Here is a 141,336-nt window from a genome sequence, read left to right as displayed (position 1 = left end):
TGTGTGTGTGTGTGTTTACAGTAAAGGAAGCAGTTCAAAGGCAAAACAAAAGAAAACAATAATGGAAAAAAGAGCCCGCTAATCACTCACTCCCCCTATAGAAGTAAAAATAGAAGAGTGGCCAAAAGAGGGGGAGGAGAGGTGTTCCGATACTCTCCTCCTGTGTGTGTGTGTGTGTGTGTGTGTGTGTGTGTGTGTGTGTGTGTGTGCGCGTGTGCGTGAGTTATTTATATGTGTGCGACGTGTTGTATGGCGCGGCAACACACATGTATACAAATATTTCTGTACGCGCCATTCCGTCAGTCACACACGTAGCCTGCCCTCCCTTGCCTTCGACCCACGGCAAACAAACGACAGTAACACATACAGAAGGAGCAGAAAGAGTACCACAAACAGTAACACCAACAGTAACGCCAACAGTAGCAAAAGCAGTCGGAAAATCAATTGTACTAGTAACACGTAACAACAGAAGCAACAGTGTAGGATAATGAACAGACCAATGGCAACAATGATAGTGGTAGTAGTTGTAGTAGTGATTGTTGTTGTAGCTGTGTGTGTGTGTGTGTGTGTGTGTGTGTGTGTGTGTGATGGCGACGGATGGTGTTAATCACTCTTGGTTTTCTGGTCCGCGGCGTCACGTGTGCGGACAACAACACTTTATCGGCGGAGCGTTGATGGCGGACGCTGGGAGGCTGCGGACTGGGAGAGAACGGGAAGCTAAAGGGGCTACTGCACTGGGCATATTTTCCGTGGATCTTCACTCAAACCACGATTCCCGCTAGCGTGTTTCTCATTTGTTTCTTGTTATTGCTGATGATGATGAGTAATACCGTCGTCCTTCTTTGAAATCTACCGTAGCTTTAGAAGATCGTGGACACGTCAGAAAACCACGGAAATATGAGAACCACGCCAGCGGAAATCGTGGTTTGACTGAAGATCCACGGAAAATTTTCCCTGTGTAATATCCCCTTAACACGGACACACAAATATCTCTTCCTCCTCCTCTTCTTCCTCCTCCTTCTCGTCTACATCATCTTCTAATCCTTCTACATCAGTTTCGTATTTGGATTCATCTGGAGAAGGAGAGAGCGAGATGCTACCAGGCCTTTTTTTTTTACAGCAGAGGAGACAGTGCAAGGGCGTAAAAAAAAAAATAATAATGAAAAAAAAACTCTAAGGCCTACCCAAATATCTTCCCATTCTCCTCATCCTGATCCTTCTTTCCCTCTTCCTCCTACTCTTCCTATTTCTCCTTCTCGTCCACATCTTATTCTTTTTCTACTCCTTTTACATCAGTCTCTCTTTGGGATAGTCTAGTGCTCCTTTTTATGTTAGGGACTGTGTGTGTGTGTGTGTGTGTGTGTGTGTGTGTGTGTGTGTGTGTGTGTGTGTGTGTGTGTGTGTGTGTGTGTGTGTGTGTGTGTGTGTGTGTGTGTGTGTGTGTGTGTGTGTGTGTGTGTGTGTGTGTGTGTGTGTGTGTGTGTGTGTGTGTGTGTGTGTGTGTGCAATTCCCTCTTCGGTGGCATTTTCTTTTTCGATTACGTGTCACTTTATTTTGTCCTCAGGGTCTCCGATGGATTTTAGTTTTTTTTTGTTTTGCTTTTTTTCTGTTCTGTTTGTGTGTGTTGGCTTGTCTGCGGATCTTTTGCTCTATATTTACCTGTCAGTCTGTTTGTCTGTCTGTCTGTCGCTTTGGTCGCTATTCTCACGGCCATTTACATTCCCGTTATTGGCTTGCGTCTGTGTTGCCTCAATACACCTTGGCCATTGTACTTGAGAGCGTGTGTGTTGCCGAGGCCTTCATAAAAAAACAGTATTGCTCATCGTGGCACTGAGGACGAGGGCTGCGGGGGGGAAGGAGTGTGTGTGTGTGTGGGGGGGACATATAGCACTGTCTTGCCTTCAATGTGGGTCACGTGCGCCAGGGAAAGGGGGGGGGGTTAATGGGGGGGAGAGGGGATGGGGGTAGGTGGCACTTGCTGCTGATTGTTCTGAATCACACTTTTATGGGGAATCGTTTCCGAGCCTTAATTGACATTATGTTGATTTCCCAGGCGAGTCGCTTCGTGGGGGAGGGGAGGAGGAAGGGATGGGGCGTTGGAAGGATGAGAGAGGGATAGATATGGAGGGAGCGTTGGAGGAGAGGGGTAGAGAGGGAGGGAGGGGATAAGGGCACCAGGCTCGGAGTCATGCAATCGGTCAATAGCTGATACTTTTATTAGCCGTTTGAGTCTGTGGTGGTCTATGGCTGAGCAGGGACGGCAGGAGGTGGAGGAGGAGGAAGAAGAGGAGGAGGAGGAGGAGGAGGAGGAAGAGAAAAAAGAGACATGCCTTTCAGTGGCCTACCTCAGTGGCTCCTTCAGGATAACTAATCAGCTAAAATCTATATCTGTGTTCTTTTTTTGTTCTTTTTTTATTATAACCGCGATGCATTTTGTTATGTAGAATTAATAAGCTCTTTTTTTGTTACTCTTGCTTGTTTTTCTTACTTCTATAATTCTTCATCTTTATCTACAACAACAATCATAAACAGAAAACTTATACTTGAAGAATTAATAAGCTTTTTTACTACCTGCTTCACATTCTCGCTTCCATTATTCTTTCACTTCTAAGTAAAACAAGAGTAAGCAAAAGAAACATTGTACCTGAAAATTTAATATGCTTTTTTAACTTACTTCATAATTCTTTCTTTTATATTTTTTCCCCTCTAAAACAACAGTAAGCAACGGAAACATATATGAAAAATTGATACCATTTTTCCTACGTTCTTCATATTCATAATTTCTTTATTTCTCCGCTTTAGAACAACAGCTAGTAACAGACACATCCTCGCCTACACTCGCTCACAATTACACAACTAAAGACACATCCCCACCTCCCTTCCCTTCCCTTCCCTTCCCTTCCCTTCTCTTCCCTCAGCGAGACACAGGCCGTTCATTAACACAACAACACAACACGCGTCGCCCCGCCACCCGCCGCTGGACCCATAACGCCGCGCGGTACGATAACTCCCTTGTCGCGGCGCCTTCTGCAGTAGCTAAGCGGCGACTCCCAGTGTGGCGCTACATCAGAAAGGGGGGAGTCCTGCCGCCCTGTCGCCCCCCTCCCCGTCCTGTCGCCGATCTCCCAGCCCCGTCGCCGATCTCCCTGTCCTGTCGCCGATCTCCCAGTCCTGTCGCCGATCTCCCAGCCCCGTCGCCGATCTCCCCGCCCAGTCGCCGCCCTCTCCCCCGTCCCGTCGCCGCTCTCCCGCCGCCCTCTTGCCGCCGCCGCTTTTCCCAGCCTACCTTGACATTTGATTACTGCTCTAACTACTTCATTAGCATACTAATTCAACAATATCAGGCTAAATAATCATTATGCATTAGCAAACACCTCTAAGCTAATCGTAATTACTGATTTTATGAACAATGATGAATTAGATGCCTCATTATCCCGCGCTGTTAATTAATCGGTTTTCTTTATTAATTGCGGCCACTAAACCAGCGAGCGGCGGCCGTGTCGGGACTGTCGCCTCCAGGGGGCTGCGGAGGAGGAGGAGGAGGGGGAGGGCGAGGAGGAGGATCAAGGCTGCGTACATTTTAGGGGCAGTGATTACCGGGCTTTTTTTTTCTTTTCAATTATTTTTTTACCCTTGAGTTGCTCCCTTACCTGTAAAAAAAAAAGAAACATGACAAGAAAGTCTGAGAAAGTTGTAAATAATATAACGAATCAAAACACAAGAAGAATTTTTTAATGAGGTGAAGTAAGAAGATTAAATATACCGAAACTATGGACACTCTACCCATGACAATAAAAAGCGAAAAGTTGTCAATATTAAGTCAAAACACGAGATTATCTTTAACGAGGGGAAGGAGAATTATAGACACCGAAACTACAGACATTTTAACCATGACATAAAAAGGCGAGAATGTGTCAATAATATGATGAACCAAAACACATGAGGAGATGAGGAGAATTATAGAAACCGAAACTACAGACATTTTAACCATGACATAAAAAGGCGAGAAAGTTGTCAATAATATGATGAACCAAAACACATGAGGAGATGATTACCGATGATGCAAGAGGCGAAGAAGGTTGTCAATAATATAATGAGTCAAACAACATAGAGAAATGATTAACTATGACACGAAAGACTAAGGAAAGACGACAATATTAAAACCAAAAAAAAGCACATAAAGAAGAAAATTGGATGATGAGAAATTTAATAATAAATCAAACCACACGAAGGTTCTTTTTAATGACGACTCAAAAGGCTGAAAAAAAATGTTAGTAAGGATTAAAAACTCATTAAGAATTCCCAAACACCAGAAGAGTTAACTTTGATTGTATGTCTCTCTACCTGCCCTTCACTGTCTGTCTTTCTGTCCATCTATTCACTAGTTCATATATTCATTTTGAGCTATGTCTGTCTGTCTATCATTTTTTTTCTATCGATCATTCTACTTGTATTTTTATCTGTCTGTCAGCTGTCTGTTTGTCCATCTCCTTACCTGACCATATACACCTGTCTACCTGTCTGTCTGTCTGTCTTCTTATGTTCTCTGTCCATCTTCCTGTCTTTCTTTCACTGTCGGTAGTTAATTATTCCCCTCTAAACCTATTTGTCTATCTACCTATCCACCTCTGCTTGTCTATCTGTCTGTCTATCCGTGTCTATCTTTCATATATCTATCTGTTTATACCTGTCTTGTTTTCTATCTATCTATTACTGTCAGCTTTCCTCCCCTTCCTCCTTCTTCTCTTATTCCCCTCCTTACCTGTTTGTCTATCTACCTATCCACCCCTCTGCTTGTCTATCCGTCTGTCTGTCTGTCTGTACCGTGTCTATCTATCATATGTCTACCTGTCTTTACCTGTTTTATCTTGCTTTCTATCTGTCTATTACACTCTGCTCTCCTCCTCTTACTCCTCTTCTTATTCCCCTCTTTACCTGTTTGTCTGTCTATCTATCCACCCCTCTGCTCGTCTGTCCGTCTGTCTGTCTGTCTGTACCGTGTCTATCTATCATATGTCTACCTGTCTTTACCTGTTTTCTCTTGCTTTCTATCTATCTATCACTGCCAGCTTTCCTCCTCCTCTTCTTATTCCCCTCTTTACCTGTTTGTCTGTCTACCTATCCACCCCTCTGCTCGTCTGTCTGTTCCGCGTCGTCTTAGGGGAGTCGCCGAAGTGGAACCGTTCAAGGTGTTTATTTTTTTCTCGTTGCGTTGCGTCTTTGATCAATTCGTATCAGTGCCTCGCTTGACTGAGGTTGGTAATGATGGCGAGGCGGCGAGCGGGGGCAATTAAGATGTTGATGAGGGTTGTTTTTGTTACTCATGATCATTATTATCATTATTATTATTGTCATTATTATTTTGGGGGCTATTTTTATTTTTTATCAACAACTCGCATTTTTTGTCATTGTTCTTCTTGTTATTCTCCTTTTCTTATCGTCAACCATTTTCATTATCATTATTATTGTTGTTATTTTCATTTTTTCATCATCAACTGATCATCAACTGCCATTCTTATCATTATTATTGTTGTTACTGTCATATTTTCATCACCACCTATAACTATTTTCATTACTATTATTGTTCCGGTTATCATTTTTCTTATTATCTTCATCTTCATCACAATCATCATCACCATCATCTCATCATTGTTCTCTTGTGGTTCGTGAAAGGTTATGGAGGAGGAGGAAGGAGGAAGAGGCTACGAAAAGGCAATGGGAGGAGGAGGAGGAGGAAGAAGAGGAGGAGGAGGAAGAGGAGGAAGAAGAAGAGGAGGAGGAGGAAGAGGAGGAAAGGGGGGGTAGGGGGGAGCGTACAAGGGGGCTCTTCTGCTCCTCTCGTAACTGTCGTGTTTAGCGAGAAAAATTACGCTTCCTTGCTTTGTGTTGAAGGAAAAGAAGGGAATTGCATCATCCTGTAACGCGCGGCTGATTATTGCGCTGTTAAGTCGTGAGTGTGCCGCCCCCTCCTCCTCCTCCTCCTCCTCCTCCTCCTCCTCCTCCTCCTCTCTCTCTCTTTTCTTTTCTCTCTGCTATCCTGTTCACTAATTCCTCCATTCCTCTTTACTTGTTTCCTTTTCTGTCTTCTTTCTCTTTTCTCCTTTCCTTTTTTTTCCTTTTTTCCTTTTTTTCTCCTGTGCTTTTTTCTCATTTTTTTCTTTTATGGCTCCTCCTCCTTTTCCTCTTTCTCCGCTTCCTCCTCCTCCTCCTCCTCCTCCTCCTCCTCCTCCTCCTCCTTTTCTTCCTTCTCCTCCTCCTCCTCCTCCTCCTCCTCCTTTGTCCATTCAGTCTTGTTATGTAAAGTTCAATGTTTTATCTTTTTTTCTCGGTATAACAGTTTTTCGCCCTCCTCTTCCTCCTCCTCCTACTCCTCCTCCTCCTCCTCCTCCTCCTCCTCCTCCTCCTCCTTTGTCCATTCTTTGTTGTTATTTAAAGTTCAATGTTTTTTCTTTTTTTCTAGGTATAACTGTTTTTCGTCCTCCTCCTCCTCCTCCTCCTCCTCCTCCTCCTCCTCTTCACACCGCACAAGAATCACAGGAACATTTACTTCACACGCATCACTTTGCATGCATTAAGACCACGATTTCTTTCTTTTCATCCTCATTCTCCCTTCCCTGATTCCCCCCTCAATACGACTCCTCTTTTCCCCTCGGGTGTAAAGATGAGCTAATTGGCAGTAAGTGGCGGGATGGTTCCTGTCGTGGGCGCGTTGCTGGGCTCAGATTACCGCGGCGGAGGGGGATCATAACTCAGCCTCTCATGAAAGTATATATCTGGGGCCGTGAATGGGCAGCTGTTGTTATCTGTGTGTTTATTGGCCGCCTGGTGAATGGGAGGTGGGGCTTATCTCAGAGGCGATTGGTGCGGCCCTGAAGAATGGGCGGAGTTATCTCCCGAATTTGTATTCACTCCCAGAACGTTTAGCGCCAGTTTCCCGCCGCCGACACCCTCAGGAGCTAGGAAACGTTCTGGGGCTCTGGTGGGCTTGGGAGAGAAGGGATGGGGAAGGGAGAGAGGGGGTTAGGGCGGGGAGAGGTGGGGTTGGGTGGGGAGGACTGGGGTTAGATGGGGTGATTGGGGATGGAAAAGATGAGGTTTCGTGGGGTTGTTGTGGGTAGGAGAGGAATGGTTGGGTATGGGAGGAATTTTGTTGGGTATGGCAGGAAATGGGTTGAGATGGGGCTCGGGAGGGGACATATAGGAACATAAACACGTAAGGAAGGAACGCAAGGAGAGGAGGAGGGGAAAAAAAAGGCAGGAATAGAATGAAAGAGAAAAGGAACAGAATAGAGGAGGAAAGAATAGGTGAAATAAAAAAAAAGGGTTAGAGGGGGGGGGTAAGGGGTGAGAGAAGGTGAGTTAAGGAGAAATCAGATCAGTATAATGTAAAGAAAAAGGTGAGGAGGTAAAAAAAAAAAAAGGTGCAAGGTGTTGTTGTATGTGAGATGAAGGCAATTAGTGAAGAGTCTAATTTACCTTTCTTATTTCAGGTACTAATGGTCTCCTTAAGTACATTTTCGTTTCTTTTTATCGTGGGTAATTAAAGGGAATGGGTTTTGCTAATTGTTTTGTAGATTTATTTAAGTGTTCATGTCTTTGCTTTCGGATTTAACGTTTTTTTTTTATCATATTCTCTTTTTGCAACGTTTTTCCTATCGCTTATGATCTCTTACTTGTCTTTTTTTTTTTTCGTTCTTTCTCACACTCCAGACCCAGAAAGCTACATGTGCTTCTCCCCTCCTTCCTTCTCCTCCTCCTCCTCCTCCTCCTCCTCCCTTCCTCTTTCTCTCTTAAACACACACACACACACACACACACACACACACACACACACATGCACACACACCATACCCCGTTTTTTTATGAGAAAGTAATGTGTTAGTAGAATTAATGAGAAAAAAATATACATGTACCTTATTTAATTGGGGGTTTTCTCTCTTTTCTTTCGCAGGTACGGAGGAAGAAACGTGTGTGTGTGTGTGTGTGTGTGTGTGTGTGTGTGTGTGTGTGTGTGTGTGTGTGTTCCTGCAGTCCATCCGTCCATTTGCACGAGTAAGTATCCTTCCCACTTTCCGTTTTCTTTTCTTCTCGTTTTCTATTGTCTTTTCTTGTGTGTGACTAAATTGCTTTGCCTCCCCCTCCTCCTCCTCCACCTCTTCCTCCTGCTCCTCCTCCTCCTCCTCTTCCTCCTCCTCCCTGGTCTTTCTTCCCTCACCATGTTCTCCTCCCTGTTCTCCCTCTTAACGCCCTTTGTCGAGTCTCTTCCTTCCTCTCTTCTCTCACTCCTTCCTCTCTTCCCTTCCTCCTTCCTCTCCTCTCTCCCTCCTTCCCCTCTTCCCTCCCTTATTCTTCTCCCTTTTCTCGTTCCTCTTTCGCTTGTCCTACCGAGTTTTCACATAAATTTACACTGTGGCCTCACCCTCTGCCTTGCCTCCTCCCCCCCCACACACGCACACACGCACACAGACACACAGACAGACAGACAGGCAGAGTGCGGCTTGCTTGTGAAGGCCGCACCGTCAATCATTAAATTTCGTTGTCCATTATTGGTGTGTTTGCGCCGCTCGTGTGCCGTTCATGGGAGTGGCGGACGCTGCGTTTCATCTTCTAATGGCATGACTGAAAAAAAAATACGAACGCGCCGAAAAAAATGGCTCCACGCGGCTCGTTGTTCACTGGTTTTAGGTAGGTTTTCGGTCTTTTTTTTGGGGGGGGTTGGTTGTTGTTTTTGTTGTTGTTGTTTTGTTTATCGTTTTATTTGTGTGATTGTCTGTCTGTCTCTCTGTTTCAAATGGGTTTTCGTTTTCTTTTTTTGTTTTTGTTTGTTTGCTTATCATCGTTTGTGTGATTTTCTCTCTCTCTCTCTCTCTCTCTCTCTCTCTCTCTCTCTCTCTCTCTCTCTCTCTCTCTCATTCTCGCTGTTAGTTTTGCATCCGGATGAGAGAGAGAGAGAGAGAGAGAGAGAGAAAATAAACCATTCGACATACGCCATTTATAAAACACGTGTACGGTACAGAGCAATTAAATATGCGACCTGGTTTTCTTTTCCTTTTCTTTTCTTTTCATTTTTCATTTCTATTTCTTTCGTCGCAACATTTTCTGTACCCGATAACTTTTTTTTTTCCACTGCACGCTCAAGTAACCTTTTAAAAATATCACACTGGAGTACCTTATCAAAAATGCATGACAGAAATAAGCAAACGTGAAAAATAGGGTTAATTTATATTCCTTCCTCTCTCTCTTTTTCTACTGTATCGTAAACTCCTGTAATCCAATCAAGCTAACCTTTCGAAGAGTTAAAAAAAAGTACTTTGATATTCTGAGTACATGGTATTCTCATCATTGTGGTAAAGGGGGGGTGTGGGGGACGAAGAGGGTGGGAAAGGAAGGGAGGGAGGATGTGGAAGAGCTGAGAATAAGGGAGAATATGAGGAGGAGGGATACGGAAGGGAAGTGGCTAATGGAAGAGTGGAGGAATGAAGTGGAAGAGTGGAAAATAATTGTGATTATGAGGGGGAGGTGGAAGGGAATGAGGAAGAAAAGGTTAAAAAATGGAAGATGATGAGAGGGAGGGAAGTAGAAGATAAGAAGAAAGTGAAAGTAAGGGAATTAGGAAGAGAGAGAAAGGAGAATAAAGGAAGATGACGAGAGGGAGGGAAGTATAAGATAAAAAGAAAAGAAAAATAAGGGAGGGAGGAAGAGAGAGAAAGGAGAATAAAGGAAAATGACGAGAGAGGAGGTGGATGTGGAAGGGAAGGAAGAAGTGAAAATAAGGAAGAGAGGAAGGAGAGAAGGAAATGGGAGAATGGAAATTAAGACATGACGAAGGGGGAATGGAAGGAAAAGAGGAACATAAGAACTTAAGAACGTAAGGAGTCTGCAAGAGGCCGGTTTGTGAGAGAGTGGGTAAAAAGAAAGATGGGAGAGATAAATGGGAACTGATTTTTAAAGGAAGGGAAGGATGGGAGAGGATAAGTAAGAAACCAAAGAGGAAGGGAGACGAGAGGGAGGAAAAGATAAGGGAGAGAGAGAGAGAGAGAGAGAGAGAGAGAGAGAGAGAGAGAGAGAGAGAGAGAGAGAGAGAGAGAGAGAGAGAGAGAGAGAGAGAGAGAGAGAGAGAGAGAGAGAGAGAGAGAGAGAGAGAGAGAGAGAGAGAGAGAGAGAGAGAGAGAGAGAGAGAGAAAGACCAGAGAGAGAGAGAGAGAGAGAGAGAGAGAGAGAGAGAGAGAGAGAAGAGAGAGAGAGAGAGATTAAACAGGTAAAAAAAATCACTCCAAAAACAACAATGCAATAACCCACAAAGCAATTAGTGATCAGGTAGCATATCGTCGCCAGGTGAGGACGAACACGTGGCGTCCCAGCAGGTGAGACGAGACCTATATCATGCCGCTCGCCAGGTGCCCCATTGAAGCTCAGGTGCGTGGCGTTGCTCCTCATCACCTGTTCAGCTCATTCAATTAGTCTCCTTTAATTTCCTGCTCCGATTCACCCTGTATGGAGATGACTCAAGAATGGAATGTGGTGGGTGGGTGGGAGGGGGGGAGGGGGAGTAGGGAGTATGTGTGTGGGTGGGGGGTGGGGGAAAGTGTGTGTGTGTGTGTGTGTGTGTGTGTGTGTGTGTGTGTGTGTGTGTGTGTGATCTTTCCTTCTATTTTACTTCACTTTCTTTTGATTACTTGTTATTTGCTTTTATTTTTCTTTGGTTTTCCCTTTTTTTGTCAAGTCTTTTACTCGTGTTTCGTCTCCCATTTTATTTGCATCTTAAAATATTTCTTCTTTTTCTGTCCAGTGGTGATTTTTTTTTTTTTTTTTTTTGCGTCTCAGATTTCCTATTTCTCTTCCTTTTATTTGTTATCCTCTCCTTCGTGTTGTACAGCGGCATAACTCATCTATCTTCATTAAACACCATTTTCATCGCTTTTTCGTACTCCTCACATTTTTTCCTACTCCAGTCTTCCTCTTTTATCTTATCTCCTATTCTCTACCTTCATCCGCTCCCTCCCTGTTCCTCCTTTCCCTTCACCCTTTCCACCATATCTAACAAGGTCTTCAATAGCATCAAATATCAATAAATTACTGTTTTATATTATCTCCTATTATTTACCTTCATCCGCTCTCTCCCTGTTCCTCCTTTCTCGTCTCCCTTTCCATCCTATCTGGCAAAGTCTTCAATAGCATCAATTATCATTAACTTTTAGTCTGTACAGGCGAGCCAAGTTTTAACAATAGTATTTGAGACATAAACATGAGCTATACTTTATCGATATCTTTAACCTTATACTTCTCTCTCCCTTTCTCCCTGTCTCTCCCTCTCTCTGTCTCTCCGTCCTCCCTCTCCACCTTTCTTTCTCTCTCCCTTGCTCTTTCTTTCTTCTCCTTTCTCTCTTTCTCTACTGTCCTCCCTCACACTCCCTTCCTTTCTCTCCCTCCCTCACTGTCTCTTCTGTTCTCTTACACAATCTTTCTTTCTCTCTTTCTCTTCCCCCTCGCTCTGTCTATGGTCTCCTCCCTCCCACCTTTCTTTCTCTCCCTTTCTCTCCCTCCCTCACTGTCTCTTCTGTTCTCTTACACTATCTTTCTTTCTTTCTTTCTCTCCCCCCTCGCTCTGTCTATGGTATCCTCCCTACCTACCTTTCTTTCTCTCCCTTTCACTCCCTCCCTCACTGTCTCTTCTGTTCTCTTACACTATCTTTCTCTCTTTCTCTCCCCCCTCGCTCTGTCTATGGTATCCTCCCTACCTACCTTTCTTTCTCTCCCTTTCTCTCCCTCCCTCACTGTCTCTTCTGTTCTCTTACACTATCTTTCTTTCTCTCTTTCTCTTCCCCCTCGCTCTGTCTATGGTCTCCTCTCTCCCTACCTCTCTTTCTCTCCCTTTCTCTCCCTCCCTCACTGTCTCTTCTGTTCTCTTACAGAATCTTTCTTTCTTTCTTTCTCTCCCCCCTCGCTCTGTCTATGGTATCCTCCCTACCTACCTTTCTTTCTCTCCCTTTCTCTCCCTCCTTCCTTCTGTCTCTCTACGTAGGATGTTCTCTTACACTACCTTCTTTCTCTCCTTCACAACCTCCCTCTGTCTCTCTGTCCTGCTACGCCACTTTTCTCTCTCCCTTCATCCCTCCTTCCCTCCCTCCATCCCTCCTTCCCTCCCTCCATCCCTCCTTCCCTCCCTTCCTCCCTCCCTCCCTCCCTCGCCATAGATCAGCAGAAACAGGATACAAAGGAAACACACGGTCCTTCAGAGGCGACACGGGGAGGAAGACGAGTGGGTGACCTCATTGTCCTCTATATCCTTCTCTTCTCCCCCGCCGATGACTTCCTGCCCCGCCACATCCTTTGTCAGTGGTGCTTGGCTCTTGGCGCTCTTCCCAAACACCTGCCGAGATCCTTTGGTGGGAGAAAGGGAAAGGTGTGTGGGTGATGAAGAGGGAGATGTGGGTGGGTGGAAAGGGGAAAGTAAAGGGAAGGAAAGGAATTGGTGAGGATAGGGAAAGGTAAAGAAAGGAGAGGAGAACTTGAGGAAGATCGGGTAAGAGAATGACTTGGTGAAGATAAGGGATTAGAAGCGAGAGAAGGAATGGGAGACTTAGGGAGGGGAAGATAAAAGGAGAAAGGGAAAGAAGTGGAAATTCAGGGAAGATAAGGGAAAAAGGGAAAAGGGTTGGCAAGAAGGGGAGGGATATAAAGAAGAAGGAGGGTGAGAAGGAATTGGTGTTTTGGGAAGGGAAAAATAAAGGGAAGGAAAGGAATTGGGGACGATAGGGAAAGGGAAAGAAAGGAGAGAACTTGAGGAAGATAGGGTACGAGAATGACTTGGGGAAGATAAGGGAATAGAAGCGAGAGAAGGAATGGGAGACTTAGGGAGGGAAAGATAAAAGGAGGAAGAGAAAGGGAAGATAAGGGAAAAGGGAAAAGGGTTGGTAAGAGGAGGAAGGATATAAGGAAGGAGGAGGTAGAGCTTCTTGGGAATTAGAGAAGAAGGGGAGAGGGAATTACACAGAGAGATAGGCAGACAGATACGCAAATACAGACAAACAGATAGATACAGAGAATGTGTTGGGGATTGCAAGAGACAGATATAGACAGACGATTAGACAGAGAGATAGGCAGACAGATACGCAAATACAGACAAACATACAGATACAAAGAATGTGTTGGGGATTGCAAGAGACAGATATAGACAGACAATTAGACAGAGAGATAGGCAGACAGATACGCAAATACAGACAAAAAATACAGATACAGAATGTGTTGGCGACTGCATGAGACAGATACGAGCAAACAAACAGACACAAATGCAGACCACCAACAGATATACAGACAGACAGGCAGACACATACATAAACATATAGCTAGACAGACACAGAAAGACACAGACAGAAAAACAAAAAGATATACAGACAGACAGACACAAATACAGACCAGCAACATATATACAGACAGACAGGCAGACACATACAGAAACATATAGCTAGACAGACACAGAAAGACACAGACAGAAAAACAAAAAGATATACAGACAGACAGACACAAATACAGACCAGCAACATATATACAGACAGACAGGCAGACACGTACAGAAACAGATAGATAAACAGATACAGAAAGACAGAAACAGTAAAACAAACAGACAGACAGAGAACCAGGGACAAAGAATTAATACAACAAAAATGACCGAGGTAATAATTAAATGTATTCGTGCTTTCTCTCTTCTTTGTCATTGGCTGAAGGGGACTCTGTCATAGATAAAGAAGTCCCCGCTAAAAATCTCCTCGCGCTCGGCAGGATGAAAGAGGAATGCGTAAAAGTGTGCGACAGAAAGATGAGATTACAAAGAAATATGCGTGTGTGTGTGTGTGTGTGTGTGTGTGTGTGTGTGTGTGTGTGTGTGTGTGTGTGTGTGTGTGCGTGATTTACTTTTGTTCTCGCTTTGTGCATAATTAATAAAAGTCAAGGAATATAGATCACACACACACACACACACACACACACACACACACACACACACACACACACACACACACACACACACACACACACACAGGGACATTCACACAAACAACAGAAAACCCAGAAACACCAACACAGACAAACAGAAACACAAAGAAAAAACAGACACAAACAAAATTCCACACACACGACAAACAAGAAAACAAACAAACACAAACAAACACAAACAAACACGAACACAGACGGAGACAAACAAAACACAAACCCTGGAACACAGACACACAGGGACATTCAGCAGGCAGGGTTTGTTTTGGGTTTGTTAGGTTATGTTAGGTTAAGTTTAGGCAGTGGTGGGCACGGTTCCGGTGATCCGCTAACCACTAACTTTTTCAACCTCACCTCTCAGCTCATCCATCGCTCCCCTTGTCCGTCCCTGAAGCGGTGTCAGCAGGGTTTTCACGGCGCCATTTGTCCCTCGGCCCTCTGGTGGCATCTGTCGCAAGTCTCGAGAAGAAAACGTCCCTGACTGTCAAGGAAACGGATTCAGCAACGCCCGAACCGATTTGTGTCCGACTGAGAAAAGAGCCGAAGGAGGGAGAGGGAGAGACAGAGAGGGAGAGGGGGAAAGGGAAGCTGGCAGTGGGGAAGGGAAGGGGAGGCTGAGAGAGATAGAGGGAGGGAAGGAGGTGGTGGGTGAGAGAGAGACAGGGAAGGAGGGCGAGGCTGAGAGAGGGAGGAGGATGGGGATTTAGAGAGACAGGAGGGAGAGGGAGAGAAGAAGCCAAGAGGGAAAAGGTGTAGAAGATGCAATAGGAGAGAGAGAGAGATAAGAAGTGAGAGTTGAGAGAAGAAAGGAAGGAGATTTTGGGTGTGAGAAATAAGAAAAAAAAGACACGGAAAAGGATTGAAAAAGCTAAGAGGGAAAAGATGTAGGAAATAGGAAAAAATAGGAAAGGGAGAGATAAAAATTGAGGGTTGAGGAAAAAAAAGAAAGGAGGAGAAATTTGGAACGAGAAAAGTTAGGAAAAGGGAAAGGGTGGGAAGAAGCATTGAAAGATTAAGAAAAGGAATTGAAAGAGGAGATATAGAGGAGTGAATTGGGTGACATAAGGAGAGTTCGAAGAAAAGGCGGGAAAGACAGAGAGGAAAAAAATGGGAAAGAAAGATCAAAAGGGAAGATGTGGACAGACCGACCGAGCGAGAAAAAGAAATTAGAATTGAGGAAGGAGAAGAGAGAGAGGAGAGATAGTGAAGTTGGGGCGAGAAGAGAAGCAGAGAAGAAGTAAAAAAGAGTGATAAGTGTGACTAAAAGAAAATAAACTAAGAATAAATGATAATGGTGAATAGGGTTTAAAGAGAGAGGAGGAGAAAAAGCCAAAAGTAATAAAATGTGAAAAATAAGAAATAATTTAAGTAGAAAAGAGGAAAAGAACATAAGTTAGAACAAATGTAAGAGATAGAGAATGGGAGGAGAAATAGAGCTTTTAGAGAGAGAGAGAGAGAGAGAGAGAGAGAGAGATAAAGGGGAATCTTAATGAGGGGAATATGACAGGTAATTGTTATTGACAGGTAAAGTGTAGGTGATAATTAGAGGCGTATTAGGTGGAGGGGCGAGGGGGGAGAGGATGAAAAAGAGGAAAAAAGAGGGATGGATACAGTGAAAACAGAATAGCAAAAAGTAAAGAAAGAAATGAGTGAGAATGAAAAAGAAATTGAGATGAAAGTGAAAACATTGAAAGAGAGGAAGATGGGATAGAAAAGAAAGGATCATAGAAGCAGGATACAGTGCAGTGGAAAAAATAATAGAGGGAAGTTGAAGTAATATAGTAATGAAGGGGAAGGAAATGGGAAGGGAGGCAATACTTGAGAAGAAAATAAAAATAAAAAGTGGGAAATTTGAGGTAGTGAAATGTAAGGGTAACAGAAAAGAGGAGAATTTAGAGGGCTTAAGTAGAGGGAAAAGAAGTGTAAAGAAGTAAGGAGGAGGAGGAAGAGGAACAGGAGGAGGAGGAAGAGGAGGAAGATAGGAAGCCGAATAGGTGCAACGAGTGAGGGAAATAAAAGGTGTGTAAAGTAAATGGGGATGAGGATAAAGGAGATAAGAGAGAGAGAGAGTTGTCAGGTGCGATAAACTAATTACAAGGAACGCAGTGAGTCGCCTACAGAGTGTCAATACAAGATTCACGTGTTGATAGGGAGGAGGAGGAAGAGGAGGAGGAGGAGGAGGAGGAGGTGAAACGTAGCGATCAATTATATATGTGTGGTTTGCGTGCATGTTGATGTGATTGAAGAGGAGGAGGAAGAGGAAGAGGAGGAGGAGGAGGAGGAGGAGGAGGAGGAGCATAAAGTAGTATAAAGCGCAACAACAACAATAACAATAATACAATAACACCCACGGAAGAAAAATAAATAGAAGAAAAAACAACAACAATGGCAGCGATGTGTAAATCATGAGTGGAAAAAAAATAACCAATAGAATACAACCTTTAAGAACCGTGCGTGCGTGTGTGTGTGTGTATTGGTGAAAGAAAAGGACAAAGAAGAACTAGAATAAAATAACAGAAGTGAAAGAAAAAGAGGAAAAAAGATGGATGGAAATAATAAAGAAACAATAGCAAATAAAGTAAAAGAAATAATTGAGTGGAAAGAAAAAAAAAAGCGGATTAAGGCACATAAAATAAAATAGGAAATAGAATAAAGAAACGAATAAGTAGGAAAAGAGGAAAGAAAAAAAAGCTCAGTACACCATATAACTACCTTTTTAAAAATATAATATCGACGTTACAATAAATCTACCACATCCTCCTTCAACAACTGTCTATACAGCTCCTTATTCTCAACCATTTCAGGGCTTTATTTTATTTTTATTGTTCTTAGAGGAAAGGAAGCAGCTCAAGGACAACCAAGAAAAAAAAGGTGTAGGAAAAGAGCCCGCTAATCGCTGCTCCAGTAAGAGATAAAAGTAATGAGTAGCCAAAAGAGACGTCAATTTCGGGTGGAGAGGTGTCCTGATGCTCGCCTCTTGAAAAGGTTAAGTCACACACACACATTTGATAACGCTTTCGTAGAGGTTGCTGTGGGTGTTTCCATGGGTAGTGTTATGGGCCTAGTGATAGTTTGATAAGGCTTCTACACCATGGACGTGAGAGAGGGCCCTGCGAACCCGACTAATCTGCCTTGTGACCTTTGGAAATAGTGGTTGTGATAGCCTTAAGGGTCGTAGAGGTTGTTGTGGGTATTTCTATGGGTAGTGTTATGCGTCTAGTGATAGTTTGACAAGGTTTCTGCACCATGGACGTGAGAGAGACCCCTGTGAACCCGACTAATCTCCCTTGTGCCCTTTGGAAATAGCGGTTGTGAGAGGCGGACGAGTCAGAGAGTACGAGTCTATGAATGAGAAACTTCTGTAACCGAAAATTGGTTCTCTGTGGCCGTAAAGTTTTCATCTGTTGTTTTGTTGTTTGTTTGTTTGGAAAGTAGACATCAAAACTTATCCTACCAGCAGTATTTTTCGTTTTTTTTTTAGTATTTTTCAGTTTATTTTCGTTATTCATTTTTTTCGTTTTTTCTTTCATTTTTTTCATTATTGACATTTATTTTTTCATTGTTTAGTATTTTTTTCCGATTATTTTAGTATTCCAGTTTTCATTTTTTCAACGTTTATATTTTCATTATAAGTTTTTTATTTTTATTTTTCAGTTTTATTTTTTTCAGCTTCTCGTTTTTTTTCTTTCCTTTTTTCCATTTTTTCTCAAGTCTGACTTCAAAGCGATCAAGGAGGCATTAGACTAAACTTTCCTTTTACCAATAAAAAAAAAAAAAGATCTCGTGGGGTTTTATTACAGCGTTTACAGAGCATAATAATATAGACCGCTTATTCTTACCCTTAAACAACCAGCAAGCATAATAATATAGACCGCTTATTCTTACCCTTAAACAACCAGCAAGCATAATAATATAGACCGCTTATTCTTACCCTTAAACAACCAGCAAGCATAATAATATAGACCGCTTATTCTTACCCTTAAACAACCAGCAAGCATAATAATATAGACCGCTTATTCTTACCCTTAAACAACCAGCAAGCATAATAATATAGACCGCTTATTCTTACACTTAAACAACCATCAAGCATAATAATATAGACCGCTTATTCTTACCCTTAAACAACCATCAAGCATAATAATATAGACCGCTTATTCTTACACTTAAACAACCAGCAAAGTGTCACTATAGATCACATGTCGGCAAACTTGGTCCAGATAACGTCATCGATTATCTGGACGCTCAAGTTTGCAAGGAGTCGATACTTGAAAATCACCGGCCATCAATTATTCGACAGCGACGGCCTTCAGACTCTCACTCCGAGTTAAGAGGCACTGTTGCAAGCTCTGTATCGGCCACTCAGTCAATTTGTCAGTCACTCACAACCCGCAGCAGTCAGTCAGTATGTCGGTGTGTTAGTTCGTATCGACTTCCACATCTTTTTTTTTTTTTTTTTTTTTTTTGCAAGTAGAAAGTCAAACGGTGGTGTTCCCGGCTTTCCTCCTTTACGAAATGTCAGTATTACCAACTATAAAAAAATACGGCCGCTTCTTAACTGTCTTTCACCTTCCTCATCATATCCAGTTAGTCAGTATGTCGGTATGTTAGTTTGTATCGACTTCAAGATTTGTTTTGCAAGTAGAAAATCAAATGGTGGTGTTCCCGGCTTTCCTCCTTTACGAAATGTCAATATTACCAACTATAAAAAAAATACGACCCCTTCTAAACTGTCTTTCACCTTCCTCATCATTTCCAGTTGCTCTTTTCTTGGTCTCTTTGAACCATACTACTAATTAACCCGGTAGCAGCGACGGGCCAAATTTGTGGCTTTACCGTGTACCAGCGACGGGCCACATTTTTGCCATGATATAAACCCCCCAAAATAGATGATGCATAAACTGATCACAAATGCGTTGATATATATTATGAAATGGTTTACGTGAGTGATGATTTTTTTCTCATTTTTCTCGCTTAGAGGGGCCCTTGAGAAACATGATCCCTGCAGCTACCAGGTTAAGAGAGATAACTGATGGCCCGTAAAAGTGATCATAGAAAGCTTGTAAGGACCAAGATCTGAACTTCTGATATTGTTCGAACTGATCTCAAGGGAGTGACCAAGTAAGGAAGGGCTTGTAATATGGGCGTGAGAGCAAAGCAGATGTATTAAAAATCCCTCAACGCACCCTCCCCATAAACTAAGACAGAAGAAGTGACTAAAAAGAATGACCTGATTTAAACCCACATTCTTAGACGGAAATAATAACACAACGTCTACGAAAACCTTGTGGGTGTGCAAGCCGCGAAATGTTCAAGGAAGCTTCATCTCTCAATCTTTTTTTTCTTTTATTTCTCTCTTTCATTCGGTTCTTCTTTCCTTTCATCTCTTTTGCGCCTTTCACGTTTCATTTTCTTTTCTTTTTTTTCTCTTTTGCGTCTTCCGTTTTCTTCTTCTTCCTCCTCTTTGCTCGGTTTGGTTCGAGAGGTCGCAACGCTTCACTTCAATCACGGCGCACAGGTGAGAATATAATCATTTGTAATCGTGTCTTACCTGTACGGCTTTGCTCATCCTTTCACTTTCACTCCACGAGACTTTCTTCTTCTGCTTCCAATATCTTTTCCGCTGAGCTTTGTTTCATTTCAACCTCCATTAACTTCTCCCTCATTCACCTTCTCGCTTCATCTCTCAATCTTTTTTTTTCTCTCTCTCTTTCATTCGGTTCTTCTTTCCTTTCATCTCTTTTTGGCCTTTCACGTTTCATTTGCTTTTATTTTTTCCTCCTTTGCGTCTTCCGATTTCTTGTTCTTCCTCCTCTTTGTTCCTTTCCCTTCTCTCCTCTGCTTCTCCTTTCACTATATATGATTTTTCTCTTTTTCTCTTCTTCTCTTCTTTATCAACCTTATTCCTCCCTTTACATCGCTGTGTCTTATTTCTCCACTTCCATTCTGCTTTCCCCTTCTCCCTTTTCTTTTTCCCTTCTTTATTTTCTCTCTTCGCCATTTCTTTCTTTTATTTCGTTTTGTCTTCCACTGCACGTTCGATTTTCTTATCCCTTCTTTTTCTTCATTCGTTCATATTCTTTGTTTCCTCCATTCCCTTTCTTCCTCGTTCGCATATCAGGTTTTCCTCTTATTCCACCTTTTTCTTTTATCTTCAGCTAACTCCCACATCGTTTTTCTTTCATTCTCCTTTTCGTTTCATTTTCTTATCTCCTCCTTCATTATTTTTTCCTGCACCTCCATTTTCTTCGTCTGAGTCACTTCCCATCTTCTATTAATCCGTTTTCTTCTCTTCCCTCCTTTCTTTTTTCTTTGGCTCTTTTTCCTGTCCTCTCCGTTCTCTCTCCTATCTCCCTGTCTCATACATTCAAGTTTCTTCCCTGTTCTGCCTTTTCCAACCTCCTCCCTTCCTCCTCCATTCAGTTATCTCTTTTTCCTATCTTCCCCATCACTCCCTCCAACTCCTTCATTCACATTTACTCTTTTCCCATCTTTACTATCGTCTTTCTTTATCTCCTTCGTCTTCATCCTTTGCTTCCTTCCTTCTTCTCTTTGCTTTCTTTTTTCTTTCATCCTTTTCTTCATTCCTCCTTCCTTTTCCATCCTTTTTATCCTACGTTCTTTGGGTCCCTCCTTCTCTGAGCTTCCCTTTCAGATTCCTTCCTCTGCTCCTTACTACTGTTCCTGTCTACTTTAGTGTCCCCTCCTTTATCTTCTTTCATCTTTTATCTTCTTTTTCCTATCTTTCCCTATCATTCCCTCCGACTCCTTCATTCAGATTTACTCTTTCTCCTATCTTTCCTATCGTCTCTTTACCTCCTTCAATTTGACTCTTTTTTTCATCTTTTCCGTCACTCCTTCGTTCGGTTTCATCCTCTTTTTCTTGTCTTTTCCATCACGGGCTTTCGGTTTTCCTTCCTTTTGCTTCGTTTTTATCCTACATCTTTTGCATCCTCTTGTCAGACTTCCTTCAGAATCCTTCCTGTCTACTACACTGTCCCTTCTTCACACACACACACACACACACACACACACACACACAACAGGAGGACCGAAGCACCCTCTAGCGTCCCTGGGGTCAAGTTTTACACTGTCGTAATAGGGATCAGGTCTCCTTTACTCTGACTCGCCGCAAAATTCGCCAAATCTTGCTTATTTCACGGTTAGCGGAGACCCCGGAAGAGGAGGAGGAGATGGAGGAGGAGGAGGAGGAGGAAGATAGATTGAGAGAGAGGAGGGTGAGGGAACGGAAGAGGATGCTAGTAAAAGGGAAGATTGGGATGAAGCCAGAAAAAGAGACAGACAGACGGACAGACAGAAAGACAGACACACACACAAAGAACAAACACACACAGAGAACTAAACACACCAACAACAACAAAAAAACATCAGATAACCAAAACAAACACACAAACAACAAAACAAACACACATACAACCACACACTCAGGAGAAATAAAAAGTAAATAAGCAAAAGAGAAGACAAAAACTACTACAGAACAAGGAAGATGAGAGAGGGTAAAACAAACATAGACAAACAAACAGACAGAAGACACAAACACACACAAACAACGCACTCAGGAGATATGAAAGTAAAAGAGCAAAGGAGACACAAAAATGAGCGTGGAACAGGAGAGGCGAAGCAGGGCGAAGCAGAGGGCGAGTTTCATTTTCCTTATCATCATCAGACGTTCCCTCGGTGGTTACGCTGAGCTATTGTCGGCGGGGAGGCTGTAAAACTCTCCTCTCCCACCCTTCCCTTCTTCTCTCCTCTCCCTTTCCTCTCCTTCCCTTCTCCTCTCGTCTCCAGTCAGCATTCTCCTTTCTCTCCCCTTCCCCTCTTTCCTCCTTCCCAGCTAGTCTATTTCCTGCTCTCCCTTTCCTCCCCTCCCCTGCCACCAGATTCCCTTCTCTCCCCTTCCCCTCCCTTTCCCAGACAGACTCACTCCACTCCTCACTCTCCCCTTTCACTCCTCTCCCCACTCAAGTTGTCTCGCTCCCTCAGGATTTTCTCTTTCTTTCTCTTTCTCTCGTCTCATCCCACTCAGAGCTTCTACTTGCATACTTTTTTCCCCCTCACTCTCCCCTCTCAACTCTCTCCCCACTCCTAGGCCTACCCTAATTGGTTCTGTCTTTTCAATTTTCCATTTGCCTTACCCTGCCTTCTCTTCCCTCGCTTCCTCCCCAATCTTCCCCTTCCTTCCCCATCCTCCCCATTCCGCATCCCTACAAAATTACCTCCTATCATTTTTCAAATAACCCATACCCTCCCGTCCCTTCCCTTCCTTCCTCTCTCTACCCCTTCCTCTCCCTAATTCCCCTTTCCCAATCTTCCCCTTCCTTCCCCATCCTACCCATTCCCCATCCCTACAAAATTACCTCCTATCATTTTTCGTTTTCCCCATGCCCTCCCCTCCCTTCCCTCTCTTCCCCACTCTACCCCTTCCTCCCCCTAATTCCCCTTTCCTCCCCTTTCCTTCTTCCTCCCTTTCTCATGCCAACCCTACTTTGCCTGTCTTCCATATTTTATCCATGCCTAACCCTGCCTTCCCCTTCCTCCCCAGTCTTCCCCCTTCCTTCCCCCTCTTTCCCCATCCTCCCCATGCCTACCCCGTTTACCCCTGTCTATACAATCTTACCCATGCCTGACCCTGCCTTCTCTTCCCCTTCCTTCCTCTTCCTCTACCCTCTGTCCTCCTCTTTCCCCCTCCTCCCCTGCCTCCTCTTCCCCCTCTTCCCCCATCCTTCCCCTACCCAACCCTCCCCATGCCTACCCCGTTTACCCCTGTCTTACAATCTTACCCATGCCTGACCCTGCCTTCTCTTCCCCTTCCTCTCTCTCATGTACCCTCTGTCCTCCCCTTTCCCCCGCCTCCTCTTCCCCCTCTTCCTAAAACCTCCCCCCCCTGGTCCTTAACTATGCAGTCTCGGGGAGTCACAGCAGCATCTCTCGTCCCCGGCTTTTCCTTGCTATCTTTTTTTTTCTTTCGTGTTTTTTTTCTTCCTTCAGTGTTCTTGTTTTGGTTGTCGGGGTGGTTGTTGTTGTTGTCGGTTTGAGGTTTTTTTTGGGGTGGGTGGGGGAGATGGGGATGGTCTGAGGGGAGTGTTGCGAAGTGTTTGGCTTGTTTGTGTTTGTGTGTGTTTGTTTTTGTTTTGTTTTTGTTTGTTTTTGTTTGGTTAATCGGTTACTGGATGGTCTTTAAGAGACTGGTGATATCCTTTTGTTTTATCCATTCTTTAACTTAAGGTGGCATTTTTCTTTTTTTTTACATTGTTATTTGTTTTATTTATTTTATTCTAATCTAATCTATTTTATTTATTTATTTTTTATTTATTTTTACTCATTTATTTTTAAGGTGGCTCTTTTTCATTAAATTTCTTCACTATTGTTTGTTTTATTTATTTTATTTTATTCTAATCTATTTTTTTACTTAGTTTCTTTTATTAGTTTTCAGATATTTCAGTTTTTTTAAGTTTATTTTTTCTAAGTTGGATCTTTTTTCTGTTTTCCTTTTACGCGTTTTTTATTCTGTGAGGTGAAACTTTTCTTTTCTTTTTTCTTTCTATTTTTGCTGTCCCGGTTGTTAAGCTCAAACGGACGGCAAAGGAATCAGACAATAACACAATAACAAAACAAAAAAAGCAGAACAAAACCGAGAAAAGGAAGCAAAATCAATTCCACTTCGCTCACATCTATAAAATACTAACTAAAAGAAGTGTAAAATCTATTAACGTGAATTGGTCCGCTTTAACAAATTTACACGGATATCATTTTTTTTTCTTTCTTTCTCGTTCTTCGTCCATACACTCGTTGCTCATGTTCACAAGTTCAAGTTCAAGGCGCTCATTAATACTGTGTTCCGTCGGGGGTAAAGGTGAAGGCGAGTCTCAGCCCTGCGTCGATTTACCTTTTGTTTCCGTGTCGTCAATTAGAGGCGAAGCAGCGCGCGTGCACCTGACAGCTACCGGGAAAGTTCACACAATGTTTACAGCGAGAGTGGCTTCCCTTACCCTCCCCCCCCGGTCCCCCCACGCCCCCCTCCTCTCTCTCTCTCTCTTGCTCTCGCTCTCACTTTTTTCTCTCTCTTTCTCTCCCTGTAGCCCTGCACTTCCCCCCCCCCCCCTCTCTCTCTCTCTCTCTCTCTCTCTCTCTCTCTCTCTCTCTCTCTCTCTCTCTCTCTCTCTCTCTCTCTCTCTCTCTCTCTCTCTCTCTCTCTCTCTCTCTCTCTCTCTCTCTCTCTCTCTCTCTCTCTCTCTCTCTCTCTCTCTCTCTCTCTCTCTCTCTCTCTCTCTCTCTCTCTCTCTCTCTCTCTCTCTCTCTCTCCTCCTCTCCTCTCTACATTTTTAGCTCGCCCGTAAAGTGACTGCCAACGTCGGGTTATTTGTACAAGTTCGGGAAACATAAGAGTCTAACTTTTGGGTCCTTGAGGCGGAAAAAGGAGCACAGAAATTACCTCACCCGTTGCTTTTTTACACTTTTATCATTATCCATCGCACACCCAATGTATTTACTTCACCAATGAGGATTATATACATACAGTAGGAGTTTTGTTTTGATGTGTTCTGTAGCGTTAAGTAGTGTGTGGTTTTCCGTATTCAGTAGATAAATGAATTTCTGTTTATAGCTCGTGTTTTGAAAAGTGGGTTTCATGCCCCTCGACTTTTACTAGCTCTCGTGAATGGAAGGCGAGAACCAGTAAGTACTCGTGTGCCTGGAGGGGTGTGCTCAGTGAGAGGGATAAGGGAGAGAGAGGGAGAGAAGAGGAAGAAGAGGAAAGGAACAGAGAGGGGTGGAGTGAGGAAGAAATGTATACAGAGGGAATGGACGAGGAGAGAAGGAGAGAAAGAAAGGGGAAATGCAAGAGGTGCAGAGAGGTAAGAGAAGAGAGAAAAAAAGAGAGAAGAGGATATGGCGTGGATGAGTGTTGACGCAATAAGGGAGAGAAGAAAGAAGAAGGAAAACGGAGAGGGGAGAGAAAAAAGAGAGGAGAGAAGAAGGCAGAAGAGGAAGAGGAAGGGAGGGAAAATGGGGAGGGATTTCTATTGGGGAGAGAGAAAAGAGATCGAACAGTAGGGAGAGAAAAGTGTAGGAGAGGAAGAGAGAGGGGAGGAGAAGGGTGAGGAGAGAAGAAGGCAGAAGAGGAAGAGGAAGCGAGGGAAAATGGGGAGGGATTTCTACTGGGGAGAGAGAGGAGAGAGAGAGACCAGAAGGGAGAGAAGAATGCAGGAGAGGAAAAGGGAGAGGAGGAGGAGGAGGAGGAAGGGAGGAAAGAGAGTTAGAAGGGAGTGAAGGATGCTGGAGAGAATTTCAACGTGGAGAGAGTGTGAGGAAGTGAGGGGGAGAGGGAAGGGAGAGGCTGAGGGGAGGGGGGAGGGGGTCAGCGGGGGTGCTAACACAGAGATTAAGGAAGACAGCGTTCAATCCTCTTTGGTAACAAGTGGCCATTAGATTCTCAGCCTTCCGTTCAGATTAACTCAGCTCCGATTGCCTCCGCCCTTCCCTGCCCTTCCCTTCCCTGCCCTGCCCTGCCCTGCCTTGCTTTTTCCCTCACCTTCCTGGCTTTTTCTCCTCTTTCATTCCCTTCCCTTTCCTTCAATTCTCTACCCTTCCCTTTCCTTCCCTACCCTCTCCTTCCTTTCCCTTTCCTGCCCTTCCTTTGCTATCTACTTCCTTTCCTTCCCTTTCTTTTCTTTCCCTTCCCTTTCCTTCCTTTCCCTTTTCTTCCCTTCCCTTGCTAGCTACTTCCTCTCCTTCCCTTTCCTTTCTTTCCCTTCCCTTTCCTTCCCTTCCCTTCCCTTCTCTTCTCTCTCCTTCCCTACCCTGCCCTTGCTTTTTCCCTTACTTTCCCTGCCCCTCCCTCCCTTCCCTCTCCTTCCTTTCCCTTTCCTGCCCTTCCCTTGTTAGCTACTTCCTCTCCTTCCTTTCCCTTTCTTTCTCTCCCCTTTCCTTCCCTTCTCTTCCCTTCTCTTCTCTGCCCTTCCCTGCCCTTCCCTCCCCTGCCCCGTCTTGCTTTTTCCTTCACCTTCCTGATTTTTTCTCCTCTTTCATTCCCTTCCCTTCCCTTCTCTTCTCTGCCCTTCCCTTCCCTGCCCTGCCCTGCCCTGCCCTTCCCTTCCCTTCTCTTCTCTGCCCTTCCCTTCCTTGCACTGCCCTGCCCTGCCTTGCTTTTTCCCTCACCTTCCTGAATTTTTCTCCTCTTTCATTCCCTTCCCTTCCCTTCTCTTCTCTGCCCTTCCCTTCCCTTCCCTGCCCTGCCTCTCTTGCTGTTTCCCTTACCTTCCCTGCTCCTCCCTCCCTTCCCTCTCCTTCCTTTCCCTTTCCTGCCCTTCCCTTGCTAGATACTTCCTCTCCTTCCCTTTCCTTTCTTTCTATCTTCTTTCCTTCCTTCCCTTCCATGCCCTGCCTGCCCTTCTTGCTTTTTTTCCTTACCTTCCCTGCTCCTCCCCTTCCCTTCCCTCCTTTCTCTTTCCTTCCCTTCCCTTCCCTTCCCTTCCCTTACCTTACCTTACCTTACCTCACCTGCCCTTCCCTAGCCATTCTTGTGTCTTTCTACCTGTATGTCTGTGTGTGTGTATGCGTGTGCATGTGTGTTTGTGTGTTTGTTGGTAGTCAATGTATGTTTCTTTTGTTTGTTGGTTTTTCGTTAGTATTTTTTTATTCGTTTTGTGTTTTGTGAAATGGAAGTTTATAGAAGAACAATGTCAATAACAGCAATAACAAGAAGAACAATAACAAGAACAGAGAGAGAGAGAGAGAGAGAGAGAGAGAGAGAGAGAGAGACTAGGAGAGACTCATCTAATCTTCAAAACTCCCGGGACATTTACCAACAACTTTCTTCCCGGCAAAGTGAATAATTCCTGGGCCGCGGACACAGCCGGGCAAAGTTTCACTCATCCGCTGCAGAAGAGGCTCGGGAGAGAGACCAAAGGAGGGACTTATTGATGACTCGAGAGATAGACAGATGGACAGCCGATGGAAGAAGAGGAGCAGGAATAGGAATGTGAGAAGAGAGAAGAATATTGATAAGAAGATAACTAATGAACGATAGATGAAGAGGGGCAGGTTGATAATGGAGAAAAAGTCTTTAGAGAAATATAGTTAGTTGATTGAAAGATAGGCCTATTGATGAAGGGGGAAAAGTTTATAATAGCGAAATACGTTTGTAAGAGATAGAATAGTTGATGATTGATGGACGAATAAGGACATGTTAATTATGAAGCTATATTTAATAATGGAAGACGAACCTATCATTGAAAGCTACATATATTGAAAAAAGAATTATAGACAGTGATTTGGTTAGTACTGCCCTTAAAAAGATGAAGAAAATAAAGGGAACAGTTAAATGAGGGAGATAATTAATTATAAGAAAGACAGAGAGGTTGATGTTGAGAGAGAAAAAGGTAGATGTGTGAGAAAGAGCAAAGGGTTGTAAGAAAGAAAAGGATTGATATTGCAGGAGAGAACTTAAGAGAAGGTAAGGTTAAGTGACGGTCCAGTGAATGACGCCTAGATAGTTTTACGAAGATGAGATTGCTGCCTCATGCAAAAATCAGTGCAATGAAGGACGTGAGTGAATGCGAAAGTGAATGAATATCGAATCAGACAGACTAGTAGATAAAGGATGAGTAGACATGAGAGTAAGAGACAGATAGATAGAAAAGTACTTAAATTATAGTGTTTTGTGGGGACTGAATCGACTCTTTGGTAAAAATAAAAGAAGATTGATACTGAATAGGTAGAAATTTTAGTAGCAGGGTTGGGTCCGTATAGTGGATGAACAGATATGAGAGAGGAAGAAGATAGATCGATGGGAAAGTACTTGAATCATAGTGTTTTGTGAGGATTGAACCGACACTTTGGTGAAAATAAAAGTAGAAGATTGAGATTGAATAGGTAGAAATTACATTACCAGGGTTGAGATCAGAATGGTGGATGAAGAAATATGAGAGAGAAGAAGATAGATCGATGGGAAAGTACTTGAATCATAGTGTTTTGTGAGGATTGAACCGACACTGGTAAAAATAAAAGTAGAAGATTGAGATTGAATAGGTAGAAATTATATTACCAGGGTTGAGATCAGAATGGTGGATGAAGAAATATGAGAGAGGAGAAGATAGATCGATAGGATAGTACTTAAATTATAGTGTTTTGTGAGGATTGAATCGACTCTGGTAGAAATAAAAGAAGAATGACTGAATAGGTAGAAATTATATTACCAGGGTTGAGATCAGAATGGTGGATGAATAGATATGAGATTGGAAGAAGATAGATCGATGGGAATGTATTTGAATCATAGTGTTTTGTGAGGACTGAATCGACACTTTGGTAGAAATAAAAGAAGGAAGACTGAGTGAATAGGTAGAAATTTAAATAGCAAGGTTGATGTTCGTGTGGTAATTGAATAGAATGAGAGAGGAAAAGATTGAACGATGGAAACGTACTCAGATTAGAAAGAGTTTTGTGATGAATGATGATTGAATAGACACGTTGTAAAAATAAAAACAAAAAAGAAAATTGAAAAGGTAGAAATTACAATAGCAGGGCGTGGGTCCGTATGGTGGATGAACAGACATGAGAGAAGATAGACAGATAGGAAGGAAACTTTATATGTAATAGTTAAAGGATAATGAAACTGACACTCGTAAAAATTGAAAACAAGATGAAGTAGACTAATTTTAATGTGTCTTATCTGTGTGGTGCTTGACGTCTAAAGGTTAATATCTACCTGGTGAATAAATGAAAGACAAATTTTAAATGATATATCAGGAGACGAAGAAAAAATATATAAATTAAAAGTAAAGAGTGATGCTGAAAATTGCACACCTGAGCAGACAGCAGGAATATGAACAGTAGATTTTAAGCAGAAGCAGAATGTCAGGTAGAGAAAGACTATAAAGAAAATAAGGAAGGAGAGGATGGATAGGAGAAGAACGAGAAATAACAAGTAGAAAGTAGAAAACACAGGAAAAGAATGAGAAAACGGTGACGAAAGAGATTAGAAAAAAATGAAAGAAAATAAGGAGGAGAAGGAGGAGGGATAGAAGTAGGACGAAGAATAACAAAAACAACAAAAACAGTCACATGAAAAAGGTAGGAAAAACAGGAAAAGAATGAGAGAATGGTGACGAAAGAGATAAGAAAAGAAGTGAAAGATAAGAAGGAAGAGAAGAAGGAGGAATAGGAGAAAGACGAAGAATAACAAAAACAACAAGAACAGTCACACGAACACGAAAAAGTAGAAAAAAACAGGAAAAGAATAAGAGAATTGTGACGAAAAAGAAAGTTGGAAAAAATAAGAAGAAGAAGGAGGAAGAGGAGAAATACTAAGAATAACAAGAACAAGAACAACAAGAACAACAACACAAAAAGTAGAAATAACAGGAAAAGAAAGAGAGAATGGAAACAACGATAGAGGTAATAAAGAAAAGGATAATGAGAATAATAATAAGGAGAAGAAGGAAGAGGAGGAGGAGGAAGAGGAGAAAGAGGAAGCAAATACAGCATAAAAGAACAAGATAAAAGTTCTACAAACACACTACCCACGACATAAACAACATTCTCTATCTATCTATCTATCTATCTATCTATCTACCTGTACACCTACCTGTCCCTCCCTACCTTTCCCATAATCAACCTGCCTGTCTCTCCCTCCCTCCTTACCCTTCTCATTATCAACCTACCTGTCTCTCCCTCCCTCTCTACCTTTCCCATTATCAATCTACCTGTCTCTCCCTCCCTACCTTTCTCATTATCAACCTACCTGTCTCTCCCTCCCTCCCTACCCTTCTCATTATCTACCTACCTGTCTCTCCCTCCCTCCCTACCCTTCTCATTATCAACCTACCTGTCTCTCCCTCCCTCCCTACCCTTCTCATTATCAACCTACCTGTCTCTCCCTCCCTCCCTACCTTTCTCATAATCAACCTGCCTGTCTCTCCCTCCCTTCCTACCTTTCTCATTATCAATACCTGTCTCTCCCTCCCTCCCTACCTTTCTCACAATCAACCTGCCTGTCTCTCCCTCCCTCTCTACCTTTCCCATTATCAGTCTACCTGTCTCTCCCTCCCTACCCTTCTCATTATCAACCTACCTGTCTCTCCCTCCCTACCCTTCTCATTATCAACCTACCTGTCTCTCCCTCCCTACCTTTCTCATTATCAACCTACCTGTCTCTCCCTCCCTCCCTACCTTTCTCATTATCAACCTACCTGTCTCTCCCTCCCTCCCTACCTTTCTTCTCATAATCAACCTGCCTCTCTCTCCCTCCCTCTCTACCTTTCCCATTATCAATCTACCTGTCTCTCCCTCCCTCCCTACCTTTCTCATTATCAACCTACCTGTCTCTCCCTCCCTCCCTACCTTTCTTCTCATAATCAACCTGCCTCTCTCTCCCTCCCTCTCTACCTTTCCCATTATCAATCTACCTGTCTCCCTCCCTCCCTACCTTTCTCATTATCAACCACCTGTCTCTCCCTCCCTCCCTACCTGCCTACCCGCTTACCTGTGCGTCACATTCCCAACCTCATCTCCCAATGGCCAGGTAAACAAACACAAGGGAGGAAGCTTTGGCGTGTTAATCTCAGTGTGTTCTCGCTAAGCTTAAGGAAATGAATCAGTAAAGTGTAATCCCTAATATTTTTTTTTTTTTGTGTGTGTGTGTGTTATCATTTTCTCCGGCGTTTAAAACAGTGTGGATGGAAATGAAAAGGTGTGTGTGTGGGGAGGGGGGGAGGGCAGGGCTGATGAAGTGGAGGAGGGGTGTTGTGTGTGTGTGTGTGTGTGTGTGTGTGTGTGTGTGTGTGTGTGTGTGTGTGTGTGTATGACTTGTTTTTCACTCCTGTTTCCACCGGATGATAATGTCGGTGATGAATATACATTTTTTTTCTCTACATCCCACGTGTTGTCCCGGAATAGGGTGTTTGTGCGTGTGTGTGTGTGTGTGTGTGTGAGGGTGGGGGGTAGTGTGTGTGTATGTGTGTGTGTGTGTGTGTGTGTGTGTGTGTGTGTGTGTGTGTGTGTGTGTTAGTGTAGATAGATATATGCGTGTATGTGACTGAAAATAATGGTTTGGTTACGATAGTTGATGTGTCTAAAAAAACTATATAAAAAAACATGGCAAGATTAATTTTTATGCATGTAATGACTGTGTAAAAAAAAAGAGTGTAAGTAAAAGGCATTTGGAGCGAGAGAACAACAGAACAATAACGAAATAATAACCGAGTGGAGGCGGGAAAAGAATTATGGCCCAGGACAGGTAGTAATTCAAATCAGCGGGCAGGTGTTGTCGGTCACGCCCAGGTATTGAACAGGTAAAGAAAGGCCACAATATCTCTCTTTCTCTCTTTCTTTACAATCTATCAATCTTTTTTTCACCATCTTTCACTACAGTCTTTTCCACAATACAATTTATCTCTCTCTCTCTCCTCTGTAGCCACAATCTCTATCTCCTTTTCTCTTTATTCATCTGTGTCTGTATCTCTCTATCTATTATTCTATCTGTCTATCTGTATATCTATCTCTAGAGTCTATGAAAAACCTGTCTATCTAGTTGTCTGTTGTCCTAAACGCCTATCTTTATTTTTCTAAGCCTATGAAAACCAAAAATCTATCCAGCTTTCTATCATTCTGTTTATCTATCTCTATTCCTGTGAAAACCCGCAATATATATATATATATATATATATATATATATATATATATATATATATATATATATATATATATATATATATATATATATATATATATATATATATATATATATCGTCTACTTATCTATCTCTTAAGTCTGTGAAATCCAGCAATATCTCGTGCCTTTCTTTACAGTTTCTTCCTTTATAAAAAACAAATATGTAAACTCACTCAAAATTTTCTGGTCACACTAATACTCGCGGCAGAATTAATATTAAAGAGAATGCTGAGAACTTAACGTGGATCTCCTTTTCTTTTCTCTCTCTCTCTCTCTCTCTCTCTCTCTCTCTCTCTCTCTCTCTCTCTCTCTCTCTCTCTCTCTATCTATCTATCTATCTATCTATCTATCTATCTATCTATCTATCTATCTATCTCTATCTATTTATCTATCTATCTATCTCAGTCCCCCCTCGAAAGAAAACAAGAAGCGACTCATCAGTAAGTAAACAGAGAAGCAGGACACTCAAGGTTGCTCAGCGTTATTAATGAATGGAATCTTGACGAAGAGAAATGGAGAATAACTTGATTTTATTTGTCGACACTGTAATAAATTAACTGACATAATACACTGTACTGAGAGAGAGAGAGAGAGAGAGAGAGAGAGAGAGAGAGAGAGAGAGAGAGAGAGAGAGAGAGAGAGAGAGAGAGAGAGAGAGAGAGAGAGAGAGAGAGAGAGAGAGAGAGAGAGAGAGAGAGAGAGAGAGAGAGAGAGAGAGAGAGAGAGAGAGAGAGAGAGAGAGTGAGAAAAAAAAGTTGATGTTATGAGAGAAAAAATGGTTGACGTTGCAGAAGAGAACTTATGAGAGAGAAGAAAAGGTTAAAAGTTCAGAGAGAGAGAGAGGGAAAGGAGGGGGGTTTGGGGGGGGGGGGGGTCAGACAGGAGAGGACGCCAAGAAAATGGGAAAATAAAAGAGGGTTGCCCACGATAATCCCTTCATTAGCTTCCCGTATCCAGGCGCGGGAAAACACGTCCCACTTTTTGCCGCAAGAGGCCGCCGGCTGTTCACGGAGGCGCCACGAAGGAGTAATGGAAGAATTAAGAGGATTAGAAACGCTGGTGTTGACGGGGAAGCGCCTCTGATCCTCTGTCTTATTATTGTTGGTGGTATTACGCACACACGCACACACACACCTCTTTTGTTTTCTCTCTATCTCTTTCTTTTTCCGTCTATTTATTTATTTATGGACAAAGTGGAGTGTATCTTTGAGGGGAGATTATGCTAGTCTTACTTTTTTTTCCTTCCTCCTTTTCTTCTCTCCTTTCTTCCTCACCTTTCTTCTTCTCTCCGGTTCTTGCCTTCTTCCCTCCCTCCATCATTCTCCCATTAACTTTTTCTCTCCCTTCCTATCTTGTCCTCCATCCTTCAAAAATTTCACTACTTCCTTCCTCTTCTTTTCTTCATTCTCATTTGCTGCATTCTCCTTTCTTTCTTCTCTCCTTTTTCTCCTGTTTTCCTTTACTCCTCTCCATCTATCCCTCCTACAATCTTTTCACTCCTCCCTTTCCATGGACATTTTTTTTCCTTCATCTCCTTCAATTGTCTCCCTTCTTTTCTTCACTTCTCTTTCTTCTCTTAATCTAACTTTTTACCTTTTTCCCTTCCTATCTCATCTTCCACACCTCCAGTTTTTCATTACTTCCTTCCTTTCCTCTTATTCCTTTACTGCATTCTCTCTTCTTTCTTCTTTCCCTTTTCTCCTTCTTTATCTCCTCTTTATCTTTTTCTCCTACAATCTCTTCTTTCCTCCTCTCCATGACCTGCTTTCCTTCTTCATCTCTTCCACTTCCCTCACTTTCCTCTTTCTCCTTCTCTTCTTTCTTTTCCTTTTTTTTCTTCTCCACTCCTCTTTATCTATTCCCCCCACAATCTCTTCTTTCCTCCCTCTTCATGACCTGCTTTCCTTCTTCATTTCCTCCACTTCCCTCACTTTCCTCTTTCTCCTTCTCTTCTTTATTTTCCTTTTTTCTTCTCCACTCATCTTTATCCATCTCTCCCACAATCCCCTTCTTTCCTCCTCTTCATGACCTGCTTTCCTTCTTAATTTCCTCCACTTCCCTCACTTTCCTCTTTCTCCTTCTCTTCTTTCTTTTCCTTTTTTCTTCTCCTCTCATCTTTATCTATCCCTCCCACAATCCCCTTCTTTCCTCCTCTCTATGACCCACTTTCCTTCATCATTTCCAACTCCCTCTTCTCCCTCACGCTCTCCTCCTCCCCCATCTCTCCACCGCCTCACAGCTGTCACACGAAGCTTGTTTATCCCCGCTTGTTGCCGCCAAAAGAACCTCGTATCAGGAGCAAACACAGCCTCATCGTAGAGACAAACGCCGCGCCCTCAAGATGTAGAACCCTCACTCCCTCTGGCGGGGCGTTCGGAAAGTGCTAAGTGGTGGGCCTTGATGAGGGGTAACTTGAAGGGGACACTTTGTAACCAGGATGTGCTGTGGGTAAGTGTAAGAGAGGGGAGAACTAGATAGCCAGAATACTGTGCGGTTAAGTAAATGTAGATAAGTAGAAAACTGATACTCAATAAAAAAGAAAAGCAGGTCATGGAGAGAGGAAAGAAGGAATTGTGGGGGGAATAAACAACGGGGAATGGAGATAAGGAATAGAGGGAGAGAGGGAAGGGAAGGAAGAAGAGACTGCAATGAAAGAAAATGAGGGAAAGGAATGGAGAAAGTGAGGTAGTGAAAGAAAGTAAAACGAAAGAAAGAAGTAAGGTAGTGAAAGAAAGTAAGGAGAAAATATATAAAAAAGTGCGTTGGTGAAACATAACGCAAACTAGGAAACACTAACTCCCTCTAGCGATATTTTTAGCAAGTATTCAGCAGTCAGGCCTCAGGGGGAAGGGGGAAGGAAGAGGGGGAAGGGGAGAGTTTGAGGGGAATTGAAAAGGGAGAGGGTGAGAGTTTGCATCGGGAAGGGGAAGAGGGAGAACATGAGGAGGGGAGAGGGAGAAAGGGAGAGCTTGGGCCGGGGAGGTGGGGAGGGGAGGGGTCGGGATGCTACGCGACGGGGAGAGTTTGAGGGGAATTGAAAGGGAGACGGGGAGAGTTTGCATCGGGAAGGGGAAGAGGGAGAACATAAGGAGGGGAGGAGGAAGGGGAGAACTTGGGGCGGAGAGCGGGGGAGATGAGGGGTCGGGGTGCTGCGTGGCTCAGTAAGGGATGCGGCGTGACCTTCGGGAGATGAGGCGGCCTTCCCTGGGTCGGCCGGCGGCTCCGATACGTCAGGTCTTCCTCCTCGGCCGTAGCGTTGCGTGTAATGGGTAAACTTGAGCGCCTGAACCACCCCCCTCCTCTTCCTCCTCTTCCTCCTCCTACTCCTACTTCTTCCTGTCTTCCTCCACAGCTACCTCTTCCTTTTTGCTTCTCCCTTCCCTTCCCCCACCTGTTTCTCTTCTCTTCCTCCTCCTCCTCCTCCTCCTCATCTCCTCCTCCTCCTCCTCCTCCTCCTCATCTCCTCCTCCTCCTCATCATCATCATCTCCTCCTACTGGTTTTTATTCTGCAGTCTTGGATGCGTGGATGCAGTAAATGTGTGTGTGTGTATGTGTGTGTGTGTGTGTGTGTGTGTGTGTGTGTGTGTGTGTGTGTGTGTGTGTGTGTGTTTGAGAGGTGAATGTGTGAGAGGGAAAGATAGGAAGAGCAAAAAGGAGAATAATAATAATCGGAGAGAGATAACGAGAGAGATAAAGATAGATAGATAGATAGATAGATAGCGTTAAAGCCTACAGTCGAATCTTTGTTTTACTTATGTGGTTGTTTTTAGGTTAGCTTTTTTGTTGTTGTTGTTTTTGTTTTGTTTTTTTGTTTTCTTCTTAGTTCGTGGTCAGTCTCTTAGTCTCCATTGTTACCAAGTTTTATCAGCGGGGGGAAGACAGCGCTAACCAACCTTCTAATGTCCCTTCTAACCCGACACTCGGAGGGAGATAAGGGAAGTAATGCAAGTCTTTAATCCCTCTACTTCTTCGTCTCTCCCTCTGAACACACACACACACACACACACACACACACACAAAGGACAGATACCAACATAATTAATATATCTTTCTCTCTATCTATTTATTTATCTCTCTGGCTATCTATCCCGTTTTCTATATCAGCCATTCACTCAGCCACTCACCCAATCAGTCAGACAGCCGCCCGGTCAGACAGTCACCCAGCCAGTCACCCAGTCCCAGTCAGCCATCTACCCATCAAACCTGTCAACCATCCAGTCAGTCATCCTTCCATTCAACCCTTCATCCACCTAGTATGTCAGTCCCTACACCCAGTCAGATAGTCAGTCATTCAGTCAGTCAGTCACCCAGTCGGATAGTCAGCCATACAACCAGCCAGTCACAAAGTCAGCCATTCAACCATACAACCACCCAGTCAGCAACACAATCAGCCAGCCTCACCGCCGCCAGCCAGCTCCCCGCCACACATTCAATCAATCACTCCTGGCATGAGCTCTTAATACAGACATAACTCACTCCACGAGCTCATTACAGCGGCTCACAACACGTCACAACATGTTATACTCCCCACACCGCCACCACGCACCACCACCACCACCATCACTGTTACCACCACCACCAAAGCGTGATCTTCAATAAAAGCGACTATTTTCATCACAAACACAGACAGTCGTGACGTGTGAAGTATTGGTTCTATAATATTTCATTCGTGGACAGGTATTTAGGTAGGGAGGGAGGGAGGGATGTAGGCAGACAGGTAGGCATAAGAATGTTATTTAAAACAGTGTAGATGTGTTGGAATGTGTGATTGAGTGTGTGTGTGTGTGTGTGTGTGTGTGTGTGTGTGTGTGTGTGTGTGTGTGTGTGAAAAGGTTAATGAATCCGGGGAAGTGTGAAGGTGTAAATGTGAGTGAGTGAGTGAGTGAGTGAGTGAGTGAGTGAGTGAGTGAATGAGTGAGTGAGTGAGAGTGGGAGCAAATATGATATCGAATGACGTTGTGAATGGAAGAGTGAGTGTGTGGGAGGCTTGATAAATGACTGTTTGGTGAATAATGGATGAGTGTAAGAGCTTGAGCCAGCGTGAGTGTGTGAGTGAATCAGTAAGTGAGAAAGGCCAAAGGTGAGTTAATGATTACCTGAGAGTTGAATTAATAGGAAGGTGTGAAGGAAAAAAAGTGAAAGTAGTTATTGAGGAGAGAGAGAGAGAGAGAGAGAGAGAGAGAGAGAGAGAGAAAGTAAAAGAGACGGGCATGCATTTTGGGACAGAGGGGAGGTGGTGGTTCCATCCCCCATTCACTAACACCCCTTTTTGCTATGGTGCGCTCTATGGCTGCCTCGGCGCTGCGGACCACAAATTCGTGTACATTAATCTATTAGCGGGCGGTCGCGTAAATGGATCGGCCGTAAATCAAGGCCCGCGGAGTTAAGTTTAAATGATCTGATGTGTAATTTTCGCATTAAATCCTCTTGTGTTCGTGTATTACAGAAGCCTTTGACGGGGTGATTGCGTTTCTGTAGCCCGGCTTTGTAACTTTTTTCTTTGTCTCTATCCTGTTATCTCTCTCTCTCTCTCTCTCTCTCTCTCTCTCTCTCTCTCTCTCTCTCTCTCTCTCTCTCTATCTATCTATCTATCTATGTCTATCTCTCAACACTGCAGGATTTTTTGGCTACGAGAGAAGAAGAGATTTAATATAGAAGGGAAGGAAGGAAGGAAAAAAAAAGGAAAATAGCAGAAAGAAAAATGTGATATGTGAAAAAAAGTGAAGAAAGGAGGATTTAAGGGAGGAAGACAAAGAAAATAGGGAGATAAAGAAGAGAGAGAGAGAGAGAGAGAGAGAGAGAGAGAGAGCACCTACCTGCCTCTCCGTACCCAAGAAGAGATAAAAAAAGGAGGTTGCTTAATTACAGGAAGATTGTAAAGGCTTCGGCAGGTGAGGAGAGGAGAGAAAGGTGGAGGGATGGATAGAAGAGAGAGAGAGAGAGAGAGAGAGAGAGAGAGAGACTGAGGGCTTGTCTTTGTTGGTCTGCTTGTTCTTTCTCTTTTACGGTTCAGATATGTTACTCTCTCTCTCTCTCTATCTATCTATCTATCTTTATCTATCTATCTATTTTTGTGGTTGTTTGTCCGTGTTTCTGTGTTCCCGTTTCTCTGCCTACCTCTCTTAGTTTTCTTTTTATTCATTTTTCTTTGTATATGTCTATGTCTCTGTGTGTGTCTGTGTTTGTCCGTCTGTCTGTGTATCTGTGTGTTCGTCTATTTGCTTTACTGTCTGTCTGTCTTTCTGTTTCCTTCACTCTTTGTCTCTGTGTCTGTTTGTCTGTCGTTTTCTCTTCCCTCCCTCTCAACTTCCTCCTCTCATTCCCTGTCTTTCTCTGTCTGTTTGTCTATCTTTTTCTCTTCCCTATACCTTTCAACTTCCCTCTCTCCCTCCCTGTCTTTCTCTGTCTGTTTAGCTGTCTCTCTGTCTCTATGTCTGTCTCTCCTTTTTCTCTTCTCTACCTCCTAACGTCCGTCTATTCTACCCTCCTTCCTCTCCTTTTCTCCCTCTCTCCTTCATCTATTTTCTCCTCTCCTCTCCCTTTCGCACCCTCCCTCCTCCCTCTCCATCTCTCCCCCTCTTATCTCTCTCTCCCTCTTATTTTTCCTTACCTCTCCCTCCCTTTAACACCCTACTTTCTTCTCTCCAACCAAACCTCTTCCCTCTCCTTTCCCTCCTTCCTGTCCTCCCTTTCTCCCATTCTCCCTCTTCATTTATCCTTCTCTCAGTCATCTTTTCTCCTTTTCTCTCCTCTAACTCTCGTACCCTACCTTCCTCTCTCCTCTCTCTCCTACCACACCTCCTTTTTTTCCTTCCTCTCCCCCTCTCGCACCTTCTTCTTCTCTCCTTCCCTCTCTCTCTCTTCCTCTCGCCCATGGATCACTGGCGCTCTTGGTTGGTCTGTCTTCCAGCGGTGGGTCGGGTTACGAGGCTGCTGAGCGGGAAGAAAATAAGACGAATGATGATTGTATTCGTTTATGGCCCAGCGTGGACGAAGGTGATGACGATGGCTGGCGTAGAAGGTGATAACAAGGGGTGGTGTAGAAGGTGACAGCAATGAGTGATGTAGAAGGTGATGAAGGGTGATGTAGGGGGTAGAAAGGAAATAGCAAAATGAGGAACGTTATAAGAATGGTGTAGATGGGGAGGGCAATGTGTGGTGTAGATGGTAATGATAATAGGTAACATCATACAACGCCAGGAGCCATCAGACGATGTAGAAGATGCGTAACAACCCCCCCCCCCTCCCACACACACACACACACAAATACCTTCATCTACCTCCCTCTTCTTCTACCCCTTCGTCTTCTTCTTCGTCTTTCCTCGCCCGTTCTATGGTTGATGGTTCCTCGCTCTTAAACCACACAACCCAGAACCCTGATTTGATGCTTCTCTCGTGGTTGAGGAGGAGGAGGAGGAGGAGGAGGTGTAAGTAATGGAGAAACAAGTGGTTGAGGAAAAGAAGGAGGGGAGAAGTGAGAGGAGGAAGAGGAGGAAGAGGAAGTAGAAATGGTAAAGGAGTAAGTGGTAGAGAAAAAGGAGGTAGGGAAATAGAAGAGAAGTTGGATAAAAAGGAGGAGAAGGAGGAGAAAAAACAAGTAGTGGAGAAAAAGAAGAAAGAAGGGGAAAGGGGAGGAGTTGGAGGAGCATAAGGAGGAGAAAGAGACGGAGGAAGAAGACAAGGTGAAGTAGGAGGAGGAATACATAGGAATACATAGGAAGAACAGACACCAGAAGACCTATCGGTCTATGGCGAGGGTGTCTGTTTACTACCGCTACTACTAGTAATCTACGTGTGATAGGACAGGACAGAATAGATGAAGGCTCCTCCCCACCCACCTCTCCCTCCGGCAACGTGCCGGCAGGAAATAGTTAGAAGAGAACACCATGTACCTTTAAGGAAGAAAGGGACATGGAAATTTTACAGTAAAGAGAGAAATAAGAGGAAATTACTACCCTTAACTTACACTTCTGGAAACCTAAGCTGTGGGGGAAAATGACTTCATTACATAAGAACATAAGAACATAGAAACACAGGGAGACTGGAAGAGGCCGAGTGGCCTGCACAGGGCAGCCTCAGGATCCCCCCTAATACTCACGATGGGTGAGGTGTAGTTTCAGGGGCACAGGTGGAGGCTTGATCCTCGTTTTACCGGCGGTACTAGGCACGGCACCAGTAACCTGTCACCTTACTGCACCCACACCTCACTCCACCTGTCATGTGGACATTAACTGTTGCTTTACTCTATTGTTAACTTACGCTACTTGCAATCTAGGTTGTGGGGGAGAATAATATGGATTTAGGTTGACGTCTTGCTGCAATCTGTCTGAAAACATGCGAAGAAGGGTCAGTATAATCTTATATCCCTGAAGTACTTATCCAATGAAGACTTGAAGCTATTGATAATCTGCGCGCTAACTACTGACGGTGGGAGTCTATTCCAGTGATCGACGACTCTATTATTGAAAAAAAAATTGCGCACCAATGTGTTACATCGGTTTCCCTTTAACTTCATACCGTTGCTGCGTGTTATTGTGTTGGTGTCTCTCTGAAATAGACTATCTGGTTTAATGTTGTCGAATCCATTAAGGATTTTAAACACTTCAGTTAAGTCCCCTCTTATCCTTCGCCTTTTTAGGGAAAACATATCTAAACGCTTTAAACGCTCGTCATATGGCAAGTTTCGGAGCGCTGGAATTTGTTTGGTTGCTCGTCGCTGTATCCTTTCTAGCAAAACTTGATCTTTGATATAGTTCGGTGACCAGAACTGAACGGCGTATTCTAGGTGTGGTCTTACAAATGCTAAATATAATCTCTTCATAAGTTCGGGTGATTTATAATCAAAGTTTCTTGAGATTAATCCTAACATCATATTGGCTTTTTTACTCGCTGCAGAACATTGATCACTCATTTTAAGAGTGTTACTGATAATGACACCAAGATCTTTTTCTTGTTTTACTTCGCTGAGCTCATGTCCTTGAATCTGATATTTAAAGTTAGGATTTTTTCACCTATGTGCATTACTTTACATTTATCTACGTTAAAACTCATTTGCCATTTTTCGCTCCAGTCGGCAAGTCTTATTAAGTCTGATTGAATGTTCTCGCAACTTTGACTGTTCATTACCGTACCTCCTAATTTGGTGTTGTCGGCGAATTTGGCTACTTTTGATAGGACATCAGTTTCTAAATCGTTCACGTAAATTATGAATAGTGTTGGCCCCAGGACCGAACCTTGGGGCACGCCACTGGTGACGGGTTGCCAATCCGATGCTTCACCATTAAGAACTACACGTTGTTCTCTGTCGGTGAGCCAGTCATGAATCCACGCACATAGATGGTCGTTAATACCGTGGGAACGCAGTTTAGAAATAAGCCTAACGTGAGGAACTTTATCAAACGCTTTCTGAAAATCTTGGTAAATTACGTCATATGGGCTTCGGGCGTCCCAACAAGTGGAAGAGGAAAGAAAGATAAAGAGGAGGTAAAGGAGATTTAGACCTATACCAAAAAGAACAACACCCATAACTTGACAAATGAACCTCTCTTAATATATTCCTTAACAAATTTCCCAAATCAAAAGTCTATCCTTGTAAAACTATATCTGACATTCACGGAGGGAGAGTAGTATTACCAGGTGAGAAGTAATGAATAGACTTAATAAGGTACAAAATATAAACGTGTAAAACTAGCACTCCAGGACCGACTCACCTGCCCCAACACCTGGACACTGAACGTACCTGTGGGAATATAAAAGTGGAGTTTCCTGAAAACAATTTGGGAGGATGGTGCCGTGTTCCGCCCCGCCCTGTGCACCGAGCCGAGCCGCCCCCGTATAAATTGACGTACACACACGCACACACACACACGCACACGCACACGCACACACCATATATCTACCTTTCTATCACTTTACAAGCTCAGAAATACACACATAGATAGATATATAGATAGATAGAGATAGATAGATTGATATAGATATATTGATAGATTCATGGATCGATAAGTGGATAGAGAGATAGAGAGATAGGTAGATAGATAGATAGAGAGAGAGAGAGAGAGAGAGAGAGAGAGAGAGAGAGAGAGAGAGATGCTATACGGACCAAACACACACACACACACACACACACACACACACACACACACACACCATCTCTCCCCCTCTTCCTCCCTCCTATAACATATTCACGATCGCACCAGACATAAAAAAAAAATATCATATGTATCAGTTTACGAGAAAAATAATGATACTAATGGATTGAACGGGATGAGGGCGGGTGAAGGGACCAAGAAGGGACGCAGGTGACACGGGGATAAGCCAGTAAGACTCACGGATTGGCGACTGAAAGAATTTGGTGAGGTGAGGAGGTAAAGAACTGACGGGGAGGAAGGAAGAGAGAGGGGAAAGAAAGGAAAGAAATGTAAGTAACCGTATTGATGTGTGTGTAAGTGTGTGTTTTGTGTATGACTTATTTATACTTACAGGAGGGAGAGTTGAGAATATACTTGTCGGGGAGGAAGGAAGAGAGGGGAAAGAAATATAAAAGTATGCATGTAAGTAACCGTACTGATGTGAATGTAAGTAAGTGTGTGTTTTATGTATGATTTATTTATACTTATAGGAGGGAGAGTTGAGAATATACTTGTCTTTACCTTTGTACATATATTTTACTTGTACGATAATAAAAAGGGAAGAAAAAGTAAAAATGTGAGCTTGTGCACCTTTCTGCATTGTATATTGCGTGATCTACCTGCACTGAAATTAACCTTATGATTGCTCAGTTACCTTAGTACATAATATAATACTTGTAGCGTTATGAGAGGGGAGGAAAAGTAAGAATATAAGACTTTGTACTTTTCTGCATTGTAACCTACGTAATCTACTTGTATTGTAATTAACGTCATGCATTTCTTAGTACATAATTACTTTCGTCACATGGTAATACGCTAAGGAATGATAAAAAAAGGTGGAAATATTATATGAGCCTGTGTTCCTCTTTGCATTGTGAACTACTTAACTGTGAATTACAATTGGAGTTAGGGAGAGGAAGGAAAAATCTAAAGACATAAGGGTGGTTAACTCTGTTGTATGAGGACGTGATGGTAGAGTGGATTAGAGCATTAGGCCTTGAGGGAGATGAATTGTGGAATGCAGTTCGAACCCACCAGGAAGGGCATGCGATCCTTACCCCCAAGCACAACCAATGGAATACAAAATAAAGGAAAGGAAAAACTGTTGTGTTGTATTAAACGTTGCACATGCACAAAGGGAAAGAGAATGATATGAATGTTTAACTGTGTATTATTAATTTACTCATTTTGCACGGGGAAGAGAGGGAGAGAGGGTGACAGAAGTGAGTTTATATGTATACTTAATCGTTTGTATTATGTATTACTCTTTCTACTTGTAACGGAAGAATGAGAGAGCGAATAGGAGTAAAAAAAAAAAAAAAGAAGAAGTAGAAAAAGGAATTGAAGCTGTATTGGTAAGCTTTTCCCTTCCGTTGAGAGAGAGAGAGAGAGAGAGAGAGAGAGAGAGAGAGAGGGGGGGGGGGTGAGAGGGTGGGAGGTGGGGGGGAGGGGGGGCAAACCGGACCACTAAAAGCTGTTGTATGTCATATCCCAACGAGTGTGTGAAGGGACCAGGGGGTAAAGGGGAGGAAGGGGGGAGAGAGTGCCTGGGTGGGTGGGGGTGGCAACACTGAGTCCACCTTTATTTATTCCTCGCTTCACTTCGCACATTCAAAGCGGCGACTCATTTATCGGAAGCCTTCGACGCAACGTTACAACAAATACGAGAATGGCGGAGAATAGTGGCGTTGACGTCGCCGCTCTCCGTTTTCTTTGATTCCGTTTGTCTTTCGTTCCTTTTGTTTAAGTTTATACAAGGAAGGGATGGAAGACGCGAGGAAGGAAGAGAAGATAGAAAGAAGAGGCGATAGATACGGGAAAGTAGATATGAAGACAAGCAGGAAGAGATAAAGGGCGATAGACAGTGCAAGGGAGATAGAAAAGAAGTTGATAGACAAAGAAAGAATGGAAGGAAACTGACTAAGAATTGACGTAGTACATTAACAAAGAACACAATCACCTTTACATATTATTTTCGCTAGGCAAGGGAGGAAAGAAGAGGGTAGGAGGGACGTGAACAGGGAGAGGAACATAAGTTATACAATTCGCTTTTTCTTTACACTCAATCCTACGACATAGAAAAAGAGAAAGCGAGAGTGTGTGAGGGGGAGGGGGAAGAAACAGAGAGAAACTGAAATAAGGACAAATAGTTTAGCTCCTTTAAAAACAATGTACGAAAAAACTTAGACTGGTAAATGCACATGAGAAAGAAATAAAACTGTGTGTAAATTGTGAAAATATATATAATAAGTAGAGTGAGAATAATGACTGTCAGGTAATCTATATTTTTTACTTATACATTTTTTTTTCTTTATGTATTTTGTCTCCGTTCTTTTTCTTTTCCTTTTACTTTCTCGCTTTCCTCTCTTCTCTTTCCTTATTCTCTCTCAATCTATCTGTATCTATCTATCTTAAATTTTTGAGAGTTTATTTTCATTCCTCAGTTCATTGTTTCTCTGACTAGTTTTTGTTGCTTTTTAATATGAGTATAAGACCGAGAACCTGAGACGAGTATAAATGCGCGTATGAAGTTTAACGACGCAAGAAAATGACCGATTCGGGCAAAGGTGAAATTCCACTCGAACTATTTCATAAAGGGGCCCGCCACTGACCCTCCCCCCCCCATCCCCCCGTCCCTTACCTCTCCCCCTCCTCTCCCGCCTCCCCCCCGCTGCCTCGACATGAAAGAAACAAACACGCCACTCAAATTTTCCTTATCCAATAATCCAAAATTTTTAGACTCGCGAGTTATTGCATTATGCCGGAGATGGATACGTGTAGCATTCCTCTCTGTCCCTCCCCTCGTCTGTTTCCCCTTTTTCCCCTTTTCCCCTTGTTTTTATACCTCTCATTTCTCTTTGTACTTATTCCTCCCTTCATTTTTTGGGGGGTGGGATTATATAATTGTTTTTGTTGATTCTGTCTGTCATTTCTTCCTTATTGTCCCTCTCCTCATCTCTCTCCCTTCTTCCACCTTTCCCCTCTTTTTTTTTCACTTTTCATTTCCCTTTGTGCTCATTCCTTCCTCCTTTTTTTGGGGGGGAGGGGGGGTTATATAAGTGTTTTTGTTCATCCTGTCTGTTATCTTTTCCTCTCCGTCCTTCCCCTCGTCTGTCTCCCCTTTTTCCCCGTTTCCCCTCTTTTTTTCACTTTTCATTTCCCTTTGTACTCATTTCTTCCTCCATTTTTTTTAAGGGGGGGTATATGAGTGTTTTTGTTCATTCTTTCTGTCATTTCTTCCTCTCCGTCCCTCCCCTCGTCTGTTTCCCCTTTTTCCCCTTTTCCCCTTGTTTTTATTCCTCTCATTTATTTTTGTACTCATTCTTCCCTCCTTATTTTTTTGGGGGGTGGGGGGTATAAGAGTATTTTTGCTCATTCTGTCGGTCATTTCTTCCTCTCCGTCCCTCTCCTCGTCTGTTTCCCTTCTTTCCCCCTTTTCACTCTTTTTTTCCCTTTCTCATTTCCCTATTTACTCTCCCACCCCCCTCTTCGATGTTTTTTTTTTTTTTTTTTTTTTTTTGTTGTTAGTGATCCTTGTATTTTCCCTTCCTCAATTCAATTCCCTTTTCCATGACGCCTTTTCCCCTCTTTCCCCTCGTTTTTTTCACGTCTCATTTTCCTGTGTACTTTTCCTCCCCCTCTTCTTTCTGGTTTTTTCTTTTTTTGTAGTGATCCTTATCTTTTCCCTTCCTCAATTTATTCCCTTTTTAACGTCCCCTTTTCCCCTCTTTCTTACCTTTCACTTCCCTTTTCATTTGTCTCTTGTCCCCTTCTCACTCTTTTTTTTTAAGGGGGGGGCTTATATATATGTTTGTGTTCTGTAATTTCTTCCTCTTCTGCCTTCCCTTCTCTCCCTTTCTCCCCTTCCCTTTGTACTCTACCTCCTTCTTTTTTTCTTTTTTTAGGGGGAGGTCTTGTAAATGTTCGTGTTGCTTTTATCATCCCTTTCTCCTCTGTTTCCCCTTTTTCATTCCCGTTTTCTCCCATTTTCTCTCTTTTTTTTTTATTTCTCATTTCCCTTTCCACTCTTCTCTTTTTTTTCCAGTATTCTTTTTTTGTGTGTGTTTTTTTTCCTTGTTTTGTCTCTTCCTCATCGTCCCTTCCCTCGTCTGTCTTCCTTTTCCCATGTCCCTTTTTCCTCCCTCTCCCCTTTTTTTCCACTTCTCATTTCACTTTAAACTCTTCACCCCTTACTGTTTTTTTTGGGGGGAGGGGGGAGAAGGAGGGAAGGGAAGCTATATATATGTTTGGGTTTCATGTAGCATCTCTCTCTCTCTCTCTCTCTCTCTCTCTCTCTCTCTCTCTCTCTCTCTCTCTCTCTCTCTCTCTCTCTCTCTCTCTCTCTCTCTCTCTCTCTCTCTCTCTCTCCCCCCCCCCTCCCTCCCAGTAATGGTCGTGAAGAATGTAATATAAACAGAAATAATATGACCCTCGCCCGTATATTTTCTCCCTTTTATCTTCTTTTCTGGGCGGGACGCGGGAATTAATCTATGGTAATATCTCTCTTTATCTCCGCGCGGGTCAGCCAGGCAGCACAAAGGAACCCGGAGACGCATTGAAAGCTATTGCCGTGATTGCCTGTTGTAGCTGTGTTCGTTTTATCATTATTATTATTATTGGTATTGGTATTGGTGTTGTTCTTGGTGGTGGTGGTGGTGGTGGTAGTAGTAGTAGTAGTAGAAGTAGTAGTAGTAGTAGTAGTAGTAGTGTTGCGTTTAAAAGTGGAGTTTCATTATTTTCATTAGTAGAAGTATTATCATAATTACTAATATTATTGTTATTGTCGGAGTTGATACAGATGTTCTTTGTTTGGGAGAGGTTACTGCTTTATTGTTTTAATCTTTATCTTTATTCCCACATTCCTTTTTTTATATTTTTACTGATTTCCTGATTTACTGATGAACCGCAGGCCGTAAATCTATACTTTCTTTTTTTACAACAAAGGAGACAGCTCAAGGGCACAAAAAAAAGGAAACAATAATATAAAAAAAGCTCGCTTCTCGCTGCACAAATACAATGTTCCTGTGTGAAGTATTAATATTTTCACTCTTCCTGTTGGCATTTCCGCTTTCCTCCTTCTTTTTGCTGATCTTTACTGACCTTTCTACTGATTACATTCTTTGCAGACCTTTTGATCTCGTCTTTTTTACCCTCATATATTTTAGCCTACTTTCGGTGACCTTCCCACTTATCTGAATATATACCTTGGTAATACATGTTGACCACTACTGATTTTTCGCTGACCACTGCTGACTTCCTTGCTGACCACTGCTACCATTTTGCTGAACACTGCTGACTTCCTTCCTAACCACTACTGACTTCTGGCTCACCCCCTACAGACGCCCTTCTTATACTCTTTGCTGACTTCTTGCTGACACCGCTGAACCCTTATTGACCCCTCGCTGTGCTGACTCCCCTGCTGACCTTATTGACGCCCTGCTGACTCTCCTCTCTCCTCCCGCAGAAAAGCCGTACTTCCTGGAGCCGATCAGCAACGTGACGGTGGCCGCGGGGAGGGACGTGAGGCTGGCGTGCGTCGTGGACCACCTCAGCAACTTCAAGGTGGGTGTGGGGTGTAGGGGGGAGGTAGTGTGTGGTGGGAGGGAGGGGGGGGAAGGGATGGGGGGATGACTGTGTTTGTGTGTGTGTGTGAGTGTGTGTGTGTGTGTGTGTGTGTGTGTGTGTGTTATTTTTTTTTTCTTCTTTGTTCATTGCCAGTTAAGAGTTCTTGTTGAATCGGTTAAGAGAGAGAGAGACAGACGGAGACGCCAACACACACACATAAACACAAGCACACAGACAGACAGATAGACATTTAGACAGAGAGGCAAATACACACAAAACAGGCATTTTCTTAGACACACAAACAGAGAGAGAAAGAGGAAGACGAAAATAAATTGATAGTTGAAGACACTTACAGATAGATAGATAGACAGCTAGATAGACAGAAAGACAGATAGATAGAGAGTTAGACAGATAGTAAAACAGATAGAGATAGATAGATAGATCTTATGCCAATATACAACTCAATAGAAAAACAGACAGTTAGATAGACAGATCACGCTAGGCATATATATGAATGAAAAGGGAAGTCAGCCAGTTACCCAGCCAGCCAGTCACTCAGCCAGTCAGTCACCCAGCCAGTCAGCCACTCCGCCCGCCATTGACCATAAGGAAATATTCAGCGAGAAAGGCGACAAGGTGAATATTGATGAGAAAAAGAGACGCCATCACTCTATTCTTTCCCGAGCCGCCGCCTGAGGGAGACACGGGAAAAAATGGGGAAAATGAAAGGGCGGAGGAAGGAAGGACGACAGGAAGGGGGGGAGGAAGAGAAGGGAAAAGAAGGTAAACAAAACTCTCACGTAAAAATAGAGAGAGAGAGAGAGAGAGAGAGAGAGAGAGAAGTAAACAGACGACATAAATATAAACAGACAGGAATTCACAAACACACACACAAAAAAACACTCGATGAAGTAAACAAATAAAAAAGAACACACACACACACACACACACACACACACACAAACACACACAAAAAACATACAAAACAGATACACAGAAACAAACAAACAAAGAAAGAAACACAAACAAAGAGGTAAACAAACACAAACAAACACACATACAAACAAAAACACAAAAATCCAAAACTAAACAGAACAGACAAACAGACATACACACACATACACAGACATACAGACAGACACAGGTGAGGCGGGCAGGTGTCAAGGTGTCTGTGGAAGGGACGATGAATTACCTGAGACAAGAAACAAAAGGTAAATTACGTGGAAAGATACCTCTTCTTAATTACTCTCTCTCTCTCTCTCTCTCTCTCTCTCTCTCTCTCTCTCTCTCTCTCTCTCTCTCTCTCTCTCTCTCTCTCTCTCTCTCTCTCTCTCTCTCTCTCTCTCTCTCTCTCTCTCTCTCTCTCTCTCTCTCTCTCTCTCTCTCTCTCTCTCTCTCTCTCTCTCTCTCTCTCTCTCTTTAATCCCTCCAAGTTTTGCTGACTTTGGAATTAAGTGGATAGACGCTCCTTTTCCTTTCTTTTTTTCTCTTTTTCTCTTTTCTTTTCTTTCTTTTTCCTCCTTTTTATTTGTCTGTGTTTTTGTCTGCCTGCTTGTCAGTCTGTGTTTTATTCTGTTTGTCTGTCTCTCTCTATATCTATCTTTTTATCTATCTATCTATCTATTTTTATCTATCTCTATTCTTTTTATTCTGCTTTACTTCCTCTTCACTTTTTTATTCTGTGTTGTCTTTTATTTCCTTCCTCCTCTTTTTTTCTGTGCTATTCTTCCATTCCTGTTTTCTGTCCCTCCTCTTTCCTCCTTTTCTTTCTCTTATCTCCTTTCCTCCTCATATCCCTCCTTCCCTCCCTCCCTCCCTTCCTCTTTTCCTTCCTTCTTCCTCCTTCTATCTATCTATCTTTATTTCTCTTCATCCCTTTTATTCTGCTTTACTTTCTACAGTTCTTTTATTCTGGTTTCCTTCCCTTTCCTTTTCCTTTTTTTTCATTCTGTCTTATTCTGCTATCCCTGCTTTCTGTCCTTCCTCCTCCTTCCCTTCCTTCCTCTCCTTTCCTCCCTCCCATTCTTTTTTTTCTTCCTTCTCTCCTTCCCACCTGTATGGTTTTCAAGACTGTGATTTCTAAGCCAACACAAATCTTCATTATCTCTACATTTTTCACTTTAGCAGAGGAAGAGGAAGAGGAGGAGGAGGAGGAGGAGGAGGAGGAGGAGGAGGAGGAGGAGGAGGAAGTACGGGAGGAGGAGGAGGAGGAGGAGGAAATAGCACCTTTACCATTAATGTCGTGGCTTTTAAGTTCTGAAGGAAGAGGAGGAAGAGGAGGAAGAGGAGGAAGAGGAGGAAGAGGAGGGGGGGAAGAAGTAAAGGAGAAGGAGGAAGAAGGGGAGAAGTTTGGAGTATAAAGAAAATAAAAATAAAAACAACATTAAGAAGAACAATAACAATAGGAATACAAACAAAACAAATACAAAAAAGATAATGAAAATAAAGAAAAGAATAATATATAAATAAACAGAAAACAAAAACAAAGAAGTAAAATAAATGATCACGAAATGGATTATCTATTTACCGTTAATGGACACACACAAAAAAAAGAAAAAAAAGAAAGAAAGAAAGAAAGAAAAATAAAACAAAATAAAATAAAGTAAAATAAAAAATAAAAATAATAAAATAAAATAAAATAAAGCACTATCAGCCATTACCCAGAAGCCAAACAAAACCCTATTACTCGACATTTTAATGACGTACTAACTTTGCTTTCCCAATAGGCTTTTAACGCTAACTTTATTTATTTCATATATGGCTTTTTTTCTTTATTTTCTGTATATGACTTATTTTCTTTATTTTTCTACATATAACATTTTTTTCTTTATTATTTCGTACAACTTTTTCCTCCTTAATTGTCTCTACATATGAATTTTTCTCTTTAATTTTCTCAACGTGACTTTTTCCTTTATTTTTTTCTGTATATGATTTCTTTCTTTAATTCTCTCTATATGAATCTTCAATAATAGCATCCGTCACCAATTACGCATCAGAGGGTTCAACGTTCTGTCGTCTATTCATTTCTCTCTTTATCATTATCCTTATTGACCTTCAGGTGTCAGAAAAGTTACCATGGAGACGAGAGAGCAAAGGAGTCAGAGAGCATAGAAACCAGTAAGAACATATGAATTACCCACCACAGGCTCAAGGGTCAGTGATGCGGAGATGAGCACCGAGGCTACGCGCAGCTACAACCTCCCTTAATGATAAGTAAAAACAATAAAGGAATCAAAAGAACACATGAAGGGAATCTAAACTCGTGTCACTGGCCTCACCGTATAATTATAGAGCATTCAATCCTCCTTTCCACTTACATGATTGCCATCCCTTTGGTCTTGGGTTGCTGCAGCGTTACGAAGCTGATGAGATAGTGAAGGGCGCACGAATGACGGTATTTAGAAGCGTTATTTGACTTTTATATAATTACGTGGCATTAAAACCACTTCACGACATGTCTTTAGAGCCAAATTCACAGTCCAACACCGTGGCTTTGTAATCACCCGAACCAAACTCTTCAATTCTCAACACTCCACAATAGTTAGGTTTTCAATGCAAGACCACACACACAAGACATTTCCTATAGTTTCTTCAAATTTCATAACTTGAACATGAACACCAAACACTACACAAGGAATTTTTGAAGCCTTTACTATGGTTTTGGAGGCACACTAACCTCTCATGGCGAACTGTAAGTGTGTTTTAGTCTCGTCCGGCGTCAGTGTTACCAAGTGAGGCGTTAGGACACAAGAGGAGGAGTAGGAAGGCTGTGTAAAAGAGTCGGTGCTGAGAGCTGACGAGTCGATCAGAAGAGCGAACATGACCTGAATATATTGTACAAGTTTGCCATTGAATAAGTGGAAGAAAGGAGGTGAAAGAGGGGTAGGAGGTGGATGCGTAGAGGAGGAGTGGATCAAGAGTAATGGATACTAGGTGGAAGAGGTGACAGTTTGTAGAGTAATATTTAAGGGAAGAAATAATATAAAAAGGAAAGGAAAATGGGAAGCTGAATGAGAAGGAAGGAGAACAACAGAAAACGAGGAACAGGAGAATGGGAAAGAAAATGAAAAAATGAAGCTGGAAGGAAAAGAAAGGGAAAGAAAAATGGGATAAGAGGAAAAACAGTAAGAAAGAATATTTTTATTTAAGAATACAGAATGAGAAGATAAGAGGTGAAGTAGGAGGAAGAGAACGCCAAGAGGGAAGGAAAATAGGAGGAAGAAGTAAGAAAAAGGAGCAGCAAGAAAGGAAAAGGAAAGAAAAAAAATGAAAAGAAAAAGGAATAGACAGAAATGGAAGACCAAAAGATGACAGTATGAAGGAGAGAGAGAATATGAAAAATGAGAAAAATGAAGCAGAAAAAAACTAAAAATGAAAATAGACCAAGAAATAAAGAAAAAAAGACAATAGAGGAGAGAGAAAGAGAACTTAGACGAAAAAAAAAACAGAAAAAGAAAAAAAAAACTAAATACACACCTAATGCTTGGAAACCCTTTGAAATCCTAACAAAAGAAACCGTGAATTTTAAACTTAACTTAAATACATAATTCTTTGGGGGCAGGAGTAGGCAACCGAAAGAATAAGAAGTTGAAGATAGGAAGATTTTTGTGAAGGGGAGACGCAAGAAAAAATGGAGGAAAGAAGGAGGTTGAAAAGGAAAAGAAGTGGAAAAGAAGGAAAACATGAGAAGAGAGCAAACGAAGAAGAAAAAGAAGACGAAGAAGAAAAAAAGGAGGAGGAAGAAAATGAGAAGTAGGAGGTGGAGAATGACTTTTTTTGTGTGTTAGTGGATGAGAAAGGGAAAGAAAAGAAGGGAAAACATGAGAAGAGAGAAAACGAAGAAGAAAAAGAAGACGAAAAAGAAAAATGGAGGAGGAAGAAAAGGAGGGGCAGGAGGTGGAGGAAGGCTTTTTTTGTGTGTGTTAGCGGACGAGAAAGAAAAAAAAATAAGGGAAAGAGGAAAAACGAAAAAGAAAAAAAGGAGGAGGAAGAAAAGGAGGAGAAGCAGGATATGGAGAATGACTTCTTTGTATGTTAGTGGACGAGAAAGGAAAAGAAAAGAAGGGAAAACATGAGAAGAGAGAAAACGAAAAAGAAACAAGACGAAAAAAGAAAAAAAAGAAGGAAAAGGAGGAGCAGGAGGTGGAGGAAGGCTTTTTTGTGTGTTAATGGACGAGAAAGGAAAAAAATAAAGGAGAGAGAAAAAGAAAAAAATGTAGGAGAGAGAAGGACTGGAGAGTAGGAGAGAGAGAGGCGGAGAGGAGGAAGGAGTAAGTAGTAATATTGTGAATTTATCTCTTCCTCTCTATTCAACCCTCTCAGCTCTCCAATGGTAACAGTGACTTTCCCTCCTCTCTCTCTCTTTCTCTCCCTCCTTCCTCCCCTCCTTCCACCTTCCTTTCCTCCCTCTTCCACCACCTCTACTGCCTCCATGGGTTTTTTTCTATTTTTTATCTCTCCCTCATTTTCATTTTCTTTCTCGGCCACTAACACAAAAATAAATCCTCCTCCACCTCCTGCTTTTCCTCCCTTTCTTCCTCCTTCTCCTTTTTCTTTCCCTTTTGTCTTCTGTTTATTTTTCCGTTTTCGTTCTTCTCATCTTTTCCTTCTTTTCCTTTTCTTTCCCTTTGCAACATCCTCCTCCTCCTCCTCCTCCTCCTCCTAATCTCCTTCGCGGTGTTTAATCCCCTATGTGTGATGAACAAAGGAGAATCAACACCCCTAACTTGCAAGCCTTTAAGGAATTCAATCTCTTCTCTCATTATTGGCAAACCCGCGCGGAATCCACTCCCTCATAATTTCCTTCCTTTTTATCGCCGGGGAAGGAGAGTCAGACCCCATTGCAAGACTCGTAAAAACAAAGGAAGATCACATCACTCACCGCAAGTCTTCTGGAAACCCCATAAGAACTTCAATCCCTTATGCTTCTTAGATTAATATATTCGGAACTATATAAAAACAGCTGTTCTCCTCTTCGCAGTTAACCAGTCAACCATATCAGAAAGCAACCATATACATACACTCCAGGGACAGATCTTTAACCTCACCCCTTCCACACGCCGCACCACACCCACGACACATCACCCTCCCTTGGCCAACGAAGTAAATGTGAAAAGTTGGTAGATTATTCTGGAGGAGGAGGAAGAAGAGAAAGAAGTGCCCTTGTCCACGAGGGGAAGAATACCTCAGGGACCTCACCTTTAGACAGATAGCCAGTGACCTTGACCTGACCTGACCTGGCTGTGAAGCGTGCCATGTATTAAGGGAGAGGACCTGTTTACCTGTCCGTTTGTGTATTGATTTAGTGGTTTGTTAATTTATGCACACCTGTCTCGCTTTGCTTTGGGATTTGAAGTACATTTATTTGGTTAGTTGTAGTTTTTGTTATTTGTTTTGTTTTGTTTTTTCTTTTGTTTTGAAGTTTCTGATCTGTCTTCGCAACATCCGAGTCTTTTTTTTTCTTTTACTTCTTGTGGTCGTTTTTATTCTCTTCTCTTTTTTCTTGTGCCATTTGTTGTTGTTGTTGTTGTGGTGGTGGTGGTGCTCCTGCTACTTCTTCTTCTTCTTCTTCTTCTTCTTCTTCTTCTTTTCATCTCCTTTTCCTTCTTTTCCTTCTCCTTCTACTACTACTACTACAACATTTTTTCTTCTTTTCCTTTTTCTTCTTCTTTTCCTCTCCTCTTCTTTCTTTTCCTTTTTTTCTACTACTGCATTTTTCTTCTTTTCCTTCTTCTTCTTGTTTTCCTTTCCTTTTCCTTCTTTTCCTTCTTCTTCTACTACTGCATTTTTCTACTTTTCCTTCTTCTTCTTCTTCTTTTCCTCTCCTCTTCCATCTTTTCCTTCTACTTTTCCTCTCCTCCTCCTCTTCTAACTTCTTCCACTGCTATATTTTTCATCTTTTCCTTCTTTCTACCTTCTCAACCTCCTCACCACCACCACCACCACCAGCACCTCCACCCCCTCCACCACCACCCCCTCCACCAGTTACTCTCCCTCCGTCCCGCTGCAAGCCGCTGTAAATCGCCCACATTTAATGAGTGGAAATGACGAAGTTAGGGAAAAAATAATGGCCTCATCTCAACCAACTTTCTGGAATCTCTTAGTTGGCCGCGAGAAAAATATCTTAGCGGCGTTAAATTAAAGAGCGACTCGGTGAGGAAGTTAGTGGCTCAGACTGTCCTCTTGGGTCCTCTTGGGTCCTCTTGGGTCTGTGCCTTTTCTTTTTCTCTTCCTCTTCCCTTGTTTTCCTTTTTTTCTTCTTTCTCTCCTTCGTATTTTTCTTTCTGTTTCCGTTTCCGCCTCTCTATTTTTTCTCTTCTGTTTAGTTTTCTCTTGTTCTTTTCCTCTTTTTTCCTCCTCTTCTGCTTCCCTCATTTTTTCTCTCCACCTTTACTCTCTCTTTTCTCCTCCGTTTTCTCTTCCCCTTGTCACTCTTTTCTCCCTCCTCCTGCTTCCTCCACTTTTTTTTTCCTCCCCGTCTCCTCCTTCCTCCTATTTTTTTCTCTCCACCTCTCCCTCCTCTCTTTTCCTCCCCTTCCTCTGCTCCTATGCTTCATGTTCTGCTATTTTTCTCCTTTTCTCCTGCTTCTTACAATCCTTTTTCTCTGTTTAACTGTTTTCTCTCAACCTCTTTTTTTTCCTTTTTAATTCCCTTTTCCTTCCTCCTACATTTATATTTATCCGCATAACTCTTCTCTTCTCTCCTCTGTCCTGCTTTTCTTTCTTTCTTCGCTTCCTACTTTAGTTTTTTAATGTGCTCAACTATTTTCGACTCTCCACCCTTCTCTTTTTCTCTCCCTCCCTCCTCTCCCTGTCCATTCTACCCTCTCTCCCTCTCTATTGCTTTTTCCCTAACCATTCCCTTCTCTTCTCTTTTCTTCCTCCTCTCCCTCCCCTATAGTTGTCCTCCCATTCTGCTTCTCCTTTCTTCCTTTCTTTTCCTTCCCTTTTCACTCATTGCTTTTCTTTCTTCCTCCTCCATTTTTTCTCCCAGGCTTCCTTCCTTTGTTCCTCTCGTATCCCTTCCCCTCCCATTTTTCACTCCCTTCCTTCTTTCCCCCTTCCATTCTTTCCCTTCCTTCCTCCCTTCCCCTCCCGTTCTTTCCCTCTCTCCCTCCCTTCCCCTCCGATTCTTTCCCTCACTTCTCTCCCCTCTCCTCCAACCATCGTCTCATTTCCCACTCTGTTTCCTCCACCCCTTCCTCCCTTTCCTCCTTTCCTCCATCTATACAATACATACGAGTTGTGAGGAGAGAAAACTGGTTGATTGGCCTAAAGAAAACGGGGTATTGTGAAAGAGAAAATGGGATATTGGCTGTAAGGGAAGTGTAGTTTTTTATGGGTGAAAGAAAAGCTGTTGAGAGAGAGAGAGAGAGAGAGAGAGAGAGAGAGAGAGAGAGAGAGAGAGAGAGAGAGGTTAAATGGTACACTACACACCACTACCACCAGCACCACCACCACCACCACCCCTACTACCACCACCACCACTACTACCACCACCACTACCACCACCACCACCACCACCACCATTGACTTCCCTAACTCCTCATTGTTTACCAAGAGCTTCCCCTTCAAGAACTATCAATACTTTACCCTTCCTCCTCCTCCTCCTCCTCCTCCTCCTCCTCTTCGCCTAGGCAGAGGAATGTCACAGTGCAGGAAGTTATCGAGTAAGTTAGTAAATCTTAACTTAGGTGAAAAATAAGTAAGTGAATTGTAACATAATTTAATGTGACTTATTATTATTATTTATTTTTTTGCTTTGTCGATACTATAAATAAATGCTTTCTGCTTGACTGTCCCTCGCCTCTGTTCTTTTCTCTTTCTTCCTCCTCTACCTCTTTTTTTTTATTCTCCATCCTTTTCCTCCCTCTATTCTCCCTCTCATTCTTCTTTTCCTTTCTTCCTCTCTCCTCTCCCTCTCCCTCGTTTTTTTTAATTCACCCTCCTCTCTCTTCTTTTTATCTCCATTCTTTTCCCCTTTCTATTCTCCCTCTCATTCTTCTTTTCCTTTCTTCCTCTCTCCTCTCCCTCTCCCTCGTTCTTTTTTCCTCATCCACTTCTTCCCTATATTCTCTTTCCCATTTTTCTTCCCCTTTTTTTCCTCTCATTTTTATCTTCCGTGTTCACTCATGTCTCCTTTTCTTCTCTTTCTCTTTTTCCTTTCCTTACACTATGATACAATGAGGCGGAGAAGAGAGAGGAGGGAGAGGAGGAGGAGGAGGAGGAAAGCCGTGGAGGTGGAGATGACACTAATTATAATACTACCATGAATAAGAATCTTCCCCATAAACAAAAATAATAAATAAAGAATACGATGCAAAATTTAACGACTTCAGGGAAATTTAATTAATAACTCGCTGCTGTGGTTACCTGGAAGCAAGGAGGACGAGGGACGCACCTGGCCAGTCTCGTCATTAGTGGGACAGGTGAGTGACAGGTGGCGCCAGGTGTGGAGTTACCGATAGCGCAGGTGTGTCTCCAATAGGCTCAGATAATTACCTTGTTGCACACCTGTCAATACCTATGGCCACGGAATGTTAGTCTTCCTGCTGTTTCCTCCTTCTTACTTACCTGTGTTTGTTTGTTTGTTTGTTTGTTTATGTTAGTTTGTTTGCTTTCCTCTTCATGTATGTGTTGTTCTCTCTCTCTTTGTCTCTGTCTATATCTTTCTCTCTCTTTCTCTGTCTATCTATTTATCTGTCTATCTATCTATCTACTTTTCTCTTCACTTACATCATCAAAAACATTAACTCATTTCACCTTTTTATCTTTTTTTTTTTACTGTTTGTCTCCTTCTTAACTGCCTTTTCTCTTTTCCTTTTTTCTTTTATTTTTCCTTGTTATTCTTTTTCTTTTTGCTATTTCTTTTTTCTTGCCTCCGGGTCACGCAAACAACCACGTAACCTATGAACACACGCACACACACACACACACACACACACACACACACACACCTTTACCTGCCCGGCGTCTCCGTAAATACCTCTCGAGTCTCAAGAAAAAGGGAAATTATCTTTAATGTGACAATTTGACTTCTAATCGACAAAAAAGTTTCCCTCATCTTCCGCCTTCCTTCTCTTCCCTTCCCTCTCCTCCTCCTCCTTACCTCCCTCCCTTCCCTCCCCTCCATATCTTCCTCTCTCTATCTTGCTCTCAGTTTCTCTCCCTCTCTACCTTCCTCCCTACTTCTCTTCCCTTCTCCTTTTTCTCTCCTTCTCATTATCTCCCTTCCCTCTCCTCCTTCTAACCTCCCTCCCTTTCCTCTCCTCCATATCTCCCTCTCTCTACCTTGCTCCTCAGTCTCTCTCCCTTCTCTATCTTCCTTCCTACTTCTCTTCCCTTCTCCTTTTTCTCTCCTCCTCCTTACTTCCCTCTCCTCTCTCTACCGCCATCTACCTTTCCCTTTCCCTCTCAGTTTCTTCCCTCTCTTCCATCTCCTTCTCCCTACCTTTCCCTTCTATCTCTTCCCTCTTCTCTCCCGTTCTCGTCCTTTCAACTTCCTCCCTCTCTATCCCTCTCACTCCCCCTCTCCCCCTTCACACCATCTCCCTACCTCTCTTCTCTATCTCTTTCCTTCTCTACCCGCCTCGTCTCCCCTCTCTCCCTCTCCCTCCTCTCCCCTATAATTATGTTGATTTGAGCAATTATTATCACCCTACAATCTTCACTCTCCTTTTCTTCTCCCTTCTGATAGTTTTTTTCTTTTAGGTTTAATGAGTTGAAGTGAAATATTATGGACGAAGACTAATGAAAAGGATCGTACGAGACAACAAGGGCGAGAAGGAATGGAAAATTTATGAATATTAAAACGAAATTAAAAAAAAAATGAAAATAAAACGAGACAAGAAGGAATGGATAACTTAAAGAAAAGGAAACATCTGAACGAACTGGAAAAAGACGGAAATAAAGGAAGAGAGAAAAAAAAAACAGCGTCAGACAAGTAAACAGAGAGACTGACAGAGACATACAGACAAATAGATAAATAGACAGACTTATGGTGCATGTGAGGTGGGGGGGGATAACTTTAAGAAAAAAAACATAAGAAAGTGAATGAAAAGAAAACAAAGATAGAAAAAGATTAAAAAAAACTATCAGACAAACAAACAGAGACAGACTGACCTAAATAACCACAAAAAATAGATAGAGATACATAATTACACTTTTTATTCTTTTTCTTTTTTTGTTCTTCTTGTTACGTGTTTATTTATTATTATTTTTTTGTGTGTGTGTGTTTCAGTCTCTTATCCTGTTGCTCTTCTTCTTCAAATTTCTTTATAATCTTCTTTTTTCCTCATCTTTTACTTCTTTTTTATTCGTCTTATGGTTTCCGCTTCGTCTTCTTCTTCTTGTTCTTGTTTTTTTTTTATTATTACTGTTCTTCCTCTTCATCTTCATCCTATTATAGTCTTCCTGTCTTCTTCTCATCATCATTTTCATTACCATCATGTTTTACGATGATCATTTTCCTTCCTCTGTTATCTTCTCCTTCCCTTTGTTCTCCTCTTTATTGCCTCTTCTTCTGATTTATTAATTCGTTTTCTGAGGGCACTTTCTTTTACCTTGATCCTTCTTATTACGGGGCGAATAGCGGGGCATTATCAGCTGGGGGGTTTTGTTTGGTTGTTTGTTTGTTTGTTTTTTATTGATCAAAGTACGCGAGGCTTTGTAATATCTGCTGTCATATGCATCCCTTCTTCTTTTTTTAGCTATCTTCTGTTTCTTCTTTTCTTCGTCTTTTCCTTTTTTTCTTATCCTTTACTCCTTTTGATTCGTCTTCTGGTTCTGCTTCTTCATCTTGTTCATGTTCTTGTTTTTATCTTGCTCTTCTTCATTTTTCTTCCTCTGTTTCTTTGTCTTTTTTTCTTCTTCATTTTTTACTTCTTTTTATTCGTCATCTGGTATCTGTTCCTTCTTGTTCTTGTTTTTATTATTCTCGATCTTGTTCTTTTTCTACTTCATATTATTTTAGTCTTTCTGTTTTTTTTATCATTATTATCATTATCGTTGTCACCATCATTATCCTAATCAGTAGTAGTAGTAGTAGTAGTAGTAGTAGCAGCAACATCATTCGTTCTACTACTACTACCACTACCACCACGACTACTACTACCGCAACAACTACCACTACCGCAACTGCTACTACACATACACCTCACAAACACCCCCAACACAACCTGTCCATACCATTCCACCCAAAACCCACACTTACCCTTCCCTCTTCACACCCTCAGCTCGCGTGGATACAGAGAGACAGGTCAGCCATCCTCACAGTCGGCAACCACGTCATCACCAGGAACGACCGCATCGGCGTCTCCCACGATGGCCACCGCACCTGGTACCTGACGATCAAGGACGTGAGGCCGGGCGACGCGGGGACCTACATATGCCAGATCAACACCGCAGTCGCTATCAGTCAGACGGGGCACCTTAGCGTCGTGGGTGAGTGTGTGAAGAAGAGGAGGTGGTAGAGGGGCAGGGTGTGAAGATAGATGGGGAGATAGGGAAAGAGCATGGATTTGGAGGAGGAGAAGAGGTGCAATATGAAGGAAGGAAAAATACTCTTGTTTTGATGAGATTAAATTAAGAGAAGTAGTAGTAATGAATTAAGAACGAGTTAGAGGAGCTGTAAGAGTCGGAGGGTCATGTTTTGAGAGATAAAGTAAGAAGGAGAAGGAGAAGAAGGAAGACGAAGAAATAAGAGGAGTTAGAGTTGGAGGAATGGAGAGCTCTTGTTTTGAAGGGAGACGGTAAGGAGAAGCAGAAGTAAAAAACGAAGAAAAAGATGAGTTAGAGGAGGAATGGGATGGAGTTATTTTAAAAGGATGAACTTCGAAGGAGAAACAGATAAAACACGAAGAAAGAAGAGGAGTTTGAAGAGGAGGAGAAGGAGCGGAAGGGTCTCGTTTTGGAGGGATAAAGTGAGGAGGAGGAGAAGGAAAAGATTATCAATGGGTAATGAATGAGTTTGGGGTCACAAGAATGCAAAAGGAGAAAAAAAAATACAAAATAATAGAAAGGAGAATTGATATACAAGATGATGTTTTAATTAAGAAGAGAAAAAGATTTAGTGTTCGGAGAGAAAGAGAAATAGAAAGATAGGAAAAAAGTGAGACAACAATCATCTCCATTACTAACCTTACAATCCCTTCTCTCCCTCTCCCCTCCCCTCCCTCGCCTCGCCCCCTCCGCAGTGCCGCCCTACATCAAGGACGAGATGAGCAGCAACGACGTGACGCTGCAGGAGGGCCAGAACGTGACGCTCGTGTGCAGTGCTCGTGGCTCGCCCGTCCCCAGCATTATGTGGCGGCGGGAGGATCGGAGTGACATCAGCGTCAACCTCACAGCCAGCAGTACGTTGTGTCCCGTGTTCCTTGTTTTGGGTGATGTGATGATGATGTGGTGATGTGATGTTGTGTGCGGGGGGAGAGGGGGGAGGGGGATGATGTATGATGTGTTGTGTTGTGTGTGTGTTGTAGTAGGGTATGTTGAGTGTGATGTTTGTGATGCTGAAAGGGAAGGGATGCTGAGGGTGTTGTGTGTGGTGTGTGGTGTATGTGTGTGTGTGTGTGTGTACGTTTGGATCCACATCAAACCCACACAATCACATACTCGAGTAAAAATCAACAAAGTTTGGCCGCTATTAAATTACTAATTGAATGAGAGAAAAGTTATGTCTCGAGGGGAGGAAGAGGAGGAGGAGGAGGAGGAGAAACAGCAGCGAAAAACAGGAAGCATTTAGAGAACAGGTACTTCTTGACTTCTGAAACACACACACACACACACACACACACACACACACACACACACACACACACACACACACACACACACACACTTAGACAGACAGATTCATCCTCCACTTTCCCTTTCCAATTCATCCTTCACTTTCCCTTTCCCCCTCATCCTCCACGTTCCCTTTCACTTTCATCATCCACTTTCCCTTTCCCCCAAACAGAGGAGGTGCTCGGGCCTCTGCTTCACCTGTACAAAGTCAGCCGGACGGACATGGGCGCTTACCTGTGCATCGCCTCCAACGGCATCCCGCCCTCCGTCAGCAAGCGCATCGACGTGGTCATCATGTGTGAGTATACCTGTGGAGAGAGGGAAAGTATGCCAGGTGTGTAAGTGTAAGTATACCTGTGGAGAGAGGGAAAGTATGCCAGGTGTGTGAGTGTAAGTATACCTGTGGAGAGAGGGAAAGTATGCCAGGTGTGTAAGTGTAAGTATACCTGTGGAGAGAGGGAAAGTATGCCAGGTGTGTGAGTGTAAGTATACCTGTGCAGAAAGGGAAAGTATGCCAGGTGTGTGAGTGTAAGTATACCTGTGCAGAAAGGGAAAGTCTGGTCACAATAAAATATTCAGGGTTTTTTTTTTATAACATGATATTTTATTTATTTAGTAGAAAGACATTTATTTATTAAGCACACACACACACACACACACACACACACACACACACACACACACACACACACATGCACGCACACACATAAAGGTATTCCGCTTTTTTAATTCTCTTCTTTTCAATATCTATTTTACTCGCTTTCTTTTCTATCTTTTTCTATCGATTTATTTACTTTTCACTCACACCGTAAAATTGTTAAAATTGTGTTATCATTTCTACATTTTCTTTCTCTCTTTTTACTGAATTATTCGTAGTCGGGTGATATATTTTGATAATGGGAAACTTGCAGTAGTGTGTTCTTTTTTTTATCTAACTGAGGAATGACTTCAATATAAAAAACGTCAACTGGAATACAAACCTCCAGTAATTTCTGTTAGCAAGGTGTGTAATTTCCTGTCCTCGCTTCGTCTCACCTGAGCGGCCCCTCGGGTGATGCTTACCTGCCCACCTGGCGTGCTGCTGCTGGGGGGAAGGATGATTTCATGATGAGGAGCTTGTATAATCATCTCTTCCTCTTCCTCTTCTTCTCTTCTGATACTCCTCTCTTTGTCATGTTATCTATCCTGTTTCTCTTCTTAGCTCCGTTGTTTTCTCCTCCTCTTCTCTTCCTCTTCTCTTTGTCTTGTTGTCTGTCCTGTTTCTCTTCTTAGCTCCGTTGTTTTCTCCTCCTCTTCTCTTTCTCTTCTCTTTGTCTTGTTGTCTGTCCTGTTTCTCTTTTAGCTCCCTTGTTTTCTCCTCCTCTTCTCTTTCTCTTCTTTTTGTCTTGTTGTCTGTCCTGTTTCTCTTCTTAGCTCCGTTGTTTTCTCTTCCTCATTCTCTTCTCTTTATCTTGTTATCCATCCTATTTCTCCTCTCATCTCTGTCGTTTCTCTTCATCTTCTCTTCTTATCAGCATCTGCGTTGGTGTCTTCTTCAGCATCTTTATAATCGTCACCTTTTCTCTTCACTTTTATCCTTTTTCTTCCACTTTCTTCTCCATCACCACCACTCTGTATCATCTCTACATCGTCATCCTTTCCCCTTCTTTCTTCTCCACCACCACCACCACCACTAATACCCCTTCTCCTCCTCCCCTCGGCAGTCCTTCCCACCGTCTACGTGCCGCACCAGCTGGTCGGCGTGTACCTCGGCCAGAACGTCACCATTGAGTGTTACATTGAGGCGTGGCCGAAGGGACTCAACTACTGGAAGCGCCCCAACGGTCTGGAGGTCCTGCACTCCGATAACAAGTGAGTGTGTCGGGGCGGGAGAGGGAGAAAGGGATGCGAGGCTGTGTGTTGGGTAATGCTTTTTATTTTTCTTAGTTTTTTGTGGGTGAAAGTTGAAAGGGGGGAATGTAGGGTGTGGTTGTGTGTGGTTTGTTGTGTATAATGATGGTTATTTGTGTGTTTGTTTGTTTGTGTGGGGGATGGAGGGTGTGTTAAGGGCTGTATGTGGGGGGGAAGCGGTTGTGTTTGTCGGTGGCCTGGTCGATATGCTGCCCTGACTTCTAGTCAGAAGGCCCGGGTTCGAATCCTGGCACTCAATGGTGTTCATTTGGGAGGCGCTGTTTGTGTTTGCTGTTTTTATTGTGTGGGGAAGGTGTTTGTTTCAATATGTGTGTGTGTGTTTGTGTGTTTTTGTTGTATGTAGGTGTGAGAGTGTGTGTGGAAGGGGAAGGAGGGGGGTCGTGTGTGTTTGTTTCAAGGTGTGTATGTTTGTGTGTGTGTGTTTGTGTGTGTACTGTGACGGAAGGGAACGAAAAATGGCTGGTAATTGCTCAGGTATACGTTTGTCACCAAATATAAAGGTGGACGTAACTGTGTATGTGTGTGTGTGTGAGAGTGAGCATGTGAGTGAAGGAGTGCGTGGGTGTGGGGTGGGTGGGGGTGGAGGTGCGGGTTTAGGGGTGTGAGTGTAGGTGTGGTGGGTGGGTAGGGGTGTGGGTGGATGTGATAATGTGAGTAGGTGGATGTGGGAGTGTAGGATGCGTGGGTTTGGGTGGACGGTCAGTGGAGGCTGGGAGTGGCGGGGGGGGGGGGGTGCGGGGGGGGGGGTTCTCCTCTGTTGTAATGCAGATGAAAATAACAATGACGCAATCCCCCATCATCGTGACGAGGCAGACAATGAGTGCGTCTCCTTATCACCTCTCCTTACCCTCGTCCTTCCCAGCCTCGAGGGAACACACAGATTACTTAGCAGCTGGTGTTCTGTTTTCGTGGTTGTTCGTTGTGGAGGGAAAGGAAGTTAATGAAAGTATTTGAGCCACAAAGTTCACGTGATTGCTTTTCATTAAAATAGTGGGTGGATTGGTAAGCGATTTTTTTCCCGCTATTTTTTGTTATTTCGCATTATTTGTTTATATATCCTTTTTTTTTCGTTATGTCACATTTTTATCTTTATTACAATCAGAGTATTAAGTAAATCTTGGGAAGTAGAACTGATAATGTAGAATTTAATATGATTTCTTTATTTTTTTATTTTTTTACCTTTTGCTTTTTTATGTAAGACCAAACGTTCTATTCTAACATTTATCCACAATTTTCCTTACATTTAACTATCTTTCCTAAACCAAATAAAGATCGATTCCTAAACCACCTTTTTAACTAAATTCGGATACGTTTTTTCTTCCTTTTTTTCCTTCCTTTTTCTTCTTTTTAGATTGGAATATCACGATCTTTTTTTGTTGTTGTTGTTTTGTTTTGTTTTCTGATACGCTTTTTCCTCTTTTTTTCCTTCTTGTTTTTTTTTTCTTTCTTTCTTTGGGGATCGACATATCACGGCCTTATTGTTGTTGTTGTTGTGTATGTTAATTTCTTCGTCTGTATCTTTCACCCTAAAAAAAACATGACAGAATATTCCTTTAAGATCTCCTCTATTTTCCTTTAGCGACATTCACTCAACTTCTCGCCTCCATCAGCTTTCCTCTTAAATGCCTCGACTTCAGCGTAAAAAAAACAACCCACTCGAAAAGAGAACCACCGAGTTAGCGCTGCTTGGCGAGGCGCGGCCCGTGTAGAGATTCATTAATTACTCGTTGTTATGGCGGTGTGTGTGCGTGTGTGTGTGTGTGTGTGTGTGTGTGTGTGTGTGTGTGTGTTGACTTCCCGTAAACAGACTGCCACACACACACACACACACACACACACACACACACACACACACACACACAGACACTTCACTGAAAACAAAAACACATTAGCCACAACGCGGTCAATTAATACATCGACGTTACCACCACCCACTCTCCTCCTCCTCCTCCTCCTCCTCCTCCTCCTCCTCTCCTTCATTCTTCTTTCATATCTCTTACCTTTCTTTCCTTTCCTCTTCCCGCTCCCTTCCTTTCCACTCATTTTCTTTCTACTTATCTATTTGTTGTCTCTTTTACCCCTCTCTTTCTTTCCTCTTTTTCTTTCCGCTCTCGATATCCTCCTCTTCCTCTTTTTCTCTTTTCCTTTCCTCCCATTTATTCTCTTATGTTTCCTTCCCCTCTTTTCCTTTCACTTCTTTTGCCTCCTCTTTATTTTTCTAACGTCGTTTTCTTTTCATTATACTTTTTTATCTCTCATTTCTTTTGCTCTTTAATACTCACCTTTCTCCTCTCCTTCTCCTCCTCCTCTTCCTTCTCCATACCTACTCCAACCCGAACCCTCAAATCAAACTACCTTCTCTTCTCATTACCTGTCCTCTCCTCCACCAATCACAGGTACGAGGTGAAGGAGGTCGAAGGGTCTCAGAAGTACAAGACTCGCATGCTGCTGACGATCTACCGCGTGTCCAAGACTGACATAGGGAAGTACAACTGCATCGCCAACAACAGCCAGGGCGGCGCCGAACAGGTTGTGCGCGTGTCCGATACAGGTCTCGTACAACCCAACCGCAACACCATCAACAAGGGAGGTGAGTGGAGGGGAAACTATGGTAGATAAAGGGAGGAAGGGATTGGGTGTTTTGGAGGGGTTAATGAGGGAAAGAAAGGAAAGAAGGAATGTTTTAGGGAGTTAAGGAGGAAAAAGGTAGGAAAGAATGGAGTGTTTGAGGAAAAGGTAAGGGTCTGTTAAGGAAGGGAGGAAGGAAAACAGAAGACAGGAGGAGAAACTAAGGAGGAAAGAGAGGAAGGGAGAAGTGTTTTACGGAGTTAAGGGGGAAAGGGGAGAAAAGAAAGGAGTGTTTGAGGAAAAGATAAGGGTCTGTTAAGGAAGGGAGAAGGAAAACAGAAAGACTTGAGAAACTAAGGAGGAAAAGAGAGGAAAGTAGGGGAGATGAGGGGAAATTTGGAGGAAAGGGAGGAAGGAAGGAGGAAAAGGGAGGAAGGGAGGTGAGTTTTGGAGCTAAGGAGGAAAAGAGAGTAAATAAAGAAGAGTTTAGGTGAGAGTTAAGGAAAAAATTAAGGGGAGTGAAGAAAGGGATAAAGAAAAAATAGAAAACAGGAGGCGAACTAAGGAGGGAAAAGAGGAAGAGAGAAGAAAGAGTATTTTATTAAGGATTAAGGAAAAAAGGGAAGTCAAGAAAAGAAGAAAGAAAAAACAGAAGACAAGAGGAAAGGGGGAAAGAGAGGAAGAGGAAGGAATGTTATGGAGAGAATAAAGGAAAAGACAAGGAACAGCAAAAGGAAAAAAAGAAGTAAAAAAAAAGGAGACAGCTATTTACTTTCCCTTCTTTTCACTCTTTTCCATTGTAACGTCAAGAATATAAGTGCAAGAGAAGATGGCGCCACTATAAACACTTGCCTGCGCCATGACGGGCTGGGGTCGAACACCATCCAGGCCCCTCAAGCAAGCCTACCGGCGCTATAGGCGTAGACGTAAAAAAAAAGAATAAAATAAAAACAGGTTCAAGTCGAGTATAAGTCAAGCTATCTCAGTGCTAATGTAGAGTGACGTATTACCACTAAGAACACAGGATTTTACTCTACTTGCTAAACCCATGCATATCTTTTACCTGTGTGGGTGTAGGTGGGTGTGGGTGTGGGTGTGGGTGTTACTGGTTCCTTCACTCCCTTTTTCCCTCCTCCCGACGCAGGTTACGAGACGAAGGAGAACAGCATCGGCAAACCAGCTATCCCGGCAGTGAACTGGAGCAAGGCGAACGGTGAGTGTCTGTAGGAAGGTAGGAAAGGGAAGGGAAAGCAAGGGAAGGATGGTAGAAAAAGGAAAGGAAAGGGGAGTGAAGGGAAAGGAATTAAAGGGAAGGTGAGGGAAGAGAAAGGAAGGTAGGGAAGAGAAGAGAAGGGAAGGTAGGGAAAGGAAGGTAGGAAAGGGAAGGGAAGAGGAGAGAAGAGGTGGATGGGAAGGGAAGGGAAGGATGGTAGAAAAAGGAAGGGAAGGGAAAGGTAGGAAAGGAAAGGGGTGAAGGGAAAGGAATTAAAGGGAAGGTGAGGGAAGAGAAAAGAAGGTAGGGAAGAGAAGAGAAGGAAAGGTAGGGAAAGGAAGGTAGGAAAGGGAAGGGAAGAGGAGAGAAGAGGAGGATAGGAAGGGAAGGGAAGGATGGTAGGAAAAGGAAAGGGGAGTGAAGGGAAAGGGGAGTGAAGGGAAAGGAATTAAAGAGAAGGTGAGGGAAGAGAAAGGAAGGTAGGGAAGGGAAGAAAAGAAAAGGGAAGGTAGGGAAAGGAAAGGGGAGTGAAGGGAAAGGAATTAAAGGGAAGGTGAGGGAAGAGAAAGGAAGATAGGAAAGGGAAGAAAAGAAAAGGAAAGGTAAGGAAGGGAAGGTAGAAAAGGGTAGGGAAGAGGAGAGAAGAGGAGGATGGGAAGGGAAGGGAAGGATGATAGGAAAAGGAATTAAGGGAAGGGAAAGATAGGAAAGGAAAGGGGAGTGAAGGGAAAGGAATTAAAGGGAAGGTGAGGGAAGAGAAGAGAAGGTTGGGATGGGAATGAAGAGGAGAGAAAAAAGGAGAATGGAAAAGAAGAAGAGGGACGAAGCATGATTGGAATGATTTAATCGATTACAATTTGATTTCTGCTGCGCGTGTATTGTTTCGTTTTACTCATCGTTATTTTTTAAAGCTTCAACGAGTGAGTTTTGGTTGAGGCGTCTCCCTTCAAGAAGCATTATTTCAATTGCAGTTATTTTCTTTGTCTTTTCTTTAATTTACAAGCAGTGTCTCGTCGCGGCTGAAAGTCCTGTCACACAAAGTTCCGTCCCGCGAAACATCTTTTCCTTGATTACCCTTCGTTACAAGTTTGCGGCGGACGCTCGCTGGCAGCCGCTCACCAACCCTCGCAGTGTTGCCAAACCCGCCGGGGACCATGGAACAATTCGGCGCCCAAGTTCACAGTATTTAACAAGGCTTTCGGAGGAGTTTTGGGCATATCCATGGGTAGTTTTATGGCTCTGCTGATAGTTTGACCCTTCTTCTGTACCATGAACCTAAAAAAAACACTCATTAGAACCCGATTGATCTTCTTTTAGACTTTGGTGTGAGGGGTGGCAGCGTCTGAGAATACGAAACATATTCTCAGAACCTTTTCTCTCCCACAGCCACTCTTCCCAAAGGCCACAAAGGAATCTAGTCGGGTTCTCAAGAGTAATTTTCACGCTCACGGTGCAGAAGTCTTGTTAAACTATTACTAGGCTCATAAAACTACCCATGGAAATACCCACTAGGTCTACCAAAGCCTTCTCTTATGAAACCCCCGGAGGCTTATGTTCTTACGTTCTTATGTTCTTATACCCCCTTCATTCTCCCCTTCCTGCAGAGCCCCAGACCCCGCAGAAGGACGAGATCGAGGACCACCGGAAGGCGTCTCAGCGCAGCCACAGCTCACACCAGCAGCACACGACCAAGATGCTGCAGAACACAAACATCGACTTCAACTCCCTGCTGCCGTCACCTTCTTCAGCGCCTCCGTCACCCAGATGTTCGAGGGCTTGGACAACCCTCATAACGGCCTCCCTCGCCTCTATGACCCTCCTTGTGGTATCGAACTCACTACCGCAGGCCCGAAGGAGGTTCTTGGCGCCCTTCCTGCTCATCGGCGGCGCCCTCGTCCTCCTGTAGGGGCCCCAGGTGCTCCCCGCTGGCACTCGCCGATGTAGTTTACCTGTAGCTTCGTTTATAGGATGTGGTTCGTGAGTTTTTGTCTTCTCACCTGTCGGGGATGTGAGGCGAGGCGCGAAGGTGTGGTGGGTGGTGTGTGTGTGTGTGTGTGTGTGTGTGTGTGTGTGTGTGTGTGTGTGTGTGAAGTGAAAAAATAACAGAACAATGACAAAATCCAGTTCAGAGTTGTCTACGTAATTCCTTCCCGTGTGTGTGTGTGTGTGTGTGTGTGTGTGTGTGTGTGTGTGTGTGTGTGTGTGTGTGTGTGTGTGTGTGTATGCCCACCCACCCACACTTCCATTCTTCCCGTGAGGCCTGTCCGTGATGGGTCTTCGTTTGATGGTTGGTTGGCTCGTTGGTTCGCCCTTTTTTTCTATATGTGAGGTTGTCTATCAATCTATCTATCTAACTATCTCTATTTATCTATCTGTGTATTCATATATTTCCCTATCTATCTATCTCTCCTACTCGTTCTCTATATCTGTCTATCTATCTATCTGTCTGTTTGTCTCCTACGCGTTCTTTATATCTGTCTATCTATCTATCTATCTGTCTGTTTGTCTCTCCTGTGCGTTCTGGCTCCCGCAAACATCGAAGTGTCACTTGTGGCTCACGAGGGGCGCCGAGCTGCCAAGAGAGAGTGGACTGCTTCCTCGGACAATACGTAATACTGCTAACGTAACGATATACTGCTGATAAGGATAATACTGTCTTGTTTAAACAGAGTACTTTTCCTAGCGGGTAACTTATGATTAAGGTGTGTGTGTGTGTGTGTGTGTGTGTGTGTGTGTGTGTGTGTACGCCAAACATTTCGGCATATAAGAGCGGTTTTAGTGTGTGTGTGTGTGTGTGTGTGTGTGTGTGTGTGTGTACGCCAAACATTTCGGCATATAAGAGCGGTTTTAGTGTGTGTGTGTGTGTGAGTGTGTGTGTGTGTGTACGCCAAACATTTCGGCATATAAGAGCGGTTTTAGTGTGTGTCTGTGTGTGTGTGTGTGTGTGTACGACAAAAATTTCGGCATATAAGAGCGGTTTTAGTGTGTGTCTGTGTGTGTGTGTGTGTGTGTGTGTGTGTACGCCAAACATTTCTGCACATAAGAGCGGTTTTCAGTGTGTGTGTGTGTGTGTGTGTGTGTGTGTGTGTGTGTGTGTGTGTGTGTGTGTGTGTGTGTGTGTGTGTGTGTGTGTGTGTGTGTGTGTGTGTGTGTGTGTGTGTGTGTGTGTGTGTGTGTGTGTGTGTGTGTGTTTCCCGTGCACCAGGTGAATGTGGCGCTGTGTGCAGGTGTCACCACACAGTGCCTGCGGTGGGGGGGAGGGGGGGGAGGGGTACCCGGACCCACTCACTGACCACTGTTCCCGCGTCGTCATCACAAGTCGTCACCACAAGTCGTCTCCTCCGTGTGGGCGGCGGGTCGTGGAAGGGAAATCCCCGCAACACAAACACCTGGCCCGGCAAGGCGTGTCAGGTGTGCCGGGAGACCGTTTTTCTGATGTTACTCCTGACGACACGACGACGGCGACGCAGCGCGAGGTGTCGGCAGCGGCGTTCCTCCTTCTCCCGCTGCTGATGATGATGATTATGATGAGCCTCGCCCGCCATCTTGCCTCCCTCGCGGCGGCTCTGGGCGAATCTCGATCTTCTTCCTCCCGTGCTGCCCTCGTGGCCTCGCGGGGGGCGGGGGGAAGGTCATATACATACAGTGCCATATTGGAGCTCTTTCCACGTTAATGTTTGTAATGGATAATATAAAGTTTGTGCTGCAGATCATTATTATTACCACTATCATATCTCTCCCCCGATAGACTGCCAAGTATAACGTTCTGTATACATGTTCCGGCGCGGCCCCCAGCGTGAGGGCGCGCCGGTGTACATATCTCCTGTACATACTGACGCAGACTTGTAGGTGTGTCCCGATGTGCGTGTATCCCTCGGCCGGACTCCTGTAGACCCGAATTGGCCTCCTTCGTGCTGCTTGGTTGGTTGTGTCAAGGTTCCTGCCGCGGCGTGTTTGGAAGCATATCATTTACCTGGCGGCGGCGGTGGCGGCGGAGGGGACGTCTTCAGGCTCCCCCTCGCCGGCCACCCCCGTCCCGGCTTTTCATTTCGTCACTTTCCACTTTGTCCGTCTTCCAAGGCAGGCGGCGAGGGACGCCCCGGGCCTGGTGGCTAGCGTACAGGTTGTCTCCTGGTTTTTAGTAATCTGTACCTGAAGTGTCTTGTGTTGAAAATAAAGACTAACAGAAAAGACGTGTTGTTGATTGTACCCACGCCAGCCACGCCCACACGCACAGACACCTTTCCACGTCTCTGTTTGTTGCCTTCCTTTCCAACAACAATTATGGTCCATGTACCTTGTGATGGGAGTAAAGACTAACAGTGACGACTTGTTCTTCCTTGCGCCCTTCACCCACACGAGACCAGAAGGCAGGTAAGGTGACAGCGAGAACGAGGGGCAGAAGAAGCCAAGGAAGCAGGGACAAAATGGAAGCATAATAAGCCTTACTGGTGTGTATCTTTTAATTTTCTTTTCGAACTACCAAAAGAAAGAATGAGGGAGAGTGTAAGTGTGTTTCTGTGTATACGTGTCTTTAGAGATGGTCGGGTTCACTTTCGGTTCACTGGGATTCGAGACAGTATGCGAACCCTCCTCCTGAACCACCTCTCGAGCCGCCCATCACTGAGGCTTGTGGCTGCCAGGGAGGGCGACGTGATTCCGCGACCCACTGCTGACGAGGACGAGGAGGCTGCCAGGAAGAATAAGAGGTAACACACATACACACACACACGGGCATGAAACTCAACTTATATTTTCTGATTTTTATCATTACGGTTTTTTTAATCTTTATAGTTCTTATTCAATCCTTATACTGTCTCATTTTACCTTCTACACACCAAAACACAAACAAACAAAAAAACAAACATATCCAAAACACAAACAAACAAACATCACACAACAACACACAGCAAACTCAACTTCTATTATCTTTATGACGTCATCTTATTTACTGCCTTTTTTTTTTTAGCTTTTCTTTCACCTTTTGTGCGGCCTCTTACCACACACACACACACACACACACACACACACATAAACAAACAAACCATAACAAAACAACAACAACAACAACAACAACAACGCCCATCTCCCAAACAACAAGTAAGTAAACAAACAAAGGCAGAATCTTAAGACGACTTGGCCGGTCACACTCTGCTTAAAGACTTCGTGAGGTCGGGCAAGGCGGCGGTAAGGAGGAGGGGGCGCGGCAGGGGACGAGTGGCGGCCTGTGTTCTACTGCAGGGGGCGTGGCAGAAGGGGGAGGGGGTCAGAGGAGGATCGAGAGTGAGAAAAAGGATCAAGGAGGTACGCCGCTGAGAAGTGTTGAGAAGTCTTGTGGTTATTTTCTCTTCCTTATTGTTATTGTTATTTTTTCTCAGTGTTTTTAGGGGGGGGTTATTTTTTTTTTCTCCGTAATGCTTGATGTAGGTGTTGTTTTAAGGTTAGACTCACGGTTATTTCATTTTCTTATTGTTGGTTAGTTATCTTTTACTTTATTTTTTTTTCTTAATGGTTGATGTAGGTGTTGTTTTCAAGTTAGATTCAGGGTTATTTTCTTTTTCTTACTGTTTTTTTTATTATTTTCTCTATTTGTGTTTGTCTCCGTAATGCTTGACGTAGGGGTTGTTTTTAGGTTTAGTCAGGGTTATTTCCTTTTTCTTCCTGTTTTTTTTATTATTTCTTTTTTTTTTTGTCTCCGTAATGCTTGACGTAGGTGTTGTTTTTAGGATTAGACTCGGTTATTTTTTTGTTTTGTTATTTTCTATCTAGTGATTTTTTGTTACTTCTGGATTGGTTTTTTTTCTTAAACTTTGATGTTCGTGTTGATTTTTCCTATTTTTTTCCATTAGGTGATTTTTTTTTAGTATTTCTGGACATTTCTTTTTTTTTTCTTTTTTAGTAAGTCATTTCTTTCCTTCATAAGCTTCATTTAATTTAGTGGGAGTTTAATTCTTCACCGTAACTTAATATCTTAGACTGAAAATTAGCCTAGGGCTTGCTCTCCATTACTATCACAATACTAACATTATTATTCTTTCCTTACGATGCCTCTTATATTCCCCAACAGTTATAACAGTAGTAATAGTTGCAGTAGTGGTGGTGGAAGTATTTTTGTTGTATTTGTAGAAGATATAGCAGCAATAACAGTAGAAGAGATGAGGATGATAGTAGTAGTAGTAGTAGTAGTAGTAGTAGTAGTAGTTGTTGTTGTACTTGTAGCAGATAGACCAAAGAGAGGAGGAGGAGGAGGAAGAAGGTAAAAAAAGTCTGGGTACATAACAATCAGTATCAAAAGTCAGTTCGGTGCAAGCTTTCCCAGGAAGAACAAGACACGGACAAGCAGCTCATATCTCTCTCTCTCTCTCTCTCTCTCTCTCTCTCTCTCTCTCTCAACGTGGGTTTTTTGTTTGTTTGTTTCCTCCTCCTCCTCTGCTATACACTCCCTTTTCTCTCATTCCCTTTTCACTTTTCACTTCCCTACTTATTGCTTTTCCTCCCTTCCCTTTCCTTTCCTTTCCTTTCCTCTCTCTTCCTTTTCCTCCTTTCTATTAATGTTTTCCCTTCCTTCCCCTCCCTTTTCACCTACCCTGTTATTTTCTTCCCTTTCTTTCCCTTCCCATTCTCCTTCTCTTTCGTCGGTAGGTTATCTTCTTTTCCTATTTCTTCCCAGCTCTTTACGTTTTTTTCTTTCACTCTCCTGCCTTCTACCCTCCTTCCTCTTTCCTTCTCTTCCTTCCCTCAGCGGCATAAGGAAGCCGTACACACACCTGACTGCCTGCTTACGGCCAGGTGTTGTGCCTGCCGTGGACACCTGCGGCAGGTATGGGACATCCCGACCGTGCTAGGTAAACATAAGGAACACACCTCCCTGCCCACTGATGGCTTGTATTGAGGAGGAGGAGGAGGAGAAAGAAGAAAAAGAAAAAAAGAAAACTTAGAAAGAAAAGGAAATCGAAACAAACAAAGAAAAGGAGACGGTGAAAAAGTATAGTTGATAGGTACATTTTTATATTATAGTTGATTTCCCGTTATTGTAGTAGAGATAGATTTAAAGAGTAGGCTATATGGAAAAGTTGGAAAAAAAGAAGTGCCCGCTAGATGGTACTGTTACAAAGAAAACGGGGGATGAAGAAAAAACTAAAATACATGATCTAGATACACGTCAAACAATATGTATCACCGTGAGGGCTTAATCGTATTCCATCTTATTTGCTTTATCTTTCTTTACACACACGAACTCTGTATTCGGACGTCTTCAATGTACCCACACGTACCCCTTCCCTTTTTCTCCTCCTTCCTGTTCCGTTCACACACACACACACACACACACACACACACTATAGGAGCTCAGAAAACCAATTAGAGACCATCTTGGAGAACATCAGGTATCCAGTAGTGTCTTTCAACTCGCCTTTTTCTGTTCTTGATAGTCAGTATGTGTGTGTGGGTCATTTCAAATCAACGGTAGTTAGGTACTTGAAGAGCTAACGAGGGTGTGATTATCCTGTTATTGTGAAACGAGAGAGAGGGATGGAAGGGAAGGAAGGGAAAGGAAGAAGAGGAAAGGGAAGGTAAGGGGACCAGAGACAGGAAGGGATGTAAAGGAAAGGGAAGATGGGGGAAGGAAAGGGAAAGAAGGAAAGTAATAAGGGAAGGAAAGGGAAAAGGGGAAGGAAAGAAGAGAAGGAGGAAGGGGGAGGAAAGGTATGAAGGGAAGGAAAGGGAAGGAATGGGAGGATGGGAAGATAAGGGGAGGAAAGGGAGGAAGGGAAGGCAAGTGGTTCTTTTTTTTCCTGAGGACAGTGATATGGTTGCCCTCTTCCATTTCCCGCTTTTTCTCTCGCATCAGCCTCTTCAACGTGTCTTTCAGTGGCTCTCAATCACTAATCTCTATGTTATGGTCACTTAAGTTTATCAAGGAAAGGGAATGTCTATCTATCTATCTACCTATCTATCTAAGGAGGCGTATAATCTATCTGGCAGGAGGCTATTAAACTATGTAAATTATTCGGTGGTCATGTTAGGCTATCATACTATGGAAAGTTTGAGTTCCATTGATTATCTAACACTAATTACAGGCTTATTAAATCCTACCACAGTGAATTAATGTAAACTGTCTAACTTATCAAGGAAGGGAACTCTGTCGGGGATGTGATGGTTGGTGAGGGAAAAAATGTAGGCTATATACTATGGTGAATCCTTGCATATTTAGTTTTCTTTTGTTTGTGGTTCCTTATTAGTAGTTTTGAGTATGACTGCTTATTTTTTTCTTTTATTGATGTGGTTGAGACATTCCTCGCATCAAAAACTGAGTATGGAAAATATATTGATGGTTTTTATTTCGGGTTGGTAAAACTGTCACGTCTTCCGTCATCCAACCCGTTCCTTTACTATTTTCCACTTATATCCTTTTAATAACGTAGCAGGTGATGTTTACGTGAAGAATATATTTTACTGTATCATAATCTATCGCTGGGAACATCTCATAGCCGTCGTTTTACCCTATTTGCATTGATGTTACACTTTTTATGAAGAATACTGCATAAACAAAATATTTTCACTTGTTCCCTTTTAGCAACATAGTAGATGATGTTTACGTGAAGAATATAGTTTACTGCATCATAATCTTCGCTGGGAACACCTAATAGCCATCGTTTTATTGTTTAATCACTAATATTACACTTTTATTAAGACTACGAAGAACATGAACAAAAGGCGATCGCTGGTGCCAAAGGTGCCGATTGTTGTACTCAGCCTCTCATATTTACCGATTTCCGACCCCAAAACTGTCTCCTGGGCACAAATAACGAGATTCATTTATACCTATCGTTATAGTCGTTAAATTCTGATGTCTTTTGGTAGTAGTTAAGTGTCAAAAAGCGGTAAATACGATGCTCTGAGGACGAGAACCTGACAAAATCGAGTCTGGGGCAGCGTTGCAAAATTCTCGTACTCTGAACATACATTTATCGTTTTCAGTCCTTTAAACTGTCTCACCCACACAAAAAACGATAGACGATTAAATTTATCGTTGAAACTGTTAGATATTGATGGTTTTCCTTCTTCTCTGCAACAGTTATCGGTTAGAAACTACGAAAATGTGAAGCGATGAGTACGATAGTTGGGCTGGGGGCGGCAGTAGCAGTTGGCTCGGTGCTTTGAAGGTGATTGGTGTGCACTGTACGGCGGTACGTGACAAACTCCTTATTTACGGTGTTATGGCGGTGACGATTGATTTTGCGGTGCCCTGATGATTGTAGCGTGGCTGGGGTGACATCAGGGCGGCGTCAGGTAAGCAGATATTGGTTATAAATGGGGTAATAAGGGAGGTGAAGTGTAGTGAGTTAGGAGGGAGGGAGGGACAGTGGGTTATGGCGGGCATTTTAAATTTTTACTTGTCAAAGGTGATTGTTTTTATTGTGTTGATTTGTTGACTTTTTATGATGTTTATGTTGATTTTGAGGCTATCGGAGGTATTTCGGCTTATGTGGGTGTAGGTTTGTGTGTGTGTGGGTGTATGTGTGGGTGTGTGTGTGTGTGTGTGTGTGTTATTAATTCACCATGGTCTGATAGTGCGCAAGACTTGGGTAAATATGGAGTCACTACGCCCCTGAATCACCCAGATGGTCTTTTTCGTAATTAAGGAGAGTCACTACGCGCCTTCAAAATACGATATTACGCCTCCATATTATAGTTAAGGGACGAAATACATGTCCCTCAGCCATATTTACCGTTTTGTTTTGTTTTCTTTACCCCGGATCTATAGAACCGGTGGCATTCCCTACGGGGGTTGTTGGTTGGCTTCAGTCCGTCACTGGCGCAATCAAGTGTTTTTTTATAGTGATGCCATTCTTTGCTTGGCTCCGCGTGATCCTTTTCAGAGCTTCAATAGAGTTCGGGTTGACATTTATTACCTAAGAAAGCATGTGGGTTGTCTTGTTAAATAGCTAGCGATGAGCGGGACACGAACCTCAGCGCTCCAGAATACTGCGCCCGCACGTTAACCACTCGGCAAAACTATTTATCTCTGTACTTATTCAAACGTACCAACTGACGCTCTTTCAGGTCTTAGATTAAAAATGTTTGAGATGAGATTGGGAAAAAAAGTATCATTTTGACAGTTTATTTCCCGGGTGCAACTTTACATATTTTTTTTAGACAAGTTTCTTCCCCTTTAAATTATAACCAAGACACGCACTTTGACAGATTGGAGTATATACATTAGGAACTTTTGACGGGGGGGGAGAGAGAGAGAGAGAGAGAGAGAGAGAGAGAGAGAGAGAGAGGGGCTACGATGAGGAAGATAAGAAACCAAAAGGATGAGTCAACCAAAATGAAGCAATAAAGGAAGAGGCGTGCTTAGGAGGACTTAGATAAGAGAGAGAGAGAGAGAGAGAGAGAGAGAGAGAGAGAGAGAGAGAGAGGTCTGGAGGCTGATGAAGAAATTGGGAGATAAAGTGAGGATATTGAGAAGGATGTGAAAGGGAGAGAAAAGAAAGGAATAGACGAAGGAAAAAGAGGCCATATGGAAGTAGAGTGAGAGATTGGGAGACAGCGTTTGGAGAGGAAGGGAGAGGGAAAGGGAGGAGAGAGAAATAGAGGAATAAATGGAAGGAGAGGATATGAAGGCAGAATGAGGGAGTGGAAAATAGCGTAGGGAGGAGAGAGGGGCAAAGCGAGAGGGAGAGGAAGAGACAAAGGGAGGAGGGATAAATAGAGAGAAAGGAGAGAGAGGACATTGAGAGTGAGGGATTGGGAGACAAGGCAAGGAGAGGGAGGGTTGGTGGGTAAGCTGGGACCAGGGAGGGTTGGTAAGCGTGCCAGGGAGAGGAGGAGGGGGAGTGAGGGAGAGCTTCATCACCACGTACATGGTTTTCCCATCACCACCACCACCTTAATGACGCCCATCCTCGCTTTTTGAACGCACCCAAAAAATATAAACGTGTTCTTTCCGGCGATGCTCTCTTTTTTGCATTATCTCTGCCTCTCGTCCTTCATGTCAGTAGGTTCGAAAGATAAATTATTACGGAAAAGAGGAATAAGGATTGATAGGTAGTGTATTTTCACGGCAATATCTTTTTTACATTAGTTTTTCTTCTCTTCCTTCCTTCATGTCAGTAGGTTCGAAAGATAAATTATTGCAGCAAAGAGGAATAAGGATTGATAGGAAGTGTATTTTCACGGCTATATCATTTTCACATTATATTTTCTTTCCTCATGTCAGTAGGTTCGAAAGAGGAAATTATTATAGAAAAGATGAATTGATAGGTAGAGTGTATTTTCACGGCTATATCTTTTTTATATTAACTTTTCTTCTCTTCCTTCCTCATGTCAAAGATTCGAAAGAGGAAATTATTATAGAAAAGAGGAATATGAATTGATAGGTTGAGTATTTTCACGGTAATATCTTTTATTATGTTCTCTTTTCTTCTCTTTCTTCGTGACAGTAGATTCGAAAGGGGAAGTGATTATGATAATGTAAAAAAAAAGTAGAATAAGGAATTAAACGGTAGAGACCATAAAAAGATACCGTATATAGCCTAATATTCTATCTGACAATGCTTTTTATTAATTAGTAAGTTTTATTCTCTCTTTGATTGTAGATTCGAAAGAGATGAAAATGATTATTAAAGACAAGTTGAACAAGGAATTGATGGGTAGAGCTTTTTACAACATACATATAAACTTCTTTTTTTTGCTACCTTATATATATTTTCTATTAATTTCTCTTGCTTGACGGTAGCTTCTTAATAATAATGATAGTAGGCTAAATGAGATTCAGAATGAGGAAGTGATTGAAATTATGAAGAAAAATAGATTATACTTCCGGCAATACCCTTTTTAATATATCTTTTACCATCCTCTTCTTTTATGGTTGTTGATATAAAAAAAATAATGACAGTAAATTAAATGCAGAATGAGAAATAGATGGGAGTGATAAAATAATGATATAAACAGGCGTTCCATCCGCCAATACCTCCACATTTATTATATTTTCCCCTTCCATGTTAGATTAAAAGAGATATATAAAGGTTGTAAAGTAAATGCGGAATGTGGGATTAATGCGAGTAATAAAATAATACCTATATAACTTTACCCTCGGCTGTACCTTCTCCATTGTCATTTTTCCCTTATTTTCCTCCATAATAGATTTAAAAAAAAGGAAAATAATGATAAATGTAGATGGAGGTACCGAGGAGTAGGCTACAGAGAGCATTCGAATAGAGAAATCAGTTTGTTCTTTCCTACAATGCCTTCTTTTTTTATCTATTTTCTTCATTAAAAAAAATATAGTAATGATGATAAATGAAATGAATGAGGGACTGTGAGGTGAGGAATGGATCTAAATTATATATAAGCGTGTTTTCCGGTAATACCCTTTTATATTTATCATCCTTATCCTCTTCCTTCTTGAAAAAAAGTTATGACATGAAATACAGAAAGAGGAACTAGTTTGCTGTAGTGCGTCTAAAAATATGTGTTAACGTGTAAATTTTCGGCAATCCCTTTTTATATACATCGTTTTTCTCTTCCTTCATGAAAAGCAAAATAGTAATGATAAATGGAATGCAGAGTTGAAGTAGTGAGAGGTTCAGAGCCCTTCCACAATTATATATAAATACTTCCTTGCGAGACCACTTTATATTTGTCTTTCTCCTCTTCTTCCACTAAAATAGAGTTATAGTAATTAGATGGAATGCAGAATGTGGTGTTAATAAGTTCAGAGCGCTTCCACAATTAAAAGTAAACCAGTTCATTGTGACTTGTTATTTAATTTCCGCTGATAAACAAAAATAATGACCGAACAGAAATAATCTGCAGCATAAAGAGATAAACAGGAAGAGTTCATCAATATCGTATCTGGCAATATACTTTTTTTACCATTGCCTTCCTACATGAAATAATAATGTGAGTAATTGAAGCTCTTACAAAAAGTGACTTCTTATATAATTCTTTCTTTAACCTTCATAATATAGATACGGAAAAAAATAACCTTGTAATTTAAATATAGATATGGGGATTAAAAATTACTGAACGTTGTATTAATTTTTCTTATGTAAAAGTTTACCTCTTACTAACCTAACAGTAAAAAAGGAGAAAAAATCGGCTTTAAATCTTTTCCCCTTATTTCCTCGCCTAATCTAGCTAAAATAGGGAGAAGAAATAACATAATAATAATAATAATAATAATAATAATAATAATAATAATAATAATAATAATGTGGTAAATGTTGCACAAATAATTAGAAGCTGTAGGGTCGTAGTGTAAAAGGAATATTCATTTATTACACACATTACTTACTGACCATGAGAAATGCGGAGGAACGAAATAATTGTGTGTGTGTGTGTGTGTGTGTGTGTGTGTGTGTGTGTGTGTGTGTGTGTGTGTGTGTGTAGAGAGAGAGAGAGATTAGCAAGTTCACATTATATCTATTTATCGTTTGTTCTTAAAAGGAAAATAAACATAAATTCGTGTACATAGAAATGAGAAAAATTATGTAAAGTATCACACACACACACACACACACACACACACACACACACACACACACACGCTGCCAATCCACGTCAGCTTTGAATTAACTGTGTGAAAACCCGGAAAATGAGTCCCTCCTACACCCTACACCCCCCCCTTTTTACCTCCCCATCCCTCCCCCTCCTTCCCTCCTCCCCTCCCTACCTCCTCCCCTTCCCTCCCCTTCACCTTCTGCTCTTTTCAAAGCGAGACTTTCCTAATCATCCCAGCTTACAAATCTTGGGATGAGACCGGAAAGAGAAAAAAAAAGGGGGAGGGCAGGATGGGAAGAGGAGGGAGGTGATGTGAGTGGGAGAGTGGGTGGAGGGAAGGGAGGGGAGGGACGTGAGTGGGAGAGTGGGTGGAGGGAAGGGAGGGATGGGGAAGGAAGGGGAGGAGAGGGACAAGTTGGCTCTCCCGGTAATCTAAGAGCCGGGAAAGGGACGGAACACTCTCTCTCTCTCTCTCTCTCTATCTCTCTCTCTCTCTCTCTCTCTCTCTCTCTCATACGCCTTCAATTACAAGCAAGAGATGGCGCTCGTGATAAATGACTCCTGGGCCTCGAGTTTCCTTTTACGTCTTACACTTGCTCCTCCTCCTCCTCCTCCTCTTGCTCTTCTTCTTCTTGCTCCTCCTCCTCTTCCTCTTCTTCTTCTTGCTGCTTCTCCTCGCCCTCCTTTTTATATTCCTCCACCTCCCTTTCCTTCTCCTACGTCTGCTCCTTCTTCTCCTCCTACGCTTCTTCCTCCTCCTCTTTCTGTTTTTCCTTTCGCTCCTCCTCCTCCTCCGCATCCTCATCCTACGTCCGCTTCTCCTACAGTTCCTCCTCTTCGTTGATTTTTTTTTTCTCTTAAATGAATGTTTTTTTTTCATATTTGTTTTCAGTTTTTAGGCTTTTCATATTTTTTTGTATTGGTTGATATGTATTTTCTTTATTTTTTTTTCACCTTATTTCGTGTGCAAGGTTGTTGAATTTTATGACATCTTTTTTTATCTTTTTTATAAGGCTTCTTAATCAAACATTTTCTCTATCATCCCTCCTACCCCCTACCCCTCCTCTGTCTCTCACACACACACACACACACACACACACACACACACACACACACACACACACACATTTTCCAGTTAGCTCTTCTATAAAACGAATTATTGTTCCTATATTTTTTAACTATCCCAAATCCATGAATTAATCTCCCTTCCTCTTCCCTCTCCCTTCCTATTCCCCCCTTCCACCCCTTCCCTTACCTGTAACCTCACCTGTCCCACTAACCATACCTGATATCCCCCTTCCCTCCCTCTTTCCCCCATCCCCACTTTAATCCCCCTACCATTCCCCTCCCTATTTTTTCTCACTCCCCCTTCCACACCTCCCCCCACCTAGATCCCCTTCCCTATCCCCCTTTCACCCCTCCCTCCCATCTCCATCCCCTCCCTATCCCTTCCCATCCCTTCCAATCCAATCCCGGGTCCCATCACTTCCACCACCTCTATCCCCTACCATTCCCCTCTCCCCCTCCCATTCCCCCACCTCGATCCCCTGCCCTATACCTTCCAATCCCCTTCCCCCCCTCGATCCCCTACTATTCCCCAAATCACCGTCACGCCAGAGAGTATTGAAAACGACTCTTTATGGCATCAATTAAACTAATGCCTGAAGATTGGCGGGTGTTTTAAAAGTCTATGTATGGGCGTTTGGCTTTTATTCCCCGTTTTATTGTGTGTGTGTGTGTGTGTGTGTGTGTGTGTGTGTGTGTGTGTGTGTGTGTGCTAATCCGTATTGTGAGGTTTTTGGAAGCGTTTCATGAAGGGAAATTTATAGGTTTTGTTTTGTCTTTATTTCTATTGTGTGTTTTTTTGTCATTTTTTTGTGTGTTTTTTGTTTGGTGCTATGCGTGTATTAGTGTGTGTGTGTGTATGTGTGTGTGTGTGTGTGTGTGTGTGTGTGTGTGTGTGTGTGTGTGTGTGTGTGTGTGTGTGTGTGTGTGAGAGAGAGAGAGCGAGAGAGAGAGAGAGAGAGAGAGAGAGAGAGAGAGAGAACCCTATACAGATCAGAATCAACTAACTTCCATTCCCTTTTTCCTTTTCTCAACAGACCAGAAAAAAAGAAGAAAACCAAACCAAGGAAACGGACCCTCACCTTTACACACACACACACACACACACACACACGCAAGTCACGCCCAGCTGCAGACGTGAGTGGGGTCCATGTGTCTTTTTGCGAGCCTTTGATATGAGGATGCATTTTGGACCGACGTGCGGCGACCCAGGAGGTACTGACACGGGGAGACACACCCGACACACACCTGACGCCCGTGAGCCCTAGACGTTAGTGTGGACAGTGAGTGGAAGGAGTGGAGGGTTTGGGTGTGGTGTTCCTGGTGGGTTTGGGGCGTTCTGAACCACCACCACTATCACCTCCACCTCCACTACCTAAACTACATTCTGACGCCATATACTCCACTGCCTCCACCTCCTCCACCATCATCAACAATAAGGACACTTACAACATCCACAGCAACATCTTCGCAAGCCTTCCATAGCCTGCAACGTCGGAGTGGTGAGTGTTGCTTCTCTTTGTGTTGTTGGGAGTGTTTCAGAAAGTCTCTCTCTCCCTCTTTATGGTTGTTTATACTTTTTTTTAATTAGATATTACGTGGTAATAGTCAGGCTTTATAATCAGTCTCATTTACCGTCTTCATTTCCTCTTTTTTTATTTATATTATGTCTATTAGTGTTACCTGAAAAAAAGGGAGACGATGATTTTCTCTGCATTTACCAACATTATTATTATTATTATTATCATTATTATTATTATTATTATTATTATTATTGTTATTATTGTTGTTATTGTTGTTATTGTTATTATTATTGTTGTTATTATTTTTATTGTTCTCCTCAGTTATCACCGTCATCATTATCATCAAAAGACAGCAACACCATCACCATAAAGGGTCAACACTGGTGGTAATAATAATAATAATAAGAAGAAGAAGAAGGAGAGTGTAACGATAAATATCTTTTCGTGTTTCGTATCGAGAGAGAGAGAGAGAGAGAGAGAGAGAGAGAGAGAGAGAGAGAGAGAGAGAGAGAGAGAGAGAGAGAGAGAGAGAGAGAGAGAGAGAGAGAGAGAGAGAGAGAGAGAGAGAGAGAGAGGCACCAGACTAGGATCTTCTCGACTCTCCTGAAGAATGACTTTGTTCTGATTTCACTCAAGCAGGAAAAAATAAAATAAAAACAAAAGTGAAAGAAGAGGAGACTCGCATTGGTTTAATTCTATGCAAATGACACGATGAAGAATTGGACACACTGTAATTCTTCACTAAGTCTGCCAGGAGGAGGAGGAGGAGGAGGAGGAGGAGGAGGAGGAGGAGGAGGAAGAAGAAAAGCTGAAAGATGACGACGAGGAAGAGGAAGATGAGGTGTAGAAGGAGGAGGAGGAGGAGGAGGAAAACGATGGCGAAGAGGAAGAGGTAGATTAGGAGGTGTAGAAGGAGGAGGAGGAGGAGGAGAAGGAGGATGAGGATGAGGGGGAGAAAGAAGAAGAGCTGAAGGATGACGACGAGGAAGAGGAAGATGAGGTGTTGATGGTGGAGGAGGAGGAGGAGGAGGAGGGGGAGAAAGAAGAAGAGCTGAAGGATGACGACGAGGAAGAGGAAGATCAGGAGGTGTAGAAGGAGGAGGAGGAGGGGGAGAAAGAAGAAGAGCTGAGGGACGACGACGAGGAAGAGGAATATCAGGAGGTGTAGAAGGAGGAGGAGGAGGGGGAGGAGGAGGAGGGGGAGAAAGAAGAAGAGCTGAAGGACGACGACGAGGAAGAGGAATATCAGGAGGTGTAGAAGGAGGAGGAGGAGGAGGAGGAGGAGGAGGAGCAGAAACATGGAAACCTGGAAATACAGGCAACAGAAAGCCTATTGGCTCATTACGAGGTCGCCCGCCTGGGTGATTTAATCTGCTCGACCGCCACTTGGGGCTTGATGAGCAGATGAAAGCACCTCGATATTGAGGAGCAGATGAAAGCCCCTCGTTATTCAGTTTACTCCCGACGCAGCGAAATGACGGTCGATTCTATATTTGAAGGAGTTGATGGTATTCGCATTCACTACTTCTGAGGGAAGATTGTTCCAGTGGCGGATGACTCGGTTTGAAAAGAAACTCCTTCCCATGTCTGTGTTACATCGACTCGACTGAATGGGTAAACCGTTATTTCTAGTTCTTGAGCTGGTTTGCAGTTCAAAGAATTTGGAGTAATCGACGTTATTGAACTTTTTTAGATACTTGAAGACTTGAATCGTATCCCCTCGTAGGCATCTTTTCTCCAATGCAAAGAGATTGAGTCGCTTGAGTCGTTCCTCGCACGGTTGAGCCCTGAAGGTTGGAATCATCTTTGTGGCGCGTCGATGAATCCTTTCCAGTAAAGCAATGTCCTTTATGTAATTAGAAGACCAGAACTGTACTGCATACTCGAGGTGCGGTCTTACCATGGAATTATACAAGGATAGCATCATGTCTGGTGTTTTACACTCGAAGTTCCTCGCTATGAACCCGAGCATAGTGTTGGCTTTGTTGTATGCTTTTTTACAGTGATTCGCGTGTTTCAGGTCACTGCTGATAGTGACGCCAAGATCCTTTTCCTCTTGCATCGCCTGCAGAGGTCTCCCATTCATGATGTATGTGTGGTTACTATTTTGGGACCCAATGTGCATGACTTTGCATTTGTCAACATTAAAAAACATTTGCCATTTTTCCGACCATTTGATAATGTGATTGAGGTCTTTCTGAATGATTTCGCAGTCGGTCTTTGTGAGGGCCTTTCCACCCACCTTGGTGTCATCTGCAAATTTCGATATTGTGGATTTCAGTCCTGATTCTAGGTCATTGATATATATGATTAAGAGGATGGGTCCCAGCACTGACCCTTGAGGCACTCCACTAGTGACTGGAAGCCAATCGGAAGGCTGTCCGTTAAGTAGTACTCGTTGTTTTCTGTCGGTGAGCCAATCTCTTATCCACGCGATCAGATTGGCTCCAATGCCCGCCGAGTGCAGTTTCTTAAGGAGTCGCTCGTGCGTTACCTTGTCGAAGGCTTTCTGAAAGTCCAGGTATATAACATCACTGGGGATGTGGGCATCCCAGTTCTTATATATACCTTGGAAGAAGTCTAATAAATTTGTTAGGCAGGAGCGCTTGTTTCTGAAGCCATGCTGGGTGTCGGAGATTATGTTATTGTGTTCTAGAAACTTAACAAGTTTATCTCTAATAATCTTTTCGAGTATTTTTCCTGCCACTGATGTCAAACTTATGGGCCTGTAGTTTAATGCAACGCTTTTGTCTCCTTTTTTGAAAATCGGTGTTTCGTTCGCCATCTTCCAGTCTTTCGGGACCTTTTTCAGTTGAACTGACCGGTTGAATATGTTAGTGAGTGGCTGAAGTATTTGTTGTTTAAGCTCTTTTAATAACCGCGGGGACAAACTCTCGGGTCCCGTTGACTTGTTCGTGTCGAGTTTGTCCAAGTACTTTTTTACTTCTTGGTCGCATATTGAGTTAATTTCCAGGGGCGTGATCTCACTCGGCGGGTCAGGGCCCTCGGGAATGGTTTCGATGTCCTCGACTGTGAATATGGATGCGAAGTTACTGTTGAGGATTCTGGCCATCTGTTTACTGTCCTGAGTTACTGATCCAGTCTCGTCTGTCAGGGGACCAATATTGGATTTTACTTTCTTTTTCGATCTTATGTACGTGAAGAATTTCTTGGAGTTAGTTTTGATTTCGCACGCTATTTGCTTTTCATAGTTGCGTTTGCTACTCCGAATGAGGCTGCGACAAGCTCTGAAGCTGTTGTGGTACTGTGTGCTGGCTTCGGCCGTAGCATTCTCTTTCATCAAATTATAATTTTTTTTTTATTTTTTTTTTAGGTTTACTGCCCTTTTTATTTCTCTGGTCATCCACGGTGGATCTACGGCCCCATTTACTCGCCTGGATTTCGTAGGCACTGTGGCCTTCTCTACCTGCAACAGCTTATCTTTGAGGACGTTCCACGCGTTGTCGATTGTATTGTCGGTGATGTCAAGTTGGTCCCAGGTCGTAGGGGGAAGCAGCGCACGGGCTAAGTTGAAATTTCCTTTTTTGTAATCTGGTATCGCTGACGGATTAACTACGAGTTTGTGACATATGTTGACATTAAAACGGATTAAGTGGTGATCGCACCCATTAAGTTTCTCACCAACTGTACAGTCGCGAATGAGGTCGGGGTCGCTTACTAACACCAGATCCAGCAGATTGTTTTCTCTTGTTGGTTGAGTTACAACTTGTGTGAGGAACGAATCCTCCACCATTTCTATAAGCCTGTTACCCTCTTGATCTCCAGTCATCAATCCCCAGTCAATGTTAGGGCAATTAAAGTCCCCAATTATAATTGCTTCCTTGCTTTGTGTTAGAGAGTGAATCTCTTCGTAGAGGGTAGTGTCATCGGCTGCCTGTTGTTTCGGAGGCCTGTATACGGTTGCAAGTGTTAGTTTCTTGTTATTTGCGGTTATTTCCACAATGACAGAGTCGTATTTCTCTGCGTCCTGTTTGTCTATTTTTATGGCAGGGAGTGTACTTTTTACGTAGCAAACTACTACTCCTCTTTTCTTGTGCTTTCGACTTTTGTGGAAGCTTTCGTACCCAGGGAATGACAGTTCGGATTCTAGATGTGTAGAGTTGGCCCAAGTCTCTGTGATGGCTACCACATCTGGTTTCTCTGTTGGAATATACGCCCTAATTTCGTCCTTTTTGGGTATTAAACTACGTGCATTTGTGTACATGATAGAAATGTGACCCCTGTTTTTGCCGTGACGAGTTGTACCAGTTCGCTTGTCGGAGGCGTCGTTAGTTACACAGTTTCTTGTGAGTCGCACCGACGCTACGGGTTTGTTGATCAAGGGCTGTCTTTGCCCCGTTCTCGCCCACCGTTTTTTGAAAGGCTTTTCGAAAAGCTTTCCACTGCCTCGTCCAGAAGCTTCCCGAAACCCGCCGAACCAACCTCATTCAGGTGTAGTCCATCGACGAGGAAGATGATAAGGTGTAGAAGGAGGAGGAGGAGGAGGAGGCAGAATAGCAGTAGGAGAAGGACGAAGAAGAGGAGGACGAGGGCGAGGAACAGGAACAGAAAGAGGAGAAAAAGGAGGAGGAAAAGGATGAGAATGAGGAAGGAGAGGACGGGAGGAAGAGGAGGACGATTAAGAGGAATAGAAGAAGAAAAAGAAGAATAGGAGAATCATGACGAGGAGAAAGATGATGAAGATGATGAAGATGATGAAGATGATGAAGATGATGAAGATGATGAAGATGATGAAGATGATGATGATGATGATGAGGATGATGATGAGGATGATGATGATGATGATGAGGAGGAGGAGGAGGACAATAATGATAAGAAGAAGGAAGAATAGAAGGAAGAGAAGACCGAGAAGAGGGAGAGAAGGGAAGAGAGAGAGAGAGAGAGTAAGACCTGAGAGAGACAGAAAGCTAAAAGGAAAAACAAAAAATAAACAAAACTCACAAACTCCGCCTCCAAGAAGTCAGTCTCTCTCTCTCTCTCTCTCTCTCTCTCTCTCTCTCTCTCTCTCTCTCTCTCTCTCTCTCTCTCTCTCTCTCTCTCTCTCTCTCTCTCTCTCTCCGTTTTCAATTAGCAACAGAAAATGAACGTAAGGAAAAGCCGGCAACTTCCCTTGACAAAGAATAATGCGTTGGAGGAAGTCACCGAGTTGTTGGAAATGTTTCTTAGGCCGAGACTGTGATACCGAGACAAGAGAGAGAGAGAGAGAGAGAGAGAGAGGGGAAAGGAAAAAGTAGAAAGAGGAGGAAAGACTGATTAGAAGAGGGAGAGGGAAGTAAGAGGGGATAAAAACATGGAAGGTACAGGAGGAGAAGGATGGAAGGAAAGGGAGGAACAGAAGGAGAAGGAAAAGAGAAAGATGAAAAACTGAGATAGGAAAAAGATGGAGAGAAGACGTAGAGGGGGGGCTAAACACACACACACACACACACACACACACACACACACACACACACACACACACACACACACACACACACACACGCCGCGTCGCCCCCTCACCCACAATGGCACAAATCTCCTCTCTGTAGTCAATTAATTCCAGCAATCAGACGGCGCGCGAAGACAATGGTGGTGCAGCCAGGTGGTGGTGATCCGGTGGTGGTGATGGTGGTGGAGGGAAAGGTACTGGTGATAGGCTGGGCGGTGTTGATATGGATGCTGGTGTGGTGGTGGTGGTGGTGGTGGTGATGGTGGTTTCAAGAGGTGGGTGTTAGTGTTTTGTTTAGTTTTGTTTAATGGAGGTGATGGTGTTTTGTTGTTGTTGTTGTTGTTGGTGGTGGTAGTGGTGGTGGTAATGATGGTGGTGGTGATGGTGATGGTGGTGGTGGTTTCAAGAGGTGGTTGTTTGTGTTTTGTTTAGTTTAGGTTTGTTAGTGGAGGTGATGGTGTTGTTTTCTTGTTGTTGTTGGTGGTGGTGGTAGTGTTGGTGGTGATGGTAATGGTGGTGGTGATGGTGGTGGTGGTTTCAAGAGGTGGTTCTTAGTGTTTTGTTTAGTTTAGGTTTGTTAGTGGAGGTGATGGTGTTGTTTTCTTGTTGTTGTTGTTGTTGGTGGTGGTGGTAGTGGTGATGGTGGTGGTGGTGGTTTCAAGAGGTGGTTGTTAGTGTTTTGTTTAGTTTAGTTTTGATAGTGGAGGTGATGGTGTTGTTTTCGTGTTGTTGTTGTTGTTGGTGGTGGTGGTGGTGTTGGTATTGGTGTTGGTATTCTTGTTTAATCTTTCTATTTCTTCATCTGGCATTTCCTTTTTTTTTCTTTCTTCTTCTAGTAGTTGTTATTGTATTGTGGTCATTTTCGCTGGTCCTTTCTGATGTGAAGTAACGGTGGTGGTGGTGGTGGTGGTGATGGGTGGTAGTCATTGGCGTGGTAGTGGCGGTGATGATAGTGCTGATCTCTCACTGTCTTAACTGCACACTTGTTTTGTTAAAGGCTGTGTGTGTGTGTGTGTGTGTGTGTGTGTGTGTGTGTGTGTGTGTGTGTGTGTGTGTGTGTGTGTGTGTGCTTCCCATCTACTATTTCTTTTCTTGTTTCTTGTTTCCTTTTAATCACAGAGAAATAGTAAACTTAAGCCTCCCTACATAAATGATAACCAGATCTATGGATATCACTATAGAAAGGTGAAAAATAAGCTGAATGAACCGTAAGGTTGATAATAAGAAATAAAAGTTAAAAGAAGCAAAATAATTCTTGAAGTTGTAAATAAGAAAGGCAAAAGGGGCATCAATTACCTTATAGAGACAAACAAACTTAAAACTAACAAAAAAAGAACACACTAAACACACCAAAAAAAGAATAAGTAAGAATAAGAAAAAAGTATAAGGACGTTAATAAGGCGAAACATTGAGATGAATTCAATTATACTATAGAGAACATCAAAGTGACTCAAACCTATAAAAAGGTGAAGGAAACACGCTAAATAAACGTATGAATGACGTTCCTTAAAGGTTAAAACGGCAGTGAAGTGTAGAAACGAAAAAAAAGATGAAAAGAGTAAAGATGGAGTTATACAATTCTTTTCCTCTGGCGTGTGCGTATTGTGTGTGTTTGTGTGTCTTAGGGTGGGGGGGGGGGGGTGAGACAGGTGGGATGCAGGTGGCTAGGAGCTAAGTGAACACCTGTATCACGTGACTCGCCGCAGGGAAGGTGTGCAGCCTCAACTTTACCTGGGCTCCTGAATACATTTTGGCGAGGTCTTTGGTTTTCACTTTTAGCTGCAAGAAGATGGACACAGTTGAAGAGTGATCTAGCATTCAGCTTAGTAGTAGTAGTAGTAGTAGTAGTAGTAGTAGTAGTACCGGATTAGGACGTACCGATTGATTTTTTTCTGATAAAATTTCTGGTTCTGTGACGTAATTTGAATACGTATAGTTCTAAGCATAAAGGCGGTTAATTAGCCATTCAGGTCATTATGTTGTACGGTTGTTAGTAAGTGGACGGCTAAGGAGAACCTGGCGAAGGTGAGATCGGTGATTTAGTGATCTAGATCAGTGGTTCCCAACCTATGGTCCGCGGACCGGTGCCGGTCCGTGGCTTATGATTTGCTGGTCCGCCAAATTGCTTTACTTGTGACTTTTTGTTTTGTTCATGATTCAAGAAAATAATAATCTGTCAAAACATTTTTTTTCAAATAAGTAGTAATAATGAAATAAAAATTGAATGAAATGTTTAGAGTATGGTGTAACACCCGCCGGACAGACGAGGAAGAAGAAGAAGAAGAAAAAAAAAGAAAGAAGAGAGAACGAGAGAAAAGAAGAAAGATAGAAGAAAGAAAGAGAAGAGGAACTAAAGCTAGCGAGAGGGAGATCGGATTTCTAATTTCATTTGTAAAATATGAGATATTACGTTTTGGTGTATTGATAGATACGCCTTGCAATAGGTACATGAATCTATCACCGTGACAGCTCGTCTTTTCCATGTCTACTGTAGTATATACCAAGTGCTGTAGTTAGTGTTGTATTTTTTTCCCCTCATGGCGTCCATTTCAATAATTGAGCCTTTATAATCACTTTACTTTGTATAATGTGAACCATTACATTACATGGTATTGTCCCACTGAATTTCAAATTGCTAAAAAAAATAAAATATGTATTTGGACTATATAAATGTCAGTGTATGCTTGGAGCTATGCCTATGGCACTGGTCCGCAGGAGTTTTTTCATTTGGTCGACTAGTCCGTGGCTTTGAAAAGGTTGGGAACCACTGATCTAGATAACTCAATCGCTTAAGTATCTGGGTTATAATATCATACCATTAGTTACTAACGACGGATAGACTTCATTGATTTAATTTCCCTCAGACTTCTGTATAATAACCTCCATGGAATACTCTATACACTTCCCTCTTTTACATCTAACCTGTCTAGTCTACCACCACCCTCTTCATCCCTCACCCGTCCTACCCCTCTCTCCCTTCCCCTCTCTCTCCCTCTCCCTCCCTCCCCGCCGCCATGCACTCCCATCACTCCGACATGCACCTGCCATGTCCAAATTACCATAGCCATAGCCACGTGCATCGCTACGGGCCGAATGAATAACCTGTTTGCGCGTGTTCGTATGTGTATGTTTATGTATAGAGGGGGGCGGGAAGCGGGCCTGCATATCGCTGGAAAGGTTCGGGTACAAGCTGAGCGAAGGAGGGAGCGACCGGCCGTGATGTACTTGTTGGAGGGAAGAGGAGGAGGAGGAGGCGGAGGAGGAGGAGTAACAGAAATAACCGTATCGTGGAGAGGAAGGAGAGGAAAGTAAAAGACGACATACCCCAGCTTGCAACTACATCTACAACAACAACAACAACAACAGCAGCATAACGAGTGGCGGCACTAATAAGAAGCGAACTCGTCGGCGAAGAGACAAGGTGAAGGGAACCTAGGGAAGTGAACCAAGGATGAAGGAAGTAGAAACAGTATATATAAGCAGAGATCAGTATTGCCAACACAAACAAATTCAGGAACAGACTACCAGTAACAGTGACAACACTTACCACTACTACTACTACTACTACTACTACTACTACTACTACTACTACTACTACTACTACTACTACTACTACTACTACTACTACTACTACCCTTCCTGCACCAGTAGAAGTAGCAGTAACAGACATAGCATCAGCATTAGAAGTGAAGCATGCCAGCCACTTCTATAAAATGAACCCAAATTGGCGACCATCCCATTCCTCGACCCACGAATCCCCATCACACACAGCATATCTAACGCCCGAGAACTCCCTATTACCCCCATTACCCTCGTTACCCATTACCCTAACCCTCATTTTATATTATGAACTCAAATTCGTGACCTCCCCATCCAGTTCAGACCAGTCCCTATCACACACATTACATCTTCCTGTGACGCCCCAACTCCCTGGTCGATATTTTTGTTGGACGCTTTCGGCTCTCATATCAATTATTTCCAGAGGCGAAAAAGGAGATTATTCGGGTTCTTATGAGTGGTATTTTAGGTTCATGGTACAGAGGAAGGGTCAAACTACCACCAGGGCCATAAAACTACCCCTGGAAATGCCCACAACTCCCACGAAAGCCTTGTCAAATAGGTGAGCTTGGGCGACGAAATATTTAAACACACGACCCAGGCGCGACTCCCTCTACCCCTCAGCCATTAACCCGTCTTTTGCCATATGTCTCACCTTGCTGATCCACACGTCGGGGCCAAACTACCTCTGGAAATGCCCACAACTCCCACGAAAGCCTTGTCAAATATGTGCTTAGACGCCGAAATGGTTAAGCATACGACTCGACCCAGGCGCGACTCCCTCTACCCCCTCAGCCATTAACCCGTCTTTTGCCCTACGCCTTGCCTTGCTGATTCACACGTCGGGGCCAAACTACCCCTGGAAATGCCCACAACTCCCACGAAAGCCTTGTCAAATATGTGCTTGGACCCCGAAATGGTTAAGCATACGACTCTGCCCTGACTCCCTTTACCCCTCAGCCATTAGCCGGACTTTTGCCCTACGCCTTGCCTTGGGGGGCCACACGTCGGGACCAATTTTGGGTGGTGAGGCCGTAATGGTCGTGATGGCCGGGGATATCTCACCGTAAGGGCCGTATTTGCTGCGTGTCCAGAGAGCCGCTCCCCGCCCGCTCGCCAGACATAGCGGGTACTTTATCATTGTCCAGGAGTCCCCACGCTCTTTGGTGCTTCCCCCGTCCCCTCCTCCTCCACCTCCTCCTTATACTACTTCTCCTTAGGCCGGCAGACTAGCTGACTTCTGCTTAATGTTATAGTGCCTGCTTTTTCTGCTACTACAACTGCTACTTCTACTGGTATTGCTGCTGCTACTGCTTTTGCCTCTCCCATCAGCTCCTCCTCCTCCTCCTCCTCCTCTTCTTGGTGTTATAGTGCCTCCTGCTTGGTGGTATAGCGCCTGCTTCTGCTACTACTGCTGCTACTTCTATTGGTATTGTTGCTGCTACTGGTTTTGCCTCTCCCATCAACTCCTCCTCCCTTTATCTTCCTTCTCCATCTCCTCCTCCTCCTCCTCCTCCGACAGACGACGCTGAATCAGGAGTCGCTAATGTGATCTCCGTTTATTACTGTTTCAACTCCCCTCCTCCTCCTCCTCCTCCTCCTCCTCCTCCTCCTCCTCCTCCTCGATCTATTCCCTTTCACCCCTCTCCCTCCTCCCTTTATCCGTGTTTTTTTTTTTTTTTTTTTTTGTCCTAGATCTCGTTCCCTCGCCTCCTCTCGCTCTTATTGTCGTCGTTGTGGTTATTGTGGTCCTCCTCATCTTCCTCTTCCTCTTCCTCCTCGTACTCTTCCTCTTTATCCTCGTCTCCTTTTACTGTACTTAACTTTCCCTTCATCTTGTTTCCCGTTTTTCGTGTTTACAATTTTTTCTGCTTTTTTTTTATATTGTATTAATTAAGACTGACTTGCCCTCATTGTAACACTTTCTCATTCACTCAGACTAGATAAAGATAGATAAATAGATAGATAGATAGATAGATAGATAGTTTAGTGATTCATACATAACAATTCAACTCTTTCGGGATATTTTACTGCTTGAATATTGTCGCTTTCGTTCGTATTCGTGTTCGCTACATGTTTTATTTTGTGTGTTTTTATTCGTGTTTTTTTTTTCATGTTTATAAAGAGAGGAAAATGTTTTAACTCATGCGCTTGCTTGTTAATAGCTTAAAAGGCTCCAATGCCGTACTACAAAGGATCAGTTATGTGTTCCTGTGTGTTAGAGAGAGGGAGAGAGAGAGAGAGAGTAAATGAATGAAAAAGATAGATAGATAGATAGATAGATAGATAGAATGATAGATAACGAAAGGAATAATGGAAGAGAAAAAAGAAAGAGAAAATGAAAACACAAAGAGAGAGAGAGAGAGAGAGAGAGAGAGAGAGAGAATTTCCCTTTACTTTTTTGTCATGCGTCGATTATATTCTTACTCTGAAAACTTTTTGGAAAATCGGGAGTGACTTTTTTATTTTATTTTTTTCCTTCGTCCGAAAATTTGTATGTATAAAAAAATCGTTCGTGTATATCGTAAAACGGCAGTGGAATGTTGTTGTTGTTGTTGTTGTTTAGTTTATCTTCATGGCTGTTTTTTTTATACGTTCTCAGTCTCATTTCTCTCTCTCTCTCTCTCTCTCTCTCTCTCTCTCTCTCTCTCTCTCTCTCTCTCAGTTTATTGATAGTTTAAACTTTTTCCGTCTCTATCTTTTTTCTTTTTCTTCTCTTCTTCTTCTTCTTCTTCTTCCTCCTATACGTCTCACCGCTGTCCACCTCCACCACCACCTCCTCTTCCTCTCTCTTCTCCCCTCTACACCTCTTCCTCCTTCTCCTCTTCTTTCTTTTTGCTTCTTTCTTCCCCTTTCCTTTACCGATCCCTCATTTTTCCTACTTTACCCTTTCCCTATCCCTCCCTCCCACTTCCCTATCTTTCCCTCTCCTCTCTCTCCCTTCTCTCTATCTCTGTATTATCCCTCCCTACCTTTCTCCTTCTTTCTCCCTCTCCCTTCCCTTCCCTTCCCTCTCTTCTCTCTATCTCTCCATTTTTAATATCATCTTTTCTATTCTCTCTCCTTACTGTGTGGTAGCTTTCTTTCTCTCTTTCTCCCTTCCCTCCACTCCCCTCCCCTTCCCTTCCCTTCCCTTCCCTTCTCTTCCCTCTCCCTTCCCTCCCTTCCTCCATCTCTCCAATCTGGTATCATCCTTCCTCCCATCGTTACCCTCCTTACCATATCTCTCCCTTCTCTCCATCTCTCTAGTCTCTTTGTATTCTCCCTCCCTCTACCTCTAATCGCCCTTCTCTCCCCTCGTCAGTTCCATCTTGAATTCTCGCCTTTCCTCAATTTTTTCCCCTTCGGCCCATCCGCCTCTCCCCTCTCTCTCTCTCCCCTCTCCTGGCGCCTTCTGTGACTGTCTTCTCTCCCTCTCTCCCCTCTTTCTTTTCTCCCTTTTAGTGTCAATCTCTCACCCATGTCCTCTCCTCCTCTCCTTCCTTATTTCTCTCTCTTTCTCTGGCTTTCTCTCTCTGGGTTTTGTCTCCTCCGTTTCCTTCTCTTCCCCCTCCTCCTTCTCGTCATTTGTTCTCCTCCGTCTGTTTCCTTCCTATTTACCTCTGTCTCTGTCTCTTTATCTCTGTCTTTCTGTATCTCTGTATCTGTGTTTTTTTTTTTTTTCATTTCTTAGTTCTGTCTGTCTCGGTCTGTCTCTGTCTCAATCTCTATCTCTGTATCTTTCTCTGTTTCTGCATCTCTAAGTTCTGTGTCTCTCTGCATTTCTGTCTATTTGTATCTCTGTATCTCTGTCTGTCTCTCGCTGTCTTGTTAGTCTCTTTCCACTCTATTCCCCCCTAACTGCCTCCCCTTTTGACAGGCATCCTCTCTCTCTCTCTCTCTCTCTCTCTCTCTCTCTCTCTCTCTCTCTCTCTCTCTCTCTCTCTCTCTCTCTCTCTCTCTCTCTCTCTCTCTCTCTCTCTCTCTCTCTCTCTCTCTCTCTCTCTCTCTCTCTCTCTTCCTCATTTATCCTCTCCTTGTTAGCCTCTCTCTTCTTGTTAGTATTTACCTCCCCTCTTCCTTCCCTCCCTTCTTTCCTTCATCTTCCTTCCTTCCCCTCAACCTCTCCCTCATCTCTATCCCTTTCTATTCCCTCCTTTCTATCTTCCCTTTCTATCCATTTTCTTATTTTATCCCTTTCTTCCATATCCTCTTTGCTTCTTCTTTCTCTCACTCCCCTTTAATTCCCCTCAACTCCCCTTTCTCCCCATATATCTTAGCTTAACATCCTCTTCTCTTCCTCCTCCTCCTCCATTTCTTTAATTCATTCCTCTCCTCCTCCTCCCATATCTATTCCTCTTCATGTTTTTCTTTTCCTCCCATTCTTACTTTCTTTTCTTCCATGTCTTTATCTTCCCCTTTTATCCTCCTCATCCTCCTCTTCTTTCTCCTTCTCTCATGCCATTCATTCTTCTTTTCCCTACTTTACCCACTCCTCCTCCTACTCCTCCCTCTCTTCGCATTCCAGTTTCTCTTCATGATGTTTTCTCTTATTCCTTTCTTTCCTTCCATCTCTTTACCCTCCTTTTTCATCCTCCTTCTCCCTTCATACCATCCCTTCTTTTCCTGCTTCCTCCTCCCCCTCTTCCTCCTCCTCCTCCTCCTCGTCTTGTGGCCTGGCTGGTCGGGGTCGGCGACAATCGGCTCATCATGTGTAAAGTTGAGGTAACTCGGGCGGGCGGCGAGGCGGAGGGAAGGAAGGAAGGGAGGAAGGAAAGAAGTCACTGCCTCACATATTCCCTCCCTCACCCCATCCCCTTACCCCCTCTCCTCACCCCCTCTCCTCACCCTCCTCCTCCTCTCCTCCCCTCTCCCTTTTCCTCCTCCCTTCTCCCCTCTCCTCCTCCCTTCTCCCCCCTCCTCCTCCCTTCTCCACCCTCTCCCCTCTCCTCCTCCCCTCTCCCCCCTCTCCCCTCTCCTCCTCCTCCTCTCTCCCCCTCTCCCCCATACACACCAGACAGACAGACGACAATCACGGAATATATAAAGTTGACCTGACCTGACACCATTTTTTTTTAATTTCACCCATAAGACCTTGAGTATTGATTTTTGTGTTTGTTTATTGTTTGTGAAGGTGCGATGTGCGGTACCTACTTACTAAAATGATCTGGTTAGTGATGTTGTTGGGTTAGTTAGTGGTTAGGTGTTAAATGGTCCAGTTTTTTTTTTTTTTTTTTAAGATGAGCTTAAGGTGGTGTGTTTGCGTCTGTCTGTATGTGTTTTTTTGTGCGTCTTTATTTATTTATTTATTTTTTTTTTTGCTGGTTTTCTTCCTCGTATTTTTTTTTAGTACATTTTTTTTTTTGTGTGTGTGTGTGTTTGTGTGTGTCTCTCTCTGTGTGTGTGTGTGTGTGTGTGTGTGTGTGTGTGTGTGTGTGTGTGTGCATGCTTTCTGTTCCTCAAGTGTTCGTGGTCATATCCTATTCCTCCTTCTCCTTCCTCTTCCTCTCTTCTCATCCTCCTTCCTCCTACTCTTCTTCTTCCTTCTCCTCTACGTTCCATAAATCTTAGCCCCAATGAGAAATGTGTTTGTTTTTATTTATTTGTTTTATTTTATTTATTATTTGTGTGTGTGCGTGCGTGTGTGTGTGCATAGGATGGAAGATGCTGAGGGCGAGAGGAAAGCCCTAATGAAGTTCCCGCGTGAAGTGACAGGTTTTGAGGTCACGAAGACGTATTACCAGAAGTTAGAGGAGGAGGAGGAGGAGGAGGAGGGACGGAAGGAAGAAGACGAAGGAGAAGGAAGAGGAGGCGTCAAGGGGGAAGACTTAGTGGAGATCCAACCCTGCCAAGAAAACATAGGAGGAGGAGGAGGAGGAGGAGGAGGACCTTCCCTTTGTGTGGGTGACTGATGTAGTTATTGAGTACGTGAACGAGGAGGAGGAGGAGGAGGAGGAGGAGGAGAAAAAGAAAAAGAATACACAGGGACAGGAAGCGAATGAAAACGCTCTCCATTTTTTTTTTACACCGAACTAGAAAAAAACTACAAAATAATAATAAAAAAACCGGAAGATAATACACACAAACATACAAACAAACATACAATGATTAAACTTGTACCAACTTATCAAACGTCAATTTTTTCATTCTTTTCCTCATTAAAAAAATTCGCCTTGTAGTAATATTAATAGAAGAAGGAAGAACCGTGAATAAAGGACGAGAGTAAAGAGAGAGAAAAAATGAGAGGAAGAGAGAAGGAGAGAAAATAAAGAGCAACAGTAAAGCAAAAACAAACAGAGAGAGAGAGAGAGAGAGAGAGAGAGTGCAGCTGCTAGAGGAGAAAGAGGGTGAGGAAGTAAAAATTTGGAGGGAGAGGAGAGTGACTTGAAGGGGGAGAGGAGAGAGAGGGGCGAGGGGAGTAAATGGCAGGGAGAGGGCGGTCGAGGGTATGTGACTTGCCTTCAGATCCTTCGGCCGCCCAGGGAAGGCTGTGGAGGGCTGAGGGAGGCTGTGGGGGGCTGTGTCATCGCCTTGGAAGGATTTGCATATCTTAGGATGCTGCCCCTTCCCTCTGCCCCTCAGCCCTCTTATCCACCCCTTATATAAGCCTGGAGACGCCTAAGCCCTATGCCGCTACGTAAGCTAAGCCCGAGTGGTCCTTCCTATATACGCCCGTCTGTTGGGGTGTTGGGTATTCCTCTTCAAGCCCAGGAATTGATTTGAGGAATGGAAGAATGGGAGGACAAGAGACATGAGCGATTGAAAGGGAAGAGAGAAGAATTGAAGGAAAAGAGGGAAGAATTGAAGGAAAGAAGAAGGGGAAGGTGTAGTAGCAGGAGAAAAAGGTGGAAGTAGTAGTAGAAGAAGGTGGAGGAGGAGGAGGAGGAGGAGGAGATGGCATTGAGGGTGTTTACAGAATGAGGAGATATGATTTGAAGAGCCTACAGGAGGAAGGGTTAAGGGGATCAGATTCTAAGTTACTGGAAAGGAGGAGAATGAGAGGCGTACATAGAATCCTTGAGGAGGAGAAGGAGGAGGAAGAAGATAAAAAAGAAATGGAACAGGATAATGAGTATGTTAGCGTTGTAGTAATGATATGAAGAAGAAGAAGAAAAAGAAGTGGATAATGAGTATGTTAGCGTTGAAGTAATGATTTAAATAAAGAGGAGGAGGAGGATAATGAGAATGTAACTGTTGTAGGATTGAGCTAAATAAGAAGGAGGAACAGGAGGAGGAGGAAGGGGAGGAGGCGTAGGTCGTGACAGGCGGCAGACACGTGTTCCAGTGCCCTTCAGAAGCTTCATATTATCAACACAACACTCGGGCTTTCGATGATGAGGCTTATTACAATCTCCAGCTGCGTCCGCTTAACCGAGTACCCAGCCAGGCTTGAAATAACCGGGGGACGAGGGGGAGGGGGGACTACCGCATGTGTTGCTCTTTGTACGAGGACGCAACACCCCGCTACACATCCTCAGGCGCACGCAGTCACCCGGAAGACCTGTGTTGCGGTTAAGCGGAGTGTTTATCTCGCGCTCCTGAAGGTGATGCTGGCGAAGGGATGCTGGCGCCCTCTCACGTGACCGGCATACTCAGTGAGGGTAATTTGGGGGCATTCAGAGAGGGGATTATGCCGTGTCGATGGTGGTGGTGGTGGTGGTTTGGGTGATGGTGGTGGTGGTTGAGGTTTGGGTGTGGTTGTGTGTGTGTGTGTGGTGGGGGGGTAGGGGAGGTTGTATCAGTAGCAGACATAAACAGACAGACAGATGACACTTTCTTATATATTTTTTTATTATTATTTATTTTTTTATTTATTATTATTTATTATTATTATTATTATTTTTTTATTTTTTTTATTGCCTCTTGGATGACCCCAGTCTGTTAGTGGTGCAAGCGAAAGCGAATTTTATTTATAGTGACTCCCGTGATATGTGACTCTGCTATCCTATCAGTACCTCTTAAAAATATCTATACCACTTATTTGACAGATGAGAGATAGCAAAGAGAGACAGAGAAAGGTTTGCATACTAATATCATCCACTTTTCCACTTTCTACTTATCTCCACCTCTCCACTTCTCTTCCCAGCATATACAGCATCCCACCTCTCCTTTTCCTCTTCCATTTCCTTACCACCCTACCTATCTTCCCCTTCTCTTCCCTCCACTTCTCACCTCCACTTTTCTCTTCCACCTTCTACCTGTCTCCATCTCCACTTCTCTTCCCAGCATATACAGCATCCCACCTTTTCTCTTCCATTTCCTTACCACCCTCCCTATCTTCCCCTTCTCTTCCATCCACTTCTCACCCCCACCCTAACCATCCTCCCTTTCTCCTCCTTCCACCTCGCTATCCTGCCCATCCTCCCCTTCCTCATCCATCAACATCTTCCCTCCCTTCCCATCTTCCCCTTCCAACCCACTCATCAAGCTGTCCCATTCATCTTTCGGAGCCTGGCTGACTGGCTGGCTGACTGGGTGACTGGCTGGGTAGGTTAGCGATACAGGATATAACTCTTGGGAATCTGGCGGAAGGGGTGGAAGTTCTGTCCCATCCCATCTCTTAAGTGGTAGTGGTGGTAGTAGTGGTAGGTAGTGGTAGTTGTGTGGTATCCTTAGTAGCGTTGTATGGCCCTCGTTACGACAGCCATGTAGGTGATATAAGGCTTTGTATCTCGTCTCCTTCACTCAGCGCATACCTGAAGACCGTGATTACACCTGGTTTTATTCCAATCTTCTTTCTCCTCCTTATTCTCCTTTTTCTCCTCTCCTCTCTCCTCTTTCACGTGATTCTTTTCCTCCTCTTCCTCTTCGCTATCAATCAACACGACCTCACTGTAATATTCCTTCTCTTAATTCTCCTTTTTTTCCTTCTCCTCCTCTTCCTAATTCCTCATCTCTTCTCCTATTCCTCCTTGTCATCATTCACCAGCATTACCACCACCTTGTTATATTTCATCCTTCCTCCTTGTCCTAATTCTCCTTTTTTCGTCCTCCTCTTCTTCTTCCTCGCCTTCAGTAGCATTATCCACCACCAGCATGAGCCATTAGGGCATTAAGAGGAGCCTCCCGTCAGCCAGGTGTTGTGGGGCATCGTTACGGCCGGGTATCAGCGTTCGTCAGCGGGCGGGGGGTCGTCCCTCATGCCCCGGCCGCTGTTACTGCTCTTATTGCCCCCGAATGACCGGCCGGGACGTGGATGACCTGTACGAGCTGGTGCGTGGCCGGTGCTAAGGTTAAGTCCGCCGCGGTTTTGACTTTTGATCCCCGTTAGCGATGTTTAACCTTTGCCTCCTGCCTCCATCACCAACACCATTGCTAATACCTACGACCATCACCAGACCTGTTACTACTATTACTACTACTACTACTACTCCACCACCACCCCAATTATAACCATTACTATTATTACTTATGTCTTTAACTATGCCCTCCGCTGCTACCACTGCTTCTCTTTAGTTACAATTCATGGTCACTGCTTATTCCCCATCCAGTTTTAACCCCGGTTCTTACTGTTTTAAGTCCCGCTCTTGTGCGAACCTCCACCACTACTTCTACGCTTTTAGTCTTCCTCTGAAGCTCGCAACCTTACCTATCATCAGTGTTACTTATGGTGGTATACTAGCCCTGTGTATAGTTGCTGTCTCGTCTGTCTTCTTGTATCAGTATAACTATCATCACTGCTTCATATATATTGCTACCTTGTCTTCGTTCTTACCTACTACTGTTTTTCCGTTCACTTTTTTTCAACCCTTCACTTTTTCACATGATCTCTCCCTCTGCTATCTTTATCCTCAGTTTTCCGGGTTCTTTTCTACTATCTCGGTTATGTTCTTGCTCTGCTATACTAACTATCACCACTACTACTTCTACTGCTACTTCTGCTGCTATTATATCCTCTGCTACCATTAACCCGAAGCTGCAGTCAGTCTACCGTGTTGCCGCCCTTACTCAGCACCATACGAGTAGTCAGTATCCAGCCGTCGGGGCCACCATATATCAGCTCGCCCGTTACTACCCCGCGGCCTCTTGCACCTCCCTACCACGGCATGGCTCGCTCCTCTACTTAGTGACTCCGCAGCCATTACCCGGCCGGTCTTGCCTCTGTCGCAGTCCCCCTCTCGCCTCGCCGCAGTCATTCTTTTAATTTTTGTTAGTTATGTTTAATTTTTCGTCGTTCATTTCTCTATGTTTCGTGAGGGGTCTCTTGGTCAACCCCTTCCTGTTAGTGACGCAGGGGTGTTTTATTTAGTTATGTTAGTTATGTTAGTTATGTTTATTTAGTTGTTAGTTATGATTAATTTTTGGTCTTTTACCTCTATATTTTTCGTGACAAGTTTTAGGCTTTCGTGAGGGGTCTCTTGGTCGCCCCCAGCCCGTTAGAGGTGCAGGCGAATTTTATTTATAGTGGGTGCCGTGATGTATGCCTCTTGCTTGGCCCAGATCTTTCTCTTATATTCTTCATGACAGTTTGGCTTATCACCTCGCATTCACACTTTTTTCGCCTTTTTTTTATAGTGGATGCCATGATTTATGACTTGCTTGGCCCAGGTCTGTCTCTTATATTCTTCATGACAGTTTGTTATCGCCTCGCATTCACACTTTTTCCTGGCTTGCGATACCACCTTTTTTTTTCCTTGCCCACATTCCAACATTTCTGTGGCTTCGTCCTTCTTTCCGTCGCTTCTTCGCCTCTTTTTCCGCGGCTAATCTTCGCTCCCCACCCACCCCACTTTCCTCCCCTCCTCCCTTCACCTCCCAACAGCATCCATCATTTAGCAGAAGGCAGCTCCCCACCTCACCTCCCCTCCCTTCACCACTCCCCCACCTTCATCACTATCCCCCTCTCCCCACTCTCTCCCCCATCCCCTCCCCGTCACCCCAGCACTCCCTCCCCTTGATAAGACACCCCAGCCGGCCTCTTGTCACCCCAGAAATACGGCAACGACGCTCACCCCATATTACTGCCAAGCTTATAGTCTCCCCTTGAACGAATTTCCATGTATGGCTGTACTCTTTGTTTTGGTTGTTGTTGTTGTTGTTGTTGTTGTTGTTGGTGGTGGTGGTCTTCTTCCTCTTTTTTCTTTTTCTTTTTCTCCTTTTTCTTTTTCTTCTTCTGTTCTTCCTATTCTGTCTTTGTTGCATGTTTTTTTTTCCTTTTTTTCTTTTCTTTTTCTTTTCATTTTCCTCTGCCTCTTCCTCTTCTTATTGTGCCTTTTTTTGTTGTTTTTGTTGTTGTTCTCTCCCTTCCGTAACTATTTTATGAACCAGGAGGAAGAGGAGGAGGAGGAGGAGGAGGAGAGACAAAAAAAAGGAAAACAAGAAAGTAGTAGCAGTAGTAGTAGTAGTAGTAGTAGTAGTAGTAGTAGTAGTAGTAATAGTAATAGTAGATGTAACAGTTGTAGTAGCAGTAAAAAAGGAGGAGGAGAAAACAAAAATAATAAAACAGGGAAAAAGAAAAAAAACAAGAACAAAAAAATACGTAATAACAGTAATGATCTTTTTGCATTAAGTACTCGCTACCCTTTACCTCACCATTGTCTTCCGCCTTTCCCCCCCCCCCCCCCCCATTCCACAGCTGTGCGCCTCCGACCTTCCCGGTTCAGCTCGCTCTATCATATTTTCGGAATCATCGCCTAATGTGAAGTAGCGAGGATCCATTCCCTTACCTCCCCTCACTCTCATCTACCCTCTCCTCCCCTCCCCTCATTCTCCTCTGCCCTCTCTTTCCCTACCATTCCCTCCATTCCCTCCCCTCACTCTCCTCAACCCTCTCCTCCTCTCCCATCTCTTCCCTTCTCTTCCCTCACTCCCCTCTGCTCCGTCTCCTCCCCTCCCATCCATTCCCTTCCCTTCCCTTACTCTCCTCAACCCTCTCCTCCCCTCCCATCCATTCCCTTCCCTTCCCTTACTCTCCTCAACCCTCTCCTCCCCTCCCATCCCTTCCCTTCCCTTCCCTTACTCTCCTCAACCCTCTCCTCCCTTCCCATCCCTTCCCTTCCTTCCCCTCTCTCCCCTCTCCTCCCCTCCCATCCCTTCCCTTCCCTTCCCTCCCCTCCCCTCCCCTCATTCTCCCTTCCCGCCTTCCCTCCTCAATCATAAATCCTCCTCCCACCCCATCCCTTCCTATTCCCCATTCCCTTTCTCTCTCGTCTCTTGCTCCCCTCATCCCCTTTCTCCCACTGTACCTCTTCTCTCTCTCCGTCTCCTCTCCCTCCCTCTTTCGGTTTCCCTCCCTCCCTTTCTCCTCTTTATTCTCCTCTCCCTCCCTTTCTTTGTTCCTCCTTCATGACATTACTCCTTTTTTTATTTTCTCTATCTCCTCTACTCCTCTCCCTCCCACTGTCCCTTTCCTTTCTATTGTCTCTCCCTTTCTCCTCTCTCTCTCTCTCCGCTCCTTGTCTCCTGCCCCTATCCTCTCCCTCCTTTCCTCTTTCTTCTTTTCATCTTCTTCCTCTTCCTTCCATTTCACCCTTTCTTCCTCTCCATCTCCTCGTCTCCCTCTCCCTTTCCTCTCTTTACTTTTCTCCCTTTCCTCTTCCTCTCCTTCTCCTCGTCTCCCTCTTCTCCCTCTCCTCTCTACTCTTCACCCTTCCATGTCTCCCTTTCTTCCCTCTCCCTGCCTTCTCTCCTCGTCTCCCTCTCCTCCTCCTCCTCCTCCTCCTCCTCCTCCTCCTCCTCCTCCTCCTCCTCCCTTCAACACTTCGCTGCCCGCCCGGAAAATGTTGGAATTCTCTCGAGTGTAAATTTTCCCGTTTTCTGTCTCCCGCGATAGACTCCTGCTATCACCTACTGCCTGTCACTTGCCTTCCCTCCCTCCCCCCTTCCTTCCTTCCTTCCTCTCCTTCTGTTCTCTCCTTCCTTCCTTTCTTCCTTACTCTCTTAACTCTTATTCTCCACTTCATCCCTGCATCTTTTTTTCACGTTTCCCTTTCTCTCCTCCTCCCCCTTCCCTTTTCTTCCCTTCCCTTCTCTTCCCTTCCCTTCCATTCCCCTCCCTTCCCTTCCCTTCCCCTCCCGTCACTGCCATTCCCTGTTCTTCCTTTCCCTTCCCTTCCCTTCCCTTTCCTTCCCTTCCATTCCCTTCCCTTCCCCATTTCTTCCCTTCCTATTCCTTCCTTTCCTTTCCCTTCCTATCCCTCCCCTTCCCTTCCCTTCCCTCACCCCTTTAGTCTGTTTACCCTTCTTCCCTCCCTCTCTTTCCTTCCCTCCTTCCTCTCTCTCCTTCCCTACCACGAATCGTCTTCCTCCTCCTCCTCCGCTTCGTCTTATTCTTGCAGTCAGTTTTCCTCCATTTTTTGTCTCCCTTCCCTCATTTTCCCTCCTCTCGCACCCTCTCCCCTTCACGTTGTCCCTTCCTCCCTCTTTATTCTTTTTTTTTTTTCATTTTCCCCATACCTTCCTTCAACCCCTTCCCCCATGCTAGTTCAATATTCCCTCTCCTTCCCTTCCTTTCCTTCACCACCCATAACCCTTTCGTTTCCCCCTTCTCCCCCCTCCTCTCCCTCCTTTTCCCCCCTCACGTTCCAGTTAGCCATGATTTCTGAGGTAGGCAAGGCTCTTTACATCAGGACTGAAGCCAGCGCGCCCGTCCGCTAATGGATTTTATGAAATAGAGCAATCGTAAAGCCGGGAAATCTCCGCTCAAAATGGGAACCGCCAGAAATACCCCAGAGAGACCTTACTTCTTCTTCTTTCTGCGTTCCGTCCACTCTCCTCTTGTCTTCGCGCGGGTAGGAGGGACAGGAGGAGAGTTTTGCACAGTTTCCCGGCCTGGTGCTACTCGAAAAAGAGGTATTTCAGCACCTTTGCCTTCCCGAACTCCCTTCTCTCTCCCTTCCATTCTTCCCTGCCTTCCGTCCACTCTCCTCTTGTCTTCTCGCGGGTAGGAGGGACAGGAGGAGAGTTTTGCACAGTTTCCCGGCCTGGTGCTACTCGAAAAAGAGGTATTTCAGCACCTTTGCCTTCCCTTCTCTCTCCCTTTCTTCCATTCTTCCCTGCCTTCCGTCTATTCTCCTCTTGTCTTCGCGCGGGTAGGAGGGACAGGAGGAGAGTTTTGCAGATTTTCCCGCCCTGGTGACACTCGAAAAAGGGGTATTTCAGCACCTTTGCCTTCCCGAACTCTCCCTTCCCTCCTTTCTTTCGCCGCCTTGTCTTCGCCTTCGCCCGGATAGGAGAGACAAGAGGAGAGTTTTGCACAGTCTCCCGTCTTGCCGATACTAAAAGAAGGGTCACTCCAACACCTTTGCCTTCCCGAACTCTCCCTTCCTGCGTGTCGTACAATCTCCCCCTCGCTGCCTCGCCTACGCCTTCCCCCGGATATGAAAGATGAGGAGAGACATGGAGAGTTTGCACACTTTCCTGAAGATACTCGAAAAAAGGGTCATCCCAACACCTTTGCCTTCCCGAACTCTCCTTCCTGCGTGTCGTACAATCTCCCCCTCGCTGCCTCGCCTACGCCATCGCCCGGATATGAAAGATGAGGAGAGACATGGAGAGTTTGCACACTTTCCTGAAGATACTCGAAAAAAGGGTATTCCAGCTCCTTTGCCTTCCCGAACTCTCCCTTCAGGTTAGTTCCTCAAGGTGGTAACTCTCCGCTCTTCTTACGTTGTCTCTCCCTCTCCCTCTCTCTCACTGTCCAGCTTCAGCTCTTCTCTCTCCTCTCTTCCCGTTTCCTCCAGGTGGTAGCTTTCCCCTTGTCCTCCTCCTACTCCTCCTCCTTCGTCTCCCTCTCTCCTCTTCCCCTCCATCTTTGTCTCTCTCCCTCTTCTCTCCCCTTCTATTCCTCTTTCTCCTCTCTCCCCGTTTCCTCCAGGTGGTAGGTAGCTCTCCTCTCCTTCACTTTCCTCTCTCTACCTCTCTCCTCTCCCCCTCAACCTTCGTCTCTCCCTCTCCCCTCCTCCCCCTCCTTCTCCTCCTCTCTCCGTCTCCTCTCCCCGTCACTTTTCCGCCCAACTGGTGCAAAAAGGCGCGGCGGGTCAGTTCGGGTCAATAGTCCGCGGGTCACATTGCTCAGCGCTCAGGATACTAATACCGCTTTTTATCACCCGATGCACATTACCGCCCCGAGTCGTGAATCTTCCTGCCCCACCCCCGCTAGATGCCTCCTCCCCCCCCCCCACCCACCCACCCCGGTCGCCCTAACGTTTATGCCCCGGCCTAACTCGACTCTTCTTAAGTGTAATCGAAGATGGAATCGCAGGTGACTTCGTGTGTTTATGCGCTTTTGTGGGTTATGAGAAGGAGAGACAGAGAGAGAGAGAGCGAGAGAGAGAGAGAGAGAGAGAGAGAGAGAGAGAGAGAGAGAGGGGGGGGGGCAAATATCATCATCAGCATCTTTATCACCTCCCCCACCACTAACAACTACAAAAACAACAGCGAGAAGCAACAAAAACAACATAAAGAACAACAACAACAAAAAAAAAAACTAAAAAACAGCAACATTAGCAATAACAAAAACAACAGACATAATTACAACAACAACAACAACAACAACCAAGGTGACCGAGTACCCCCCACCCCTCCCCCACCCCACCCCTCACCTCCTCACACACACACACACACACACACACACACACACACACACACACACACACACACACACACACTCGGCCACAAACACGCCACAACACTCCTGCCGGCCGGCCAAACATAGGAAGCCCCAGCGTCTCAGCACACCAATCTGTCACTCACTCACTCCCTTGCCTTACGATAAACACATGATTGATACAGGTAAGAAGGTGGGCAGGAAGGAAGGGAGGCACAGGTAGATAGGTGGGTAGGTGGGTGGGTAAATAGGTAACGTGGGGTGGGTGAAAGGTAGGTAGGTGGGTATTTCTTTTATAGGTAAGTGTGGGTAAGCGCAGGTATATAGCTTGATAGGTAGATTGGTAAGGCGATTGGTGTGGGTAGGTAGACAATTAAGTTAGTTGGTTGGTAGGTAGATTAATGGATAGGTAAGGTAGACAAGAGGAGAGTATCAGGACGCCTCTCTTCCCGAAAATGACCTCTCTTTTGGTCACTCCTCTCAACGCTTTTTGTAGGAGCGGTGATTTTCGGGCTTTTTTTCACTATTTCCTTTTTTTTTTTTTACCCTCGAGCTGCTTCCTTTGCTGCAAAAAAAAAGTAAGTAGGTATGTGGACAGACCAGGTAAGTAGGAAGGTAGGTAGGAAGGTAAGTAAGTGGATACGTTGACAGTCTTCTTGCATCGTTGTTGTGATTGATTCCGCGTTCCCTTTTTCGAGCAGGTAATTTTCCTTGTTGGTGTTTGTGCATGCGAGCAGGTGAGGGTTGCCACGTCGCCGAGGGTCACTCAGGGAGACTAAACGAGAAATGTGGACTGTGTTAATAAGTTTGTGAAGAGAAAAAAATGTATGGAGAAAGTAAAAGGAAACATCTATCCATCTATCTGTCTATTCCACTAACACTCCCCGCCACACTATATCGCAAACATCCTGCTGTGATTCCGTGGTATTCGTATATATTTGTGTATCGTGGAAAAGTGACGGGGATAGGTGATGGAGAGTGGGGAGGAGGCTGAGGGTCTGATCAAGGTCTAAATAAATGGTCTAAATAAATCTTCGGTCTGGGTTCTTTTAACGGGTACGGAAGGACACGTAAATATATATATGAAGGATAGGATTCACATTTATATACGAAAGAGCCGATGATATATAAGAACGCTAAAGAATCAGAGCAGGGCGATACTTATTAATGAAACTTGGGCTATTTTTATTACGGTTACGGAAGGAAGGAAGGGAGAAATATATATAGGATTCCTCCATCTCCCCTCCTCCTCCTCCTCCTCCTCCTCTCTCCCCGTCTCCTCCAAATGGTAGCTCTCCTCTCTCTGCCTTTCTCCTCTCCCCTTCCGTCTCTCCCTCTCCCCTCCTGCTCTACCTCCTCCTCCTCCTCTCTCCCCTTTCCTCCTCTTCCTCCTCTCTCCCCGTTTCCTTCAGATGGTAACTCTCCTCTCCAACACCTTCCTCTCTCTACCTCACTCCTCTTCCTCTCCTCTCCTGCTCCACCTCCTCCTCCTCCTCTCTCTCTCCGTCTCCTGTCCCCGTCACTTTTCCACGATACACAAATATATAAGAATACTTAGGAATCGGAGCAGGATGTTTGCGATAATAGATAGATAGATAGATAGATAGATGTTTCCTTTTAATTTCTCTATACACTTTTTTTTTATCTCCACGACTTTATTAACACAGTCTTCATTTCTCGTTTAGTGTTCCCTGATATCGAAAAGCAAAAGAAAACGGTAATAATGACAGACAGACAGGCAGATGACTCATTCAGCGACCTCCGTGAATGATTATTATACTGCAACCATTCCGTATAGAGAAACTCCTTAACGAGCGAATCATTACGGAAATTAATGACGCTAAGGTAATGAGCAGCGCCTTAACGAGAGACGAATTACTCGACGATGATTACAATGACCCAGATTTCGTTTTATGCGCACAACTTCCTGACCTTTTTTTTTTTTTTTTTTTTTATGGGTGACGTGTTAAGCCTAATTGATCTGTCTCTCTAAATGATCTGCTAAGGCATTCTAATTGATCTCAGTGATTCTAATTAGGTATTGATTTTTTTTTTTCTTTTTTTTTTTTTACGTTTCGGCCTATGGCACCGGTTGGCTTTCTTGCTGGGGCCTGATGGTCGGGTCCAGCTCCTTGTGGCGGCGCAGGCAAGTGTTTATAGTGGCGCAATCATGCTGTCCCCCGGAACTCGTCAATGACCTCCTTGAGAGAGAATCTAGAGTCCGGGTTGATGGTGGTCTTCAGGGCAGCATGTGGGTAGTCTTTGGCCACTCGGCGGTGACTGAAAAATCCCAACTGTGGCGGGGGGCTTCGTGGTGCAGTGGTTAGCACACTCGGCTCACAACCGAGAAAGCCCGAGTTCGATTCCCGGGCTGAGTGGAATAATTTGGGCGGCTTTTCCGATACCCTACGCCCCTGTCCACCCAGCAGTGAATGGGTACCAGGGATTAATCGGGGGTTGTGTCCCTTCTCCTATGATTCCTTCCCCTTCTGTCTCTCTCCGGCATATGACCACAGATGTTGCGCCGACTAAACGAAACTTTCCAACTTTCCCAGCTGTGGCGGCGGGAGGACTCGAACTGGAGGGGCGCGGCGCCGGCACACTAACCATTCAGCCACCTCCTCCCTGTGTCTAATTGATCTTCTAAGTCATTGTATTAGATCTTATAACTGATGCAGTGATGATGGAGGGAAGACTGAAGGAAAGAGGGAAGAGGAGGAGAAAGAAGGGAGGAGGACTGAAGAAATGAGGAAGGAGAAGGAGGAGGGGGAACTGAAGGAAAGGGAGAAGGAGAAGAGAGGGAAGAGGGAGGGAAACTGAAGGAATGAGGGAGGAGAAGGGGAGGGAAAACCGAAGGAAAGAGAGAGGAGGAGAATGGGAAGAGGGGAAAAGGGACAAGGAATGAAGGAAGTGGAGGAAGAGGGGAAGGAGGAGAGAGAAACTAAAGGATAAAAAGGAGGAGGAGGAGGAGAGGAGGTGGATTGAAGGAATGAGGGAGAGAACATAAACGAAGAGAAGGAATGTGGATGATTGGAGGCAAAAAAAAAAAAAACGAAGGAGGAAAAAGAAGAGGTAGGAGGAGGTGGAAGAGAAACGAAAGGGGGGGGGGCCAGGGGGGGGTGAATGGAGTAGGGGAAGGGAGGGGAAGGAAAAGGGATGTATATATAAAATGCTGCAAGGGATCAATCGTTTGTTATTTTTACGCACAGGGGCATTCGGGAAGGAACGTGATCGGAACGTGAGTTAGCTGACAGGTGGGGGGGAGGGGGGGAGGATGGAGGGGGGACTAGTAAAAAGAGAGGAAGGGACTGCAAAGAAGGAAACATGAAAGGAAAGGGAAGAAGATGAATAAAGAAGAAGATAAAGAATGGAATTAGTGAGAGAAAGGATAGAGTTGCGAAGAAGAAGATAGGAAAGGAAGAAGAGAATGAAGAGAATAAAGTGGATGACATAGAAGATAATAAAGAGTAGACTGCAAAGAAGGAAACATGAAAGGAAAGGGAAGAAGATGAATAAAGAAGAAGATAAAGAATGGAATTAGTGAGAGAAAAGATGGAGTTGCGAAGAAGAAAATAGGAAAGAAAAGAAAGAAGATAAGAATAAAGAGAATAAAGTGGATGACGTAGAAGATAATAAAGAGTGGGAATAGTAAATGAATCAACTATTTATTATTATTATTATTATTATTATTATTATTATTATTATTATTATTATTATTATTATTATTATTATTATTATTATTATTATTATTATCACACACACACACACACACACACACACACACACACACACACACACACATACACACACACCATACACACCACCCATACACACACACACCCAGCCAGCCGTTCACACTCTCCCTTCACCCCATGTAGAGTAACGCCGTGATTGCCTGCCGATCAAATTCATCTTGGAATAATAAAAAACATGTTTGTGGAAGCCTCTCAAGGTCAGGCCGCGTGATTGAAAGGAAGCCCGCCGCAGCACAACCCAATATTACTGTCCAGGGCGCTAAGACTGGTGGTCCATTCCTCTCCCTTAAGGTTCAAATTCCCCGTCGCCTGGTGCACGATCGCCCCTTAACCTCCCTGACTCCCTCTAGCGGCGGTGAGGCCAAGTTAAGTTAATTACTGTGAGTCACGTTCCAGCGAGTTCAGTGACGTATCGATTCTAGTGTGCTCGGATTCTTAAACGTATCGGGCTACCATTGCTACTGTTTTCCAAGGCCACAGAGAAGGTTATCCCGAGTCACCGTTGCCAGATTGTCGTAATCAGCCTCTTGTATTTTTCGATTACCAACCCAAAACTGTCTCCTCCTCCAATAACTGGCTTCATATATAGTTATCGTTAAAATGGTTAGTTATTGGTGCTTCTTGGCAATAATTATGAGTCAAAAGCCAGAAAATAAGATGCTCTGAGTACGATAACATGGCAACGGTGTGACCCGGGTTTTCATGGGTGGTTTTGTCGTTCAAGGCACAGAAGTCGTGTAAAACTATCACCAGGATCACAAAACAGTCCAGGAAAAACCCGCCAGCATCTACGAGAGGATTTTCGGACAGGCAAACTGAGGCTCCGATATGATTAAGAATAAGGGGCTTGGGTGTCTTTGCTAAATCAGTGCATTAGTGGCCCTGGGAAGCTGTGTTTGGCGGCCTCGAGGTCAGATGAAACGGTCGGAGAAAGGCGAAAATAAGATGCTGGAGGAGGAGTGGTAGAAAGGGGGAGAAGAAACATGAGGGTAAAGAAGAGACAGAGAAAAGAAAGGGAAGGTTGCTGAGTGTGAAGAGAAAGATGTAGAGGAGAATGATGGAGAGGTAAAAGAAGAGAATGAAGGGAATAGGGTAATGGAAGAGGATGGGAAAACTAGTAGAAGGAATGTGGGGTAAAGAAGAGAGGGAGAGAAGAAAGGGAAGATTGCTGAGTGTGAAGAGAAAGATATAGAAGAGAAAGATGGAAACTGAAAAAAAGAGAATGAAGGGAGAAGAGGAGAGAGAGAGAGTAATTAAGAAGAGGTACCTTTCCACGTAATTTGCCTTTTGTTTCTTGTCTCAGGTAATTCATCGTCCCTTCCACAGACACCTTGACACCTGCCCGCCTCACCTGTGTCTGTCCGTTTGTCTGTATGTCTGTGTATGTGTGTGTGTATGAATGAGAATAAAGGGGAAATTCCTATAAGCGTGAGAAGAAACAGATGAGGAAGAGAATAAAATAACATAGATAACGAATAATGGAAAGAAAAGAGAAGTGAGGAGAAATAAACAGATGAGGGAGAAGACAATGACAGATAAAGAAGAATAGCAAAAACAAAGAAGACTAGTGAAGCGAGAGACAAGTGGAGGAGGAGGAGGAGGTGGAATCAGAGGATGAGAAAATAAGACAAAAAAAATTCACAGGAGGAAAATACTGCCCGAAATAAATAACATGAACACGATTACAGTGGGAGATTTTTTTTTTTAACGTCTAGGAGAGCATGACGTATTTATACCCACCTCTACCCTGTACCCTCCCCCCCTCCTCCCCCCACTCCCTTTCCCTTCCAGTAACTCTTAAAGCTATGGACGTAAGCTTCTTGGAGGGTCTAAAGAGGGTGATGCGGTTGGTGTCTTTTTTTTTTTTGTTGTTGTTTTTTCGCTGTCTGATATTAGTACTGACGACACCCACCGTTCCCAATGCTCATTTTCTTTCTTCTCTTCTCCTCCTCCTCCTCCTCCTCTCCTCTTCCTCCTCCTCCAGGTAGTCAGTCAGGTGATTAGTGTTACCTGAGTGGCTGTGGGAAGCATTTCAACTTTTTTATTTACCTGTCATGGGAGACGCCAGGTGGTGCAGCGCGAGGAAGACGGCCACTCCTCCTCCTCCTCCTCCTCCTCCGTTGTATACCTCCTTGCGCCATCACGAACTCCTCTCACAGTTTTTAAGTAAATTTTTAAGTGTGTGTGTGTGTGTGTGTGTGTGTGTGTGTGTGTGTGTGTGTGTGTGTGTGGGCGTCAGGTGTTTACATAAGTGCAAAGGGCACTTCCCAACCAACCATGTGAGCTTGGGGAGAGAGGGAGAGGAGAGGAGAGGAGAGGAGGGGAGAAGGGAGGGAAGGGAAGAGGAAGGGGAGTGGGGAGGGGTTGAAGCTGTGGCCTGGCGATGTGAGTGAGGGAGGGAGGGAGAGAATGAGGGAGGGGCACTGTGGTGTTTTTAAGGGTGTTGGTGGTGAGAGTGAGTGCAGTAGTCACCACCAAGCCGACTCCCGCACATCATGACACGAGCTCTTGGTCTCCTTTCTCTCCTGCTCCTTGGTAAGCTTGCAAGGGTCACTCGTCTCCATCCCTACATAACAACATCAATTCCTTTCTCTTCCACACTTGATTTCGCTCCCTTTCTCTGGTTCACACGATTTCACTCCCTTTCTCTGGTTCACACGATTTCGCTCCCTTTCTCTGGTACACACGATTTCGCTCCCTTTCTCTGGTTCACACGATTTCACTCCCTTTCTCTGGTTCACACGATTTCGCTCCCTTTCTCTGGTTCACACGATTTCACTCCCTTTCCCTGGTACACACGATTTCGCTCCCTTTCTCTGGTACACACGATTTCGCTCCCTTTCTCTGGTTCACACGATTTCGCTCCCTTTCTCTGGTTCACACGATTTCACTCCCTTTCTCTGGTACACACGATTTCGCTCCCTTTCTCTGGTACACACGATTTCACTCCCTTTCTCTGGTTCACACGATTTCACTCCCTTTCTCTGGTTCACACGATTTCACTCCCTTTCTCTGGTTCACACGATTTCGCTCCCTTTCTCTGGTACACACGATTTCGCTCCCTTTCTCTGGTACACACGATTTCGCTCCCTTTCTCTGGTACACACGATTTCACTCCCTTTCTCTGGTTCACACGATTTCGCTCCCTTTCTCTGGTTCACACGATTTCGCTCCCTTTCTCTGGTTCACACGATTTCGCTCCCTTTCTCTGGTACACACGATTTCGCTCCCTTTCTCTGGTACACACGATTTCGCTCCCTTTCTCTGGTACACACGATTTCACTCCCTTTCCCTGGTACACACGATTTCGCTCCCTTTCCCTGGTACACACGATTTCGCTCCCTTTCTCTGGTACACACGATTTCGCTCCCTTTCTCTGGTACACAGGATTTCGCTCCCTTTCTCTGGTACACAGGATTTCGCTCCTTTCTCTGGTACACGATTTCACTCCCTTTCCTGGTACACGATTTCGCGCCCTTTCTCTGGTACACACGATTTCGCTCCCTTTCTCTGGTTCACACGATTTCGCTCCCTTTCTCTGGTACAAACGATTTCGCTCCCTTTCTCTGGTACACATGATTTCGCTCCCTTTCTCTGGTACACTTGATTTCACTCCCTTTCCCTGGTACACACGATTTCGCTCCCTTTCTCTGGTACACATGATTTCGCTCCCTTTCTCTGGTACACTTGATTTCACTCCCTTTCCCTGGTACACACGATTTCGCTCCCTTTCTCTGGTACACACGATTTCGCTCCCTTTCCCTGGTACACACGATTTCGCTCCCTTTCTCTGGTACACACGATTTCGCTCCCTTTCTCTGGTTCACACGATTTCGCTCCCTTTCCCTGGTACACACGATTTCGCTCCCTTTCCCTGGTACACACGATTTCGCTCCCTTTCCCTGGTACACACGATTTCGCTCCCTTTCCCTGGTACACACGATTTCGCTCCCTTTCTCTGGTTCACACGATTTCGCTCCCTTTCCCTGGTACACACGATTTCGCTCCCTTTCCCTGGTACACACGATTTCGCTCCCTTTCTCTGGTTCACACGATTTCACTCCCTTTCTCTGGTTCACACGATTTCGCTCTCTTTCTCTGGTACACACGATTTCGCTCCCTTTCTCTGGTTCACACGATTTCGCTCTCTTTCTCTGGTACACACGATTTCGCTCCCTTTCTCCTCTGGTACACATGATTTCGTTCCCTTTCTCCTCTGGTACACATGATTTCGTTCCCTTTCTCCTCTGGTACACATGATTTCGCTCCCTTTCTCTGGTACACATGATTGCGCTCCCTTTCTCTGGTACACATGATTTCGCTCCCTTTCTCTGGTACACATGATTTCGCCCCCTTTCTCTGGTACACATGACTTCGCTTCCTTTCTCTGGTACACACGATTTCGCTCCCTTTCTCTGGTACACATGATTTCGCCCCCTTTCTCTGGTACACATGATTTCGGTTCCTTTCTCCTCTTCACAATTTCGGTACCTCTCTATTGCACAGTTAATATCAGGTATCTTTCTCATATGCAGAATCTCTATAACTTTCTCTTCTACACATAATTTCGGTACTTTCCCTTCTACACTTAATTTCGGTACCTTTCTCTTTTACACAATTTCGATGCTTTTCTACACAATTTCGATGCATTTTCTCTTCTACACATAATTTCGATGCATTTTCTCTTCTACACATAATTTCGATGATTTTCTCTTCTACACATAATTTCGATGCATTTTCTCTTGTACATATAATTTTGATGCCTTCTCTTCTACACATAATTTCGATGATTTTCTCTTCTACACATAATTTCGATGATTTTCTCTTGTACATATAATTTTGATGCCTTCTTTTCTACACATAATTTCGATGATTTTCTCTTCTACACAATTTCGATGATTTTCTCTTTTACATATAATTTTTATGCCTTCTCTTCTACACATGATTTCGATGCATTTTCCCTTCTACACATAATTTCGATGACTTTTCTCTTCTACGCCTTTTCTCTTCTACAACTGATTTCGAAGCTAGGACCTTTACCACACACATCACCTTCAACTTATTACAAACAGACCGCTTTTTTGGCCACTCATTTATGCATTCTTTTATAGGGACAGAGGTCAGCTGGCTTTCTTGTTCTCATTTACGTTTGCCTTTGAGTTGCTTCGTTTACTGTAAAAAAAAAAAGTCATTACCATTCTATTGCATCAACCAAGGAACCTAACCTCTGCCCTTCCACCCTAACCTAACCTAACCTCTACTCTAACACCCTAACCATACCTAACGTCTACCCTAACACCCTGACCTAACCTCAACCCTTCCACCCTAACACCCTAACCTAACCTAACCTCTACCCTTCCACCCTAACCTAACCTAACCTCAACCCTTCCACCCTAACCTAACCTAACCTCAACCCTTCCACCCTAACCTAACCTAACCTCTACCCAAACACCCTAACCTAACCTAACCTCTGCCCTTCCACCCTAACCTAACCTAACCTCTACCCTAACACCCTAACCTAACCTAACCTCTACCCTTCCACCCTAACCTAACCTAACCTCTACCCTTCCACCCTAACCTAACCTAACCTCTGCCCTTCTACCCTAACCTAACCTAACCTAACCTCAACCCTTCCACCCTAACCTAACCTAACCTCTACCCTTCCACCCTAACCTAACCTAACCTCAACCCTTCCACCCTAACCTAACCTAACCTCAACCCTTCCACCCTAACCTAACCTAACCTCAACCCTTCCACCCTAACCTAACCTAACCTCTACCCTTCCACCCTAACCTAACCTAACCTCTACCCTTCCACCCTAACCTAACCTAACCTCTACCCTAACACCCTCACCTAACCTAACCTCCACTCTTACACCCTAACCTAACCTAACCTCTACCCTTCCACCCTAACCTAACCTAACCTCAACCCTTCCACCCTAACCTAACCTAACCTCAACCCTTCCACCCTAACCTAACCTAACCTCTACCCTAACACCCTAACCTAACCTAACCTCTACCCTTCCACCCTAACCTAACCTAACCTCTACCCTAACACCCTAACCTAACCTAACCTCTACCCTTCCACCCTAACCTAGCCTCTACCCTTCCACCCTAACCTAACCTAACCTCTACCCTAACACCCTAACCTAACCCTTCCACCTAACCTTCCACCCTAACCTAACCTCTACCCTAACACCCTAACCTAACCTAACCTCTACCCTTCCACATTAACCTAACCTAACCTCAACCCTTCCACCCTAACCTAACCTAACCTCTACCCTAACACCCTAACCTAACCTAACCTCAACCCTTCCACCCTAACCTAACCTAACCTCTACCCTAACACCCTAACCTAACCTAACCTCAACCCTTCCACCCTAACCTAACCTAACCTCTACCCTAACACCCTAACCTAACCTAACCTCTACCCTAACACCCTAACCTAACCTAACCTCAACCCTTCCACCCTAACCTAACCTAACCTCAACCCTTCCACCCTAACCTAACCTAACCTCAACCCTTCCACCCTAACCTAACCTAAACGCAACCCTACCACCCTAACCTAACTAACACCCTAACCTAACCTATCCTCTACCCTTACACCCTAACCTAACCTAACCTCCACCCTTACACCCTAACCTAACCTAACCTCCACCCTTCCACCCTAACCTAACCTAACCTCCACCCTTCCACCGTAACCTAACATAACCTCTCTTCCACCCTAACCTAACCTAACCTCTACCTTCCACCCTAACCTAACTAACCTCAACCTTCCACCTAACCTAACCTAACCTCACCCAAACACCCTAACCTAACTAACCTAACCTAACCTCTGCCCTTCTACCCTAACCTAACCTAACCTAACCTCAACCCTTCCACCCTAACCTAACCTAACCTCTACCCTTCCACCCTAACCTAACCTAACCTCTACCCTTCCACCCTAACCTAACCTAACCTCTACCCTTCCACCCTAACCTAACCTAACCTAACCTAACGTCTACCCTTAACCTAACCTAACCTCAAACCCTAACACCCTCACCTAACCTAACCTCCACTCTTACACCCTAACCTAACCTAACCTCTGCCCTAACATCCTAACCTAACTTAACCTCTACCCTTACACCCTAAGCTAACCTAACCTCCATCCTTACACCCTAACCTAACCTAACCTAACCTAACCTAACGTCTACCCTTAACCTAACCTAACCTCTACCCTTACACCCTAAACTAACCTAACCTCCACCCTTCCACCCTAACCTAACCTAACCTCCACCCTTCCACCCTAACCTAACCTAACCTAACCCTTACACCCTAAACTAACCTTACCTCTCCTTATACCCTTGCCCTTTAAGCTACCCTAACCTCTACCCTTCCACTCTTACGCACCTTACACCCTTACCCTTACCTTCCTGCACCAACCAAGGCGGGCTGGCGGCGGGGGCAGTGCCGAAGCAGCCCAAGGGTGTGGTGGAGAGCCTTAACCTCGACAATGGCCTCAACAGGGGGGAGTGGGGGCCCATCGCTTTGTGCCCCGACGGCTCCACCGCGTTCGCCTTCGAAATTAAAGTAAGAAATGCCTATATGGAGAGAGAGAGAGAGAGAGAGAGAGGTAAAAGAAAAGGGGACCCACGTTAAGTTCTCAGCCTTCTCTGTAACATTAATTCTGCCACGAGGATTAGTGTGACCAGAAAAAAAAAATTGAGTGAGTTTGCATATTAGTTTATTATAAAGGAAGAGAATGTGAAGAAAGGCACGAGATGGCACGAAAATGGGAGGAAATAGAAGAGGAAGAAACGAAGACGTGGAAGGGAGAATGAGAAAGGAAACACAGATAATTGAGATTGAATAAAAGATAAGAAGTAACAGAGAGAGAGAGAGAGAGAGAGAGAGAGAGAGAGAGAGTGCATAAATGTACATACAGGCTTATCAAGGAGCGAAATGTAGTGAAAAAAACCCACCGAATGAACCTGTTTGTTACGAATGACAAGGTGATTGAGTTTGATTTAGGAAAGCTTCAGAAGGAACAAAAGACAGTGAGAAAGAAGCACTGGATGAACTTGTCTGAAACGAAATGTTAAAGGTAATTCGGGTGTCTGTAATGAAATGTTAAAGGTAATTGGGGTGTCTATAATGAAATGGTACAGGTAATTGGGGTGTCTGTAATGAAATGTTAAAGGTAATTGGGGTGTCTGTAATGAAATGGTACAGGTAATTGGGGTGCCTGTAATGAAATGGTACAGGTAATTGGGGTGTCTGTAATGAAATGGTACAGGTAATTGGGGTGTCTGTAATGAAATGGTACAGGTAATTGGGGTGTCTGTAATGAAATGGTACAGGTAATTGGGGTGTCTGTAATGAAATGGTACAGGTAATTGGGGTGTCTGTAATGAAATGGTACAGGTAATTGGGGTGTCTGTAATGAAATGGTACAGGTAATTGGGGTGTCTGTAATGAAATGGTACAGGTAATTGGGGTGTCTGTAATGAAATGGTACAGGTAATTAGGGTGTCTGTAATGAAATGGTACAGGTAATTGGGGTGTCTGTAATGAAATGTTAAAGGTAATTAGGGTGTCTGTAATGAAATGGTGCAGGTAATTGGGGTGCCTGTAACGAAATGGTACAGGTAATTGGGGTGTCTGTAATGAAATGGTACAGGTAATTGGAGTGTTTGTAATGAAATGGTACAGGTAATTGGGGTGTCTATAATGAAATGGTGCAGGTAATTGGGGTGTCTGTAATGAAATGGTACAGGTAATTAGGGTGTCTGTAATGAAATGGTACAGGTAATTAGGGTGTCTGTAATGAAATGGTACAGGTAATTAGGGTGTCTGTAATGAAATGGTACAGGTAATTGGGGTGTCTGTAATGAAATGGTACAGGTAATTGGGGTGTCTGTAATGAAAAGGTACAGGTAATTGGGGGGTCTGTAATGAAATGGTACAGGTAACTGGGGTGTCTGTAATGAAATGGTACAGGTAATTGGGGTGTCTGTAATGAAATGGTGCAGGTAATTGGGGTGTCTGTAACGAAATGGTACAGGTAACTGGGGTGTCTGTAATGAAATGGTACAGGTAACTGGGGTGTCTGTAATGAAATGGTACAGGTAATTGGGGGGTGATTCAGGAAAGCTAAATCATAAGCAAAAAACAGTAAGAAAGGAACACTTGATAAAGCACTTTGGCCCCGGATGAACTTCTGTGTTACGAATGAAATGGTAAAAGCAAAGTATGTCAACGTATTAAAAAGAAAGCTGTTTAAAGGGGACACCTCTTGCAGTACTCTGGCACGGGTTACGCGGACGACACCTGCGTGAATGCCATCAGACTGTACTGCCAGGACTCGGCCGGCTCCCTCACCGCCTCCGTCACCAGCTCCGAGGGTTCCTACGGCCAGTGGAAGGGTGGGTATCCTTGTCCTCGTGCAGGATAGGTGGCACTCGCCTGTCACCCTGCATACTTACCTGTCATCTCCAATCACACACACACACACACACACACACACACACACACACACACACACACACACACACACACACACACACACACACACACACACACACACACACACACACACACACACACACCACACACACACACACACTAACTAACTAACTAACTAACTATAGTCCGACACAAATATGAAGTCCGTTTGGGTGGGTCCCGAACCTCGTCACAGCGCTGCCGCATCACCCCATCACATCACTCTCTCCCTCTTATCTCATCTACGTACTACTTGAATTGTGTATCAGATATTCTGTATAAATTAATAAGATGTGGCAGCGCCTTGGCTGGGACTCCCTGAGTGGGTCCACCCAAAACTGACTTTATAGCCGAGTCGGACTATATATAACTAACACACTAACCAACCGAATTAGAAACATACTAACTAACTAACTGAAACACGCACACCCACAACACAACACTAATTTCAATCTTTCCACCTCCTCACTACCTCCTCCTCCACCCTAGGCATGAGGACGTGCCCTGGAGGAGAGAACTTCAATGCTATGAGGGCCAATGTCGTGCCTGACATGGGGACTTTTGGCGACGACCTGGGCATGGACAACCTGCAGTTGCAGTGCTCGGGGGGGAATGTCTTGGATGGCCTGTACGGAACGCCAGCCAAGGGACAGGTGTGTTGGGCTTGGGGTGGTGTGGTGGTGCAGGTATGGGTGAGTGGCGGGTGTGCGGGCGTGGCGCCAGGAGGACCCGGGTTCGAGTCCCGCCCGCCGCAACATGCTGACAATATTTAGACATCGCTGAGTGGCCTAAGACTGCCCACATGCTGTCCTGAAGACCACCTATCAACCCGGACTCTAGATTCCCTCTCTAAAAAGAGGATCAAAATGAGTTCCGGGATAGCATGAGCCAAGAAAGATGGCGCCATTATAAATACTTGCCTGCGGCATAACAGGTTGGGGCCGACCACCAAGAACGCCTATCGGAGCCGTAGGCAGAACGTAAAAAAAATATATATATATAATAATAATGATAAAAGTAAATGTTTTTTTTATATTGGGGTGGAAAGTCTTGTTTTGTTTTTCTTAGAGGATGGAGGTGTTGTTTGAAGTATTTGCATTTTTGTGATTAGCTTTTGTTTTGTCGCTTTTCTTTTATTTTTCTGTTTTTCATCAGTGCTTGCCTGGATCCTGTTGTGTTGATCTTTCTTCTTTGGGGGAAGCGTATTATTGTTGTTGTTAGGAGGAGAAGGTTGTGTTGTGAGGTGTTTGTTTCTCTGATATTTAGTTTCAATCTCGTCACTTTTTTTTTGTGTGTGTGTGTGTCTGGGTTCTGACTTGCTTATCTTTCTTTTATTCTTTTTGGGTGAAGGGTCGTTTTCTTTAGTGGCTGTGATAAAGGTTGTGTTGTGTGAAGTGTTTCTTTTTTCCCTTCACTCACCTTTTGTTATTTCTTTAGGCAGCGGGGGCAGGCATTAATGGCCGTTTATCTACTGTTTGATATCATTCCGTCCTTTATCGGTGCGTATTTAGTATTCTATTTTTCTTTCGTTATGCTTTGCCTTTTTTATCGTTTCTCCATCATCTGTTTGAAAAGTTAATGTGTTTCGCCTTTGTGTCACTTTTTTCACTCACTTGATTTTTTTTTCCTCCCTTTGCTTCGTTGTTTTCATGGCGTCGTGTTTTCACCTCCGCAGGGCCCGATGGTAGTACGCGAGATGAAAAACCTGGGAGACAGGGAGGTGGAGGCTGTGCACATGAAGCTCAGGAAGTCAGGTGAGTGCTGGAGAAGGAGGAAGAGGAGAAGTAGGAGGAGAATTAAAGAGATAAGGTTAAGGGTAGGATGGTAGTCAGACAGCCATGAGCACAAGGGTGGTGTTGCATAGGAACATAAGAACATAAGGAGTCTGCAAGAGGCCGGTAGGTCTGCACAAGGCAGCTCCTGTGAACCTTACTCCACCTTACCTCATTATCCATGAACTTGTCGAACCTATTGACTGTATTGATCATATTAGCGCTCCCAGCATGACTGCCGAGCCTGTTCCTTTCATCTACCACTCCATTGGTGAACCAGTTCTTGCCATTGTCTTTATTGAATCAGTTCATTCAACTTAAACCCATTGCTGTGTGTCCAACCCGGCTGAAGCGAATCTCGCCCGTGGAGCAGGAGGGCGAAGAGGAGGCCGAGCGACGGAGGTGTCAGTAGTGGCAGACAAGATTGTGTCATGTCTCGTGGAAGCTTTGTGTTCCTCCTGAAGCAGTTGAAGTGCCTCACAGTTTGTGTGTTTCGTGGCAGCTCACGCGAGGGACCTTGGTGAGTGGGGCGCGTGGGCGAACTGCTCGGTGGGCAACAAGATCTGCGGCCTGCAGGTGAGACTCGAGGACGACCACTTAGTCGAAGACGACGCGGGGGTCTCCGACGTCATCATGTTTTGCTGTAACTAACGCCGCCGGCGTCGCTGCTGTGGCTGCTGCTGCTGCTGCTGCCTTAGGGAGGCGCCGACCGAAGTATGGCCGTGCTGAAGAGTCACCAAGAGGAAGGAATACCCTGAAGGACGACCTGTAAACTAAGGAATATACGCATCCTCTGCGTGCTGCGTTAAGGAAGGGGCCGAGGCACATGTAGCCGGCAGGTGGGGGATGGGTGTGTGTGTGTGTACAGCAGGGCTAACAATAAAACTGTGAACGCGGCAACTTTATGACTCGTAGCGTGACCCTTTGCACTTGTCCCTGGCTGTCCCGTCAGCGCCGCCAGGCTTGACACATTACTTCGGCTTTTGCTAATAATACAGGACACGAGCTAGGGCCACCGTCTCATCCAGACGCCCTAGCTCTGGCAGTCCTGATACCATGGGAACGTCTGTTTGGCGCGGGTGGAGAGGTATGTGAGTGCACCCAGCGAGGACAGCCTGGCAGCGGCTCCTGGCGTGGCGCGGGAGGCACAGCAGCTGCCGGTTCCCACTCGGAGGACATCAAACACACCCTACCAGGCGTTTCATTTTCCCTGGTTGTGTTCATATATCTTAGAAATAGTAGTTTTTTGTCTTGATTGATTCGGCTTTTTTTTTTTTTTTTTTTTTTTTTTTAACAAATGCACGAGACGTTCGCCACTTCGGTGTGCCAGCCACTCGGCCGCCGCCTTCCTATGAGTCCGTCTACATTATGGTGAAAACTCAAATAAAAATCACACATCCTTGTCAACAGTCTGTTCCTTCTCAGAAAAAAGAAATTGGCGTACGGCAGCCTCCTAAAATTGTTGGAATCCTTGCAATCCTTCCAGCAAATGCGTTACTAATTTACTGTAATGCTAAAGACGACACAATATATTGAATAACAATAGATTGCCATAGAAGCACATTACGAGTATAATCAGTGTTGATTTTATATATATATATATATATATATATATATATATATATATATATATATATATATATATATATATATACACACACACACACACACACACACACACACACACACACACACACACCCATAGCCCAGTGGACGGCCATTGGCGAGAACAGCTTCCTACTTACCCACATAATCTTCCTACCTACCCACATAATCTTCCTACCTACCCACTCCTCATACCTACCCACATAATCTTCCTACCTACCCACTCCTCATACCTACCCACTCCTCATACCTACCCACATAATCTTCATACCTACCCACTCCTCATACCTACCCACTCCTCATACCTACCCACATAATCTTCATACCTACCCACTCCTCATACCTACCCACTCCTCATACCTACCCACATAATCTTCATACCTACCCACTCCTCATACCTACCCACTCCTCATACCTACCCACATAATCTTCATACCTACCCACTCCTCATACCTACCCACTCCTCATACCTACCCACATAATCTTCATACCTACCCACTCCTCATACCTACCCACATAATCTTCATACCTTCCCACTCCTCATACCTACCCACATAATCTTCATACCTTCCCACTCCTCATACCTACCCACATAATCTTCATACCTTCCCACTCCTCATACCTACCCACATAATCTTCATACCTACCCACTTCCCACGAATTTGTGAGAGTAAAATTTTTTGTGTGAGCTTTTGTTGGAAAGACTTTTCAAATGACGGGGATTTTTCTTTGAAATGTTATGTTTCGTGATGTTTTGCATGGATTATTAATATGTAGATCAATGAGATTTTTCAGCCGCCGCCGAGTGGCTTAAAACTACCCACATGCTGTCCAGAAGACCACCTATCAACCCGGACTCTAGATTCTAGGATTAAAGATGAGCTCCGGGAGGGCAGCATGAGCCAATGCAAGATGGCGCCACTATAAACACTCGCCTGCGCCAGAACGGGCTGGGCCGACCATCAGGACCCACCGGGAAGAAGCCTTGGGCCGACCATCAGGTCCCACCGGGAAGAAGCCTACCGGCGCAATAGGCCGCGACGTAAAAAAAGAAAAAAAAAATATTAAGCGAAATGTCGTACGTTTTGTACTGGACGCGTTTGATTTCTGTCGTTTACCCACACTCGTCTCCACTCGGGATGCTCAGCTTAGAATAGGGTTGTCAGGTCTGTCCTTTTAATGACAAGCTATCCTTTTAGAATGTATTCTAAACGGTAAATGGCCAGATTGAATCTGTGGTCGTAGTGAGAATTGCAGTGTAATGTAGACTGGCCGAGTGTAGCGAATGTGTGGCATGATGTGGGTGGGTGTAACTTGTGGTGTGGTGTGGCTGGGTGGTGTGTGCTGTGGTGTAGCAGAGAGTGGCATGAGGTGTGGTGTGGCTGGGTGGTGTGTGCTGTGGTGTAGCAGAGAGTGGCTTGTGGTGTGGTGTGGCTGGGTGGTGTGTGCTGTGGTGTAGCAGAATTGGCGTGTAGTGTGATTAGGTGTTTTGTGGAGTGGTGTGGAAGGGTGTGAAGTGTGGTGCGGTGTGGCTAGGTGTTGTTTGTGTGGCTGAGTTTGATTTGCCTACCACTTTACTGCGGAAGAGGGGGAGGAGGAGAGGGAGGGGGTTGGAGTCGGGGATGGGGTCGGAGTCGGAGTCGTAGTCGTAGTCGTAATCGTAGTCGTAGTCGGAGTCGTAGTCGTAGTCGGAGTCGGAGTCGGAGTCGTAGTCGTAGTCGGAGTCGGAGTCGGAGTCCCAACCTTAGAATTTAGAGTTGGAGTTTGTACATCCTACTCCACACCCCTGATTTCTCCTTAATTTCAGTGCTGTTCTTCTTTTTTTTTTTATGATTAAGTACTTTATTCTGTGTGTTTGCGTCGTGGTGTTTAGGCGTAGTAGTGAAGAGTAATGTTGCTGGGGTCATGTTGTGTTAGCGACTCCTGCACACCTTTGTCGTAGAAATAAGGGGTCAAGTGTATGGTTGTGCCTCAAATTGGTGTTCTCCGACGCTTCTGCCTCTCTGTTCAACTTCTCCCACCGGCCAATAAGGAGGTCAATCGGTTGTTTATCATTGTTTATTTAGAGTCTTGGTACACCAGAAGGGTCAAACTACCAACGAGGTCATTATACTTCCATCGGCCAATAAGGAGGTCAATCGGTTTCTAAGGTCATTATACTTCCATCGGCCAATAAGGAGGTCAATCGGTTTCTAAGGTCATTATACTTCCATCGGCCAATAAGGAGGTCAATCGGTTTATAATCATTGTTTATTTAGAGTCTTGGTACAGCAAAAGGGTCAAACTACCAACAAGGTCATTATACTTCCATCGGCCAATAGGGAGGTCAATCGGTTTATAATCAGTGTTTATTTAGAGTCTTTGTACAGAAGAAGGGTCGAACTCCCAAGAAGGGCATTATACAACCCCTGGAAATGCACAAAACTCTTAGGGTAATCGTGTCAAATAGGTGAGTTTGGGCACCGAAATGTGTCCCCATCCTCATAATGTACTTGCAAATTTACCATAAAATTTGTGCATGTAAAATTATCATATTGACTTAAGACGATGACCCTTTACCTCATCGAAGAAACAGGAAGAAATAAGAAGATCAAGAACATTATCAGCAGGGTTTTAGTTTGTTTGGTGTCCTTTCTTTACAATCAGAGAAGGATTAGGGGCCGCTTTCACCGTCGTTTTGTTTGTTTTGATCGTTACCAATGGCTGTTATCGCCGCTATAATTTTCACGTAAAACTGTCCGATGGGGTAGTGGCGGCTGCGGGGTTAGCCTAGCCCCGTACCTTGCCACACTTTCAACACCTCTCTCTTCCTCTGCACCCGCCACTACCCCATAGGCCAGTTTCACGTGGAAAACTATAGCGTCGACCGCCGCCATTGGTAACGATCAAAACAAACGAAGTGACTGTGAAAGCGGCCCTAGAAGACGGAGGCTCGTGGTTTAGGCACAGAAGAGGCGGACATCGGTGAGACCACTGTCGTCGCCGATGTCTCCCTCATCCACGAAGGTCTGTATCCCCATCACGGTGAGCCCCGGGGAGCAGTACGCCCATGTCCCCCACTGTCCGTTCAGCTTCGTCTCTGCACCTGTGTTGTGGCCAGAGTGGATTGCGAAGGTTAACAAGACACCTGTTTTTCATTGTGGTATGGGGTTTGTGTGTTCTGTGTCTATTTAAGGTTAGATTGTGACGTGTGTGTGTGTGTTTTGGGGGGGTTGTTATTGTTCTCGTGTTTTTTTTTTCTTTGGGGGGATTGTTATTGTTCTCGTTTTATTTATTTTTTTCTTTTTTTTTTGGGGGGGGGGGTTGTTATTGTTCTCAAGCGCACGTCCCCACACACACACACACACACACACACACACACACACACACACACACACCTATACGTAACACCTGTGACTCACCTGAGCGTTGGCGCACCACCTCCGCCCAGCGTCCCTTTATCTCCACCCATTTCCTCACCACTGCCGCCTCGTCGTCAGCGCCTTTTCCCTGGAAAGTGTGAAGGAATTGTTACTCTCCTATATATACTTTTACCTTTATGTGTTTCTCTTCTCTGTACCATTTTATTTTCTTCTCCTTCCCTGTACGTTATTGCCTCCTACGCTATACTCATCGCCTTTCACCGCCCGTTTCTTCTTACCGGGTTGTCAAGGTAGGGGGCGGGAGGGGTCACGCCGTCCAGCCCGTCCACGACTGTCCCGTCCGAGCAGGCGAGCTGAATGTTGTCCACGGCAAAGTCATCGCCAAAAGTCCCCTGCTCCGGGTAGACTCGGAGGCGGAAACCAGTGAAGTATTCGTTTGCTGGGCACGACCGGATACCTGTGCAAGGTGTGAGTAGGTGTGAGGTTGATGAGGTGTAGGGGGATGTACGGTAGGAAATCCTGCCCCGCTTTATTATTGATGTAATGGTTCAAGTTTATGATGTGCCTTGAGCCCGTATTTTTAAACACATCGGCACCTCAGTTCGCCTGTTTGAAAAGACTCGTAAAAGTTGCTGTGATTTTTATGACTGTTTTGTTTTCCCAGTGATAGTCTTACACGGCTCCTTCATCTTGAACGGGAAAAAAACACCCATGAAAACCCGGTCAGTCTTCTCTGTGGCCTCAGGAAATAGTCGTAATGGGGACCCGATACGCTTAACAATATGAACCTCCGCCTCAATAAAGAAATAAGGACCTCTGGAGCATGAGCAGCAGTGTTCCGGTCTGCCTTATGTCCCTTCCTGACAAGCGGGTTCCCTCCAAGCTTACCCGCTACCCGCGTCCTGTATGGCCACTCCTATTAGATAACATGTGTTTGTTCTTGCCTCTGACCCGCTAGGCGTCCCGCTACCCTCTACCCTCCCAGCAAACCGCGTGCAGTGTGGCCGCACCCTAAGTTAGTGAAGTCTTAGGAGGCAGAGAGTGAATAGACCAGTGATTATTAAGCTTCTGGGTCTCGTTGTCTTTAGAGGGTGTTAGGTTAGCGTCACCTGTGTCTTACCTTGCCACTCCCCGTGAGAGCCCTCTAGGCTGCTGACGTACCCGCTGATGACGCCGTCCTCGTCCCGGCAGTACAGCTTCACGGAGTCGCCGGCGATGAAATCCAAGTCGTCCAGATCATCATACTGCGGGAAATCAAAACAAACGTTGCCACTTTGTTTTTGTGTTGGTTGGGGGGGCGGGAGGGAAGCTTTACGAGAAACCACTCATATTTTTTCGATGCAGTAGATTCAGTCAACTTTTTGTGCGTGTATGTTGAGTTGTTACGCGTCCTTCCCCCTCGCCCCTTTCTCCTACTTAGATCTCCTTCTCCCCTTCCCCTTCTCTCCCAGTTCACCATCCCCTTTCCCCTTCTCGTGGTGAATCAAGTTTGGGCCGTTTTGTGTTGGTCAGTGCAGCAACACACTTAGTTGGCACGAGAGAAACCATGAATGCAGCACCATCCATAAGGCACCACCACCACCACCACCAACAACAACAACAACAACAACAACAACAACAACAACTCGCCCACTTGCATACACTACATGCATAGCGTTGCTTATCGTGCACCTGAAGCAAAATAATTTGATCTCAGTCCGTTCGTGTATCATTAGCGAAGGTTGTTATTCATTCCAGTCTGTGCATAACCCCCGTCCTTAAAAGGGCTATAGACTAATAGGAGGTTCGCCCCCTCCGAGCAGCCTTCACTTCCCAGTCTTCCTTTACTCACCTTAAAGTCGAGGGCGAAGGTGAAAGTTGCATTGTTCGAGGAGGAATCCGGACAGAAATCCATATCCCCGTACTCTCCAACCCACGGCCTTCCGTTGTTTGAATAGAGAATTTCGTCGTAGTACTGGGTGGCTGCGTCCTGCAAGCATCCCGCTCCTGCCAAACGCCAAAATTACCTATGTTATGTCTGATCGGCACACGCCTACAGCGAGGAACGTGTGGGATGACACTGCATTGATACCATCCCCGCACGTTGATCGTCTGTGCAAACCACGGTCACCCTAACGAACAGCTAGATGATTAATGCTGACGCCGACTACAGACTGAAATACTTTAAGAATGGCCACAAACTGGTTCAAAGGTTGAATGTTACGACGCTGCAGTGTCAACGTCCCAAGACGCCCTCCTGCTTGGTGAGTGCGTGGGACGATGTGAGCGACACGGAGCTCCTGGCGGAGGGCCGCAGCGGAGAGCTTCGCCGCGCCCAGCTGCGGTTGCCCGGCGGCCTTTAGCTGATCGCTGACCGCTGGCGGAGCCCCAGGTGCTGCATGCCCTGGCGGGGGTGCCCGGGGTGCCGCGGCTGTACGGGGCCACGCGGCGCCCCCCGCACATCCTGGCCATGGGCTGGTGCCCCGGCGTGAGCGTGCGGGAGCTGTGGCGGCGCGGCGCGGTGCGGGCCTGCCTCGCCGCCCTCCAGCGCCTCTACCCCGTCCTCGCCGCGGCGCACGGGAGGCGCGTCTCTCACGGTGGCCTGCGCTGCGGCCGCAGCATTCTCCTCGTCAGCCCGCACGACGCCACCTCCGTCTGGCTCGTCGGCTTCGGCGAGGCGCGGAGGGAGGCCAGCGCGGCACGGGTGGCGGCGGACGTGCGGCAGGTGCAGGGGCTGGCCACGGACATCCTCGAGGACATGGACCAAGCCTTCGACCCGGCCATATTTAGGCGGCGCACGGAGGCCATGGCGCGCCTGGCCCAGGCTCCGCACCTGGACGGTGTTCAAGATGCGCTGCGCAGGCTGTTGCGCCGCCACCCCGCCTGACCCAACACGCGCCTGCTGGCCGCGTCTTGGGCTGCGGTAGTGCTCACAAACCTCTCCCCCAGACTGCGACCTCACCATGAGCTTGTGAGTTCCTGTAAGTCTTGGTGGGTCACAGTCCGTGCGTACACTTGGCACAACTGTCCGTGCCGAGGTTTATCCTGCCCCATCTGAGTGCCTGTGTTCCGCTGGTCTTGAGTTCTGCTTGGAGACAGTTTTGTATATTATAAAAATAGCGTTTGGTAACTTGGCCCCGTTGCTGTTATTAGTTTGAGGGCAAGTAAGTGCCTGGTGGGGGTGTCGCGGCCCGAGGGTGACGGGACGGGAAGCGGTTGCATGAATTGGGGGGTAAGGGCGTCCAGAAGGGACCCGGCGCTGCTCTGCTTGTCATGACGGTGAGCACGGCGCGGCACTCACCCAGGACGGCGAGGAGGAGCGCTGCGTAGTGCCTCATGGTGGTGGCTAACTGTTCCATCTGGCCTTGCTCCCGCCCCCTTATATATGGGTGGCGGGGGTGGGGAGGTAGGGGCACATAGGAGGCTGAGTGGCCCTCGCTGGGCCTGGCACCTCCCGGCACTGGCTGTACGTACTGTTGGCGGTAAATGCGCTTTGTTAGGTGTCTTCACTCGGACGCTGCAACCCAGGCAGTCTTGATACCCTGGGGGAGTTTTTTGTGTGGAGGGCCGTGTGGGTGCCCTCTGTACCCCCTGCCGGCTGAAGCGTGCCTTAACGGAGGAAGCGGCAGCGGTGCGGGGAACGGCGTGACGTGGTGCATTTAGGTCCATCAGCTGCTGGTTCCCTGCGACCCAGATAAAGAAAACAGCCTGCTCACCTGAGGAAAACAACCTACTAAGGGAAAATGTGTGAAGAGAGAGGTGTGGTGCCGCGCATAGGGGACTTACTTTCCCCTTGATCTGCCTCCCTTGCCGTAAAAAAAAAGTGTAGAGTCAGGCCCATTCTCAGCTGTCAGGTCTCCGTCACGCGTCCGTTGTAATGCCTCAATGAATCGCTTCAAGCCATTCCACGCCCAAGAGGTTCACAAACAGCCTGAATCCATTGTTTAGTGGTGTATTTGAACATTGTAATATACACATCAGAAATACATTGTGTGCACTGTATTTGTTGTATCGAATATTACTTTGCCGCAGTGCTTATAGGAAACAATGATAATGTAAACTTTCAATCCCAAAGTTTTGTAGTACCGAAACACCTATTGGATTTCGGGGACCAGGGAACGAGAGAAACACAGAAGCAGGTTTAGATGTGCAAGGATTGCTTGGCGGTCTTAAACACCACCAATGTAGTAGGAAACAGAAGCTGGAGGTCTTGGTCCATAGTGTCAAACTCTTCGAAGCCTTAGTCCATCTGTTTCAAAAGGCGCTCGCGGAAGTTGTCGGGGTTTCCATAGGTGGTGTCCTGAGCCTGGCGGTAGTTTGGCAGGGGCTCCGCGCTGTGAACGGGAAAGCACTCATGACAACCCGACGGAGCTCATCTCGGCCTTGAAGAACGTTAGCGAACAAGAGCAACAAGTCCTGAACGTTTGATAATTCGAGTGTCAGGCACCTTGAGAACCAGTAGGGTGTGGGAGGAGGCTGAGGCTAAAGTTCATATAAGAAAACCCATCGGGGTCCAATTATGACCGCTTTACAAGGCCACAGAGAAGATTAGCCGGATTTGGGTGATTTTCTCGATCGTGGTGTGCGGAAATCGTGCAAAACTATCACTGGGGTCACAAAACAGTCCTTGAAAATCGTAGCATCTTCCACGAGAGGCATTTCGAAGAGGTGAACTGAGGCGCCGATGCTTTTAGGAAGACTGGCTTGAGGGTCACGGGCTAGAGCAGTAGAGGATGACATCGGTGAGACCCGCGTCGTCCCCTACGCTCCCCTCGTCCACCACGGTCCGTATCGCCATCACGTACAGCCCCTGGGAGCAGTACGCCCACGCCCCCCAGTTTCCGTTGAGCCTCGCGTCAGGACCTGTGTGAGGGTGAAGGTTGGTTACTAAGATCGGGAGACGACACCTTGTTTTGCATTATGGCTTTGAGTTTTTTTTTTTTTTTTTTTTTATTTTTTTTTATTACAACAAAGGAGACAGCTCAAGGGCGCAAAAAAAGTAAACAGTAATAAAATAAAAAGCCCGCTACTCGCTGCTCCCAAAAAGAATCCAAAGAGGTGACCGAAAGAGAGGTTAATTTCGGGTGTTATGTGTTGTGTATGTGTATTTAGTGTCGTTTCGCGTTGTGGTTTTGAGTCTCTGTATTCTGCGTTTCTGTAGTGTTGTTTCGTATTGTAGTTTCGAGTCTGCTTGTTTCTGTGTTCATTTAGTATTTACGTTAAGTTGTGGCTGTGGTTGTTGTTTGGGTGGTTGTTGTTACTGTTTTCAAGCGCACGTACACACACACACACACACACACACACACACACACACACACACACACACACACACACACACACACACACACACACACACACACACACTCACGTAATTCCACATTCATTCACTTTCACAGAATCTCTCTTTTCTCAACTCATCTATACTCTCTTATTTTGGAGCGGTGATTAGCGGGCTTTTTCCCCATTAATTTTTGCCCTGAGCTGCTTCCTTTACTATAAAACAAACTCACACCTGCACCTAACACCTGTGGCTTACCTGCGTGCAGGCTCACCGCCTCTAGCCGGTGTCCAATCATCTTCACCCATGCCCTATGCACTGCCGTATCGTCCTCCTCATCTCTCTGGAATGTGTCGAGGAATTATCATTTACTCACCACCGCATTTTACAGTGTTCATTTAATCCACTTTCTTTTATTCGAAACCGCCATTCTTTTTTTTTTTCGGTAAACTGAGTGATTTTCTTCATTAATTTTGTAGATCTTTTTTTTTTTCCCACCTCCATGCTACTTTCTGCTCCCAATATTTAATTAATTAAGATATTCCTTCCTACACTTCAATTATCGCCATCGCCGCCCATTCCTTACCGGGTTGCCAAGGTAGGGCGGGGGAGGGGTCACGCCGTCCAGTCCATCCACGACTGTCCCGTCCGAGCAGGCGAGCTGAATGTTGTCCACGGCAAAGTCGTCGCCAAAAGTGCCTTGTTCCGGGTAGACTCTCAGGCGGAAACCAATGAAGTATTCGTTTTCCGGGCAAGAGCGGATACCTGTGGAAGGTGTGCGTAGATGTGAGGCTGGTGAGGTGTGTGGGGGATGTACAAGGGACTGATTGTGGGTGTGTGGAGAGGGTTAGCGGTGAAGGTGGTGGCGTATGTAATTGTGTTATAGTAGTGGAAACACTGAGCCTTATATGAGTGGGTGAGAGAGGAAATCGTGAAGTGGAGAAACTAGGTACTTACTGGGAGTGTAAATAAGTGTGCTTGTAATTTTTTGAGGTTGTTAAGTACAATGTCGTGCTACTTGAGGGTTCAGCTGTTTCTCCTCTCTCCAAGCCTGCCCTCTTCTCTTCTCTCTCCTCTCTTCTCCTCTCCTCTCCTCCCACATCTTCCCATTCTCACACTCTAAATTTCCTCTTCTCTCTTCTCCTCTCCTCTCCTCTCCTCTTGGGTGAGGTAAGCGTCACCTGCACCTTACCTTTCACCTGTGCCTCACCTTGCCACTCTCCGTGCGTCCCCTGGAGGCTGGTGATGTAGCCGGTGGTGTCGCCTGCATCGTCGCGGCAGTACAGCTTCACCGAGTCGCCGCCGATGAAGTCCAGGTCGTCCAGGTCGTCATACTGCCACAAGAGGGGAAAAATGTAAGAAAAATACAGTACCACATTTTTTAACTTTTTCGTGAAGGCATTCGTGGATGGACAAGGTTTCGTGGGGTAAGTGTGTGTGTATATGTGTGTGTGCCTGTTTTTTTTTTGCCCCGTACCCCTTCTCTGTATCCCTTCCCTTGTCCGTGGGTAGTGGAGGTCGGGTGCTTGACGTGCGGCGGGTCACGGTAGAAAAACACAGACTTCCCGGAATGCTCGGCGAACACAGGAGAAATAGAAAATGATAAGTACATGAAGACGAATAGGAAAAAGGAGGAGAAAGGAGACAAATACTCGCACGTCTTCCATCGTGAGTAAGAAACAACTGCCCCCCCCCCCCCTCCGCCCACCTACACCCTCAGTTTTGCTTAACTCACCTTGAATTCGAGAGCATAGGCGAAAGTATGATTGCGCACGGAGTCTGGCTGGCAATAGTCGATGTATCCATACTGTCCCCTCCACGGCATGCCGTTCTCAACATAGATTGCCTCGTCGTAACTCTGGCTCGCTGCTTCCTGCCAGCATCCCGCTCCTGCCACAAACAACAGCACAATGATGACATGAATCGGCATAAACCTGCATCGAGGAAAGTGTAGGACGGCAGTCTCAACGTCTCAAGACGCCGCTCGCGTTTGCCAACCTGTTGGCTGGTGAATGGCTGCTGCCTGTATAGCAAAACACAGCCCTGCAGCATCCCGCCAATCCCTTACTCTTTATAATTCCCTCACACAAACACTTTGAGAATGGCTACCCGCTGGTCCCCAGGCGAGGGTGAGCACAATCAGCTCCCCTTAGTGGCGTGGGACCAGATGAGCGCCACTGAGCCCCTGGCGGAGAGCCTCAGCGGGGAGCATCGCCGCGCCCTATTGTGGCTGTCCGGCGGCCGGAGCGTGCCCATCGTCCTGAAGCTGGTCGTCGGCCGCTCCGCCGAGGAGTCCCGGCCACCGCTGGCGGAGCCCCAGGTGCTGCACGCCCTGGCGGGGGTGCCCGGGGTGCCGCGGCTGTACGGGGCCACGCGGCACCCCCCGCACATCCTGGCCATGGGCTGGTGCCCCGGCGTGAGCGTGCGGGAGCTGTGGCGGCGCGGCGCGGTGCGGGCCTGCCTCGCCGCCCTCCAGCGCCTCTGCCCCGTCCTCGCCGCGGTGCACGGGAGGCGCGTCTCCCACGGTGACCTGCGCTGCGGCCGCAGCATTCTCCTCGACGGCCCGCACGACGCCGCCTCCGTCTGGCTCGTCGGCTTTGGCGAGGCGCGGAGGGAGGCCAGCGCGGCGCGGGTGGCGGCGGACGTGAGGCAGGTGCAGGGGCTGGCCACGGACATCCTCGAGGACATGGACCAAGCCTTCGACCCGGCCATATTTAGGCGGCGCACGGAGGCCATGGCGCGCCTGGCCGAGGCTCCGCACCTGGACGGTGTTCAAGATGCGCTGCGCAGGCTGCTGCGCCGCCACCCCGCCTGACCCAACACGCGCCTGCTGGCTGCGTCTGGGGCTGCGGCAGTGCTCACAAACCCCTCCCCCAGACTGCGACCTCACCATGAGCTTGTGAGTTCCTGTAAGTCTTGGTGGGTCACAGTCCGTGCGTACACTTGGCACAGCTGTCCGTGCCGAGGTTTATCCTGCCCCATCTGAGTGCCTGTGTTCCGCTGGTCTTGAGGTCTGCTTGGAAACAACTTTATGCTACTTTTACTACTACTACTACTACTACTACGACTACTCTTATTTTTACTATTACTACTACTGCTATGCTACTTTTTCTACTACTACTACTATTGCTGCTGCTGCTACTACTACTACTACAACGACTATGGTACTTTTACTATTACTACTACTACTACTACTACTTATCAATGTGGGAAGGCGGCGGCCAAATGGTCAGCGTGCAGGCGTGGAGAGCCAGGGGACCTAGGTTCGAATGCACCGATCCACGCTAACAATTTTCAACCATCGCCGAGTGGTGGAAGATCACCCACGTGCCGCCCAGACCTTTAATCAACCAAAACTTCAGCGACTTGGGTCAAGAGGAGCACCGGGGGGCAGCATGCGCCAAGGAAGCCATACATCACGTCATCCATTTTAAATAAAATTCGCCCTCGCCACTAACGGGCTGGGGCCGTGCAAGAGACTCCTCAGGAATGCCTGCCGGCGCTATAGGCTAGAACCCCCCCCCAAAAAAAAAGCCAAAAAAACTTAAAGGAGACACGTTTCTGTAGATATAAATAGCGTGTGGTAACTTTGCCCCGCTGCTGTTTTTAGTTCGAGCTAAGGAAATTAAGTGCGTGGCGGGAGTGTCTCGGCCCGAGGGTGACGGACGGGTAGCGGCTGCGTGTGCGTGTGTGGGGGGAGGGGGGGTAAGGGCGTCCAGGAGGGGCCCGGCGCTGCCCTGCCTGTGACGGTGGAGAGCCCGACGCGGCACTCACCCAGGACGGCGAGGAGGAGCGCTGCGTAGTGCCTCATGGTGGTGCGTGTGTCGCGTCAGGCAGACACTGGGCCACGCGCTCGCTGCTTTATATACCGAAGGGGGGGTGAGGGGGGTAGGCACGCATTAAGCTTGCCTGCTGATTGGCTGCTGCTGCTGGTTGCTTCTTATGTTAGTCCATCTACTCCACCTTTCCCTCTTTCTCTTCTTCCTTCTCCTTCCTTTTTGTTCTCCTTCTCTTCTTACTTCTCTTCTATTTCTCCTCTACAACCAACGGTACAATTTTTTTCTTCTTTAATATCACCATCATCTTTTCCTCGCTCTTCCCCCCCCCCCCCCTCTTTGTTCTTCCCCTTTTCTCTTCTTACTTCTCTTCCTTCTATTTCTCCTCCACAATCAACGGTACCATTTTTTTCTCTTCTTTGATATCGCCACCACCTCCTCGCTCTTCCCTTTCACCCTATTTCTTCTTCCCCTTTTCTCCTCCTACTCCTCTTCCTTCTGTTTCTCCTCCATCAGCTGTTCCTTTTTCTTCTCCTTCGATATCACCACCACCTCCTCATTCTTCCCTTCCTTCCCTCCATTTCTCCACTATCATTACGTTACATTTGAATTTAGATTTGGAATTACATTTAGCGTTAGTGTGTCTGCCCTATAGAGTCTAATGCAGGCTAGCTGTGAAGGCAGATCTCGTGAACACTGACTTGCTGAATTGGAACGGGAAAGAAAAATAAAAAGAAACATACAAAACATCTTAAAGGCCTCGGCAGTTTATTTTTGAAAGGAAGAGAAATTACAGGAAAGGAAAAAAAAAGATGATAATGAGCTTTGATTAATTTCCTTTCGAAGCTGTTGTGTTATGCTCAATTAACTTAGCAAAAAAGAAAAGTAATAGCGACTATGTGATGCTACAGAACGAAAGGAAGATGATGTAAATAAAAAAAATAAATAAATAAATAAATGTACGCCATGGTATAAAAAAAAAAAGATGGCACTGAAGGAAAGATATAGAGAGAAGTGTTTTAATTGTTACAGGTAAATGTTCTATCTATCTCCTCGCCACGTGTTCCTTCCCACCCTGATAGAACGACCTTGGGGGGGCTGAGGAGGGGAGAGGGGGAGGGGAGGTTACTGCGTGCGTATGTTGGTGTGTGTGGGTGTGTGGGTGTGTGTGAGAGAGAGAGAGAGGTCATCATTCAGTATATCTTCTTATCATTTTGGAGGGGTTGTTTTTGTTGTTTTGTTACAGCTGTTATTTTTATTATTATTATTATTATTATTATTATTATTATTATTATTATTATTATTATTATTATTATCATCATCATTATTAGACACGTTTAATTGATTTGTAATGCTGAGTAAGCCCCACCCCCTTTCTCTCTCTCTCTCTCTCTCTCTCTCTCTCTCTCTCTCTCTCTCTCTCTCTCTCTCTCTCTCTCTCTCTCTCTCTCTCTCTCTCTCTCTCTCTCTCACTCTCTCTCTCTCTCTCTCTCTCTCTCTCTCTCTCTCTCTCTCTCTCTCTCTCTCTCTCCTAAGGAGGAGTGACCGTCTTGGATTCCCTTTAAGACCAACTAACCCCTTCGAATCCCCTTCCGATGTGTCAGTTACCCCTCCCCCCCTTTCCTTCTCTCTCTCCCTCTCTCCCTCCAGCCTCTCTCTTCCTCCTCATTCCCTTTCCCTTCTCTGCTTTTCCTCCCATCCTTTTCCTCGTCTTCATGTACCGTTTAACCTTCCCTTTTTTTTTCGTCATTTTAAGTCATCTCTTCCTTTTTTATCTTTTATTTTTATCTTCATTGTTTTCGCTCCTGTTTCCGTCTCTTTCATTTATCTTCTTCCTTCTCTCTTTGTTAATTATTCCTCTTTCTTTTCATTCTCTTCCTCCTTTTCATTCCCCTCCTGTTCATCCTCTTCCTCCTTTTCATTCTCTTCTTCTTCCTCTTCCTCCTTTTCAATCCCCTCCTGTTCATCCTCTTCCTCCTTTTCATTCTCTTCTTCTTCCTCTTCCTCCTTTTCATTCTCTTCTTCTTCTTCCTCTTCCTCCTTTTCATTCTCTTCTTCTTCCTCTTCCTCCTTTTCATTCTCTTCTTCTTCATCCTCTTCCTCCTTTTCATTCTCTTCTTCTTTATCCTCTTCCTCCTTTTCATTTCCCTCCTGTTCTTCCTCATCCTCCTTTTCATTCTCTTCTTCTTTATCCTCTTCCTCCTTTTCATTTCCCTCCTGTTCATCCTCATCCTCCTTTTCATTCTTTTCTTCTACATCCTCTTCCTCCTTTTCATTTCCCTCCTGTTCATCCTCTTCCTCCTTTTCATTCTCTTCTTCTTCTTCCTCTTCCTCCTTTTCACTCCCCTCCTGTTCTTCCTCTTCCTCCTTTTCACTCTCTTCTTCTTCTTCCTCTTCCTCCTTGTCACTCCCCTCTAGTTCATCCTTTTCCTTCCTTTCATTCTCCTTCTCTTTATCCTTTTTCTCCTTTTCATCATCATTTTTCTCCTTTCCATTTTTTCACTTCATTGCAATCGCCTCTTTCTCCTCTTATCTTCCCTTCCCTCTTTTCTTTCTCCATCACCATCTGCTATACCTCTTCCTCTTTCTCTTCTTCCTTCCTGCTCCTTTTCTTTCTCTGTTCCTTCTGTTTCTTCATCACTATCTTCTTCTCTCTGTCTTCTTCTGTACATTCATCTCCTCTTCCTCTTCCTCCTCTTCGTTCCTCTGTTTTTACACCACCATCATCTCCTCCTCCTCCTCTTCTTCCTCTTCATTTTCCTTCCTATCATCTTCTCCCTTTCTTCATTTTGTTTCTCTATCATCACCATCATCCTTTTTCTTCCCTCTCTTCCCTTATTTCTCCACCATCTTCACCTTCTCCTCCTCCTCCTCTTCCCTCTCCTCCTCCTCCTCCTCCTCTTTTTCATCCCCTTGTGGTAGACTTTTTAAAGGGGCCTAAAATGTCAATGGCGCCGGGTTGATGTCTACAAAAAGAAATGAATTGATTTCCTCGTGTTAATTAAGAGAGAGAGAGAGAGAGAGAGAGAGAGAGAGAGAGAGAGAGAGAGAGAGAGAGAATAATAGACTGAGTATATAAAAGAAATTAAATAAGAAAGGATGAATATAAGAACAACCGGAATGGAAAAAAAAAGAAAGAAAAGAAAAAGAAAAAACATCTTCCAAACTCCTCGGCAGATTAGATTTTGAAAGGAAAGGAAATTAAAGGAAAGGAAGAGAAAAAAAAAGGTAAAATTCAAACGATTCGTAAAATAAATAAAAAAATAAAGAAAAACGTAATATCCATCAAGTGGCGTTGCTGGCGGCCTTTGACTTCTTGATATAAAACTCCTTCCTCTTGGCATGAGTTTGGGAAGGAAAGACTATATGGAGGGGGGAGAAGGGAAGGAGGGAGGGAACAAGGAAAGGGAGTCTGTAACCATGTGAAGAAAGACTGGTGTGTGTGTGTGTGTGTGTGTGTGTGTGTGTGTGTGTGTGTGTGTGTGTGTGTGTGCTGCATTGGTTCTCTGAGTTAGTGGTTCAGGTGTTTGGAGATGTGTTTGGACTTTGTAAAATGCTGTATTCTCTTCCTCTTCTTCCTCTTCCTCCTTTCCATTCTTTCACTTCATTACAGTCGCCTCTTCCTCCTCTTATCTTCCCTTCCTTCTTTTCTTTCTCCATCATCATCTTCTATACATTTTCCTCTTTCTCTTCCTCTTGCCTTATTCTCTTCCTTCTATAACTTATTCATCATAATTTCTCCTTCACCATTTGCTATACCTTTTCCTCTTTCTCTCCTTCCTTCCTTCCTTCTCCTTTCTTTCTCTTTCTCTTACTTCTATATCTCCATCACCATCTGCTATACCCTTTCTCTTTCTCTTCTTCCTTCCTTCTCCTTTTCTTTCTCTTCCTTCTATATATTAATCACCATCATTTCATCATCATATGTATAAACGGAGACTGAAACAAAGGTAGCCTGGTGTTCGGATAAAGAATATTAGAGGTTTGTTACGTACCTGAAGCCATTAATTTATTGAGATCCTTGAAGGGAAGCTGCGTGTTGAGAATAAGCCTTTTTTGTTGTTTTCAGATAACATTGTGATAGATAAGCCGCTTGGGATACTGCTTCGTAATGGTGATTGAGCAGGAGTTGTTGTTGTTGTTGTTGTTGTCGTTGTTGTTGTCGTCGTTGTTGTTGTTGTATTCTCTCTCTCTCTCTCTCTCTCTCTCTCTCTCTCTCTCTCTCTCTCTCTCTCTCTCTCTCTCTCTCTCTCTCTCTCTCTCTCTCTCTCTCTCTCTCTCTCTCTCTCTCTCTCTCTCTCTCTCTCTCTCTCTCTCTCATCCACGTAACGAGCCTTTCCCTGTATCTGTAGTCTCCACTTTTCATTACGTCCACATCTATAAGCGTTACATAAACCCACACACAGAGAGAACCCAATACGTGTTGCCCTCCTAAGTGGACCCTCGGACCACTTACTCTTCCCCCCACCACCAGCACCACCACCAACACCACCATTTTCATCAACACAAATCTACCAGCACTCCAAACATTAGCCAAAACATCATTATCCACTCCACTTTCTGTATCACCACCCCCATCACCATCATCACCATCACATCACCCTCTAACATCACTAACAACACCCCAATGTACTCCACTGTCTGTATCATCTCCACTAACACCTGCATCATCACCACCATCATCACCAGAACCACCATCATCACAACCACACCATCACCACCCTTCCCTTTTTTTACCCTACACTTTATCCCTCTCCCACTCGTTCTAATTTCCTCTCCCATCCCTTTCCCGTAAGCAGTCCAAGCCTTGCCAGCCATTAAGGACAGCAGTGTAGGAACCTTTAACCT

The 141,336-nt window shown here is 44.6% G+C and overlaps 3 protein-coding genes and 4 long non-coding RNA genes across 62 annotated transcripts; 4 read left to right on the top strand and 3 right to left on the bottom strand.

The window, feature by feature from the left end:
• Window positions 1-47,261: 47,261 nt before the first annotated feature.
• Window positions 47,262-71,042, top strand: LOC126980625 (lachesin-like; the record flags this gene model as incomplete). Its single annotated transcript, XM_050830728.1, has 8 exons — window positions 47,262-47,369; window positions 59,606-59,813; window positions 60,566-60,724; window positions 61,330-61,455; window positions 62,861-63,008; window positions 65,465-65,658; window positions 66,781-66,849; window positions 68,454-71,042. Coding segments are annotated over 8 exons (1,314 nt in total), but the record flags the coding sequence as incomplete, so codon positions are not given.
• Window positions 71,043-82,470: 11,428 nt separating this feature from the next.
• Window positions 82,471-83,619, top strand: LOC126980333 (uncharacterized). Its single transcript, XR_007733129.1, has 2 exons — window positions 82,471-82,925; window positions 83,268-83,619. It is a non-coding gene; the product is annotated as an uncharacterized LOC126980333 (long non-coding RNA).
• Window positions 83,620-113,647: 30,028 nt separating this feature from the next.
• On the top strand, window positions 113,648-123,384 carry LOC126980330 (vitelline membrane outer layer protein 1 homolog). The gene is made up of 6 exons (XM_050830077.1): window positions 113,648-113,769; window positions 118,660-118,802; window positions 120,514-120,637; window positions 121,206-121,369; window positions 122,392-122,470; window positions 122,991-123,384. Exons 1-6 carry the CDS (start codon window positions 113,730-113,732, stop codon window positions 123,137-123,139), a joined length of 699 nt encoding a protein of 232 aa, XP_050686034.1. The 5' UTR covers window positions 113,648-113,729; the 3' UTR covers window positions 123,140-123,384.
• LOC126980331 (uncharacterized) lies at window positions 115,861-118,653 on the bottom strand. 50 transcript variants are annotated; one of them, XR_007733091.1, is made up of 7 exons: window positions 118,444-118,653; window positions 118,097-118,191; window positions 117,469-117,773; window positions 117,128-117,327; window positions 116,858-117,067; window positions 116,703-116,822; window positions 115,861-116,672 (listed from the first exon to the last, which is right to left on the bottom strand). It is a non-coding gene; the product is annotated as an uncharacterized LOC126980331 (long non-coding RNA). The 50 variants fall into 50 exon arrangements; XR_007733096.1 differs by having other exon boundaries at window positions 116,733-116,822; XR_007733102.1 differs by having other exon boundaries at window positions 115,861-116,642; window positions 116,733-116,822.
• LOC126980332 (uncharacterized) lies at window positions 118,876-120,157 on the top strand. Of its 3 annotated transcripts, XR_007733128.1 has the most exons (4): window positions 118,876-119,380; window positions 119,445-119,732; window positions 119,829-119,860; window positions 119,925-119,944. It is a non-coding gene; the product is annotated as an uncharacterized LOC126980332 (long non-coding RNA). The 3 variants fall into 3 exon arrangements; XR_007733127.1 differs by lacking the exons at window positions 119,829-119,860; window positions 119,925-119,944 and adding an exon at window positions 120,117-120,157; XR_007733126.1 differs by lacking the exons at window positions 119,829-119,860; window positions 119,925-119,944 and adding an exon at window positions 119,765-119,815.
• An 803-nt stretch (window positions 123,385-124,187) lies between the features above and the next one.
• On the bottom strand, window positions 124,188-125,300 carry LOC126980647 (uncharacterized). 3 transcript variants are annotated; one of them, XR_007733438.1, is made up of 3 exons: window positions 124,564-125,300; window positions 124,454-124,491; window positions 124,188-124,381 (listed from the first exon to the last, which is right to left on the bottom strand). It is a non-coding gene; the product is annotated as an uncharacterized LOC126980647 (long non-coding RNA). The 3 variants fall into 3 exon arrangements; XR_007733440.1 differs by having other exon boundaries at window positions 124,188-124,326; XR_007733439.1 differs by lacking the exon at window positions 124,454-124,491 and adding an exon at window positions 124,399-124,436 and having other exon boundaries at window positions 124,188-124,326.
• A 1,388-nt stretch (window positions 125,301-126,688) lies between these two features.
• Window positions 126,689-136,641, bottom strand: LOC126980329 (vitelline membrane outer layer protein 1 homolog). Of its 3 annotated transcripts, none has more exons than XM_050830076.1 (6): window positions 136,487-136,556; window positions 129,287-129,441; window positions 128,576-128,699; window positions 127,734-127,912; window positions 127,495-127,582; window positions 126,689-127,178 (listed from the first exon to the last, which is right to left on the bottom strand). In XM_050830076.1, exons 1-6 carry the CDS (start codon window positions 136,521-136,523, stop codon window positions 127,033-127,035), a joined length of 729 nt encoding a protein of 242 aa, XP_050686033.1. In that variant the 5' UTR covers window positions 136,524-136,556; the 3' UTR covers window positions 126,689-127,032. The 3 variants fall into 3 exon arrangements, with proteins under 3 accessions (XP_050686033.1, XP_050686031.1, XP_050686032.1); XM_050830074.1 differs by lacking the exon at window positions 136,487-136,556 and adding an exon at window positions 130,736-130,902; XM_050830075.1 differs by lacking the exons at window positions 126,689-127,178; window positions 127,495-127,582; window positions 127,734-127,912; window positions 128,576-128,699; window positions 129,287-129,441 and adding exons at window positions 131,371-132,297; window positions 132,971-133,055; window positions 133,299-133,477; window positions 133,923-134,046; window positions 134,448-134,602 and having other exon boundaries at window positions 136,487-136,641.
• Window positions 136,642-141,336: the final 4,695 nt, after the last annotated feature.

This window comes from Eriocheir sinensis, chromosome 44 (genome assembly GCF_024679095.1).
Source record: "Eriocheir sinensis breed Jianghai 21 chromosome 44, ASM2467909v1, whole genome shotgun sequence".
Taxonomy (NCBI): domain Eukaryota; kingdom Metazoa; phylum Arthropoda; class Malacostraca; order Decapoda; family Varunidae; genus Eriocheir; species Eriocheir sinensis.
The sequence above is the reverse complement of the archived record's forward strand: the minus strand, read 5'-3'. Positions and strand labels throughout refer to the sequence as shown.

Coding starts and splice junctions, on each gene's coding strand:
- LOC126980329 (XM_050830074.1), bottom strand. CDS start 130,793: ATGGAACAGTTAGCCACCACCATGAGGCACTACGCAGCGCTCCTCCTC. Junction 128,700..129,286: donor CCTTCGCCCTCGACTTTAAG/GTGAGTAAAGGA, acceptor GATTTCCCGCAG/TATGATGATCTGGACGACTT. Junction 127,583..127,733: donor CCCCCTACCTTGACAACCCG/GTAAGAAGAAAC, acceptor CACACTTTCCAG/GGAAAAGGCGCTGACGACGA.
- LOC126980330 (XM_050830077.1), top strand. CDS start 113,730: ATGACACGAGCTCTTGGTCTCCTTTCTCTCCTGCTCCTTG. Junction 120,638..121,205: donor TTCCTACGGCCAGTGGAAGG/GTGGGTATCCTT, acceptor CCTCCACCCTAG/GCATGAGGACGTGCCCTGGA. Junction 122,471..122,990: donor CATGAAGCTCAGGAAGTCAG/GTGAGTGCTGGA, acceptor GTTTCGTGGCAG/CTCACGCGAGGGACCTTGGT.